General features: G+C 55.0%; 4 protein-coding genes and 1 long non-coding RNA gene across 28 annotated transcripts; 2 read left to right on the top strand and 3 right to left on the bottom strand.

Annotated features, from left to right (window-relative positions):
- Positions 1–21,432: 21,432 nt before the first annotated feature.
- LOC135575375 (uncharacterized) lies at positions 21,433–83,305 on the bottom strand. 16 transcript variants are annotated; one of them, XM_065029286.1, is made up of 4 exons: positions 32,090–83,305; positions 31,672–31,783; positions 25,656–30,477; positions 21,433–25,031 (listed from the first exon to the last, which is right to left on the bottom strand). In XM_065029286.1, the coding sequence occupies exon 1, from the start codon at positions 79,802–79,804 to the stop codon at positions 78,332–78,334; it is 1,473 nt and encodes a 490-aa protein (XP_064885358.1). In that variant the 5' UTR covers positions 79,805–83,305; the 3' UTR covers positions 21,433–25,031; positions 25,656–30,477; positions 31,672–31,783; positions 32,090–78,331. The 16 variants fall into 16 exon arrangements, with proteins under 16 accessions (XP_064885358.1, XP_064885361.1, XP_064885357.1 ...); XM_065029289.1 differs by having other exon boundaries at positions 31,672–32,267; positions 35,892–83,305; XM_065029285.1 differs by having other exon boundaries at positions 31,672–37,136; positions 40,651–83,305.
- Positions 83,306–83,571: 266 nt separating this feature from the next.
- On the bottom strand, positions 83,572–89,634 carry LOC135575376 (uncharacterized). 4 transcript variants are annotated; one of them, XM_065029303.1, is made up of 5 exons: positions 88,866–89,634; positions 86,775–86,903; positions 85,626–85,800; positions 84,844–85,021; positions 83,572–84,537 (listed from the first exon to the last, which is right to left on the bottom strand). In XM_065029303.1, the coding sequence occupies exons 1-5, from the start codon at positions 88,867–88,869 to the stop codon at positions 84,517–84,519; spliced, it is 507 nt and encodes a 168-aa protein (XP_064885375.1). In that variant the 5' UTR covers positions 88,870–89,634; the 3' UTR covers positions 83,572–84,516. The 4 variants fall into 4 exon arrangements, 2 of the variants coding, with proteins under 2 accessions (XP_064885375.1, XP_064885374.1); XM_065029302.1 differs by having other exon boundaries at positions 85,616–85,800; positions 88,866–89,622; XR_010465999.1 differs by lacking the exon at positions 88,866–89,634 and having other exon boundaries at positions 83,572–85,021; positions 85,616–85,800; positions 86,736–86,921.
- A 241-nt stretch (positions 89,635–89,875) lies between these two features.
- Positions 89,876–119,727, bottom strand: LOC110362326 (uncharacterized). Of its 6 annotated transcripts, none has more exons than XR_010465993.1 (7): positions 119,189–119,727; positions 118,586–118,729; positions 98,553–98,674; positions 97,486–98,430; positions 96,436–96,863; positions 93,704–95,651; positions 89,876–93,528 (listed from the first exon to the last, which is right to left on the bottom strand). It is a non-coding gene; the product is annotated as an uncharacterized LOC110362326 (long non-coding RNA). The 6 variants fall into 6 exon arrangements; XR_010465996.1 differs by lacking the exon at positions 119,189–119,727 and having other exon boundaries at positions 93,704–93,824; positions 95,355–95,651; positions 118,586–118,830; XR_010465997.1 differs by lacking the exon at positions 119,189–119,727 and having other exon boundaries at positions 93,740–93,824; positions 95,355–95,651; positions 118,586–118,830.
- Positions 103,712–138,461, top strand: LPCAT2 (lysophosphatidylcholine acyltransferase 2). Its single transcript, XM_065029282.1, has 14 exons — positions 103,712–103,912; positions 108,927–109,066; positions 110,026–110,243; positions 111,525–111,637; positions 113,430–113,490; positions 114,479–114,537; positions 115,730–115,764; positions 118,008–118,062; positions 120,744–120,826; positions 121,350–121,475; positions 122,581–122,734; positions 134,614–134,712; positions 136,434–136,575; positions 136,850–138,461. The coding sequence occupies exons 1-14, from the start codon at positions 103,757–103,759 to the stop codon at positions 137,101–137,103; spliced, it is 1,695 nt and encodes a 564-aa protein (XP_064885354.1). The 5' UTR covers positions 103,712–103,756; the 3' UTR covers positions 137,104–138,461.
- Positions 122,581–125,423, top strand: LOC102091565 (calpain small subunit 1-like). Its single transcript, XM_021294055.2, has 2 exons — positions 122,581–122,734; positions 124,186–125,423. Exon 2 carries the CDS (start codon positions 124,258–124,260, stop codon positions 125,002–125,004), a length of 747 nt encoding a protein of 248 aa, XP_021149730.1. The 5' UTR covers positions 122,581–122,734; positions 124,186–124,257; the 3' UTR covers positions 125,005–125,423.
- Positions 138,462–139,993: the final 1,532 nt, after the last annotated feature.

Raw genomic sequence — 139,993 nt, 5'->3', positions numbered from 1 at the left:
GAGAAACGACCGAGCTTAGCTAGAGCCACACGGCACAGCTCCCCTCTGGCACCACCCACCGACCCACCTGCTTACGGCGCACAGCTCGCCTCCTCCGGCGCTCTTCCGGGCCAAGTTGTCCCTCTGCTCCTGAAATCAGGTGATTCTGCAAGTCACCCAGCAGCCCATCCACAGCCTGACCAGCCCACAGGTCTGCTTTCTGTGGCGCAATAACGTCCCAAGCTCTCGTGGAGGCTCTCAAACGCCTGCGCGGGGACCCTCCGCTCCCCTGCCCACGGCTACTCCATCCCAGGTGACCGCACCGCCTCTGCCCACGCAATTCAACGCGTCAGCAGGTTAACCGGGGACCGCCAGAGCTCCGTCCACCCTCCCCTGCCTCTACGCGTCCGGGCAGAGCAGCTCCGAGCCAAACGCGCACCCGGGCCGACAGACGCTCCGCAGAACCTTATAGACCACGCGACGGCCACAGCGCCAAAAACGCTCCGCGACGAACACGACGCTCCGAGACCAGTAGGGCATCGATCCCAATAATCTACGGGGAGGAGAGGAGCCTCTCCTGCATCCTCAAACGGAAAAGGAGCCCGACGTCACGGCTCCTGACGAGACGGCGGCAGCGCCACAACCGAGCAGAGACGTCGCAACCAAACGAGAAGCTGATGAAAAACCTAAGAACTTCTTCCCAGCATCTTGAAGTTCCAGTCCCTGAGACTGGATGGCTAGAGAGCACAGCTGCCGGCACAGCCCAGGACAACGCCACAATCAGCCCTGACCAGAAACGGCCCAAAGGCAAGAACCCGCCACGCTTTCGGCTGCCGACACCAGAAAACCAGCGCCCGATCGGCGCTACGCCGATCGGCACCGGCGTTCCAGATCCCGGGGTGGCACCCGAGAGGCCTTCCGTGCCCCTCGAACGCAACGAGACCCCAGGATCGGCTGACAGGCGCAAGGCAGGCTTCCCGAACTACACCACAACGCAGACGCAGGCTGGAGCTGCCCTGCCCGGCACACGCTGGCATCGCACGGTGAAGGTCCCCGGGCCCTTGACCCGCGCCAAGGGCGCGGTTCCTGGACGGCCCTTGCCCTTAGCAGAGCTAAACCCCCCGTCCCTGCCATTCCCGGCCCCTTCCCAGCCCTCGCGCCTCCACTTAGCTTTCAGAGGGCCGAGGGACCGAACCCATCTTCGGCAGAGGAAAACGCCACGTGCGCCAACGGCCGTCTTCCCGCGTCGCCGGGTTCCTCTTCAGCGCCTGCAGGAGCACGAGAAAGCACGCGCTCGCTAAGCCACGCCGGCACACGGCGCCGCGGGGCAAACGCCGAGTCCGTCCGCGACACCCACCTCCTGCTGAGCTCCAGGGCGGTCCGGTCGGCGTGTCCTGCCGCTGGCGCGGTCACAAACCCTCAGCGCTGGTGACGCCTACGACGGCGAGAAGCAAAAAAAAACCGTGGCGCCGGGAACGAGTCTCCGGCCCCACGCTCCTCCTCGCCCCTAGCCCGGCTCACCGCAAATGCTCCTCCCGGTCCAGAGGGCCCACAAAGCGCCTGCAAAGCGAGAAGGAAAAGATGAAGCGAGACACCGGGCAATACCGGGCTCCGCAACGCCCACCGCCGCCTCACCTTCTCGGCTGCCGGCCGGCGTGCGGCTTCGCCCCTGCCGGCTCGTCTGCGGCACCCGCAAAACCAGAGGCACGCGCTCGGACGCCGCCCGAAAACACAGCCTGCCCGCAGACGGTCCCAGCTCGCCCTCCCTTACCTGGGCCGCTCGCCCACCCGGCCGCCCTTGCTTTTGACTGCCACGCCGCGGACCGCCGAGACGCTCAGCTGCCGCCTGTAAAACACCACCAAAGGACGCTCGGACCCGCGCCAGCAACACGGGACCTGAAACGAGCTGCCGCTTCGGCCCAGCACTCCGTGCTCACCTGGCCCGAGGAGCTGAGCTGCCGACAGCCCGCTTTCCTCTTCGCTTCGCACCTAGGAAACAGAGAAACGACCGAGCTTAGCTAGAGCCACACGGCACAGCTCCCCTCTGGCACCACCCACCGACCCACCTGCTTACGGCGCACAGCTCGCCTCCTCCGGCGCTCTTCCGGGCCAAGTTGTCCCTCTGCTCCTGAAATCAGGTGATTCTGCAAGTCACCCAGCAGCCCATCAACAGCCTGACCAGCCCACAGGTCTGCTTTCTGTGGCGCAATAACGTCCCAAGCTCTCGTGGAGGCTCTCAAACGCCTGCGCGGGGACCCTCCGCTCCCCTGCCCACGGCTACTCCATCCCAGATGACCGCACCGCCTCTGCCCACGCAATACAACGCGTCAGCAGGTTAACCGGGGACCGCCAGAGCTCCGTCCACCCTCCCCTGCCTCTACGCGTCCGGGCAGAGCAGCTCCGAGCCAAACGCGCACCCGGGCCGACAGACGCTCCGCAGAACCTTATAGACCACGCGACGGCCACAGCGCCAAAAACGCTCCACGACGAACACGACGCTCCGAGACCAGAAGGGCATCGATCCCAATAATCTACGGGGAGGAGAGGAGCCTCTCCTGCATCCTCAAACGGAAAAGGAGCCCGACGTCACGGCTCCTGACGAGACGGCGGCAGCGCCACAACCGAGCAGAGACGTCGCAACCAAACGAGAAGCTGATGAAAAACCTAAGAACTTCTTCCCAGCATCTTGAAGTTCCAGTCCCTGAGACTGGATGGCTAGAGAGCACAGCTGCCGGCACAGCCCAGGACAACGCCACAATCAGCCCTGACCAGAAACGGCCCAAAGGCAAGAACCCGCCACGCTTTCGGCTGCCGACACCAGAAAACCAGCGCCCGATCGGCGCTACGCCGATCGGCACCGGCGTTCCAGATCCCGGGGTGGCACCCGAGAGGCCTTCCGTGCCCCTCGAACGCAACGAGACCCCAGGATCGGCTGACAGGCGCAAGGCAGGCTTCCCGAACTACACCACAACGCAGACGCAGGCTGGAGCTGCCCTGCCCGGCACACGCTGGCATCGCACGGTAAAGGTCCCCGGGCCCTTGACCCGCGCCAAGGGCGCGGTTCCTGGACGGCCCTTGCCCTTAGCAGAGCTAAACCCCCCGTCCCTGCCATTCCCGGCCCCTTCCCAGCCCTCGCGCCTCCACTTAGCTTTCAGAGGGCCGAGGGACCGAACCCATCTTCGGCAGAGGAAAACGCCACGTGCGCCAACGGCCGTCTTCCCGCGTCACCGGGTTCCTCTTCAGCGCCTGCAGGAGCACGAGAAAGCACGCGCTCGCTAAGCCACACCGGCACACGGCGCCGCGGGGCAAACGCCGAGTCCGTCCGCGACACCCACCTCCTGCTGAGCTCCAGGGCGGTCCGGTCGGCGTGTCCTGCCGCTGGCGCGGTCACAAACCCTCAGCGCTGGTGACGCCTACGACGGCGAGAAGCAAAAAAAACCGTGGCGCCGGGAACGAGTCTCCGGCCCCACGCTCCTCCTCGCCCCTAGCCCGGCTCACCGCAAATGCTCCTCCCGGTCCAGAGGGCCCACAAAGCGCCTGCAAAGCGAGAAGGAAAAGATGAAGCGAGAGACCGGGCAATACCGGGCTCCGCAACGCCCACCGCCGCCTCACCTTCTCGGCTGCCGGCCGGCGTGCGGCTTCGCCCCTGCCGGCTCGTCTGCGGCACCCGCAAAACCAGAGGCACGCGCTCGGACGCCGCCCGAAAACACAGCCTGCCCGCAGACGGTCCCAGCTCGCCCTCCCTTACCTGGGCCGCTCGCCCACCCGGCCGCCCTTGCTTTTGACTGCCACGCCGCGGACCGCCCAGACGCTCAGCTGCCGCCTGTAAAACACCACCAAAGGACGCTCGGACCCGCGCCAGCAACACGGGACCTGAAACGAGCTGCCGCTTCGGCCCAGCACTCCGTGCTCACCTGGCCCGAGGAGCTGAGCTGCCGACAGCCCGCTTTCCTCTTCGCTTCGCACCTAGGAAACAGAGAAACGACCGAGCTTAGCTAGAGCCACACGGCACAGCTCCCCTCTGGCACCACCCACCGACCCACCTGCTTACGGCGCACAGCTCGCCTCCTCCGGCGCTCTTCCGGGCCAAGTTGTCCCTCTGCTCCTGAAATCAGGTGATTCTGCAAGTCACCCAGCAGCCCATCAACAGCCTGACCAGCCCACAGGTCTGCTTTCTGTGGCGCAATAACGTCCCAAGCTCTCGTGGAGGCTCTCAAACGCCTGCGCGGGGACCCTCCGCTCCCCTGCCCACGGCTACTCCATCCCAGATGACCGCACCGCCTCTGCCCACGCAATTCAACGCGTCAGCAGGTTAACCGGGGACCGCCAGAGCTCCGTCCACCCTCCCCTGCCTCTACGCGTCCGGGCAGAGCAGCTCCGAGCCAAACGCGCACCCGGGCCGACAGACGCTCCGCAGAACCTTATAGACCACGCGACGGCCACAGCGCCAAAAACGCTCCACGACGAACACGACGCTCCGAGACCAGAAGGGCATCGATCCCAATAATCTACGGGGAGGAGAGGAGCCTCTCCTTCATCCTCAAACGGAAAAGGAGCCCGACGTCACGGCTCCTGACAAGACGGCGGCAGCGCCACAACTGAGCAGAGACGTCGCAACCAAACGAGAAGCTGATGAAAAACCTAAGAACTTCTTCCCAGCATCCTGAAGTTCCAGTCCCTGAGACTGGATGGCTAGAGAGCACAGCTGCCGGCACAGCCCAGGACAACGCCACAATCAGCCCTGACCAGAAACGGCCCAAAGGCAAGAACCCGCCACGCTTTCGGCTGCCGACACCAGAAAACCAGCGCCCGATCGGCGCTACGCCGATCGGCACCGGCGTTCCAGATCCCGGGGTGGCACCCGAGAGGCCTTCCGTGCCCCTCGAACGCAACGAGACCCCAGGATCGGCTGACAGGCGCAAGGCAGGCTTCCCGAACTACACCACAAAGCGGACGCAGGCTGGAGCTGCCCTGCCCGGCACACGCTGGCATCGCACGGTAAAGGTCCCCGGGCCCTTGACCCGCGCCAAGGGCGCGGTTCCTGGACGGCCCTTGCCCTTAGCAGAGCTAAACCCCCCGTCCCGGCCATTCCCGGCCCCTTCCCAGCCCTCGCGCCTCCACTTAGCTTTCAGAGGGCTGAGGGACCGAACCCATCTTCGGCAGAGGAAAACGCCGCGTGCGCCAACGGCCGTCTTCCCGCGTCGCCGGGTTCCTCTTCAGCGCCTGCAGGAGCACGAGAAAGCACGCGCTCGCTAAGCCACGCCGGCACACGGCGCCGCGGGGCAAACGCCGAGTCCGTCGGCGACACCCACCTCCTGCTGAGCTCCAGGGCGGTCCGGTCGGCGTGTCCTGCCGCTGGCGCGGTCACAAACCCTCAGCGCTGGTGACGCCTACGACGGCGAGAAGCAAAAAAAACCGTGGCGCCGGGAACGAGTCTCCGGCCCCACGCTCCTCCTCGCCCCTAGCCCGGCTCACCGCAAATGCTCCTCCCGGTCCAGAGGGCCCACAAAGCGCCTGCAAAGCGAGAACGAAAAGATGAAGCGAGACACCGGGCAATACCGGGCTCCGCAACGCCCACCGCCGCCTCACCTTCTCGGCTGCCGGCCGGCGTGCGGCTTCGCCCCTGCCGGCTCGTCTGCGGCACCCGCAAAACCAGAGGCACGCGCTCGGACGCCGCCCGAAAACACAGCCTGCCCGCAGACGGTCCCAGCTCGCCCTCCCTTACCTGGGCCGCTCGCCCACCCGGCCGCCCTTGCTTTTGACTGCCACGCCGCGGACCGCCCAGACGCTCAGCTGCCGCCTGTAAAACACCACCAAAGGACGCTCGGACCCGCGCCAGCAACACGGGACCTGAAACGAGCTGCCGCTTCGGCCCAGCACTCCGTGCTCACCTGGCCCGAGGAGCTGAGCTGCCGACAGCCCGCTTTCCTCTTCGCTTCGCACCTAGGAAACAGAGAAACGACCGAGCTTAGCTAGAGCCACACGGCACAGCTCCCCTCTGGCACCACCCACCGACCCACCTGCTTACGGCGCACAGCTCGCCTCCTCCGGCGCTCTTCCGGGCCAAGCTGTCCCTCTGCTCCTGAAATCAGGTGATTCTGCAAGTCACCCAGCAGCCCATCAACAGCCTGACCAGCCCACAGGTCTGCTTTCTGTGGCGCAATAACGTCCCAAGCTCTCGTGGAGGCTCTCAAACGCCTGCGCGGGGACCCTCCGCTCCCCTGCCCACGGCTACTCCATCCCAGATGACCGCACCGCCTCTGCCCACGCAATTCAACGCGTCAGCAGGTTAACCGGGGACCGCCAGAGCTCCGTCCACCCTCCCCTGCCTCTACGCGTCCGGGCAGAGCAGCTCCGAGCCAAACGCGCACCCGGGCCGACAGACGCTCCGCAGAACCTTATAGACCACGCGACGGCCACAGCGCCAAAAACGCTCCACGACGAACACGACGCTCCGAGACCAGAAGGGCATCGATCCCAATAATCTACGGGGAGGAGAGGAGCCTCTCCTGCATCCTCAAACGGAAAAGGAGCCCGACGTCACGGCTCCTGACGAGACGGCGGCAGCGCCACAACCGAGCAGAGACGTCGCAACCAAACGAGAAGCTGATGAAAAACCTAAGAACTTCTTCCCAGCATCTTGAAGTTCCAGTCCCTGAGACTGGAAGGCTAGAGAGCACAGCTACCGGCACAGCCCAGGACAACGCCACAATCAGCCCTGACCAGAAACGGCCCAAAGGCAAGAACCCGCCACGCTTTCGGCTGCCGACACCAGAAAACCAGCGCCCGATCGGCGCTACGCCGATCGGCACCGGCGTTCCAGATCCCGGGGTGGCACCCGAGAGGCCTTCCGTGCCCCTCGAACGCAACGAGACCCCAGGATCGGCTGACAGGCGCAAGGCAGGCTTCCCGAACTACACCACAACGCAGACGCAGGCTGGAGCTGCCCTGCCCGGCACACGCTGGCATCGCACGGTAAAGGTCCCCGGGCCCTTGACCCGCGCCAAGGGCGCGGTTCCTGGACGGCCCTTGCCCTTAGCAGAGCTAAACCCCCCGTCCCTGCCATTCCCGGCCCCTTCCCAGCCCTCGCGCCTCCACTTAGCTTTCAGAGGGCCGAGGGACCGAACCCATCTTCGGCAGAGAAAAACGCCACGTGCGCCAACGGCCGTCTTCACGCGGCACCGGGTTCCTCTTCAGCGCCTGCAGGAGCACGAGAAAGCACGCGCTCGCTAAGCCACGCCGGCACACGGCGCCGCGGGGCAAACGCCGAGTCCGTCCGCGACACCCACCTCCTGCTGAGCTCCAGGGCGGTCCGGTCGGCGTGTCCTGCCGCTGGCGCGGTCACAAACCCTCAGCGCTGGTGACGCCTACGACGGCGAGAAGCAAAAAAAACCGTGGCGCCGGGAACGAGTCCCCGGCCCCACGCTCCTCCTCGCCCCTAGCCCGGCTCACCGCAAATGCTCCTCCCGGTCCAGAGGGCCCACAAAGCGCCTGCAAAGCGAGAAGGAAAAGATGAAGCGAGACACCGGGCAATACCGGGCTCCGCAACGCCCACCGCCGCCTCACCTTCTCGGCTGCCGGCCGGCGTGCGGCTTCGCCCCTGCCGGCTCGTCTGCGGCACCCGCAAAACCAGAGGCACGCGCTCGGACGCCGCCCGAAAACACAGCCTGCCCGCAGACGGTCCCAGCTCGCCCTCCCTTACCTGGGCCGCTCGCCCACCCGGCCGCCCTTGCTTTTGACTGCCACGCCGCGGACCGCCCAGACGCTCAGCTGCCGCCTGTAAAACACCACCAAAGGACGCTCGGACCCGCGCCAGCAACACGGGACCTGAAACGAGCTGCCGCTTCGGCCCAGCACTCCGTGCTCACCTGGCCCGAGGAGCTGAGCTGCCGACAGCCCGCTTTCCTCTTCGCTTCGCACCTAGGAAACAGAGAAACGACCGAGCTTAGCTAGAGCCACACGGCACAGCTCCCCTCTGGCACCACCCACCCACCCACCTGCTTACGGCGCACAGCTCGCCTCCTCCGTCGCTCTTCCGGGCCAAGTTGTCCCTCTGCTCCTGAAATCAGGTGATTCTGCAAGTCACCCAGCAGCCCATCAACAGCCTGACCAGCCCACAGGTCTGCTTTCTGTGGCGCAATAACGTCCCAAGCTCTCGTGGAGGCTCTCAAACGCCTGCGCGGGGACCCTCCGCTCCCCTGCCCACGGCTACTCCATCCCAGATGACCGCACCGCCTCTGCCCACGCAATTCAACGCGTCAGCAGGTTAACCGGGGACCGCCAGAGCTCCGTCCACCCTCCCCTGCCTCTACGCGTCCGGGCAGAGCAGCTCCGAGCCAAACGCGCACCCGGGCCGACAGACGCTCCGCAGAACCTTATAGACCACGCGACGGCCACAGCGCCAAAAACGCTCCACGACGAACACGACGCTCCGAGACCAGAAGGGCATCGATCCCAATAATCTACGGGGAGGAGAGGAGCCTCTCCTGCATCCTCAAACGGAAAAGGAGCCCGACGTCACGGCTCCTGACGAGACGGCGGCAGCGCCACAACCGAGCAGAGACGTCGCAACCAAACGAGAAGCTGATGAAAAACCTAAGAACTTCTTCCCAGCATCTTGAAGTTCCAGTCCCTGAGACTGGATGGCTAGAGAGCACAGCTGCCGGCACAGCCCAGGACAACGCCACAATCAGCCCTGACCAGAAACGGCCCAAAGGCAAGAACCCGCCACGCTTTCGGCTGCCGACACCAGAAAACCAGCGCCCGATCGGCGCTACGCCGATCGGCACCGGCGTTCCAGATCCCGGGGTGGCACCCGAGAGGCCTTCCGTGCCCCTCGAACGCAACGAGACCCCAGGATCGGCTGACAGGCGCAAGGCAGGCTTCCCGAACTACACCACAACGCAGACGCAGGCTGGAGCTGCCCTGCCCGGCACACGCTGGCATCGCACGGTAAAGGTCCCCGGGCCCTTGACCCGCGCCAAGGGCGCGGTTCCTGGACGGCCCTTGCCCTTAGCAGAGCTAAACCCCCCGTCCCTGCCATTCCCGGCCCCTTCCCAGCCCTCGCGCCTCCACTTAGCTTTCAGAGGGCCGAGGGACCGAACCCATCTTCGGCAGAGGAAAACGCCACGTGCGCCAACGGCCGTCTTCCCGCGTCACCGGGTTCCTCTTCAGCGCCTGCAGGAGCACGAGAAAGCACGCGCTCGCTAAGCCACGCCGGCACACGGCGCCGCGGGGCAAACGCCGAGTCCGTCCGCGACACCCACCTCCTGCTGAGCTCCAGGGCGGTCCGGTCGGCGTGTCCTGCCGCTGGCGCGGTCACAAACCCTCAGCGCTGGTGACGCCTACGACGGCGAGAAGCAAAAAAAACCGTGGCGCCGGGAACGAGTCTCCGGCCCCACGCTCCTCCTCGCCCCTAGCCCGGCTCACCGCAAATGCTCCTCCCGGTCCAGAGGGCCCACAAAGCGCCTGCAAAGCGAGAAGGAAAAGATGAAGCGAGACACCGGGCAATACCGGGCTCCGCAACGCCCACCGCCGCCTCACCTTCTCGGCTGCCGGCCGGCGTGCGGCTTCGCCCCTGCCGGCTCGTCTGCGGCACCCGCAAAACCAGAGGCACGCGCTCGGACGCCGCCCGAAAACACAGCCTGCCCGCAGACGGTCCCAGCTCGCCCTCCCTTACCTGGGCCGCTCGCCCACCCGGCCGCCCTTGCTTTTGACTGCCACGCCGCGGACCGCCGAGACGCTCAGCTGCCGGCTGTAAAACACCACCAAAGGACGCTCGGACCCGCGCCAGCAACACGGGACCTGAAACGAGCTGCCGCTTCGGCCCAGCACTCCGTGCTCACCTGGCCCGAGGAGCTGAGCTGCCGACAGCCCGCTTTCCTCTTCGCTTCGCACCTAGGAAACAGAGAAACGACCGAGCTTAGCTAGAGCCACACGGCACAGCTCCCCTCTGGCACCACCCACCGACCCACCTGCTTACGGCGCACAGCTCGCCTCCTCCGGCGCTCTTCCGGGCCAAGCTGTCCCTCTGCTCCTGAAATCAGGTGATTCTGCAAGTCACCCAGCAGCCCATCAACAGCCTGACCAGCCCACAGGTCTGCTTTCTGTGGCGCAATAACGTCCCAAGCTCTCGTGGAGGCTCTCAAACGCCTGTGCGGGGACCCTCCGCTCCCCTGCCCACGGCTACTCCATCCCAGATGACCGCACCGCCTCTGCCCACGCAATTCAACGCGTCAGCAGGTTAACCGGGGACCGCCAGAGCTCCGTCCACCCTCCCCTGCCTCTACGCATCCGGGCAGAGCAGCTCCGAGCCAAACGCGCACCCGGGCCGACAGACGCTCCGCAGAACCTTATAGACCACGCGACGGCCACAGCGCCAAAAACGCTCCACGACGAACACGACGCTCCGAGACCAGAAGGGCATCGATCCCAATAATCTACGGGGAGGAGAGGAGCCTCTCCTTCATCCTCAAACGGAAAAGGAGCCCGACGTCACGGCTCCTGACAAGACGGCGGCAGCGCCACAACTGAGCAGAGACGTCGCAACCAAACGAGAAGCTGATGAAAAACCTAAGAACTTCTTCCCAGCATCCTGAATTTCCAGTCCCTGAGACTGGATGGCTAGAGAGCACAGCTGCCGGCACAGCCCAGGACAACGCCACAATCAGCCCTGACCAGAAACGGCCCAAAGGCAAGAACCCGCCACGCTTTCGGCTGCCGACACCAGAAAACCAGCGCCCGATCGGCGCTACGCCGATCGGCACCGGCGTTCCAGATCCCGGGGTGGCACCCGAGAGGCCTTCCGTGCCCCTCGAACGCAACGAGACCCCAGGATCGGCTGACAGGCGCAAGGCAGGCTTCCCGAACTACACCACAACGCAGACGCAGGCTGGAGCTGCCCTGCCCGGCACACGCTGGCATCGCACGGTAAAGGTCCCCGGGCCCTTGACCCGCGCCAAGGGCGCGGTTCCTGGACGGCCCTTGCCCTTAGCAGAGCTAAACCCCCCGTCCCGGCCATTCCCGGCCCCTTCCCAGCCCTCGCGCCTCCACTTAGCTTTCAGAGGGCTGAGGGACCGAACCCATCTTCGGCAGAGGAAAACGCCGCGTGCGCCAACGGCCGTCTTCCCGCGTCGCCCGGTTCCTCTTCAGCGCCTGCAGGAGCACGAGAAAGCACGCGCTCGCTAAGCCACGCCGGCACACGGCGCCGCGGGGCAAACGCCGAGTCCGTCCGCGACACCCACCTCCTGCTGAGCTCCAGGGCGGTCCGGTCGGCGTGTCCTGCCGCTGGCGCGGTCACAAACCCTCAGCGCTGGTGACGCCTACGACGGCGAGAAGCAAAAAAACCCGTGGCGCCGGGAACGAGTCCCCGGCCCCACGCTCCTCCTCGCCCCTAGCCCGGCTCACCGCAAATGCTCCTCCCGGTCCAGAGGGCCCACAAAGCGCCTGCAAAGCGAGAAGGAAAAGATGAAGCGAGACACCGGGCAATACCGGGCTCCGCAACGCCCACCGCCGCCTCACCTTCTCGGCTGCCGGCCGGCGTGCGGCTTCGCCCCTGCCGGCTCGTCTGCGGCACCCGCAAAACCAGAGGCACGCGCTCGGACGCCGCCCGAAAACACAGCCTGCCCGCAGACGGTCCCAGCTCGCCCTCCCTTACCTGGGCCGCTCGCCCACCCGGCCGCCCTTGCTTTTGACTGCCACGCCGCGGACCGCCGAGACGCTCAGCTGCCGCCTGTAAAACACCACCAAAGGACGCTCGGACCCGCGCCAGCAACACGGGACCTGAAACGAGCTGCCGCTTCGGCCCAGCACTCCGTGCTCACCTGGCCCGAGGAGCTGAGCTGCCGACAGCCCGCTTTCCTCTTCGCTTCGCACCTAGGAAACAGAGAAACGACCGAGCTTAGCTAGAGCCACACGGCACAGCTCCCCTCTGGCACCACCCACCGACCCACCTGCTTACGGCGCACAGCTCGCCTCCTCCGGCGCTCTTCCGGGCCAAGTTGTCCCTCTGCTCCTGAAATCAGGTGATTCTGCAAGTCACCCAGCAGCCCATCAACAGCCTGACCAGCCCACAGGTCTGCTTTCTGTGGCGCAATAACGTCCCAAGCTCTCGTGGAGGCTCTCAAACGCCTGCGCGGGGACCCTCCGCTCCCCTGCCCACGGCTACTCCATCCCAGATGACCGCACCGCCTCTGCCCACGCAATTCAACGCGTCAGCAGGTTAACCGGGGACCGCCAGAGCTCCGTCCACCCTCCCCTGCCTCTACGCGTCCGGGCAGAGCAGCTCCGAGCCAAACGCGCACCCGGGCCGACAGACGCTCCGCAGAACCTTATAGACCACGCGACGGCCACAGCGCCAAAAACGCTCCACGACGAACACGACGCTCCGAGACCAGAAGGGCATCGATCCCAATAATCTACGGGGAGGAGAGGAGCCTCTCCTGCAACCTTATTGTGGGTTGTCTGAATTTAGAGTTGATGAGTTAGTTTTCTGTATTTGGAGTTAATAGGCTAGTTTGCTGTATGAATAAAGTTAAGTGTTGCGCTAGTTGTGAGGCGACTTGGAGGCGGGGAGCTTGTGGTCGGTGGGGGTGCCTGCGCCCTGGAGCGGGGGGACAGCTTGTGACTACGAGATAATGATCTTGTTACCATGCGAACACTGCCTGACCAACATTCCCGCCTTAGCTAGCTTAACGTCTGTTAAAGTGATTAGCCAATCAGCATGAAACATGTGTGCCTTAGACTATATAAATGTATGTTTGCCAAACAATAAAGCGGACACCTTGCTTGCATCAAGCTACGTCCCTGTCTCTCAATCGCGGCAAATTGGTGACCCCGACGTGATCGTCAGCGACGAAACCGCCGAGGATTGAAAAACCACCTACCTGCTGGCATGTCGCGAGTCCCGCAGAACGTGGAATGACCTGCTGAAAGGAAGCAGGATAAGCCGGCCGGCCAAACAATCCCTCTGTCTGGAACGAGAGGTGAGCTGCGGGAAACTAGCAAAATGGGGAATCAAGAGTCTTTCCCTGAGAGAGATGCTTATGAGCTTATGAAAGCTCTACTTAAGAAGCATGGGAAAAAGACTGTTTCGGAACAAGATCTTAAGTTAGTCCTTAAATGGGTGCAGGTTAAGATCCCCGCGGTGACTGCTTCTTCTATTTTTACGCGTGAACTTTGGGACAATGTGGGGGTAAAGTTATGGGACGCAGCCACCTCAGGAGATGAGGAAGCGCAGTATATGCTCCCCAGTTGGAGAAAAATCTTTGAAACCATAAAGGCACAAGAGCAAAATCAGCGAGGCTCTGAGGAGGGAGCTCAGTCACCTCCCCCCTGCCCTTCTAAAATCGCTGGTGGGGCGGAACCCTCTGCGCCACCATTAGCTTGTGCTGCTGGATATCCCCCAGAGAATGATCTCTTTGACCCGGGTCCGATTGACCCTGAAAAGGAACCTGATCTTTTTCCCCCTGATCCTCATGAGGTTTGGGGAAAGATTAAGCACCAAGCGATAAACGAGGGGGAGTTGGAAATAGCCAGAACTATAGTAGCCCCCGTTATATACCAAGGACGGGGGGGGCCTCAGGCTCAGTGGGAAGCTCTTTCTTTTTCAGTCATTAAGGAGTTGCGCCGTACAGTTACCGAGCATGGGTTGTCTTCCCCTTATTTTGCAAGCCTTTTATCTTCTGTATTCGATACATATGTCATGACCCCACATGATTTAAAATCTCTCGCGCGATTGTTATTAATCCCAACACAATATACAATGTGGGAGTCTCAATGGAGAACGGGATTGCAGACAGTTTTGCTGGGTTATGCAGGACATGCTAATGCCGCCTTAGCTGCATTGACTATAGAGCACCTCACAGGAACAGGGCAGTTTTCGGACCCGGCAGCCCAAGCTAGGGACATTCCTCGGGAGGCTTTGGAAGCAGGCAGAGAAGAAGCGAAAAGGGCCTTGTTGAGAGTTCCTGACTCTGGCAGACCCCAAAAAGCATTCACTAGTATCACTCAGAAACCCCGTGAGCCGTATATGCAGTTTATAGATGGATTAAAACAAGCCTTAGAGCGGCAAGTTGATAACGGACAAGCTCGGGAGATTTTACTCCTTAAACTGGCTGTGGAAAACGCTAACGCCTATTGTAAAAAGCTCTTTAAGTCTCTCCCAAATCAAAACCCCACCTTAATTGAAATGGTGGAAGCCTGTAATAGAATTGGCACTATGGATCATAAATATGAGGCCATGGCTGCTGCTTTTGCAGCCATGCACGGCCCGATGGGCGCCGACCCACAGCGAAACTGCTATGGGTGTGGAAAACCGGGACACCTTAAAAAAGATTGCTTTAGTGCCAATGCTGGGAAACGACCCCAAACACCTGGGGTTTGTCCCAAGTGCCAAAAAGGGTGCCGCTATGCTAATCAATGTCGATCTAAATACGACTCTCAAGGGCGCCCCATACAGGGAAACCGATTGCAGAGCGCGGGACTGCGGCACGCACAGACAAGTTCCGCGACCAGCACCCCCACAAACGCCGGGGGGGGAAACAGGAGTGTTTCCAGTCTCCGCCCAGCAACAGCAGGGAGTGCCTGCCTGGACCTGGCAACCGCCTACACAGTAACGCTACTTGATTCCTCTGTTCACTTACTGCCTACCAAAATTGCAGGTCCTTTGCCCCCTCAAACGCAAGCATTATTATTAGGAAGATCGTCCACCACTCTGTACTTTTTGTATTGCCCGGAGTAATCGATCCTGACAGTAATTCAGAAATTAAAATTATGGCCTGGACCCCGTTTCCTCCTTGTACAGTGCCAGAGGGAAGTCGTATCGCTCAACTGATACTGATCCCTAAGGAAGACTATGTCCCAATCCCTGACCAATTGCTCCCACAGAGACAGGGAAGTTTTGGATCTACGGGAGAACCACTAATTTTATGGGTTCAAGCCATCTCACAAAAACGTCCTATATGTCAATGCACCCTCATTCGCAGAGGTCAGCAAGTTATGTTAAGTGGAATTATTGATACAGGTGCAGATGTTACCGTTATTTCTCAAGCAAAGTGGCCTTCTAGGTGGCCTTTAGCTGATGTCTCTCAGACATTAGCAGGAATCGGGGGGTGTGGAGCTAGCCGCCAAAGCGCAGAAATAATACAAGTTCAAAATTCAGAAGGACAAGTTGCCTCAGTCAAACCGTTTATCTTACCAGTACCTATGGTCTTGTGGGGGCGTGATGTGTTGTCTCAGTGGGGGATGTCTATCCAGACACATTTTTAGGTGGGGCCATTGAGGGGCGTGAAACCCTAAAGTTAACTTGGAAAACAGATACTCCTATTTGGATTGATCAATGGTCCCTGCCGCTGGAAAAACTTCACGCCCTCCAAGAAATAGTTAATGAACAACTATCTATGGGACATATTGTACCCTCTACAAGTCCTTGGAACTCGCCCGTTTTTGTTATTAAAAAACTGACTGGCAAGTGGCGCTTGCTCCATGACCTCAGAAAAATTAATGACGCTGTGGAAGACATGGGGGCCCTGCAACCTGGGCTTCCGTCACCCGCCATGATCCCTAGAGATTGGCATTTAACCATCACAGACCTCAAAGATTGTTTTTTCAACATTCCATTGCATCCAGATGATGCTCCTAAATTTGCCTTTTCGGTTCCTAGCGTCAACATGCAAGCCCCTTTGCAAAGATACCAGTGGGTTGTGCTACCGCAGGGAATGAAAAATAGCCCTACAATATGCCAATGGTATGTAGCAAAAATACTTAGTCCTGTCAGAACTGTAGTACCTGCTGCATTGTTATATCATTATATGGATGACATCCTAGTGGCAGCACAGCACCATGAAGTCATGGAGGAAGCTGTAGCCCTTGTCGTGGCTGCTGTAAAATCAGCAGACCTCTGTATTGCACCAGAAAAAATTCAAAAAGTGCCACCTTGGAAATACTTAGGATGGCGTATAAGGGCTCAGACTATTGCTCCGCAACCTTTACAAATACAGGCAAATGTAAAAAATTTACATGATGTGCAGAAACTGTTAGGAACAATCAATTGGGTCAGACCATTGTTAGGAATCACTAATGCGGATCTTCGTCCCTTATTCGAAATGCTTAAAGGAAGCTCGGACTTAAACGCTCCGCGAACTCTCAGTCCTGAAGCCATAACTTCCTTGCATAAAGCTGCGGCAGCGATTACCTCCAGACAAGCGCATCAATGGGAACCAGAATTGCCTTTTCAATTAATCATCCTTAACCCTGTTCGACAGCCTCATGCACTTATTTTCCAATGGGACTGCCAGAAAACGGACCCTTTACTGATCATTGAATGGATTTTTCTGCCTAACCAAGCCACAAAGACAATTTCTACCCAACATGTGATGTTTGCATCTTTAATCATCAGGGCCAGACAGCGATTACTTACCCTGGCGGGCACGGACTTCATCCTTATATGTATGCCGGTAACAAGTGTTTACCTGCAATGGTTACAACAACAATCAGATGCACTAGGCATAGCTCTAACTGGCTATGCAGGCCAACTCACTTCTCATCCGCCTTCTCACAAACTGTTAAGCGTTGATTTTCACCTTTTACCTATTACAAAGCGGAGTGACCAGCCTTTACAAGCCCTCACTGTATTCACAGATGGGTCTGGCAAATCTCACAAGTCTGTCATCCTTTGGTGGGATGATCATCGAGAACAGTGGAACTCAGATGTAGAGACTGTACAGGGTTCTCCTCAAATAGTAGAATTGTCTGCAGTTGTTCGAGTGTTTCGAAAATGGTCTATTCCTCTCAATATAATCACTGATTCTGCTTATGTTGCAGGAATTGTTAGCCGAGCAGAGGCTTCTGTGCTACGAGATGTTTCTCATACGGCACTGTTTAATTTGTTACAAGAACTCATCTTTCTGTTAAATTCCCGTCTTCACCCTTATTTTATTATGCACGTTCGATCTCACACTTCTCTACCTGGTTTTATTGCAGAAGGGAACCGACAAGCGGATTTGCTTACGCTACCGGTGCAGGTGTTACCACATCGATTAGCGCAAGCTAAACTCAGCCATTCCTTTTTTCATCAAAACGCTGCAGGCCTTAAGCGTCAATTTGACCTCGCTATACAACAAGCCCATAATATCATTGCGGTGTGTCCTGATTGTCAAAGGCACTCTTTCCCTTCTATAGCAGAAGGAGTCAACCCCAGAGGGCTACAGAGCCTTCAACTCTGGCAAACAGATGTCACTCATTTTGCTGAATTTGGTCGTTTAAAGTTTGTTCATTGCTCTATTGATACATTTTCGGGAATGTTATTTGCCTCCTGTCATATAGGAGAAAAAGCACGTGATGTGCAAAAACATCTAATGCGCGCTTTTGCTACTTCAGGGGTACCCTCTCAAATTAAAACTGACAATGGCCCCGCATATGTATCTAAAACCTTAACTACCTTTTTTGCCTCTTGGGGTATATCACACGTTACAGGTATCCCTCACTCTCCTACAGGACAAGCTTTAATAGAACGTTCCCACCAAACCTTAAAACACCTGTTATTAAAACAAAAAGGGGGAATAGGAGCCACTACGCCAGAGGAGCGAATACAGAAAACCTTGTATGTTTTTAACTTTTTGAATTGTTCCCTATTAGACAGCAATCCTCCAGTAGTTCGCCATTTTAGCACAAACACCCTTTTTGAACCCAAGATTAAACCGCCAGTATTGATCCGGGACCCCGAAACAGGTAAGATAATGGGACCCTATCCCCTTGTCACGTGGGGAAGAGGCTATGCTTGTGTTTCCACAGAAAGAGGCCCCCGCTGGATCCCAGCTAAAAACGTGAGACCTTTTCGAGAGACACTGCAGCAGCCTCCTGAAGACATTCCTGGTCCTGATCCTGCGACTGATATAGAAGACACCACCGATCAATAATTGAATGAACTCTGTTCCAGAGGTTAACAAATGGGAGCTTAAATGTCCCCAATGTGAAAAATGTAATCCGTGGATTTGTAGAATTTGTGCTAATTGTGGAAAATCACAGTGGCTAAATCGCCATACAGTAGGACGCTGGTGTGATAACTGCCTAACAGTTGAGTGGAATACAGTTCAGGTGTTATTGATAACAGGTAGAGAGACAGAATATTCTCCCCGGTATGATTATTATTCTAACGATTGGGGGAAAATTGTAGCACAAAGGTCTGGAGACATTTTATATTCTAAGATTGAATACGCCAAAGACATTCAAATGAGTTTCTGTTCTTTTAATGATTTGTGCATTATTAATAGTAATCCCATGTGTGTTACAATGCTTGCAAAAATCAATAACTGCTTCAATGAACAAGATTCTCCTTGTGCAGCAAGGAGCGGACCAAGATCAGAACGAAATTACGAAAACCCCCAGTACGGAGCTGTTAGTGAAATAAGATGTCCTCGAGTTGGTCGTTCGCCGACCTTGGGAGGGTCAGTTAATTAAAACAAAAAGGGGGAGATGTGGGTTGTCTGAATTTAGAGGTGATGAGTTAGTTTTCTGTATTTGGAGTTAATAGGCTAGTTTGCTGTATGAATAAAGTTAAGTGTTGCGCTAGTTGTGAGGCGACTTGGAGGCGGGGAGCTTGTGGTCGGTGGGGGTGCCTGCGCCCTGGAGCGGGGGGACAGCTTGTGACTACGAGATAACGATCTTGTTACCATGCGAACACTGCCTGACCAACATTCCCGCCTTAGCTAGCTTAATGTCTGTTAAAGTGATTAGCCAATCAGCATGAAACATGTGTGCCTTAGACTATATAAATGTATGTTTGCCAAACAATAAAGCGGACACCTTGCTTGCATCAAGCTGCGTCCCCGTCTCTCAATCGCGGCACTTATAGACCACGCGACGGCCACAGCGCCAAAAACGCTCCACGACGAACACGACGCTCTGAGACCAGAAGGGCATCGATCCCAATAATCTACGGGGAGGAGAGGAGCCTCTCCTGCATCCTCAAACGGAAAAGGAGCCCGACGTCACGGCTCCTGACGAGACGGCGGCAGCGCCACAACCGAGCAGAGACGTCGCAACCAAACGAGAAGCTGATGAAAAACCTAAGAACTTCTTCCCAGCATCTTGAAGTTCCAGTCCCTGAGACTGGATGGCTAGAGAGCACAGCTGCCGGCACAGCCCAGGACAACGCCACAATCAGCCCTGACCAGAAACGGCCCAAAGGCAAGAACCCGCCACGCTTTCGGCTGCCGACACCAGAAAACCAGCGCCCGATCGGCACCGGCGTTCCAGATCCCGGGGTGGCACCCGAGAGGCCTTCCGTGCCCCTCGAACGCAACGAGACCCCAGGATCGGCTGACAGGCGCAAGGCAGGCTTCCCGAACTACACCACAACGCAGACGCAGGCTGGAGCTGCCCTGCCCGGCACACGCTGGCATCGCACGGTAAAGGTCCCCGGGCCCTTGACCCGCGCCAAGGGCGCGGTTCCTGGACGGCCCTTGCCCTTAGCAGAGCTAAACCCCCCGTCCCTGCCATTCCCGGCCCCTTCCCAGCCCTCGCGCCTCCACTTAGCTTTCAGAGGGCCGAGGGACCGAACCCATCTTCGGCAGAGGAAAACGCCACGTGCGCCAACGGCCGTCTTCCCGCGTCGCCGGGTTCCTCTTCAGCGCCTGCAGGAGCACGAGAAAGCACGCGCTCGCTAAGCCACGCCGGCACACGGCGCCGCGGGGCAAACGCCGAGTCCGTCCGCGACACCCACCTCCTGCTGAGCTCCAGGGCGGTCCGGTCGGCGTGTCGTGGCGCGGGCGCGGTCACAAACCCTCAGCGCTGGTGACGCCTACGACGGCGAGAAGCAAAAAACTGTATTGCTTGGGACATACCAGAAAGTTGCCACTTTCCCCTTCATCACCCACAATACAAAAACACATACACAATAATGAGCACTCAGATCATGGTTGTCCGTACTAGTTCCCTCGCTATTCCTCGCCTTGATGGAGTTCTGGGAGTTACATTTGAATGATCTACCAGGGTCCACCGCACACTGCAAAGGGTCTGTGGACAACACACTGTTCTGTGGGTGATCAGGGAGGCCATAAGCCGCCCCGTAGCTTGAAAGACACTCTGCCTTATGGTCCTGCTGCTTCCTTCAGAAATGCTAAAACTCCACCTACAGATACGAGATGCTCATCCTAACCCCTGGTAGATAACCTGAGCATCCTAGGAGGAGAGATTATATCAGCAACTTGTTACATACCAATACAAACCAAGAATTAACACCCCATCTTCATTGCAATCAGGAATTTAGGGAAAACGCAAAGTACCAGGCATTGATTCAATAGAAGAAAAAAAGTTAGAAACATACTTTCAACTACAGCTGCAATTGAAACTTCTCTGCTCCTGAAGGTCCTACCTCAAGCAGACATCTCCACTTCTCCAAACACATCTGTCCATGCAGCTTAAACAGCTCAAAAGCTGCCGACTGCTAAAGGAGCAGCAGAGAACCAGCACCCAAGCAGCCCAGCAGCAGAATGAGCTCCCCACCTGGGGACTGGGGCTCAAATACCCTGAGCCCCGCCCACCCCTTCCCACAATCCCCTGGGAAAGGGGAGGGGTCAATCACCCCAGGCCCCACACACCACCCTTATCAAATCACCTGGACCCTCACTGGAAGTGACAGCACCTGCACTCCTGTCGGGCTCTGTCAGACACTGTTGGTTTTTGTGAAGCCCTGTGAGACCTCTTGGGTCTGTCAGGCTCTGTCAGGCTTTGATGGGCTCTGTAGGGCTCTGTCGAGACCTATTGGGTCTGTCAGGCTGTGTCAGGCTTTGATGGGCTCTGTAGGGCCCTGTCGAGACCTCTTGGGTCTGTCAGGCTCTGTCAGGCTTTGATGGGCTCTGTAGGGCTCTGTCGAGACCTGTTGGGCTCTGCTGAGCCCTGTCAAGATTTCTCAGGCTCTGTTGAGACCCCCAGGGCTCTGTCATACACATTGAGGCTCTATCAGGAACTGACAAGATTTGTCAGGCCCTGACGGGTCCTGTTGGGCTCTGCCAAGCTTTGTCAGGCTCTGTGAGGATCCGTCAAGCTCTCTCGGGCCCTGTCCGGCTCTGTTGGACTTTCTCAAGCTCTCTCGGGCCCTGCCTGGCTCTGTTGGTCTTTCTTGAGCTTTGTCTGCCCCTGTCATGCCCTGTCGGGTACATGGCTCAGCAGCGGAGGGGAAGGAGTTGTAGGTCTGTAGGCCACACCCCCTGCAGGGAGCCCACCAATGGGGGTGGAAGTGTGGGTCAAGGGGGAGGAGCCCAGCTGGGAGGGTGAGGTGCTTGGAAAGGGGGTGGGGCCTGATTAGGGTACACCCCTTTGGGAAGGCACATTGGGGAGAGCTTGGGAGGGAGGTGGGGTTGACAGTGGCCCTGCCCACACCTTCAGCCCCACCCTCAACCCTAAACCCCACCCCCAAATCCTTCACTGGAAATGGAAGAAACCAAATGCTTAAGGTTTTTTTACATTATTTAATTTTATTGGGTGAGAATTGGCCCCAAAACCAGGTTAAAAATCCCCCAACATGGCCCTGGGGGAGCAACGTCAGGATGGCAGCGGCACAGTGCTGCCCTTTTCCAAGATGGCCGTCAGGGGCAGAGTCACAGGCCCCACCACCCACCTTGGGCCCCACCCCAAAATGGCCACCCTAGGCAGGCACCACCCACCTCAGCCCCACCCTTCCAGCACAGGCTTGGCAGCCATGACAGCCATGGCCCCGCCCACCAGCAGGGACACAGCAGCCGAGATGGCCACGCCCATCAGGGCAGCCACCTTGTTCCCATGGGCAGGGTGCAGGGCCACAGGGGCAGCCGATACAGCCGGGAGCTGCCGCCTGAGCACGGCGCAGACCAACAGCCCCTCCGGCAGTGCCAGCATGGCTGCCAGCCCTCCCCCCCCAGCCATCTTGGATTCTAAGCAGGGTACCGCCCAGCAGCCATGCTGTCCTCATTTTGTTGTGCACAGGGCCCCGTGCAGCACCGCAACCCAGGACAGCTGGTGGGGTGAGGGGACCCAGGAACGTCGATCTATGGGCAGAATGCAGCAGCTGTGGGGTGCTACATATCAGTGGGCCAGAGTGCTGGAAGTATATGGTGCTGCAGAGCAGTGCTGTGGCTGTATAGGGCAGACTGGATCTGTGGGGCACTGCTGTGGGTCTATGGGGCAGGGTGCAGGAGCTAGTGCGCTGTAGGGCAGAATTGCTGGCCTATGGGCTAGTGGGAAGAAGCTATGGTGTTTTCTGGGACAGTGCTGTTGATCTATAGGGCAGAGGAACTATGGGGTGCTGTAGGGTTACACTGTGGGTCTATAGGGCAGAGTGAACAAGATATGGGGTGCTGTGGGACAGCACTGTGTGTCTATGGGGCACAGTGGAGACTTAGGGTGCTGTGGAGCACTGCTGTCCATTTATGGGGCAGAGTAAAAGCAGCTATGGGGTGCAGTGACTCTATAGGGCAGAGGGGCTATGGGCTGCTGTGGGTCTCTGTGTGGGTCACTCACCTGTAGGGGGTTCAGCCTCTTCAGGGGTGTTTCACACCACAACAACCCCATTGACCCCACAGCCGCCCTGACCCCCACACCACCCCATAGACCCTTGTGACCCACCCATAGTGGGCAGTGCAGGCGCAGTCAGGAGGGAAGGGTGGTCAGGTGGACAGAGGTGTGGGGCGCTGTGGGGCAGCACTTTGCACCAATGGGGCAGAACGCAGCACCTACAGGCTGCTGTGGGGCAGCTCTCTGGGTCTAAGGGGCAGAGTAGAGTCCTGTGCGGCAGCACTGTGGGTCTATGGGGAAGAGTAGAGTCACTATGGGGTGCTGGGGGGCACTCCTGTGGATGTATGGGGCAGAGTAGAGGAGCTATACGGTGCTGTGGGGCAGTACTGGGCATCCATGGGGCAGAGTGCAGGAGCCATGGGGTGCTGGGGGGCACTCCTGTGGATGTATGGGGCAGAGTACAGGACCTATATGGTGCTGTGGGGCAGTACTGGGCATCCATGGGTCAGAATGCAGGAGCCATAGGGTGCTGGGGGGCACTCCTGTGGATGTATGGGGCAGAGTACAGGACCTATATGGTGCTGTTGGGCAGTACTGGGCATCCATGGGGCAGAGTGCAGGAGCCATGGGGTGCTGCAGGGCACTCCTGTGGATATATGGGGCAGAGTACAGGACCTATATGGTGCTGTGGGGCAGTACTGGGCATCCATGGGGCAGAGTGCAGGAGCAATGGGGTGTTGTGAGGCAGTGTTGTGGGTCTATGGGGCAGAGTGTAGGAGCCATGGGGCATTGTAGGACAGTACAGTGGGTCTATAGGCCAGATGAGCTATAGGGTGCTATGGGACAGCACTGTGGATCTGTGGGGCAGAGTACAGGAGCTATAGGGTGCTGTAGGGCAGCACTCTGCACCCATGGGGCAGAGTGGAAGACATATGAGGTACTCTGTGGCACTGCTGTAGACATATGGGGCAGAGTGGAGAAGCCATGGGGTGCTGTGGGATAGCAAGCAGGAGCTATAGGGTGCTGTGGGGCAGTGTTGTGGATCCGTAGGGCAGAATGGAGGTGCTATGGGGCACTGTGGGGCACTGTGTGGGTCACTCACCTGTAGGGGGTTCAGCCTCTTCAGGGGTGTTTCACCCCACAACAACCCCATTGACCCCACAGCCCCCCTGACCCCCACACCGCCCCATAGACCCTTGTGACCCACCCATAGTGGGCAGTGCAGGCGCAGTCAGGAGGGAAGGGTGGTCAGGTGGACAGAGGTGTGGGGCGCTGTGGGGCAGCACTTTGCACCAATGGGGCAGAACGCAGCACCTACAGGCTGCTGTGGGGCAGCTCTCTGGGTCTAAGGGGCAGAGTAGAGTCCTGTGCGGCAGCACTGTGGGTCTATGGGGAAGAGTAGAGTCACTATGGGGTGCCGGGGGGCACTCCTGTGGATGTATGGGGCAGAGTAGAGGAGCTATACGGTGCTGTGGGGCAGTACTGGGCATCCATGGGGCAGAGTGCAGGAGCCATGGGGTGCTGGGGGGCACTCCTGTGGATGTATGGGGCAGAGTACAGGACCTATATGGTGCTGTGGGGCAGTACTGGGCATCCATGGGTCAGAATGCAGGAGCCATAGGGTGCTGGGGGGCACTCCTGTGGATGTATGGGGCAGAGTACAGGACCTATATGGTGCTGTTGGGCAGTACTGGGCATCCATGGGGCAGAGTGCAGGAGCCATGGGGTGCTGCAGGGCACTCCTGTGGATATATGGGGCAGAGTACAGGACCTATATGGTGCTGTGGGGCAGTACTGGGCATCCATGGGGCAGAGTGCAGGAGCAATGGGGTGTTGTGAGGCAGTGTTGTGGGTCTATGGGGCAGAGTGTAGGAGCCATGGGGCATTGTAGGGCAGTACAGTGGGTCTATAGGCCAAATGAGCTATAGGGTGCTGTTGGACAGCACTGTGGATCTGTGGGGCAGAGTACAGGAGCTATAGGGTGCTGTAGGGCAGCACTCTGCACCCATGGGGCAGAGTGGAAGACATATGAGGTACTCTGTGGCACTGCTGTAGACATATGGGGCAGAGTGGAGAAGCCATGGGGTGCTGTGGGATAGCAAGCAGGAGCTATAGGGTGCTGTGGGGCAGTGTTGTGGATCCGTAGGGCAGAGTGGAGGTGCTATGGGGCACTGTGGGGCACTGTGTGGGTCACTCACCTGTAGGGGGTTCAGCCTCTTCAGGGGTGTTTCACACCACAACAACCCCATTGACCCCACAGCCGCCCTGACCCCCACACCGCCCCATAGACCCTTGTGATCCCCCCCCCGCCCCATCCCCGCCATGGTGTGCAGTGGAGATGTGGCCAGCCGGAGGAGGTGGGGGGGGCGCACAGTCAGCAGGAGTGCAGTGGGGGGGGCACGCGGTCAGCCGGGGGGGGCGGGGGGGCACAGTCAGCCGGAGTTGGGGGGGGCACGCAGTCAGCCGAGTTGCGGGGGGGGGGCATGCGCGGTCAGCCGGAGCGGGGGGCGCGATCAGCCGGAGGGGGCGTGGCCAGGCTGCCGTCGCTGTTCTCTGCGCAGGAGCTGCAGTGGGAAAGGGAAGGAAAGGGCCGTTATTTGTGTCACAGTCCTGGGAAACAGCCCCAAATCCCCCCGCTTGAACATTAACCGAGGGAGCAAATTAACTGCCAAAAAAATGGATCTTGAAAGCTTCTTTGAGCACAAATTATCCTAAAAACAGCCCCAAAATGAAGTAAATTGAATTTGAGACCAAACAGCCTTAAAAATCTCAAAATCCTGCCCAAATATGGTCCCTCACAGCTTTATATAATAAGATATATATGTAAAAATAGATTAGATACATTACATAGTAATTATACATAATATATATAATATATATTAATATTTAATGAATATCATTACAATAGTATATTATAGATATCATTATGCCATTATATATTAATTATAAATTTCATTACATAATATCAATGAGTATTAGTTGATCAGTTAATTATATCAGATTATATATTATATATTTCTACTATTCATCATATCGTTTATAGTAGCATATTGCTATACTGATTTAGTCTATATATTTACTATTAAATTAAAATTAACTTTAATAATTTAAATTTAAATTAAATTAAAAATAAGTTAAATTAAATTAAAATATAGAAATAAATTTTAAAATGGAATGTAAACAATTACGTGGGTTTAGGGAGGCGGCGACCAATCAGCGCCTTTCTCTCCTCAGAGGCAGCGACCAATCAGCGCCTTTCTCTCCCTCGGAGACAGCCGAGCGGGGCTGAGCCGGGGGAGGCTTTCCCGCCAGACGGCACCGGCCAATCAGCGAGCGTCTCCTCGGCCCCCTCAGCGTGAGGGAGAGCGGGACGGGGGAGACAAAATGGCGGCGGGTTAAAAAAGCCGAACATGTTCCCGCTTAAATATTAATTCAGTAAATTATATAAATAAATAGATTTTTAAAGCTTTTTTTGGGGCCAAATCAGCACCAGATCTGGGACCCCCAGCTCTAGACACGTTCAATGAAGTGAATTCAGCCCTAAAACCCCCCAAAAAGCAACGAAATGCCCCTCCCGGCTTTAAATACAATAACTTACACACTTATTTCAACAACTACTTACATTATTTTAACAATTAATAATTTAAACAATTAAGCGGCTTTAGGAGCCTCAGAACCGCCCAAAATGCTCAAAAAAACCCTCATAAAACCTCAAAAAGCCCCGTTTAAATATAATAATTTAAATTAATAAGCGGTTAACAGAAAAAAACGCATTTGGACTCGCAATCCTGGGAAACAGCCCCAAACCTCCCCCCGGGCTTTGAATATTAATCTATTGTATAAATTCTTATCAATAAGTAGATTCAAAAAGCTTTAAAGTCGCAAATCGGCCCCTCAAACTTTAAACGCGTTAAATAAACCTTTCAAAAAGCCGATTTAGACCCCAACGGCCCCAAAACGGCTCCTCACAGCGCTAAATAATTGAAACAACTCAGCGTCTTCAGGAGCCCCGAACCGCAGTGAAATAATAAATCAAATAATAAACCAACAATTAAATCTTAGGAGCCTCAAACCCGCCCAAAATGTTCCAAATAAAACCTCAAATAAACCCTTTAAACATAACAATTTAAATAAATAAGGGCTCTAAAAAAACCGATTTGGACTCAAAATCCCGGGGAAAAGCCCCAAATCTCCCCGAGCTTTAAGCTTTAATTCTCCTGATAAACCCTCAATAAACAGATTTCAAAGGCGCCTTCTGGCACAAATCGGCACCCAAAAATTACGTAAAAACATCTTTTAAAAGCCGAATTGGACCCAAACCAGCCCCGATTGCTGAGAAAAGCCCCGAACCGGCTCCTCCCGCGTTCAACACAACGATTTAAGCCGCTAAAGCGGCTCCGGGAGCCTTAATCGCCCCCGCCCCCCCCCCCCCCCCCCCCCCAAACCCGCGGCTTTAAAACCCCAGTTCCGATCAAAACCCCCACATACACCCCAGCCCGCCGGTCACTCATTAACCCGCCGAGCCCCAATTAACACCCGCACGATAATTACCGCCCTGACCCGCCCCGTTAACTGATTCCGGCCGCCGTTCCTGCCGTTCTCGGGTTTCCCGCCGCGGGGGGGCGGGGGGGGGCCGATGAGCTCGCGCTGGCGCTGCCGCCTCCGCCTTTCTGGTCCTGCGCGCGTTCTGCGCCGCCCCATTTATTACCTCGTTGTCCCGCCCGGTCCCGCCCCCCGCCCGCCCTCCTGCCAATGGCCGAGCCGCCCCGTCAGCCGCGCTGCCCAATCAGCGCTTCGTTGCTGTGGGCTAACGTCGGCGAGAAAACGCCGACCAATCAGCGCCTTTTCTACCTCAGGGGCGCTAGCGAATCAGCGCCTGTTACTGGGAGGGCGAACTTCGGCGGAAAGTGACCAATCAGTGCCTTCCTCCCCTCAGCGACACGGTGACCAATCAGCGCCTTTCTCCCACCCCCTCGGAGAACCCCTCGTGGGGATGAGCCAATGGACGACTTCCGAGGCTGACACTGTCAGCCAATCAGCGAGCGCCTCCTCCCTCCCTCGGTATAAAATAGCGAATGAGCGCAGAAGGGGGAAACAAGATGGCGGAAGAGAAGACATCGTGGCGGCATGCAGCGGCGATTGAGGAGGAAGGAGGAGAGTCGGGGCTGGGCGCAAAACCGGCGGCTCCTCCGGCCGCGGCAGCAGCAGCGATCGGGGGGTGTGTGGGGGGGAAACCGGCGGCTCCTCCGGCCGCGGCAGCAGCAGCGATCGGGGGATGTGGGGGGGAAACCGGCGGCTCCTCCGGCCGCGGCAGCAGCAGCGATCGGGGGATGTTGGGGCAAAACCGGTGGCTCCTCCGGCCGCGGCAGCAGCAGCGATCGGGGGGTGTGAGGGGGGGAAACCAGCGGCTCCTCCGGCCGCGGCAGCAGCGATCGGGGGATGTGGGGGGGGAAACCGGCGGCTCCTCCGGCCGCGGCAGCAGCGATCGGGGGATGTGGGGGGGGGAAAACCAGCGGCTCCTCCGGCCGCGGCCGGCACGTGGCTTCACCGGCACCGCGGCCGCGAGACCGCGCGCTGCGGGGCGGGTGTGGGGCCGGGGGCTCCAGGGGTCCCGCAGCGGCGGCCATGGGGCGCGATGGGGCGGCTGCGGTGATAGCTGTGGGGCACTGAAGTGGCTGCTGTGGGGGCTCTGCAGAGGCGTGTCTGGAGCTCTTGCGGGGCAGGAGCAGGGCTGCTGTAGCGATACCTGTGGGGCAGCCATAGGGCTGCCATGGGGTTACTTAGGGTCACGCATGGGTGGGGGGGCCGCGCGCGCAGCTGGGTGTAGCCCCACCCACGGGGGTGGGATCCGTGCTGAGGGGCGTGGACTAGGAGGACACGCCCATTGGGAGGCCCACCTGGGGGAACTGGGCAGGGGGTGGGGCCTCCGTGTGTCACACCCCCATAGGAGGAGCCGCTTGGGGTACGGAGAAGGACACGCCCAAAGGGGGCGTAGCTTAGGAAGGGAGGGGTGGAGCCGAGAGTAGGGTGGGCTCAGTACAGCACGTGCTCTGAGGGGGCGTGGTTTAGCAGGGGCTGAGTTTAGGGGTGGAGCCGCGGGCGGGGCTTCGATGCATTATGCTGCTGGGAGGGGTCTGTAAGGGACACGCGCCTCGGGGAGGGCACAGACTGGCAGGGGCGGAGCTTGGACGGGGGGGGAGTTGGGGGTGTGGCTTTCTCAGACCACGCCCTTGGAGGGAGAAGCCGGACTGGATAGCACACTGAAAAATTAAAATTAGCTGTTGTTAATCACATCTAGTTTGATGTCTTTTTATTTTAACTCAGAGGTAATTAATAGCGGTCATGTTTTTGCACAACCCCAAAAAAGCTGTGGTTAAATTCAGACTGTCATAACGGTTTTCTAATATTATTTTACATCTAAATATCTTTTAGTGTTCTGTTGGGAATCATTACTGCCTGGGAACTTTTTAATACCTCTGTTTATAAACAGCCACTACTTCGTGGTTCCTTTATACTTCTCTTTAAAAAAAGAAATGTAACGTTTTGACTCTGTTTGGTTCTGAGCTTTGTTGCCTCCCATCTCGTGGCTCTGTTATAATTTAAATACTAAACACTCCCGATCACTTTCCAATGCTGTTTAAAATCTAAAGCTTCCTCACTTTGTTTCCTATGCAGTCATTCGTGTCTGCGGTTTATTTCATAACGGTTGTTCAAATGAAGCTACCAATGACTCCACATTAGTTTTCTGCCTTTATCATTTAAAAGGAATTCCAAACAATGTGTTTTTTAAACTAGCATTCAGATTGGGAACAACTGCTGCCTAGTTCACCGAGTAATAGCTGAAATTAAATTTACTTCTTGCTCATGCCTATATAATTTCATCTATTTACACTTTAACATTTTTATCATTACATTACTACCAGGCGGATTTACTAGCACACATTATTTTTTATTGTAGATATAAACTAGAGGTTTTTTTCTCTACAGGTATTACTTCCAATTAGTGCTCCAGCATTTATAGTCCACTCTTTTAAATTTTACTACATAAATTGGGGATTATTACTGTCTGCCTTGGAATTACCTTGGAATTTCCAGGCAAACCCACCGCAGCGCCTCGACGTGTCAAGATTGTCGGTGCCGGCTCCGCCAACAACGCGTCCAGCGAACGCCGCGGTGCTGCCGGGGCTGCGGCAGCGCGACGGAACCGACCGGAGCGCGGGGAGGAGACTCAGCCCAGCAGGTACCACACGTAACGTGGAACACCGGGCGGCCCAACTTCATTTCAAAGGAGGAACACGCACACGGAGCACAAAGGATGCTCTTCTGCACGAGACGCGCTGTCCTTAGCAGCTGCACAGCGACGCTGTCTCTGTGATTGGGAGAGCTGGTGGCAAATGAGGGAGCTCTGCACGTGGCACCTTTCAAACCTGCACAGAGTCACACTTCACCCCGCAGGTGACACCAGAAACTAGGAAGCCTCCAAAAAGAATTTACAGCCCCACACCCGAACCAGCTGCACTCACCTCCACCACCAATCCTGCTCTACACACACCTCCTTCTCCTTCACACACCCTTCAACAGCCAGACCCACAGCCATCTCCTCACGGTCATTCACTGCACTGAACGCAGCAGGGTAGGGGTGGAGGGGGGAGAAAGCTAAAGGAAATTTTTTAAAAACTCCCTGTGTTTCTTTCAGTGGCATTTTTGGCGTTATTTTTGTTGGGGGCCGGGGCACATGTTGGGGTGTTTTTAATTAAGGAAACTGCTGTTTCAGCCTGCAAGTGAAAACAAACCACACGCACAAGGCTGGACACGGTCAAAGCAGCCCCAGCTCGTTCCGCAGTCGCTGACAGCGCGTCCATTCAGCCGTCTGCCCGCCCTGACGCGCTCCCCCAGCGTACCCGGCTGGACACACACACGTGTGCTGGGGAACTCGGACCAGCGCTGCGGTCTGGGGAGGAGTGAAGGACGAACCAGAAATAGATCCTGCAAGAATCCGTCTCTAAAACACTGTAGATCAACAACGACAGTTGTAAGTCACAGACACTCCTCATTTTCTCTCGGACTCTCACAACAGTAATAAGTAAGTCCTGAAGGATGGAAAACACCAGGATAGGCTGGGAACAACAACAAAGGTAGGTAAAAGAAGGTAAATGGGGGCTCTCAGGGGCCCCAAAAGACAAGCTCAGCTGTCCTGAGAGGAGCAGATGGGAATCAGAGGAGTCCTGAGGGGATTGGGGAGGGGGCTGTCCTGGTTTCATTAAAAAACAAGTTTCTCTTTCAGTGAATTTGCCTGTCAGCTAAAGCTTCATATTAGCTGCCTTTTCCTGGAGAACCAGACACATACATGTTTTGATAAACACTGCAATGGAATGCTTACTTGTTGATAAGGACAGATTCACATCTTGCAAGAGGAGCAACAAGAAACAGGTGACCAACAAACTGACCAACCGTGTATAACATCCCCTTCACATGAATACTTCATATAGAAGTGGCAGATCATGAGGATCTTGTCCTCTTTGCCCCTTTTCGTCCCTTCTGCTTATGGTGACATTAGGAGAGGACCTTGCTAGTCGTCCCTGCAAACTGAGGCCTGCTGAGAGACTGAATCCAGCTCCGGTTGGCTGCAGAGTCCAGTCCAGGACTTCAGGTGCCGGCTCTGCAGTTGCTGAGACTTTCAGGATTGGTTTTGTATTATTTTCTCTGCTCTTAATATAGCATTAGTAAAACATTGCCAGTTTTTCCAACTCTCTTCTCTCTGTCCTTCTTTCCCTCCGGATCGCCTGTCCTGAGTGGGAAGGGGGGAGAGGGAGGGGCAAAAGGGGGAAGTGGGGGGGAGACGGGGTTAACAATACATCTGCCAGGGTTTTACTGTCACCCCGCAATCTAAACCCTCGACAGGGGCCAACAGATGGGGGGTCCTGAGAGGAGACAAGAGGGGAAAATGAGGCCTCTGGGGTGTGTCAAGAGCAACTGGGGAAGTTTTGAGGGGAAGAGAGAAAAGAGGGGAATTTAATGGGGCAAAAGGTCAAACAGGCACCGTGATGCCACCAACGAGCCTGCAGGGACCCAAAGGCAGGCAGGGTAATCGCAGAGGAACTGGGAGGAAACGGGTTTCTGAGGGAACAAGGTGGCGAGTGAGCTTGTGAGGGGTCCAGAGGCAAAGGGATGTGTCCCGAGGAGAACAAATAGAGAGGTTCTTACTCTGAGAAGCTGTCCTTGACTTTGTTCCACCAGCAGCCGTCCTGCGGTCTCGGCACAGCCTGGGGATCCCTGACCCGCACCACCACAACCTTTAACAGCACATCGGGCTGCTCTAGAACCGCAATGACAAACAGCAAGTACTTCTCTAGGACAGCTTTGATGTGGGATTGTTCTGTTTTCTCTGCAACGGACAGGGAGAAATTTCTCCTCCCCACAGCACCACTAAACACCCCACCCATGACTGTTCAGGCGTTTTGGGGCTGAATGCCCCCATCTCTCACTGGCCTGCTCCTCCAGTAACGTCATCGTCACCCCCCGAGTCCCCCCATTTATTCACTCAAAAAAAAAAAGGTAGAAAAGGAAAACAGCCCCAGCGGGCAGCACGTTACTTTAAAACGCCATTTACCTATGTACATACCAGAGCGCCCAAACATGGGGGGGCAGCGCCCCGAACAGCCGCAGCCACGTCCCACAGGCCGGCAGCCGCCCCCCGGCACGCTGGGGACGGAGGACGGAGCCGCGTCTCCCGCTCCGGCGCTGCTCCCCCCACCCGGGCTGGGGGGTCTGCTGAGCACGGGGCGGTCACAGCTCCCCCTCTGAAACACAGGAATTCCACATTAGAGTTCCGCGTTGGGGCGGCCGGGTGCAGCACCGCGCTGTGCCCGCAGCCTTTCCTTCCTTGTCCAATTTATACAACGGCCTCGGCTCCTCAGATTCCGCCAGGGCTGCTCTCCTCGCATTCCCACCAGGTGGTTCCCCAATCCCTTTCCCGCGAGCTAAAATACCGCCCAACGGGCTCTTGTGCAGAGCACCGCTACCGCGCCGTCCTCCCGTTACGCGTCACGCAGGACGACACGGCTCATCTTGTAACAGAGACAAGCAAGAACTACGAACGCTTCTAGCGGCACTCCACAGGCAATACTAAAACCTGCCCACGACGTACCGCCCTCACAAGTTGTGCTCCAAGTTTATCCCGCCCTCTCCAAAACAAAACAATTCCGGCACGCGGCTCAAGTCCGTCTAACGCTCAGCGCCGCGATCGGGACGCTCGGCCACACGGGCGGCTTCACGGCGCTCGCGCCCCTTGCACGCTAAAGCCACCGCAGCTTCCGCTGTAGGTTTTGGCGTTCGAGTGCACAGTCAGAGCCGAGGCCTATCCGAGAATCAAACCGAACTGCGGTACGCCTCACCGCTACGTACGGGGCCGGCTCTACACCGCGACGGAGCGCCGGAACAACCGACACCAAAAGCTGGCCGCACGAGCAACCACCGCACGCCTGTAAGGCGCTCGCAAGCCCGTGCGCGCGATCCTGCCTAAATTCCGTACCGCGACTTACGGACGCCCCGCGAGCGCGTGCCCGGTCCCGGCTCCCAGCGCAGAAAGACCCCTCGCCAGAGGTCCTCGTCCGTCCCCGCCGCGACGCGACCGAGACGAGGAGTCTCTCCAGAGAAACCCCCGGGGCGCGCCGACAGAGCCCTCGACTCCGCGGGCCCCGCGGCCGCACAGAGCGGGTCCTCCGGCCGCCTCGCCGGCTGAAACGGGGAAGGGAACGGGACGGCAGAGTCAGCAGCGCTGCTAAGCCGCATTCTTCACAGTATCACAGTATGTTTGGGACGGGAAGGGACCTCAAAAGATCATCCAGTCCAATCCCCCCGTGGAGCAGGAACGCCCAGGTGAGGTCGCACAGGAGCACGTCCAGGCGGGTTTTGAATGTCTCCAGAGAAGGAGGCTCCGCAACCCCCCTGGGCAGCCTGGGCCAGGCTCTGCCACCCTCACTGAGAGGAAGTTTCTGCTCAAGTTTAAGTGGAACCTCTTGTGTTCCAGCTTGATCCCATTACCCCTTGTCCTATCGTTGTTTGCCACCGAGAAGAGCCTGGCTCCATCCTCATGGCACTCACCCTTTATGTATTTATAAACATTGATAAGGTCCCCCCTTAGTCTCCTCTTCTCCAAACTAAAGAGCCCCAGCTCCCTCAGCCTTTCCTCACACGGGAGATGCTCCACTCCCTTAATCATCTTGGTTGCCCTACGCTGGACCCTCTCCAGCAGTTCCCTGTCCTTCTGGAACTGAGGGGCCCACAACTGGACACAATATTCCAGATGCGGTCTCACCAGGGCGGAGCAGAGGGGAAGGAGGACCTCTCTCCACCTACTAACCACCCCCCTTCTAATACACCCCAGGATGCCATTGGCCTTCCTGGCCACAAGGGCACAGGGCTGGCTCATGGTCACCCTGCTGTCCACCAGGACCCCCAGGTCCCTTTCCCCTACACTGCTCTCTAACATGTAATTTCCCAACCTATACTGGAACCTGGGGTTGTTCCTGCCCAGGTGCAGGACTCTACACTTGCCCTTGTCAAATTTCATCAGGTTATTCCCCGCCCAACTCTCCAGCCTGTCCAGGTCTCTGATGGCAGCACAGCCTTCTGGCGTGTCAGCCACCCCTCCCAGCTTGGTGTCATCAGCAAACTTGCCGATAGTGCACTCTATTCCCTCGTCCAAATCGTTAATGAATATATTGAATAATATTGGCCCCAGCGCTGACCCCTGAGGCACTGCACTGGATACTGGCCTCCAGCTGGACTCCGCACCATTGACTACCGCTCTCTGGCTTCTCTCCTTAAGCCAGTTTGCAACCCACCTCACTGCTCTGTTGTCCAGACGAAGCTGTTCCATTACTTTCCCAGGGACAGAGGTGAGGCTGACCGGTCTGTAATTACCCGGGTCCTCCTTCTTGCCCTTTTTGAAGACTGCAGTGACATTTGCTTTCCTCCAATCCTCGGGCACCTCCCCCGTTTCCCAAGACTTGGCAAAGATGACGGAGAGCGGTCCAGCAGTGACTTCAGCCGGCTCCCTCAGCACCCGCGGGTGCATCCCATCCGGACCCGTGGATTTATGGATGTCCAGACTATTTAATTGCTCCCTAACCCAGTCCTCATCGACTAAAGCAAACTCCTCCACTGACCTGGCTTCATCCGGGGTCTCAGGGGTACAGGGCTCCCCAGGACGGCCTCCGGCAGAGTAGACAGAGACAAAGAAGGCATTCAGGAATTCTGCCTCCTCTGTATCTTCTGCCACCAGGGCACCCACCCCGTTCATCAGTGGGCCTACATTGCCTCTGGTGTTAGTTTTATCTGCTATGTATTTGAAAAAGCTCTTTTTGCTGTCCTTGACCCCTCTCGCCAGCTGTAATTCTAGGGGGCCTTGGCTATCCTAGCTGCCTTCCTGCATCCTCTAACAGCAGCCCTATATTCCTCCCAAGTGACCAGCCCCTGCCTCCATGACCTGCAAACTCTCCTCTTCTGCTTGAGCATACCCAACAGGTCCCTGTTCAACCACGCAGGCCTCCTGGCTCCCTTCCTCGACTCCCTTCGTGTGGGGATGCTCTGATCCTGAGCGTGGAAGAAGCAATCTCTGAATGCAACCCAGCTATCTCGGGCCCCTTTTCCTTCAAGCAGTCTTGCCCGTGGGATTTCCCCCAGCAATTGCTTGAAAAGGCCAAAGTTGGCCCTGCTAAAGTCCAGGGTTGCAATTCTACTTGCTGTTCTGTTCCTGCCACCCAAGATGCTGAACTCCACCTTCTCGTGGTCACTGCAGCCCAGGCAGCCCTCAACCTTTCCTGCTTCGACCAGACCCTCCTTGCTAGCGAGGATGAGATCCAGCAGTGCACCTCTCCCAGTCGGCTCCTCCACCACCTGCATGAGGCGGTTCTCACCGATGCACGGCAGGAACCTCCTGGACTGTGGCTGGCTGGCTGAACGGTCCTTCCAGCAAACACCAGGGAACTTAAAATCCCCCACAACAACAGGGCCTGTGACCGTGAGGCCGCTCTCAGCTGCCCATAGAAGGCCTCATCAGCTTCCTCAGCCTGATCTGGTGGCCTGCAACAGACGCCCACAGCAGTGTCACCCCTGACAGACTGCCCCTTGATCCTGACCCATACACTCTCAACTCGCTCCTCATCCGCTCCTGGGCAGAATTTAGTACACTGTAGCTGCTCTCTCACATAGAGAGCAACTCCACCACCACGCCTGGCTGGCCTGTCTTTACTTCATTTGATGAGGTTAGTTGTAATCGTTTAGTTTCTCGCTGACAACACGTCTCTTAATTATTAGTTAAATACAAACTAAGCTCTCAGCTCCTAAACAACGTGTTACTTAACCTTCCGTCTCCCTCTTGTCGTGCAGAAGGAGCTAAAAGGTGAAAAACGTCCCCTCACCGTGCAGGCGGTCAGAAAGCATTTCCCTCACGTCAACCGGTTCCTGAGGGCTGCATCTTGTAGAACTTCACCGCAGCGTACGCTGACTCGGCAGCTTCTCTTCAAAAGCGGGAAGAGAAAACAGGGACAGGCGTCTGGAAAAACAAGGCAGAGAACAGAGCAGCTGGGAACACCGTGTCATTCGCACGTGCACGTCCCACAAGCCCCCGAACGTGGGGGGGCTCCCCGAGGAAAACAAAGCGGGGGCAGCGCCCCAAACAGCCGCAGCCCCGGCCCGCAGGCCGGCAGCCGCCCCCCGGCACGGCAACGCTTCCGGCCGACCCGAGAAGGGAGCTGTTCGTGCCGGCCGGTATCGACACCCCCCTTTTCCAGGCAGCTCGGAGAACTCCCTTTGCCAGCGTCGTCCTGGTACGTTTCCCTCGTCCGGCTGCTCTTGTCTGTACCCCGCGTGCACCATCAAGATGGTTTTCTAGGCACGTTTCCCATTGCCTCGTTCGCACAGGGCTTCTAAATTCGCTCTTACCTGTTCGTCCGATCTCGACAGAGCGCGTCAGCTCCTTGCGCCGCGAGGCGCCGCTGCTCTCCCGTCGCCCGTGACGGCTCCTTTGGACCCTAATTCTGATCGGGCTATAAATCTCCTATTAATTGCTTATCCTCTTTGTTACAGTTCCCTGACGTTGGCTGGAGGACACGGCCACCTGGGCTCAGAGACGCGGCTTCCGTACCGGTCTCGGTCCTCTCGGTGGCTGGTTTTACAGCGGCGCCTGCCAATTTATGGCCAGTTTCCTGAGCAGCGTTTCCCTTCTGAGGCCCGTTGCAACGCGTGACGGCAACTCTCCTAGCAACAGCACAGCTTCCAGCAACCGGAGCATCACGTTTAATCTGCCTCCCTTGTGCCGTTAATACACTTTATTCTTTTCAAACGGCTTCAAGGGCCCGCACCCTTCAAGAAACCTGCTTAGAATCAGTGCAGCTACTAATCTTCTTCTCTTTGCGTAACTCTACAGCTCACGCGAGAGCAATTGCTTCAGCTTTCTGGGCAGAAGTCCCTGGAGGTAAAGCTTTAGCTTCCCTTACCTGCTGGGCGGTCGGCACCGCACGCCCGGCTTCACGTACCCCTCGCTTCACGCAAAGCTGCTCCCACCGCTGACCCGGGAGGCTTCGGCATCCTCCAGCGGCCGGTCCCTTCAATCCGCTTCTGCTGTTGCCGAGCAACCGTGGGCCACCGACTGCCGGACGGATCCCCTGAGGAAAGAAGCCGCGCCGACAACGTTAGCAGGAGCAATATTTACGTCATTAAACGTTTAAGGAGGCCCCGAGGGAGGGATGTCGTTTGCACACCAATGGGGACCTGACCCCCGTCGGGGGGGGACGGACACCGGCACGCACAGACCCGACCGCGAACCCCCGCGGCTCGATCGGCGTCTCTGCCCCCCCACCTTGCCGTGCGCTGCAGTACCCGAGTTTCGCCACAGGGCGGCAGCACCGAGGCGCGCCGCGGCACCGCGTTGGGGCGGCCGGGTGCAGTACCGCGCTTTGCCCACAGGACGGCGCCACTGAGACCTGCCGCGGCAGCCCCGGGCGAGCGCTCGTGCCGCGTTTCGCGGGAATCCCGCCAAAAAAAACCCAAAAAACAAACGCGACCAAACAAAAAAGCGCACAGAGAGAGCCGCGGCGCGAAAGCCGCGCCCGCAGGACACGGAACCCGCCGGGGCTCGCCCCGAGCTCCCGCCGGAGCGGCGCCCCGCTCGCCACGCCACCCAGCCCGCCCGCAACCGCGCCTTAGCTCTGCTTGTAACCGTCCCCGCGACCGACGGGGGCTGCGCCGCTCCCGGAGGGGCTGCCGCACCGGGCACGGGCGCTGCGCCGGAGGGAGACGCGGCTCCGGACCGCACGCCTCCCAGCAGCTTCGCCAGCGCGGCCGTAAGGGCGGGGGGGGGCGGGGGGGGCGGGGGGGGGGAACCGGAACCGAACGCCTCCGCGCCGCGCCGCGCCGCCCCCTCCCGCTCCCCCCGTTCCAACGGCACGGTCACCCTCGCCGCTGCCGCACTCACCTGCCGCCTCTTTCGCCGCTCCGTGCCCCTCGCGCTCCCCCGCCGTCCCGCCGGGCTCCGCGGGCACCGACAGCCGCCGCGCCCCGGACACGCGCGCGGCGGGAGGTCCCCGGCTGTCCCCTCCTTCCCCTCCGCCCTTCTGCCGCCTCCGGGAAACCTCACGAAGGGCGGCCCTGAGCCGCCCGCCTCCCGATGCCCGGGCGCCGGCCGCAGCGAGCGCTCCGCAGCCGCCCCGACCCCCGTTCCCGTTCGCTCCCGGTCTCCCCCCACGGCGCGGCACCGAGACACCGCGGACCTATCAGCGCTGGCGGTTTGGGCATGCGCAGTAGGGAGACCGCAGCACCCGCCCCTTGCCGCATCCCGGTTGGCTCCCCGGGACACGTCAATCAGCCCTCTTGCCGCCTATCAGCGATCGCGGCTGGGGCATGCGCAGTAGGGAGACCGCAGCTCCCGCCCCTTGCCGCATCCCGGTTGGCTCCCCGGGACACGTCAATCACTTCTCTCGCCGCCTATCAGCGATCGCGGCTGGGGCATGCGCACTAGGGACGCCGCAACGCCCGCCCCTTCGGCAACATCATTGGCTGCGGGCGGCACGCCAATCAGCATCTCTCCGCCTATCAGCGCTCGCTCTTTGGGGCATGCGCAGTACCCAGCCCTCGACGCCCGCCCCCCCGGCAATCTGATTGGCAGACAGAAAGGCAACTGACGTGCCTAGGCAGCCAACCAGCGCTCCGCTCCTCCAGCCCTCCAGCCCTCCCGCGCCATCTGATTGGCCCGCTCTGCATCCTCACCCGCCGGGTCGCCGCCCTGCCGGGACCCCCCCCCCCCCACCCCGCGCCCTCCGGCCGCGCGGCTTGCCGCCGCCGCCGCCGCGTTTAAAAGGCGACAACGAACCGCGCTCCTCTGCTTCACGCGGAAAAGGGGGGCGGCTGGTCACCCGCAGCAGGAAAAACCCTTCTGTCTTGCCTTGCCCTTCGCCCTTACCATTGCACGGCCGTGCGCTCCTCAACGTAAAGCAGCCGCCTGACAGACGCACGCTCAGAACTTGACTAGGCTGGCTGGGGTTTTTGTCTGTCTTACGCACGCGGACTTGCACTTCTCTGAGGAAACACGTTCTTTTTTAAGCACAGCCTCCCCTCGGGGAAAAAAACGTGCCCGCTCCGAGCTCCCCAACACCAGGGAGCCGCGGGGAAACCAGTGAAAGCCAAGACCCACAGCGGCAACGTCAAGTGCCATTTGGCTTCAGTTCCGATCACGCGCTTAAAAGCCTCTCTCGGTCCTACCGGTGACTGCTCCTTCTCTGGAAGGACAAACTGTCTTACCTGAACATCCTAAACTGAAGGCTCCACGGAACAGAACGGGGATTGAGCCACAGGACAACGTGCCGTCCACTTACGCTAATGGGGGAAAAAAAACCCTAGAGTTCAAACCCAAATTTAAAACTGCACGTGTCTTTTCCAAGCAGAAGGAGCCTGTGATTCCACAAAAAAAGAAGGGCAAAGAGCAGGTCAGCTTACCAGAGAAAGACAGGGACAGGGAGCAAGACAAGGAGACACAGAGAGAGGGAGAGAGAGGCAAAAGGGACGGAGAGGCCAAAATGAGCGCTCCACAGCCTCCCCTCCCTCGCCCCGACCCCCGTTTCCCCGTTAACTCCCGCTACCCGCCCCGGGACCCCACGGACGCGTTTGCCAGGGAGGCAGCTGTTCAAACGGGATTGAGACGGCGCGCTCTGATTGGCTGCTTTCCACCCCGCCGCGCCGTCCTCCTATTGGATGCTCCTTCCCGCGCTCCGCCCCCAGGTGCCCGCCTCAGCGTCAGACCTGACTGAGGACTGCGCAAGTTGGGCATGCGCAGTACGGACACCGCAACGCCCGCCCCCCCGGCAACCTCATTGGCTGCCTACGCACATCAATTGCCATGCTCCCCGCCTATCGGCGCTCCGCCCCTCCAGCCCTCCCGAGCGATCTGATTGGCCCGCTCTGCATCCTCACCCGCCTCGTCTGTCTTCTTCAAGCAAGTTCTGTTTCAAGCACAGCCTCTCCTTGGGGGAAAAAAAATGCCCGCTCCGAGCTCCCAAACACCAGGCAGCCGCGGGGAAACCACTGAAAGCCAAGACCCACGGCGGCAACGTCGAGTGCCATTTGGCTCCAATTCCGATCACGCGCCTAAAAGCCTCTCTCGGCCCTACCCACGACTGCTCCTTCTCTGGAAGGACAAGCTGAACGTCCTAAACCGAAGGAACGCAACTCCGCTGACAGCCAATTTGCCTCTTCTCCGGCTTCCCCGCGGAATATCTTGTAGCGCCCTCCAACTCGCAAACGTTCTTCCCCAGTCCACGGCCCCAGAGACGCGGCATCTCCCGAGCGGCGAGCGGAATCGACCGCGCGGGATTTTCTTCACGGCGCGGAGAAGGCCACGCTGGCTAAAAAGCACGCCAGAGCACCCGAACCCGTCTGCCGCCCCCGGCCTGCGGCCCAGAGACCGGGAGCGCCCTGCCCGAGGGGCCGCGCGCCCCGCGGCTCCGGCCGGCAGGTCTCTCTCCCCTCCGCCCCCCGGCACCGAGGAGGCGCTGCCGCCGCCTCGCCCGCGCCCCCCGGCAGCGGGGCCGCCCCGGGAGAGCCGGGGGAACCCGCCTCGCCGCCGCCCCCGGGAAGGGCGCGCGTTTAATCCCCGAGGGAGAGAGAGGCCGGGCTCCCCGCGCTCACCTCCCCAGGGAAGGCGCGGCCAACGGCCGCTCCAGCTCCGAGCGGCTCCCGCTCGTTGCCGCCGCAGGTCACTTCGGCTCCGCCGGACGCGGCCCCCGGGCAGCGCGCGCGCCCCCCTCCGTCTGACGCAGCTCTGGCTCGTCGAGGCCCCCCGCCTCCGCGGCTCCCGCTCCCGACGAGCTCTGTGCAGCAGCCTGGGCTTCCCGCGAGGTCACAGACCCGCCGCTGCCAAAAGAACGAGGACTGGGATTAACCCTCCTAAGGAGCCATCGAGGGAGGGGTGTCGTTTGCACACCAATGGGGACCTGACCCCCGTCGGGGGGGACGGACACCGGCCCGCACAGACCCGACCGCGAACCCCCGCGGCTCGATCGGCGTCTCTGCCTGTGGGTTATCTAGGCTTATAGGATATTAGCAAAAATATATATCTATAGTTAATATGCTAGTTCTAGCTACTCGACCTGTTGTGTTAGCATGGAAAATTACTAAGGGCCGTGAAAAGTTACAACATGCAGATGTAAGCACAAAGAGCAGAAACTTGTGATGATAGATGGGAATGTCCTGTTTAGCAACAGGACCTTGTGGCTGTGAGAAAGCAGCCTGTAAAGCTTGCCCAGCACACAGGACACGATAGTAACAAGGAGCTAGGACAGATTTGCATGCTCTTACTAACCTATCATGAGCTCAGCCTTTGTAATATGTATGAGATAATTAATTGTTGTGCCAATCAGCATAATCCACGATAGTAGTTGTTATGCATGTAACAGTATAAAAGAATTGTGTGAAGAGCAATAAAGTGGACACTTTGCTTGCATCAAGTTGCGTCCCCGTCTCTCAATCGCGGCATCTGCCCCCCCCCCTTGCCGTGCGCTGCAGTACCGGGGTTTCGCCACAGGGCGGCAGCACCGAGGCGCGCCGCGGCACCGCACTGGGGCGGCCGGGTGCAGCACCGCGCTTTGCCCGCAGCCTTTCCTTCCTTGTCCAATTTATACAACGGCCTCGGCTCCTCAGATTCCGCCAGGGCTGCTCTCCTCGCATTCCCACCAGGTGGTTCCCCAATCCCTTTCCCGCGAGCTAAAATACCCCCCAACGGGCTCTTTTGCAGAGCACCGCTACCGCGCCGTCCTCCCGTTACGCGTCACGCAGGACGACACGGCTCATCTTGTAACAGAGACAAGCAAGAACTACGAACGCTTCTAGCGGCACTCCACAGGCAATACTAAAACCTGCCCACGACGTACCGCCCTCACAAGTTGTGCTCCAGGTTTATCCCGCCCTCTCCAAAACAAAACAATTCCGGCACGCGGCTCAAGTCCGCCTAACGCTCAGCGCCGCGATCGGGACGCTCGGCCACACGGGCGGCTTCACGGCGCTCGCGCCCCTTGCACGCTAAAGCCACCGCAGCTTCCGCTGTAGGTTTTGGCGTTCGAGTGCACAGTCAGAGCCGAGGCCTATCCGAGAATCAAACCGAACTGCGGTACGCCTCACCGCTACGTACGGGGCCGGCTCTACACCGCGACGGAGCGCCGGAACAACCGACACCAAAAGCTGGCCGCACGAGCAACCCCACAGCAACCGGTTCCTGAGGGCTGCATCTTGTAGAACTTCACCGCAGCGTACGCTGACTCGGCAGCTTCTCTTCAAAAGCGGGAAGAGAAAACAGGGACAGGCGTCTGAAAAAACAAGGCAGAGAACAGAGCAGCTGGGAACACCGTGTCATTCGCACGTGCACGTCCCACAAGCCCCCGAGCGTGGGGGGGCTCCCCGAGGAAAACAAAGCGGGGGCGGCGCCCCAAACAGCCGCAGCCCCGGCCCGCAGGCCGGCAGCCGCCCCCCGGCCCGGCAACGCTTCCGGCCGACCCGAGAAGGGAGCCGTTCGTGCCGGCCGGTATCGACACCCCCCTTTTCCAGGCAGCTCGGAGAACTCCCTTTGCCAGTGTCGTCCTGGTACGTTTCCCTCGTCCGGCTGCTCTTGTCTGTACCCCGTGTGCACTATCAAGACGGTTTTCTAGGCACGTTTCCCATTGCCTCGTTCGCACAGAGCTTCTAAATTCGCTCTTACCTGTTCGTCCGATCTCGACAGAGCGCTTCAGCTCCTCGCGCCGCGAGGCGCCGCTGCTCTCCCGTCGCCGGTGACGGCTCCTTTGGACCCTAATTCTGATCGGGCTATTAATCTCCTATTAATTGCTTATCCTCTTTGTTACAGTTCCCTGACGTTGGCTGGAGGACACGGCCACCTGGGCTCAGAGACGCAGCTTCCGTACCGGTCTCTGTCCTCTCGGTGGCTGGTTTGACAGCGGCGCCTGCCAATTTATGGCCAGTTTCCTGAGCAGCGTTTCCCTTCTGAGGCCCGTTGCAACGCGTGACGGCAACTCTCCTAGCAACAGCACAGCTTCCAGCAACCGGAGCATCACGTTTAATCTGCCTCCCTTGTGCCGTTAATACACTTTATTCTTTTCAAACGGCTTCAAGGGCCCGCACCCTTCAAGAAACCTGCTTAGAATCAGTGCAGCTACTAATCTTCTTCTCTTTGCGTAACTCTACAGCTCACGCGAGAGCAATTGCTTCAGCTTTCTGGGCAGAAGTCCCTGGAGGTAAAGCTTTAGCTTCCCTTACCTGCTGGGCGGTCGGCACCGCACGCCCGGCTTCACGTACCCCTCGCTTCACGCAAAGCTGCTCCCACCGCTGACCCGGGAGGCTTCGGCATCCTCCAGCGGCCGGTCCCTTCAATCCGCTTCTGCTGTTGCCGAGCAACCGCGGGCCACCGACTGCCGGACGGATCCCCTGAGGAAAGAAGCCGCGCCGACAACGTTAGCAGGAGCAATATTTACGTCATTAAACGTTTAAGGAGGCCCCGAGGGAGGGATGTCGTTTGCACACCAATGGGGACCTGACCCCCGTCGGGGGGGGACGGACACCGGCACGCACAGACCCGACCGCGAACCCCCGCGGCTCGATCGGCGTCTCTGCCCCCCCCCCTTGCCGTGCGCTGCAGTACCCGAGTTTCGCCACAGGGCGGCAGCACCGAGGCGCGCCGCGGCACCGCGTTGGGGCGGCCGGGTGCAGTACCGCGCTTTGCCCACAGGACGGCGCCACTGAGACCTGCCGCGGCAGCCCCGGGCGAGCGCTCGTGCCGCGTTTCGCGGGAATCCCGCCAAAAAAACCCCAAAAAACAAACGCGACCAAACAAAAAAGCGCACAGAGAGAGCCGCGGCGCGAAAGCCGCGCCCGCAGGACACGGAACCCGCCGGGGCTCGCCCCGAGCTCCCGCCGGAGCGGCGCCCCGCTCGCCACGCCACCCAGCCCGCCCGCAACCGCGCCTTAGCTCTGCTTGTAACCGTCCCCGCGACCGACGGGGGCTGCGCCGCTCCCGGAGGGGCTGCCGCACCGGGCACGGGCGCTGCGCCGGAGGGAGACGCGGCTCCGGACCGCACGCCTCCCAGCAGCTTCGCCAGAGCGGCCGTAAGGACGGGGGGGGCGGGGGGGGGAACCGGAACCGAACGCCTCCGCGCCGCGCCGCGCCGCCCCCTCCCGCTCCCCCCGTTCCAACGGCACGGTCACCCTCGCCGCTGCCGCACTCACCTGCCGCCTCTTTCGCCGCTCCGTGCCCCTCGCGCTCCCCCGCCGTCCCGCCGGGCTCCGCGGGCACCGACAGCCGCCGCGCCCCGGACACGCGCGCGGCGGGAGGTCCCCGGCTGTCCCCTCCTTCCCCTCCGCCCTTCTGCCGCCTCCGGGAAACCTCACGAAGGGCGGCCCTGAGCCGCCCGCCTCCCGATGCCCGGGCGCCGGCCGCAGCGAGCGCTCCGCAGCCGCCCCGACCCCCGTTCCCGTTCGCTCCCGGTCTCCCCCCCCGGCCCCGGCCCCGAGACACCGCGGACCTATCAGCGCTCGCGGTTTGGGCATGCGCACTAGGGAGACTGCAGCACCCGCCCCTTGCCGCATCCCGGTTCGCTCCCCGGGACACGTCAATCATCTCCCTCTCCGCCTATCAGCGCTCGCGACTGGGGCATGCGCAGTAGGGACACCGCAACGCCCGCCTCTTCCGCACCATCATTGGCTGCGGGCGGCACGCAGTACCCAGCCCTCGACGCCCGCCCCTCCGGCAATCTGATAGGCAGACAGCATGAATTTGCCTGTCAGCTAAAGCTTCATATTAGCTGCCTTTTCCTGGAGAACCAGACACATACATGTTTTGATAAACATTGCAATGGAATGCTTACTTGTTGATAAGGACAGATTCACATCTTGCAAGAGGAGCAACAAGAAACAGGTGACCAACAAACTGACCAACCGTGTATAACATCCCCTTCACATGAATACTTCATATAGAAGTGGCAGATCATGAGGATCTTGTCCTCTTTGCCCCTTTTCGTCCCTTCTGCTTATGGTGACATTAGGAGAGGACCTTGCTAGTCGTCCCTGCAAACTGAGGCCTGCTGAGAGACTGAATCCAGCTCCGGTTGGCTGCAGAGTCCAGTCCAGGACTTCAGGTGCCGGCTCTGCAGTTGCTGAGACTTTCAGGATTGGTTTTGTATTATTTTCTCTACTCTTAATATAGCATTAGTAAAACATTGCCAGTTTTTCCAACTCTCTTCTCTCTGTCCTTCTTTCCCTCCGGATCGCCTGTCCTGAGTGGGAAGGGGGGAGAGGGAGGGGCAAAAGGGGGAAGTGGGGGGGAGACGGGGTTAACAATACATCTGCCAGGGTTTTACTGTCACCCCGCAATCTAAACCCTCGACAGGGGCCAACAGATGGGGGGTCCTGAGAGGAGACAAGAGGGGAAAATGAGGCCTCTGGGATGTGACAAGAGCAACCGGGGAAGTTTTGAGGGGAAGAGAGAAAAGAGTGGAATTTAACGGGGCAAAAGGTCAAACAGGCACCGTGATGCCACCAACGAGCCTGCAGGGACCCAAAGGCAGGCAGGGTAATCGCAGAGGAACTGGGAGGAAACGGGTTTCTGAGGGAACAAGGTGGCGAGTGAGCTTGTGAGGGGTCCAGAGGCAAAGGGATGTGTCCCGAGGAGAACAAATAGAGAGGTTCTTACTCTGAGAAGCTGTCCTTGACTTTGTTCCACCAGCAGCCGTCCTGCGGTCTCGGCACAGCCTGGGGATCCCTGACCCGCACCACCACAACCTTTAACAGCACATCGGGCTGCTCTAGAACCGCAATGACAAACAGCAAGTACTTCTCTAGGACAGCTTTGATGTGGGATTGTTCTGTTTTCTCTGCAACGGACAGGGAGAAATTTCTCCTCCCCACAGCACCACTAAACACCCCACCCATGACTGTTCAGGCGTTTTGGGGCTGAATGCCCCCATCTCTCACTGGCCTGCTCCTCCAGTAACGTCATCGTCACCCCCCGAGTCCCCCCATTTATTCACTCAAAAAAAAAAAAGGTAGAAAAGGAAAACAGCCCCAGCGGGCAGCACGTTACTTTAAAACGCCATTTACCTATGTACATACCAGAGCGCCCAAACATGGGGGGGCAGCGCCCCGAACAGCCGCAGCCACGTCCCACAGGCCGGCAGCCGCCCCCCGGCACGCTGGGGACGGAGGACGGAGCCGCGTCTCCCGCTCCGGCGCTGCTCCCCCCACCCGGGCTGGGGGGTCTGCTGAGCACGGGGCGGTCACAGCTCCCCCTCTGAAACACAGGAATTCCACATTAGAGTTCCGCGTTGGGGCGGCCGGGTGCAGCACCGCGCTGTGCCCGCAGCCTTTCCTTCCTTGTCCAATTTATACAACGGCCTCGGCTCCTCAGATTCCGCCAGGGCTGCTCTCCTCGCATTCCCACCAGGTGGTTCCCCAATCCCTTTCCCACGAGCTAAAATACCGCCCAACGGGCTCTTGTGCAGAGCACCGCTACCGCGCCGTCCTCCCGTTACGCGTCACGCAGGACGACACGGCTCATCTTGTAACAGAGACAAGCAAGAACTACGAACGCTTCTAGCGGCACTCCACAGGCAATACTAAAACCTGCCCACGACGTACCGCCCTCACAAGTTGTGCTCCAGGTTTATCCCGCCCTCTCCAAAACAAAACAATTCCGGCACGCGGCTCAAGTCCGTCTAACGCTCAGCGCCGCGATCGGGACGCTCGGCCACACGGGCGGCTTCACGGCGCTCGCGCCCCTTGCACGCTAAAGCCACCGCAGCTTCCGCTGTAGGTTTTGGCGTTCGAGTGCACAGTCAGAGCCGAGGCCTATCCGAGAATCAAACCGAACTGCGGTACGCCTCACCGCTACGTACGGGGCCGGCTCTACACCGCGACGGAGCGCCGGAACAACCGACACCAAAAGCTGGCCGCACGAGCAACCACCGCACGCCTGTAAGGCGCTCGCAAGCCCGTGCGCGCTATCCTGCCTAAATTCCGTACCGCGACTTACGGACGCCCCGCGAGCGCGTGCCCGGTCCCGGCTCCCAGCGCAGAAAGACCCCTCGCCAGAGGTCCTCGTCCGTCCCCGCCGCGACGCGACCGAGACGAGGAGTCTCTCCAGAGAAACCCCCGGGGCGCGCCGACAGAGCCCTCGACTCCGCGGGCCCCGCGGCCGCACAGAGCGGGTCCTCCGGCCGCCTCGCCGGCTGAAACGGGGAAGGGAACGGGACGGCAGAGTCAGCAGCGCTGCTAAGCCGCATTCTTCACAGTATCACAGTATGTTTGGGACGGGAAGGGACCTCAAAAGATCATCCAGTCCAATCCCCCCGTGGAGCAGGAACGCCCAGGTGAGGTCGCACAGGAGCACGTCCAGGCGGGTTTTGAATGTCTCCAGAGAAGGAGGCTCCGCAACCCCCCTGGGCAGCCTGGGCCAGGCTCTGCCACCCTCACTGAGAAGAAGTTTCTTCTCAAATTTAAGCGGAACCTCTTGTGTTCCAGCTTGATCCCATTACCCCTTGTCCTATCGTTGTTTGCCACCGAGAAGAGCCTGGCTCCATCCTCATGGCACTCACCCTTTATGTATTTATAAACATTGATAAGGTCCCCCCTTAGTCTCCTCTTCTCCAAACTAAAGAGCCCCAGCTCCCTCAGCCTTTCCTCACACGGGAGATGCTCCACTCCCTTAATCATCTTGGTTGCCCTACGCTGGACCCTCTCCAGCAGTTCCCTGTCCTTCTGGAACTGAGGGGCCCACAACTGGACACAATATTCCAGATGCGGTCTCACCAGGGCGGAGCAGAGGGGAAGGAGGACCTCTCTCCACCTACTAACCACCCCCCTTCTAATACACCCCAGGATGCCATTGGCCTTCCTGGCCACAAGGGCACAGGGCTGGCTCATGGTCATCCTGCTGTCCACCAGGACCCCCAGGTCCCTTTCCCCTACACTGCTCTCTAACATGTAATTTCCCAACCTATACTGGAACCTGGGGTTGTTCCTGCCCAGGTGCAGGACTCTACACTTGCCCTTGTCAAATTTCATCAGGTTATTCCCCGCCCAACTCTCCAGCCTGTCCAGGTCTCTGATGGCAGCACAGCCTTCTGGCGTGTCAGCCACCCCTCCCAGCTTGGTGTCATCAGCAAACTTGCCGATAGTGCACTCTATTCCCTCGTCCAAATCGTTAATGAATATATTGAATAATATTGGCCCCAGCGCTGCCCCCTGAGGCACTGCACTGGATACTGGCCTCCAGCTGGACTCCGCACCATTGACTACCGCTCTCTGGCTTCTCTCCTTAAGCCAGTTTGCAACCCACCTCACTGCTCTGTTGTCCAGACGAAGCTGTTCCATTACTTTCCCAGGGACAGAGGAGAGGCTGACCGGTCTGTAATTACCCGGGTCCTCCTTCTTGCCCTTTTTGAAGACTGCAGTGACATTTGCTTTCCTCCAATCCTCGGGCACCTCCCCCGTTTCCCAAGACTTGGCAAAGATGACGGAGAGCGGTCCAGCAGTGACTTCAGCCGGCTCCCTCAGCACCCGCGGGTGCATCCCATCCGGACCCGTGGATTTATGGATGTCCAGACTATTTAATTGCTCCCTAACCCAGTCCTCATCGACTAAAGCAAACTCCTCCACTGACCTGGCTTCATCCGGGGTCTCAGGGGTACAGGGCTCCCCAGGACGGCCTCCGGCAGAGTAGACAGAGACAAAGAAGGCATTCAGGAATTCTGCCTCCTCTGTATCTTCTGCCACCAGGGCACCCACCCCGTTCATCAGTGGGCCTACATTGCCTCTGGTGTTAGTTTTATCTGCTATGTATTTGAAAAAGCTCTTTTTGCTGTCCTTGACCCCTCTCGCCAGCTGTAATTCTAGGGGGCCTTGGCTATCCTAGCTGCCTTCCTGCATCCTCTAACAGCAGCCCTATATTCCTCCCAAGTGGCCAGCCCCTGCCTCCATGACCTGCAAACTCTCCTCTTCTGCTTGAGCATACCCAACAGGTCCCTGTTCAACCACGCAGGCCTCCTGGCTCCCTTCCTCGACTCCCTTCGTGTGGGGATGCTCTGATCCTGAGGTGGAAGAAGCAATCTCTGAATGCAACCCAGCTATCTCGGGCCCCTTTTCCTTCAAGCAGTCTTGCCCGTGGGATTTCCCCCAGCAATTGCTTGAAAAGGCCAAAGTTAGCCCTGCTAAAGTCCAGGGTTGCAATTCTACTTGCTGTTCTGTTCCTGCCACCCAAGATGCTGAACTCCACCTTCTCGTGGTCACTGCAGCCCAGGCAGCCCTCAACCTTTCCTGCTTCGACCAGACCCTCCTTGCTAGCGAGGATGAGATCCAGCAGTGCACCTCTCCCAGTCGGCTCCTCCACCACCTGCATGAGGCGGTTCTCACCGATGCACGGCAGGAACCTCCTGGACTGTGGCTGGCTGGCTGAACGGTCCTTCCAGCAAACACCAGGGAACTTAAAATCCCCCACAACAACAGGGCCTGTGACCGTGAGGCCGCTCTCAGCTGCCCATAGAAGGCCTCATCAGCTTCCTCAGCCTGATCTGGTGGCCTGCAACAGACGCCCACAGCAGTGTCACCCCTGCCAGCCTGCCCCTTGATCCTGACCCATACACTCTCAACTCGCTCCTCATCCGCTCCTGGGCAGAATTTAGTACACTGTAGCTGCTCTCTCACATAGAGAGCAACTCCACCACCACGCCTGGCTGGCCTGTCTTTACTTCATTTGATGAGGTTAGTTGTAATCGTTTAGTTTCTCGCTGACAACACGTCTCTTAATTATTAGTTAAATGCAAACCAAGCTCTCAGCTCCTAAACAACGTGTTACTTAACCTTCCGTCTCCCTCTTGTCGTGCAGAAGGAGCTAAAAGGTGAAAAACGTCCCCTCACCGCGCAGGCGGTCAGAAAGCATTTCCCTCACGTCAACCGGTTCCTGAGGGCTGCATCTTGTAGAACTTCACCGCAGCGTACGCTGACTCGGCAGCTTCTCTTCAAAAGCGGGAAGAGAAAACAGGGACAGGCGTCTGAAAAAACAAGGCAGAGAACAGAGCAGCTGGGAACACCGTGTCATTCGCACGTGCACGTCCCACAAGCCCCCGAACGTGGGGGGGCTCCCCGAGGAAAACAAAGCGGGGGCAGCGCCCCAAACAGCCGCAGCCCCGGCCCGCAGGCCGGCAGCCGCCCCCCGGCACGGCAACGCTTCCGGCCGACCCGAGAAGGGAGCCGTTCGTGCCGGCCGGTATCGACACCCCCCTTTTCCAGGCAGCTCGGAGAACTCCCTTTGCCAGCGTCGTCCTGGTACGTTTCCCTCGTCCGGCTGCTCTTGTCTGTGCCCCGTGTGCACTATCAAGACGGTTTTCTAGGCACGTTTCCCATTGCCTCGCTCGCACAGGGCTTCTAAATTCGCTCTTACCTGTTCGTCCGATCTCGACAGAGCGCGTCAGCTCCTCGCGCCGCGAGGCGCCGCTGCTCTCCCGTCGCCGGTGACGGCTCCTTTGGACCCTAATTCTGATCGGGCTATTAATCTCCTATTAATTGCTTATCCTCTTTGTTACAGTTCCCTGACGTTGGCTGGAGGACACGGCCACCTGGGCTCAGAGACGCGGCTTCCGTACCGGTCTCGGTCCTCTCGGTGGCTGGTTTTACAGCGGAGCCTGCCAATTTATGGCCAGTTTCCTGAGCAGCGTTTCCCTTCTGAGGCCCGTTGCAACGCGTGACGGCAACTCTCCTAGCAACAGCACAGCTTCCAGCAACCGGAGCATCACGTTTAATCTGCCTCCCTTGTGCCGTTAATACACTTTATTCTTTTCAAACGGCTTCAAGGGCCCGCACCCTTCAAGAAACCTGCAGTGCAGCTACTAATCTTCTTCTCTTTGCGTAACTCTACAGCTCACGCGAGAGCAATTGCTTCAGCTTTCTGGGCAGAAGTCCCTGGAGGTAAAGCTTTAGCTTCCCTTACCTGCTGGGCGGTCGGCACCGCACGCCCGGCTTCACGTACCCCTCGCTTCACGCAAAGCTGCTCCCACCGCTGACCCGGGAGGCTTCGGCATCCTCCAGCGGCCGGTCCCTTCAATCCGCTTCTGCTGTTGCCGAGCGACCGTGGGCCACCGACTGCCGGACGGATCCCCTGAGGAAAGAAGCCGCGCCGACAACGTTAGCAGGAGCAATATTTACGTCATTAAACGTTTAAGGAGGCCCCGAGGGAGGGATGTCGTTTGCACACCAATGGGGACCTGATCCCCGTCGGGGGGGGACGGACACCGGCACGCACAGACCCGACCGCGAACCCCCGCGGCTCGATCGGCGTCTCTGCCCCCCCACCTTGCCGTGCGCTGCAGTACCCGGGTTTCGCCACAGGGCGGCAGCACCGAGGCGCGCCGCGGCACCGCGTTGGGGCGGCCGGGTGCAGTACCGCGCTTTGCCCACAGGACGGCGCCACTGAGACCTGCCGCGGCAGCCCCGGGCGAGCGCTCGTGCCGCGTTTCGCGGGAATCCCGCCAAAAAAAACCCAAAAAACAAACGCGACCAAACAAAAAAGCGCACAGAGAGAGCCGCGGCGCGAAAGCCGCGCCCGCAGGACACGGAACCCGCCGGGGCTCGCCCCGAGCTCCCGCCGGAGCGGCGCCCCGCTCGCCACGCCACCCAGCCCGCCCGCAACCGCGCCTTAGCTCTGCTTGTAACCGTCCCCGCGACCGACGGGGGCTGCGCCGCTCCCGGAGGGGCTGCCGCACCGGGCACGGGCGCTGCGCCGGAGGGAGACGCGGCTCCGGACCGCACGCCTCCCAGCAGCTTCGCCAGCGCGGCCGTAAGGGCGGGGGGGGGGCGGGGGGGGCGGGGGGGGGAACCGGAACCGAACGCCTCCGCGCCGCGCCGCGCCGGCCCCTCCCGCTCCCCCCGTTCCAACGGCACGGTCACCCTCGCCGCTGCCGCACTCACCTGCCGCCTCTTTCGCCGCTCCGTGCCCCTCGCGCTCCCCCGCCGTCCCGCCGGGCTCCGCGGGCACCGACAGCCGCCGCGCCCCGGACACGCGCGCGGCGGGAGGTCCCCGGCTGTCCCCTCCTTCCCCTCCGCCCTTCTGCCGCCTCCGGGAAACCTCACGAAGGGCGGCCCTGAGCCGCCCGCCTCCCGATGCCCGGGCGCCGGCCGCAGCGAGCGCTCCGCAGCCGCCCCGACCCCCGTTCCCGTTCGCTCCCGGTCTCCCCCCACGGCGCGGCACCGAGACACCGCGGACCTATCAGCGCTGGCGGTTTGGGCATGCGCAGTAGGGAGACCGCAGCACCCGCCCCTTGCCGCATCCCGGTTGGCTCCCCGGGACACGTCAATCAGCCCTCTTGCCGCCTATCAGCGATCGCGGCTGGGGCATGCGCAGTAGGGAGACCGCAGCTCCCGCCCCTTGCCGCATCCCGGTTGGCTCCCCGGGACACGTCAATCACCTCTCTCGCCGCCTATCAGCGATCGCGGCTGGGGCATGCGCACTAGGGACGCCGCAACGCCCGCCCCTTCGGCAACATCATTGGCTGCGGGCGGCACGCCAATCAGCATCTCTCCGCCTATCAGCGCTCGCTCTTTGGGGCATGCGCAGTACCCAGCCCTCGACGCCCGCCCCCCCGGCAATCTGATTGGCAGACAGAAAGGCAACTGACGTGCCTAGGCAGCCAACCAGCGCTCCGCTCCTCCAGCCCTCCAGCCCTCCCGCGCCATCTGATTGGCCCGCTCTGCATCCTCACCCGCCGGGTCGCCGCCCTGCCGGGACCCCCCCCCCCCACCCCGCGCCCTCCGGCCGCTCGGCTTGCCGCCGCCGCCGCCGCGTTTAAAAGGCGACAACGAACCGCGCTCCTCTGCTTCACGCGGAAAAGGGGGGCGGCTGGTCACCCGCAGCAGGAAAAACCCTTCTGTCTTGCCTTGCCCTTCGCCCTTACCATTGCACGGCCGTGCGCTCCTCAACGTAAAGCAGCCGCCTGACAGACGCACGCTCAGAACTTGACTAGGCTGGCTGGGGTTTTTGTCTGTCTTACGCACGCGGACTTGCACTTCTCTGAGGAAACACGTTCTTTTTTAAGCACAGCCTCCCCTCGGGGAAAAAAACGTGCCCGCTCCGAGCTCCCCAACACCAGGGAGCCGCGGGGAAACCAGTGAAAGCCAAGACCCACAGCGGCAACGTCAAGTGCCATTTGGCTTCAGTTCCGATCACGCGCTTAAAAGCCTCTCTCGGTCCTACCGGTGACTGCTCCTTCTCTGGAAGGACAAACTGTCTTACCTGAACATCCTAAACTGAAGGCTCCACGGAACAGAACGGGGATTGAGCCACAGGACAACGTGCCGTCCACTTACGCTAATGGGGGAAAAAAAACCCTAGAGTTCAAACCCAAATTTAAAACTGCACGTGTCTTTTCCAAGCAGAAGGAGCCTGTGATTCCACAAAAAAAGAAGGGCAAAGAGCAGGTCAGCTTACCAGAGAAAGACAGGGACAGGGAGCAAGACAAGGAGACACAGAGAGAGGGAGAGAGAGGCAAAAGGGACGGAGAGGCCAAAATGAGCGCTCCACAGCCTCCCCTCCCTCGCCCCGACCCCCGTTTCCCCGTTAACTCCCGCTACCCGCCCCGGGACCCCACGGACGCGTTTGCCAGGGAGGCAGCTGTTCAAACGGGATTGAGACGGCGCGCTCTGATTGGCTGCTTTCCACCCCGCCGCGCCGTCCTCCTATTGGATGCTCCTTCCCGCGCTCCGCCCCCAGGTGCCCGCCTCAGCGTCGGACCTGACTGAGGACTGCGCAAGTTGGGCATGCGCAGTACGGACACCGCAACGCCCGCCCCCCCGGCAACCTCATTGGCTGCCTACGCACATCAATTGCCATGCTCCCCGCCTATCGGCGCTCCGCCCCTCCAGCCCTCCCGAGCGATCTGATTGGCCCGCTCTGCATCCTCACCCGCCTCGTCTGTCTTCTTCAAGCAAGTTCTGTTTCAAGCACAGCCTCTCCTTGGGGGAAAAAAAATGCCCGCTCCGAGCTCCCAAACACCAGGCAGCCGCGGGGAAACCACTGAAAGCCAAGACCCACGGCGGCAACGTCGAGTGCCATTTGGCTCCAATTCCGATCACGCGCCTAAAAGCCTCTCTCGGCCCTACCCACGACTGCTCCTTCTCTGGAAGGACAAGCTGAACGTCCTAAACCGAAGGAACGCAACTCCGCTGACAGCCAATTTGCCTCTTCTCCGGCTTCCCCGCGGAATATCTTGTAGCGCCCTCCAACTCGCAAACGTTCTTCCCCAGTCCACGGCCCCAGAGACGCGGCATCTCCCGAGCGGCGAGCGGAATCGACCGCGCGGGATTTTCTTCACGGCGCGGAGAAGGCCACGCTGGCTAAAAAGCACGCCAGAGCACCCGAACCCGTCTGCCGCCCCCGGCCTGCGGCCCAGAGACCGGGAGCGCCCTGCCCGAGGGGCCGCGCGCCCCGCGGCTCCGGCCGGCAGGTCTCTCTCCCCTCCGCCCCCCGGCACCGAGGAGGCGCTGCCGCCGCCTCGCCCGCGCCCCCCGGCAGCGGGGCCGCCCCGGGAGAGCCGGGGGAACCCGCCTCGCCGCCGCCCCCGGGAAGGGCGCGGACGGGCGCGGGTTTAATCCCCGAGGGAGAGAGAGGCCGGGCTCCCCGCGCTCACCTCCCCAGGGAAGGCGCGGCCAACGGCCGCTCCAGCTCCGAGCGGCTCCCGCTCGTTGCCGCCGCAGGTCACTTCGGCTCCGCCGGACGCGGCCCCCGGGCAGCGCGCGCGCCCCCCTCCGTCTGACGCAGCTCTGGCTCGTCGAGGCCCCCCGCCTCCGCGGCTCCCGCTCCCGACGAGCTCTGTGCAGCAGCCTGGGCTTCCCGCGAGGTCACAGACCCGCCGCTGCCAAAAGAACGAGGACTGGGATTAACCCTCCTAAGGAGCCATCGAGGGAGGGGTGTCGTTTGCACACCAATGGGGACCTGACCCCCGTCGGGGGGGACGGACACCGGCACGCACAGACCCGACCGCGAACCCCCGCGGCTCGATCGGCGTCTCTGCCTGTGGGTTATCTAGGCTTATAGGATATTAGCAAAAATATATATCTATAGTTAATATGCTAGTTCTAGCTACTCGACCTGTTGTGTTAGCATGGAAAATTACTAAGGGCCGTGAAAAGTTACAACATGCAGATGTAAGCACAAAGAGCAGAAACTTGTGATGATAGATGGGAATGTCCTGTTTAGCAACAGGACCTTGTGGCTGTGAGAAAGCAGCCTGTAAAGCTTGCCCAGCACACAGGACACGATAGTAACAAGGAGCTAGGACAGATTTGCATGCTCTTACTAACCTATCATGAGCTCAGCCTTTGTAATATGTATGAGATAATTAATTGTTGTGCCAATCAGCATAATCCACGATAGTAGTTGTTATGCATGTAACAGTATAAAAGAATTGTGTGAAGAGCAATAAAGTGGACACTTTGCTTGCATCAAGTTGCGTCCCCGTCTCTCAATCGCGGCATCTGCCCCCCCCCCTTGCCGTGCGCTGCAGTACCGGGGTTTCGCCACAGGGCGGCAGCACCGAGGCGCGCCGCGGCACCGCACTGGGGCGGCCGGGTGCAGCACCGCGCTTTGCCCGCAGCCTTTCCTTCCTTGTCCAATTTATACAACGGCCTCGGCTCCTCAGATTCCGCCAGGGCTGCTCTCCTCGCATTCCCACCAGGTGGTTCCCCAATCCCTTTCCCGCGAGCTAAAATACCCCCCAACGGGCTCTTTTGCAGAGCACCGCTACCGCGCCGTCCTCCCGTTACGCGTCACGCAGGACGACACGGCTCATCTTGTAACAGAGACAAGCAAGAACTACGAACGCTTCTAGCGGCACTCCACAGGCAATACTAAAACCTGCCCACGACGTACCGCCCTCACAAGTTGTGCTCCAAGTTTATCCCGCCCTCTCCAAAACAAAACGATTCCGGCACGCGGCTCAAGTCCGTCTAACGCTCAGCGCCGCGATCGGGACGCTCGGCCACACGGGCGGCTTCACGGCGCTCGCGCCCCTTGCACGCTAAAGCCACCGCAGCTTCCGCTGTAGGTTTTGGCGTTCGAGTGCACAGTCAGAGCCGAGGCCTATCCGAGAATCAAACCGAACTGCGGTACGCCTCACCGCTACGTACGGGGCCGGCTCTACACCGCGACGGAGCGCCGGAACAACCGACACCAAAAGCTGGCCGCACGAGCAACCACCGCACGCCTGTAAGGCGCTCGCAAGCCCGTGCGCGCTATCCTGCCTAAATTCCGTACCGCGACTTACGGACGCCCCGCGAGCGCGTGCCCGGTCCCGGCTCCCAGCGCAGAAAGACCCCTCGCCAGAGGTCCTCGTCCGTCCCCGCCGCCACGCGACCGAGACGAGGAGTCTCTCCAGAGAAACCCCCGGGGCGCGCCGACAGAGCCCTCGACTCCGCGGGCCCCGCGGCCGCACAGAGCGGGTCCTCCGGCCGCCTCGCCGGCTGAAACGGGGAAGGGAACGGGACGGCAGAGTCAGCAGCGCTGCTAAGCCGCATTCTTCACAGTATCACAGTATGTTTGGGACGGGAAGGGACCTCAAAAGATCATCCAGTCCAATCCCCCCGTGGAGCAGGAACGCCCAGGTGAGGTCGCACAGGAGCACGTCCAGGCGGGTTTTGAATGTCTCCAGAGAAGGAGGCTCCGCAACCCCCCTGGGCAGCCTGGGCCAGGCTCTGCCACCCTCACTGAGAAGAAGTTTCTTCTCAAATTTAAGCGGAACCTCTTGTGTTCCAGCTTGATCCCATTACCCCTTGTCCTATCGTTGTTTGCCACCGAGAAGAGCCTGGCTCCATCCTCATGGCACTCACCCTTTATGTATTTATAAACATTGATAAGGTCCCCCCTTAGTCTCCTCTTCTCCAAACTAAAGAGCCCCAGCTCCCTCAGCCTTTCCTCACACGGGAGATGCTCCACTCCCTTAATCATCTTGGTTGCCCTACGCTGGACCCTCTCCAGCAGTTCCCTGTCCTTCTGGAACTGAGGGGCCCACAACTGGACACAATATTCCAGATGCGGTCTCACCAGGGCGGAGCAGAGGGGAAGGAGGACCTCTCTCCACCTACTAACCACCCCCCTTCTAATACACCCCAGGATGCCATTGGCCTTCCTGGCCACAAGGGCACAGGGCTGGCTCATGGTCACCCTGCTGTCCACCAGGACCCCCAGGTCCCTTTCCCCTACACTGCTCTCTAACATGTAATTTCCCAACCTATACTGGAACCTGGGGTTGTTCCTGCCCAGGTGCAGGACTCTACACTTGCCCTTGTCAAATTTCATCAGGTTATTCCCCGCCCAACTCTCCAGCCTGTCCAGGTCTCTGATGGCAGCACAGCCTTCTGGCGTGTCAGCCACCCCTCCCAGCTTGGTGTCATCAGCAAACTTGCCGATAGTGCACTCTATTCCCTCGTCCAAATCGTTAATGAATATATTGAATAATATTGGCCCCAGCGCTGCCCCCTGAGGCACTGCACTGGATACTGGCCTCCAGCTGGACTCCGCACCATTGACTACCGCTCTCTGGCTTCTCTCCTTAAGCCAGTTTGCAACCCACCTCACTGCTCTGTTGTCCAGACGAAGCTGTTCCATTACTTTCCCAGGGACAGAGGAGAGGCTGACCGGTCTCTAATTACCCGGGTCCTCCTTCTTGCCCTTTTTGAAGACTGCAGTGACATTTGCTTTCCTCCAATCCTCGGGCACCTCCCCCGTTTCCCAAGACTTGGCAAAGATGACGGAGAGCGGTCCAGCAGTGACTTCAGCCGGCTCCCTCAGCACCCGCGGGTGCATCCCATCCGGACCCGTGGATTTATGGATGTCCAGACTATTTAATTGCTCCCTAACCCAGTCCTCATCGACTAAAGCAAACTCCTCCACTGACCTGGCTTCATCCGGGGTCTCAGGGGTACAGGGCTCCCCAGGACGGCCTCCGGCAGAGTAGACAGAGACAAAGAAGGCATTCAGGAATTCTGCCTCCTCTGTATCTTCTGCCACCAGGGCACCCACCCCGTTCATCAGTGGGCCTACATTGCCTCTGGTGTTAGTTTTATCTGCTATGTATTTGAAAAAGCTCTTTTTGCTGTCCTTGACCCCTCTCGCCAGCTGTAATTCTAGGGGGCCTTGGCTATCCTAGCTGCCTTCCTGCATCCTCTAACAGCAGCCCTATATTCCTCCCAAGTGGCCAGCCCCTGCCTCCATGACCTGCAAACTCTCCTCTTCTGCTTGAGCATACCCAACAGATCCCTGTTCAACCACGCAGGCCTCCTGGCTCCCTTCCTCGACTCCCTTCGTGTGGGGATGCTCTGATCCTGAGCGTGGAAGAAGCAATCTCTGAATGCAACCCAGCTATCTCGGGCCCCTTTTCCTTCAAGCAGTCTTGCCCGTGGGATTTCCCCCAGCAATTGCTTGAAAAGGCCAAAGTTAGCCCTGCTAAAGTCCAGGGTTGCAATTCTACTTGCTGTTCTGTTCCTGCCACCCAAGATGCTGAACTCCACCTTCTCGTGGTCACTGCAGCCCAGGCAGCCCTCAACCTTTCCTGCTTCGACCAGACCCTCCTTGCTAGCGAGGATGAGATCCAGCAGTGCACCTCTCCCAGTCGGCTCCTCCACCACCTGCATGAGGCGGTTCTCACCGATGCACGGCAGGAACCTCCTGGACTGTGGCTGGCTGGCTGAACGGTCCTTCCAGCAAACAGCAGGGAACTTAAAATCCCCCACAACAACCAGGGCCTGTGACCGTGAGGCCGCTCTCAGCTGCCCATAGAAGGCCTCATCAGCTTCCTCGGCCTGATCTGGTGGCCTGTAACAGACGCCCACAGCAGTGTCACCCCTGCCAGCCTGCCCCTTGATCCTGACCCATACACTCTCAACTCGCTCCTCATCCGCTCCTGGGCAGAATTTAGTACACTGTAGCTGCTCTCTCACATAGAGAGCAACTCCACCACCACGCCTGGCTGGCCTGTCTTTACTTCATTTGATGAGGTTAGTTGTAATCGTTTAGTTTCTCGCTGACAACACGTCTCTTAATTATTAGTTAAATGCAAACCAAGCTCTCAGCTCCTAAACAACGTGTTACTTAACCTTCCGTCTCCCTCTTGTCGTGCAGAAGGAGCTAAAAGGTGAAAAACGTCCCCTCACCGCGCAGGCGGTCAGAAAGCATTTCCCTCACGTCAACCGGTTCCTGAGGGCTGCATCTTGTAGAACTTCACCGCAGCGTACGCTGACTCGGCAGCTTCTCTTCAAAAGCGGGAAGAGAAAACAGGGACAGGCACCTGAAAAAACAAGGCAGAGAACAGAGCAGCTGGGAACACCGTGTCATTCGCACGTGCACGTCCCACAAGCCCCCGAACGTGGGGGGGCTCCCCGAGGAAAACAAAGCGGGGGCAGCGCCCCAAACAGCCGCAGCCCCGGCCCGCAGGCCGGCAGCCGCCCCCCGGCACGGCAACGCTTCCGGCCGACCCGAGAAGGGAGCTGTTCGTGCCGGCCGGTATCGACACCCCCCTTTTCCAGGCAGCTCGGAGAACTCCCTTTGCCAGTGTCGTCCTGGTACGTTTCCCTCGTCCGGCTGCTCTTGTCTGTACCCCGTGTGCACTATCAAGACGGTTTTCTAGGCACGTTTCCCATTGCCTCGCTCGCACAGGGCTTCTAAATTCGCTCTTACCTGTTCGTCCGATCTCGACAGAGCGCGTCAGCTCCTCGCGCCGCGAGGCGCCGCTGCTCTCCCGTCGCCCGTGACGGCTCCTTTGGACCCTAATTCTGATCGGGCTATTAATCTCCTATTAATTGCTTATCCTCTTTGTTACAGTTCCCTGACGTTGGCTGGAGGACACGGCCACCTGGGCTCAGAGACGCGGCTTCCGTACCGGTCTCGGTCCTCTCGGTGGCTGGTTTGACAGCGGAGCCTGCCAATTTATGGCCAGTTTCCTGAGCAGCGTTTCCCTTCTGAGGCCCGTTGCAACGCGTGACGGCAACTCTCCTAGCAACAGCACAGCTTCCAGCAACCGGAGCATCACGTTTAATCTGCCTCCCTTGTGCCGTTAATACACTTTATTCTTTTCAAACGGCTTCAAGGGCCCGCACCCTTCAAGAAACCTGCAGTGCAGCTACTAATCTTCTTCTCTTTGCGTAACTCTACAGCTCACGCGAGAGCAATTGCTTCAGCTTTCTGGGCAGAAGTCCCTGGAGGTAAAGCTTTAGCTTCCCTTACCTGCTGGGCGGTCGGCACCGCACGCCCGGCTTCACGTACCCCTCGCTTCACGCAAAGCTGCTCCCACCGCTGACCCGGGAGGCTTCGGCATCCTCCAGCGGCCGGTCCCTTCAATCCGCTTCTGCTGTTGCCGAGCAACCGTGGGCCACCGACTGCCGGACGGATCCCCTGAGGAAAGAAGCCGCGCCGACAACGTTAGCAGGAGCAATATTTACGTCATTAAACGTTTAAGGAGGCCCCGAGGGAGGGATGTCGTTTGCACACCAATGGGGACCTGACCCCCGTCGGGGGGGGACGGACACCGGCACGCACAGACCCGACCGCGAACCCCCGCGGCTCGATCGGCGTCTCTGCCCCCCCCCCTTGCCGTGCGCTGCAGTACCCGAGTTTCGCCACAGGGCGGCAGCACCGAGGCGCGCCGCGGCACCGCGTTGGGGCGGCCGGGTGCAGTACCGCGCTTTGCCCACAGGACGGCGCCACTGAGACCCGCCGCGGCAGCCCCGGGCGAGCGCTCGTGCCGCGTTTCGCGGGAATCCCGCCAAAAAAACCCCAAAAAACAAACGCGACCAAACAAAAAAGCGCACAGAGAGAGCCGCGGCGCGAAAGCCGCGCCCGCAGGACACGGAACCCGCCGGGGCTCGCCCCGAGCTCCCGCCGGAGCGGCGCCCCGCTCGCCACGCCACCCAGCCCGCCCGCAACCGCGCCTTAGCTCTGCTTGTAACCGTCCCCGCGACCGACGGGGGCTGCGCCGCTCCCGGAGGGGCTGCCGCACCGGGCACGGGCGCTGCGCCGGAGGGAGACGCGGCTCCGGACCGCACGCCTCCCAGCAGCTTCGCCAGCGCGGCCGTAAGGGCGGGGGGGGGCGGGGGGGGCGGGGGGGGGAACCGGAACCGAACGCCTCCGCGCCGCGCCGCCCCCTCCCGCTCCCCCCGTTCCAACGGCACGGTCACCCTCGCCGCTGCCGCACTCACCTGCCGCCTCTTTCGCCGCTCCGTGCCCCTCGCGCTCCCCCGCCGTCCCGCCGGGCTCCGCGGGCACCGACAGCCGCCGCGCCCCGGACACGCGCGCGGCGGGAGGTCCCCGGCTGTCCCCTCCTTCCCCTCCGCCCTTCTGCCGCCTCCGGGAAACCTCACGAAGGGCGGCCCTGAGCCGCCCGCCTCCCGATGCCCGGGCGCCGGCCGCAGCGAGCGCTCCGCAGCCGCCCCGACCCCCGTTCCCGTTCGCTCCCGGTCTCCCCCCCCGGCCCCGGCCCCGAGACACCGCGGACCTATCAGCGCTCGCGGTTTGGGCATGCGCACTAGGGAGACTGCAGCACCCGCCCCTTGCCGCATCCCGGTTCGCTCCCCGGGACACGTCAATCATCTCCCTCTCCGCCTATCAGCGCTCGCGACTGGGGCATGCGCAGTAGGGACACCGCAACGCCCGCCTCTTCCGCACCATCATTGGCTGCGGGCGGCACGCAGTACCCAGCCCTCGACGCCCGCCCCTCCGGCAATCTGATAGGCAGACAGCATGAATTTGCCTGTCAGCTAAAGCTTCATATTAGCTGCCTTTTCCTGGAGAACCAGACACATACATGTTTTGATAAACATTGCAATGGAATGCTTACTTGTTGATAAGGACAGATTCACATCTTGCAAGAGGAGCAACAAGAAACAGGTGACCAACAAACTGACCAACCGTGTATAACATCCCCTTCACATGAATACTTCATATAGAAGTGGCAGATCATGAGGATCTTGTCCTCTTTGCCCCTTTTCGTCCCTTCTGCTTATGGTGACATTAGGAGAGGACCTTGCTAGTCGTCCCTGCAAACTGAGGCCTGCTGAGAGACTGAATCCAGCTCCGGTTGGCTGCAGAGTCCAGTCCAGGACTTCAGGTGCCGGCTCTGCAGTTGCTGAGACTTTCAGGATTGGTTTTGTATTATTTTCTCTACTCTTAATATAGCATTAGTAAAACATTGCCAGTTTTTCCAACTCTCTTCTCTCTGTCCTTCTTTCCCTCCGGATCGCCTGTCCTGAGTGGGAAGGGGGGAGAGGGAGGGGCAAAAGGGGGAAGTGGGGGGGAGACGGGGTTAACAATACATCTGCCAGGGTTTTACTGTCACCCCGCAATCTAAACCCTCGACAGGGGCCAACAGATGGGGGGTCCTGAGAGGAGACAAGAGGGGAAAATGAGGCCTCTGGGATGTGACAAGAGCAACCGGGGAAGTTTTGAGGGGAAGAGAGAAAAGAGTGGAATTTAACGGGGCAAAAGGTCAAACAGGCACCGTGATGCCACCAACGAGCCTGCAGGGACCCAAAGGCAGGCAGGGTAATCGCAGAGGAACTGGGAGGAAACGGGTTTCTGAGGGAACAAGGTGGCGAGTGAGCTTGTGAGGGGTCCAGAGGCAAAGGGATGTGTCCCGAGGAGAACAAATAGAGAGGTTCTTACTCTGAGAAGCTGTCCTTGACTTTGTTCCACCAGCAGCCGTCCTGCGGTCTCGGCACAGCCTGGGGATCCCTGACCCGCACCACCACAACCTTTAACAGCACATCGGGCTGCTCTAGAACCGCAATGACAAACAGCAAGTACTTCTCTAGGACAGCTTTGATGTGGGATTGTTCTGTTTTCTCTGCAACGGACAGGGAGAAATTTCTCCTCCCCACAGCACCACTAAACACCCCACCCATGACTGTTCAGGCGTTTTGGGGCTGAATGCCCCCATCTCTCACTGGCCTGCTCCTCCAGTAACGTCATCGTCACCCCCCGAGTCCCCCCATTTATTCACTCAAAAAAAAAAAAGGTAGAAAAGGAAAACAGCCCCAGCGGGCAGCACGTTACTTTAAAACGCCATTTACCTATGTACATACCAGAGCGCCCAAACATGGGGGGGCAGCGCCCCGAACAGCCGCAGCCACGTCCCACAGGCCGGCAGCCGCCCCCCGGCACGCTGGGGACGGAGGACGGAGCCGCGTCTCCCGCTCCGGCGCTGCTCCCCCCACCCGGGCTGGGGGGTCTGCTGAGCACGGGGCGGTCACAGCTCCCCCTCTGAAACACAGGAATTCCACATTAGAGTTCCGCGTTGGGGCGGCCGGGTGCAGCACCGCGCTGTGCCCGCAGCCTTTCCTTCCTTGTCCAATTTATACAACGGCCTCGGCTCCTCAGATTCCGCCAGGGCTGCTCTCCTCGCATTCCCACCAGGTGGTTCCCCAATCCCTTTCCCACGAGCTAAAATACCGCCCAACGGGCTCTTGTGCAGAGCACCGCTACCGCGCCGTCCTCCCGTTACGCGTCACGCAGGACGACACGGCTCATCTTGTAACAGAGACAAGCAAGAACTACGAACGCTTCTAGCGGCACTCCACAGGCAATACTAAAACCTGCCCACGACGTACCGCCCTCACAAGTTGTGCTCCAGGTTTATCCCGCCCTCTCCAAAACAAAACAATTCCGGCACGCGGCTCAAGTCCGTCTAACGCTCAGCGCCGCGATCGGGACGCTCGGCCACACGGGCGGCTTCACGGCGCTCGCGCCCCTTGCACGCTAAAGCCACCGCAGCTTCCGCTGTAGGTTTTGGCGTTCGAGTGCACAGTCAGAGCCGAGGCCTATCCGAGAATCAAACCGAACTGCGGTACGCCTCACCGCTACGTACGGGGCCGGCTCTACACCGCGACGGAGCGCCGGAACAACCGACACCAAAAGCTGGCCGCACGAGCAACCACCGCACGCCTGTAAGGCGCTCGCAAGCCCGTGCGCGCTATCCTGCCTAAATTCCGTACCGCGACTTACGGACGCCCCGCGAGCGCGTGCCCGGTCCCGGCTCCCAGCGCAGAAAGACCCCTCGCCAGAGGTCCTCGTCCGTCCCCGCCGCGACGCGACCGAGACGAGGAGTCTCTCCAGAGAAACCCCCGGGGCGCGCCGACAGAGCCCTCGACTCCGCGGGCCCCGCGGCCGCACAGAGCGGGTCCTCCGGCCACCTCGCCGGCTGAAACGGGGAAGGGAACGGGACGGCAGAGTCAGCAGCGCTGCTAAGCCGCATTCTTCACAGTATCACAGTATGTTTGGGACGGGAAGGGACCTCAAAAGATCATCCAGTCCAATCCCCCCGTGGAGCAGGAACGCCCAGGTGAGGTCGCACAGGAGCACGTCCAGGCGGGTTTTGAATGTCTCCAGAGAAGGAGGCTCCGCAACCCCCCTGGGCAGCCTGGGCCAGGCTCTGCCACCCTCACTGAGAAGAAGTTTCTTCTCAAATTTAAGCGGAACCTCTTGTGTTCCAGCTTGATCCCATTACCCCTTGTCCTATCGTTGTTTGCCACCGAGAAGAGCCTGGCTCCATCCTCATGGCACTCACCCTTTATGTATTTATAAACATTGATAAGGTCCCCCCTTAGTCTCCTCTTCTCCAAACTAAAGAGCCCCAGCTCCCTCAGCCTTTCCTCACACGGGAGATGCTCCACTCCCTTAATCATCTTGGTTGCCCTACGCTGGACCCTCTCCAGCAGTTCCCTGTCCTTCTGGAACTGAGGGGCCCACAACTGGACACAATATTCCAGATGCGGTCTCACCAGGGCGGAGCAGAGGGGAAGGAGGACCTCTCTCCACCTACTAACCACCCCCCTTCTAATACACCCCAGGATGCCATTGGCCTTCCTGGCCACAAGGGCACAGGGCTGGCTCATGGTCACCCTGCTGTCCACCAGGACCCCCAGGTCCCTTTCCCCTACACTGCTCTCTAATATGTAATTTCCCAACCTATACTGGAACCTGGGGTTGTTCCTGCCCAGGTGCAGGACTCTACACTTGCCCTTGTCAAATTTCATCAGGTTATTCCCCGCCCAACTCTCCAGCCTGTCCAGGTCTCTGATGGCAGCACAGCCTTCTGGCGTGTCAGCCACCCCTCCCAGCTTGGTGTCATCAGCAAACTTGCCGATAGTGCACTCTATTCCCTCGTCCAAATCGTTAATGAATATACTGAATAACATTGGCCCCAGCGCTGACCCCTGAGGCACTGCACTGGATACTGGCCTCCAGCTGGACTCCGCACCATTGACTACCGCTCTCTGGCTTCTCTCCTTAAGCCAGTTTGCAACCCACCTCACTGCTCTGTTGTCCAGACGAAGCTGTTCCATTACTTTCCCAGGGACAGAGGAGAGGCTGACCGGTCTCTAATTACCCGGGTCCTCCTTCTTGCCCTTTTTGAAGACTGCAGTGACATTTGCTTTCCTCCAATCCTCGGGCACCTCCCCCGTTTCCCAAGACTTGGCAAAGATGACGGAGAGCGGTCCAGCAGTGACTTCAGCCGGCTCCCTCAGCACCCGCGGGTGCATCCCATCCGGACCCGTGGATTTATGGATGTCCAGACTATTTAATTGCTCCCTAACCCAGTCCTCATCGACTAAAGCAAACTCCTCCACTGACCTGGCTTCATCCGGGGTCTCAGGGGTACAGGGCTCCCCAGGACGGCCTCCGGCAGAGTAGACAGAGACAAAGAAGGCATTCAGGAATTCTGCCTCCTCTGTATCTTCTGCCACCAGGGCACCCACCCCGTTCATCAGTGGGCCTACATTGCCTCTGGTGTTAGTTTTATCTGCTATGTATTTGAAAAAGCTCTTTTTGCTGTCCTTGACCCCTCTCGCCAGCTGTAATTCTAGGGGGCCTTGGCTATCCTAGCTGCCTTCCTGCATCCTCTAACAGCAGCCCTATATTCCTCCCAAGTGGCCAGCCCCTGCCTCCATGACCTGCAAACTCTCCTCTTCTGCTTGAGCATACCCAACAGGTCCCTGTTCAACCACGCAGGCCTCCTGGCTCCCTTCCTCGACTCCCTTCGTGTGGGGATGCTCTGATCCTGAGGTGGAAGAAGCAATCTCTGAATGCAACCCAGCTATCTCGGGCCCCTTTTCCTTCAAGCAGTCTTGCCCGTGGGATTTCCCCCAGCAATTGCTTGAAAAGGCCAAAGTTAGCCCTGCTAAAGTCCAGGGTTGCAATTCTACTTGCTGTTCTGTTCCTGCCACCCAAGATGCTGAACTCCACCTTCTCGTGGTCACTGCAGCCCAGGCAGCCCTCAACCTTTCCTGCTTCGACCAGACCCTCCTTGCTAGCGAGGATGAGATCCAGCAGTGCACCTCTCCCAGTCGGCTCCTCCACCACCTGCATGAGGCGGTTCTCACCGATGCACGGCAGGAACCTCCTGGACTGTGGCTGGCTGGCTGAACGGTCCTTCCAGCAAACACCAGGGAACTTAAAATCCCCCACAACAACAGGGCCTGTGACCGTGAGGCCGCTCTCAGCTGCCCATAGAAGGCCTCATCAGCTTCCTCAGCCTGATCTGGTGGCCTGCAACAGACGCCCACAGCAGTGTCACCCCTGCCAGCCTGCCCCTTGATCCTGACCCATACACTCTCAACTCGCTCCTCATCCGCTCCTGGGCAGAATTTAGTACACTGTAGCTGCTCTCTCACATAGAGAGCAACTCCACCACCACGCCTGGCTGGCCTGTCTTTACTTCATTTGATGAGGTTAGTTGTAATCGTTTAGTTTCTCGCTGACAACACGTCTCTTAATTATTAGTTAAATGCAAACCAAGCTCTCAGCTCCTAAACAACGTGTTACTTAACCTTCCGTCTCCCTCTTGTCGTGCAGAAGGAGCTAAAAGGTGAAAAACGTCCCCTCACCGCGCAGGCGGTCAGAAAGCATTTCCCTCACGTCAACCGGTTCCTGAGGGCCGCATCTTGTAGAACTTCACCGCAGCGTACGCTAACTCGGCAGCTTCTCTTCAAAAGCGGGAAGAGAAAACAGGGACAGGCGTCTGAAAAAACAAGGCAGAGAACAGAGCAGCTGGGAACACCGTGTCATTCGCACGTGCACGTCCCACAAGCCCCCGAACGTGGGGGGGCTCCCCGAGGAAAACAAAGCGGGGGCAGCGCCCCAAACAGCCGCAGCCCCCGGCCCGCAGGCCGGCAGCCGCCCCCCGGCACGGCAACGCTTCCGGCCGACCCGAGAAGGGAGCCGTTCGTGCCGGCCGGTATCGACACCCCCCTTTTCCAGGCAGCTCGGAGAACTCCCTTTGCCAGCGTTGTCCTGGTACGTTTCCCTCGTCCGGCTGCTCTTGTCTGTGCCCCGTGTGCACCATCAAGACGGTTTTCTAGGCACGTTTCCCATTGCCTCGCTCGCACAGGGCTTCTAAATTCGCTCTTACCTGTTCGTCCGATCTCGACAGAGCGCGTCAGCTCCTCGCGCCGCGAGGCGCCGCTGCTCTCCCGTCGCCGGTGACGGCTCCTTTGGACCCTAATTCTGATCGGGCTATTAATCTCCTATTAATTGCTTATCCTCTTTGTTACAGTTCCCTGACGTTGGCTGGAGGACACGGCCACCTGGGCTCAGAGACGCGGCTTCCGTACCGGTCTCGGTCCTCTCGGTGGCTGGTTTGACAGCGGAGCCTGCCAATTTATGGCCAGTTTCCTGAGCAGCGTTTCCCTTCTGAGGCCCGTTGCAACGCGTGACGGCAACTCTCCTCGCAACAGCACAGCTTCCAGCAACCGGAGCATCACGTTTAATCTGCCTCCCTTGTGCCGTTAATACACTTTATTCTTTTCAAACGGCTTCAAGGGCCCGCACCCTTCAAGAAACCTGCAGTGCAGCTACTAATCTTCTTCTCTTTGCGTAACTCTACAGCTCACGCGAGAGCAATTGCTTCAGCTTTCTGGGCAGAAGTCCCTGGAGGTAAAGCTTTAGCTTCCCTTACCTGCTGGGCGGTCGGCACCGCACGCCCGGCTTCACGTACCCCTCGCTTTACGCAAAGCTGCTCCCACCGCTGACCCGGGAGGCTTCGGCATCCTCCAGCGGCCGGTCCCTTCAATCCGCTTCTGCTGTTGCCGAGCAACCGTGGGCCACCGACTGCCGGACGGATCCCCTGAGGAAAGAAGCCGCGCCGACAACGTTAGCAGGAGCAATATTTACGTCATTAAACGTTTAAGGAGGCCCCGAGGGAGGGATGTCGTTTGCACACCAATGGGGACCTGACCCCCGTCGGGGGGGGACGGACACCGGCACGCACAGACCCGACCGCGAACCCCCGCGGCTCGATCGGCGTCTCTGCCCCCCCCCCTTGCCGTGCGCTGCAGTACCCGAGTTTCGCCACAGGGCGGCAGCACCGAGGCGCGCCGCGGCACCGCGTTGGGGCGGCCGGGTGCAGTACCGCGCTTTGCCCACAGGACGGCGCCACTGAGACCCGCCGCGGCAGCCCCGGGCGAGCGCTCGTGCCGCGTTTCGCGGGAATCCCGCCAAAAAAACCCCAAAAAACAAACGCGACCAAACAAAAAAGCGCACAGAGAGAGCCGCGGCGCGAAAGCCGCGCCCGCAGGACACGGAACCCGCCGGGGCTCGCCCCGAGCTCCCGCCGGAGCGGCGCCCCGCTCGCCACGCCACCCAGCCCGCCCGCAACCGCGCCTTAGCTCTGCTTGTAACCGTCCCCGCGACCGACGGGGGCTGCGCCGCTCCCGGAGGGGCTGCCGCACCGGGCACGGGCGCTGCGCCGGAGGGAGACGCGGCTCCGGACCGCACGCCTCCCAGCAGCTTCGCCAGCGCGGCCGTAAGGGCGGGGGGGGGGCGGGGGGGGCGGGGGGGGGAACCGGAACCGAACGCCTCCGCGCCGCGCCGCGCCGCCCCCTCCCGCTCCCCCCGTTCCAACGGCACGGTCACCCTCGCCGCTGCCGCACTCACCTGCCGCCTCTTTCGCCGCTCCGTGCCCCTCGCGCTCCCCCGCCGTCCCGCCGGGCTCCGCGGGCACCGACAGCCGCCGCGCCCCGGACACGCGCGCGGCGGGAGGTCCCCGGCTGTCCCCTCCTTCCCCTCCGCCCTTCTGCCGCCTCCGGGAAACCTCACGAAGGGCGGCCCTGAGCCGCCCGCCTCCCGATGCCCGGGCGCCGGCCGCAGCGAGCGCTCCGCAGCCGCCCCGACCCCCGTTCCCGTTCGCTCCCGGTCTCCCCCCACGGCGCGGCACCGAGACACCGCGGACCTATCAGCGCTGGCGGTTTGGGCATGCGCAGTAGGGAGACCGCAGCACCCGCCCCTTGCCGCATCCCGGTTGGCTCCCCGGGACACGTCAATCAGCCCTCTTGCCGCCTATCAGCGATCGCGGCTGGGGCATGCGCAGTAGGGAGACCGCAGCTCCCGCCCCTTGCCGCATCCCGGTTGGCTCCCCGGGACACGTCAATCACCTCTCTCGCCGCCTATCAGCGATCGCGGCTGGGGCATGCGCACTAGGGACGCCGCAACGCCCGCCCCTTCGGCAACATCATTGGCTGCGGGCGGCACGCCAATCAGCATCTCTCCGCCTATCAGCGCTCGCTCTTTGGGGCATGCGCAGTACCCAGCCCTCGACGCCCGCCCCCCCGGCAATCTGATTGGCAGACAGAAAGGCAACTGACGTGCCTAGGCAGCCAACCAGCGCTCCGCTCCTCCAGCCCTCCAGCCCTCCCGCGCCATCTGATTGGCCCGCTCTGCATCCTCACCCGCCGGGTCGCCGCCCTGCCGGGACCCCCCCCCCCACCCCGCGCCCTCCGGCCGCTCGGCTTGCCGCCGCCGCCGCCGCGTTTAAAAGGCGACAACGAACCGCGCTCCTCTGCTTCACGCGGAAAAGGGGGGCGGCTGGTCACCCGCAGCAGGAAAAACCCTTCTGTCTTGCCTTGCCCTTCGCCCTTACCATTGCACGGCCGTGCGCTCCTCAACGTAAAGCAGCCGCCTGACAGACGCACGCTCAGAACTTGACTAGGCTGGCTGGGGTTTTTGTCTGTCTTACGCACGCGGACTTGCACTTCTCTGAGGAAACACGTTCTTTTTTAAGCACAGCCTCCCCTCGGGGAAAAAAACGTGCCCGCTCCGAGCTCCCCAACACCAGGGAGCCGCGGGGAAACCAGTGAAAGCCAAGACCCACAGCGGCAACGTCAAGTGCCATTTGGCTTCAGTTCCGATCACGCGCTTAAAAGCCTCTCTCGGTCCTACCGGTGACTGCTCCTTCTCTGGAAGGACAAACTGTCTTACCTGAACATCCTAAACTGAAGGCTCCACGGAACAGAACGGGGATTGAGCCACAGGACAACGTGCCGTCCACTTACGCTAATGGGGGAAAAAAAACCCTAGAGTTCAAACCCAAATTTAAAACTGCACGTGTCTTTTCCAAGCAGAAGGAGCCTGTGATTCCACAAAAAAAGAAGGGCAAAGAGCAGGTCAGCTTACCAGAGAAAGACAGGGACAGGGAGCAAGACAAGGAGACACAGAGAGAGGGAGAGAGAGGCAAAAGGGACGGAGAGGCCAAAATGAGCGCTCCACAGCCTCCCCTCCCTCGCCCCGACCCCCGTTTCCCCGTTAACTCCCGCTACCCGCCCCGGGACCCCACGGACGCGTTTGCCAGGGAGGCAGCTGTTCAAACGGGATTGAGACGGCGCGCTCTGATTGGCTGCTTTCCACCCCGCCGCGCCGTCCTCCTATTGGATGCTCCTTCCCGCGCTCCGCCCCCAGGTGCCCGCCTCAGCGTCGGACCTGACTGAGGACTGCGCAAGTTGGGCATGCGCAGTACGGACACCGCAACGCCCGCCCCCCCGGCAACCTCATTGGCTGCCTACGCACATCAATTGCCATGCTCCCCGCCTATCGGCGCTCCGCCCCTCCAGCCCTCCCGAGCGATCTGATTGGCCCGCTCTGCATCCTCACCCGCCTCGTCTGTCTTCTTCAAGCAAGTTCTGTTTCAAGCACAGCCTCTCCTTGGGGGAAAAAAAAACGCCCGCTCCGAGCTCCCAAACACCAGGCAGCCGCGGGGAAACCACTGAAAGCCAAGACCCACAGCGGCAACGTCGAGTGCCATTTGGCTCCAATTCCGATCACGCGCCTAAAAGCCTCTCTCGGCCCTACCCACGACTGCTCCTTCTCTGGAAGGGCAAGCTGAACGTCCTAAACCGAAGGAACGCAACTCCGCTGACAGCCAATTTGCCTCTTCTCCGGCTTCCCCGCGGAATATCTTGTAGCGCCCTCCAACTCGCAAACGTTCTTCCCCAGTCCACGGCCCCAGAGACGCGGCATCTCCCGAGCGGCGAGCGGAATCGACCGCGCGGGATTTTCTTCACGGCGCGGAGAAGGCCACGCTGGCTAAAAAGCACGCCAGAGCACCCGAACCCGTCTGCCGCCCCCGGCCCGCGGCCCAGAGACCGGGAGCGCCCTGCCCGAGGGGCCGCGCGCCCCGCGGCTCCGGCCGGCAGGTCTCTCTCCCCTCCGCCCCCCGGCACCGAGGAGGCGCTGCCGCCGCCTCGCCCGCGCCCCCCGGCAGCGGGGCCGCCCCGGGAGAGCCGGGGGAACCCGCCTCGCCGCCGCCCCCGGGAAGGGCGCGCGTTTAATCCCCGAGGGAGAGAGAGGCCGGGCTCCCCGCGCTCACCTCCCCAGGGAAGGCGCGGCCAACGGCCGCTCCAGCTCCGAGCGGCTCCCGCTCGTTGCCGCCGCAGGTCACTTCGGCTCCGCCGGACGCGGCCCCCGGGCAGCGCGCGCGCCCCCCTCCGTCTGACGCAGCTCTGGCTCGTCGAGGCCCCCCGCCTCCGCGGCTCCCGCTCCCGACGAGCTCTGTGCAGCAGCCTGGGCTTCCCGCGAGGTCACAGACCCGCCGCTGCCAAAAGAACGAGGACTGGGATTAACCCTCCTAAGGAGCCATCGAGGGAGGGGTGTCGTTTGCACACCAATGGGGACCTGACCCCCGTCGGGGGGGACGGACACCGGCACGCACAGACCCGACCGCGAACCCCCGCGGCTCGATCGGCGTCTCTGCCTGTGGGTTATCTAGGCTTATAGGATATTAGCAAAAATATATATCTATAGTTAATATGCTAGTTCTAGCTACTCGACCTGTTGTGTTAGCATGGAAAATTACTAAGGGCCGTGAAAAGTTACAACATGCAGATGTAAGCACAAAGAGCAGAAACTTGTGATGATAGATGGGAATGTCCTGTTTAGCAACAGGACCTTGTGGCTGTGAGAAAGCAGCCTGTAAAGCTTGCCCAGCACACAGGACACGATAGTAACAAGGAGCTAGGACAGATTTGCATGCTCTTACTAACCTATCATGAGCTCAGCCTTTGTAATATGTATGAGATAATTAATTGTTGTGCCAATCAGCATAATCCACGATAGTAGTTGTTATGCATGTAACAGTATAAAAGAATTGTGTGAAGAGCAATAAAGTGGACACTTTGCTTGCATCAAGTTGCGTCCCCGTCTCTCAATCGCGGCATCTGCCCCCCCCCCTTGCCGTGCGCTGCAGTACCGGGGTTTCGCCACAGGGCGGCAGCACCGAGGCGCGCCGCGGCACCGCACTGGGGCGGCCGGGTGCAGCACCGCGCTTTGCCCGCAGCCTTTCCTTCCTTGTCCAATTTATACAACGGCCTCGGCTCCTCAGATTCCGCCAGGGCTGCTCTCCTCGCATTCCCACCAGGTGGTTCCCCAATCCCTTTCCCGCGAGCTAAAATACCCCCCAACGGGCTCTTTTGCAGAGCACCGCTACCGCGCCGTCCTCCCGTTACGCGTCACGCAGGACGACACGGCTCATCTTGTAACAGAGACAAGCAAGAACTACGAACGCTTCTAGCGGCACTCCACAGGCAATACTAAAACCTGCCCACGACGTACCGCCCTCACAAGTTGTGCTCCAAGTTTATCCCGCCCTCTCCAAAACAAAACGATTCCGGCACGCGGCTCAAGTCCGTCTAACGCTCAGCGCCGCGATCGGGACGCTCGGCCACACGGGCGGCTTCACGGCGCTCGCGCCCCTTGCACGCTAAAGCCACCGCAGCTTCCGCTGTAGGTTTTGGCGTTCGAGTGCACAGTCAGAGCCGAGGCCTATCCGAGAATCAAACCGAACTGCGGTACGCCTCACCGCTACGTACGGGGCCGGCTCTACACCGCGACGGAGCGCCGGAACAACCGACACCAAAAGCTGGCCGCACGAGCAACCCCACAGCAACCGGTTCCTGAGGGCTGCATCTTGTAGAACTTCACCGCAGCGTACGCTGACTCGGCAGCTTCTCTTCAAAAGCGGGAAGAGAAAACAGGGACAGGCACCTGAAAAAACAAGGCAGAGAACAGAGCAGCTGGGAACACCGTGTCATTCGCACGTGCACGTCCCACAAGCCCCCGAACGTGGGGGGGCTCCCCGAGGAAAACAAAGCGGGGGCAGCGCCCCAAACAGCCGCAGCCCCGGCCCGCAGGCCGGCAGCCGCCCCCCGGCCCGGCAACGCTTCCGGCCGACCCGAGAAGGGAGCCGTTCGTGCCGGCCGGTATCGACACCCCCCTTTTCCAGGCAGCTCGGAGAACTCCCTTTGCCAGCGTTGTCCTGGTACGTTTCCCTCGTCCGGCTGCTCTTGTCTGTACCCCGCGTGCACCATCAAGACGGTTTTCTAGGCACGTTTCCCATTGCCTCGTTCGCACAGAGCTTCTAAATTCGCTCTTACCTGTTCGTCCGATCTCGACAGAGCGCTTCAGCTCCTCGCGCCGCGAGGCGCCGCTGCTCTCCCGTCGCCGGTGACGGCTCCTTTGGACCCTAATTCTGATCGGGCTATTAATCTCCTATTAATTGCTTATCCTCTTTGTTACAGTTCCCTGACGTTGGCTGGAGGACACGGCCACCTGGGCTCAGAGACGCGGCTTCCGTACCGGTCTCGGTCCTCTCGGTGGCTGGTTTTACAGCGGAGCCTGCCAATTTATGGCCAGTTTCCTGAGCAGCGTTTCCCTTCTGAGGCCCGTTGCAACGCGTGACGGCAACTCTCCTCGCAACAGCACAGCTTCCAGCAACCGGAGCATCACGTTTAATCTGCCTCCCTTGTGCCGTTAATACACTTTATTCTTTTCAAACGGCTTCAAGGGCCCGCACCCTTCAAGAAACCTGCTTAGAATCAGTGCAGCTACTAATCTTCTTCTCTTTGCGTAACTCTACAGCTCACGCGAGAGCAATTGCTTCAGCTTTCTGGGCAGAAGTCCCTGGAGGTAAAGCTTTAGCTTCCCTTACCTGCTGGGCGGTCGGCACCGCACGCCCGGCTTCACGTACCCCTCGCTTCACGCAAAGCTGCTCCCACCGCTGACCCGGGAGGCTTCGGCATCCTCCAGCGGCCGGTCCCTTCAATCCGCTTCTGCTGTTGCCGAGCAACCGCGGGCCACCGACTGCCGGACGGATCCCCTGAGGAAAGAAGCCGCGCCGACAACGTTAGCAGGAGCAATATTTACGTCATTAAACGTTTAAGGAGGCCCCGAGGGAGGGATGTCGTTTGCACACCAATGGGGACCTGACCCCCGTCGGGGGGGACGGACACCGGCACGCACAGACCCGACCGCGAACCCCCGCGGCTCGATCGGCGTCTCTGCCCCCCCACCTTGCCGTGCGCTGCAGTACCCGAGTTTCGCCACAGGGCGGCAGCACCGAGGCGCGCCGCGGCACCGCGTTGGGGCGGCCGGGTGCAGTACCGCGCTTTGCCCACAGGACGGCGCCACTGAGACCCGCCGCGGCAGCCCCGGGCGAGCGCTCGTGCCGCGTTTCGCGGGAATCCCGCCAAAAAAACCCCAAAAAACAAACGCGACCAAACAAAAAAGCGCACAGAGAGAGCCGCGGCGCGAAAGCCGCGCCCGCAGGACACGGAACCCGCCGGGGCTCGCCCCGAGCTCCCGCCGGAGCGGCGCCCCGCTCGCCACGCCACCCAGCCCGCCCGCAACCGCGCCTTAGCTCTGCTTGTAACCGTCCCCGCGACCGACGGGGGCTGCGCCGCTCCCGGAGGGGCTGCCGCACCGGGCACGGGCGCTGCGCCGGAGGGAGACGCGGCTCCGGACCGCACGCCTCCCAGCAGCTTCGCCAGAGCGGCCGTAAGGACGGGGGGGGCGGGGGGGGGAACCGGAACCGAACGCCTCCGCGCCGCGCCGCCCCCTCCCGCTCCCCCCGTTCCAACGGCACGGTCACCCTCGCCGCTGCCGCACTCACCTGCCGCCTCTTTCGCCGCTCCGTGCCCCTCGCGCTCCCCCGCCGTCCCGCCGGGCTCCGCGGGCACCGACAGCCGCCGCGCCCCGGACACGCGCGCGGCGGGAGGTCCCCGGCTGTCCCCTCCTTCCCCTCCGCCCTTCTGCCGCCTCCGGGAAACCTCACGAAGGGCGGCCCTGAGCCGCCCGCCTCCCGATGCCCGGGCGCCGGCCGCAGCGAGCGCTCCGCAGCCGCCCCGACCCCCGTTCCCGTTCGCTCCCGGTCTCCCCCCCCGGCCCCGGCCCCGAGACACCGCGGACCTATCAGCGCTCGCGGTTTGGGCATGCGCACTAGGGAGACTGCAGCACCCGCCCCTTGCCGCATCCCGGTTCGCTCCCCGGGACACGTCAATCATCTCCCTCTCCGCCTATCAGCGCTCGCGACTGGGGCATGCGCAGTAGGGACACCGCAACGCCCGCCTCTTCCGCACCATCATTGGCTGCGGGCGGCACGCAGTACCCAGCCCTCGACGCCCGCCCCTCCGGCAATCTGATAGGCAGACAGCATGAATTTGCCTGTCAGCTAAAGCTTCATATTAGCTGCCTTTTCCTGGAGAACCAGACACATACATGTTTTGATAAACATTGCAATGGAATGCTTACTTGTTGATAAGGACAGATTCACATCTTGCAAGAGGAGCAACAAGAAACAGGTGACCAACAAACTGACCAACCGTGTATAACATCCCCTTCACATGAATACTTCATATAGAAGTGGCAGATCATGAGGATCTTGTCCTCTTTGCCCCTTTTCGTCCCTTCTGCTTATGGTGACATTAGGAGAGGACCTTGCTAGTCGTCCCTGCAAACTGAGGCCTGCTGAGAGACTGAATCCAGCTCCGGTTGGCTGCAGAGTCCAGTCCAGGACTTCAGGTGCCGGCTCTGCAGTTGCTGAGACTTTCAGGATTGGTTTTGTATTATTTTCTCTACTCTTAATATAGCATTAGTAAAACATTGCCAGTTTTTCCAACTCTCTTCTCTCTGTCCTTCTTTCCCTCCGGATCGCCTGTCCTGAGTGGGAAGGGGGGAGAGGGAGGGGCAAAAGGGGGAAGTGGGGGGGAGACGGGGTTAACAATACATCTGCCAGGGTTTTACTGTCACCCCGCAATCTAAACCCTCGACAGGGGCCAACAGATGGGGGGTCCTGAGAGGAGACAAGAGGGGAAAATGAGGCCTCTGGGATGTGACAAGAGCAACCGGGGAAGTTTTGAGGGGAAGAGAGAAAAGAGTGGAATTTAACGGGGCAAAAGGTCAAACAGGCACCGTGATGCCACCAACGAGCCTGCAGGGACCCAAAGGCAGGCAGGGTAATCGCAGAGGAACTGGGAGGAAACGGGTTTCTGAGGGAACAAGGTGGCGAGTGAGCTTGTGAGGGGTCCAGAGGCAAAGGGATGTGTCCCGAGGAGAACAAATAGAGAGGTTCTTACTCTGAGAAGCTGTCCTTGACTTTGTTCCACCAGCAGCCGTCCTGCGGTCTCGGCACAGCCTGGGGATCCCTGACCCGCACCACCACAACCTTTAACAGCACATCGGGCTGCTCTAGAACCGCAATGACAAACAGCAAGTACTTCTCTAGGACAGCTTTGATGTGGGATTGTTCTGTTTTCTCTGCAACGGACAGGGAGAAATTTCTCCTCCCCACAGCACCACTAAACACCCCACCCATGACTGTTCAGGCGTTTTGGGGCTGAATGCCCCCATCTCTCACTGGCCTGCTCCTCCAGTAACGTCATCGTCACCCCCCGAGTCCCCCCATTTATTCACTCAAAAAAAAAAAGGTAGAAAAGGAAAACAGCCCCAGCGGGCAGCACGTTACTTTAAAACGCCATTTACCTATGTACATACCAGAGCGCCCAAACATGGGGGGGCAGCGCCCCGAACAGCCGCAGCCACGTCCCACAGGCCGGCAGCCGCCCCCCGGCACGCTGGGGACGGAGGACGGAGCCGCGTCTCCCGCTCCGGCGCTGCTCCCCCCACCCGGGCTGGGGGGTCTGCTGAGCACGGGGCGGTCACAGCTCCCCCTCTGAAACACAGGAATTCCACATTAGAGTTCCGCGTTGGGGCGGCCGGGTGCAGCACCGCGCTGTGCCCGCAGCCTTTCCTTCCTTGTCCAATTTATACAACGGCCTCGGCTCCTCAGATTCCGCCAGGGCTGCTCTCCTCGCATTCCCACCAGGTGGTTCCCCAATCCCTTTCCCACGAGCTAAAATACCGCCCAACGGGCTCTTGTGCAGAGCACCGCTACCGCGCCGTCCTCCCGTTACGCGTCACGCAGGACGACACGGCTCATCTTGTAACAGAGACAAGCAAGAACTACGAACGCTTCTAGCGGCACTCCACAGGCAATACTAAAACCTGCCCACGACGTACCGCCCTCACAAGTTGTGCTCCAGGTTTATCCCGCCCTCTCCAAAACAAAACAATTCCGGCACGCGGCTCAAGTCCGTCTAACGCTCAGCGCCGCGATCGGGACGCTCGGCCACACGGGCGGCTTCACGGCGCTCGCGCCCCTTGCACGCTAAAGCCACCGCAGCTTCCGCTGTAGGTTTTGGCGTTCGAGTGCACAGTCAGAGCCGAGGCCTATCCGAGAATCAAACCGAACTGCGGTACGCCTCACCGCTACGTACGGGGCCGGCTCTACACCGCGACGGAGCGCCGGAACAACCGACACCAAAAGCTGGCCGCACGAGCAACCACCGCACGCCTGTAAGGCGCTCGCAAGCCCGTGCGCGCTATCCTGCCTAAATTCCGTACCGCGACTTACGGACGCCCCGCGAGCGCGTGCCCGGTCCCGGCTCCCAGCGCAGAAAGACCCCTCGCCAGAGGTCCTCGTCCGTCCCCGCCGCGACGCGACCGAGACGAGGAGTCTCTCCAGAGAAACCCCCGGGGCGCGCCGACAGAGCCCTCGACTCCGCGGGCCCCGCGGCCGCACAGAGCGGGTCCTCCGGCCGCCTCGCCGGCTGAAACGGGGAAGGGAACGGGACGGCAGAGTCAGCAGCGCTGCTAAGCCGCATTCTTCACAGTATCACAGTATGTTTGGGACGGGAAGGGACCTCAAAAGATCATCCAGTCCAATCCCCCCGTGGAGCAGGAACGCCCAGGTGAGGTCGCACAGGAGCACGTCCAGGCGGGTTTTGAATGTCTCCAGAGAAGGAGGCTCCGCAACCCCCCTGGGCAGCCTGGGCCAGGCTCTGCCACCCTCACTGAGAAGAAGTTTCTTCTCAAATTTAAGCGGAACCTCTTGTGTTCCAGCTTGATCCCATTACCCCTTGTCCTATCGTTGTTTGCCACCGAGAAGAGCCTGGCTCCATCCTCATGGCACTCACCCTTTATGTATTTATAAACATTGATAAGGTCCCCCCTTAGTCTCCTCTTCTCCAAACTAAAGAGCCCCAGCTCCCTCAGCCTTTCCTCACACGGGAGATGCTCCACTCCCTTAATCATCTTGGTTGCCCTACGCTGGACCCTCTCCAGCAGTTCCCTGTCCTTCTGGAACTGAGGGGCCCACAACTGGACACAATATTCCAGATGCGGTCTCACCAGGGCGGAGCAGAGGGGAAGGAGGACCTCTCTCCACCTACTAACCACCCCCCTTCTAATACACCCCAGGATGCCATTGGCCTTCCTGGCCACAAGGGCACAGGGCTGGCTCATGGTCATCCTGCTGTCCACCAGGACCCCCAGGTCCCTTTCCCCTACACTGCTCTCTAACATGTAATTTCCCAACCTATACTGGAACCTGGGGTTGTTCCTGCCCAGGTGCAGGACTCTACACTTGCCCTTGTCAAATTTCATCAGGTTATTCCCCGCCCAACTCTCCAGCCTGTCCAGGTCTCTGATGGCAGCACAGCCTTCTGGCGTGTCAGCCACCCCTCCCAGCTTGGTGTCATCAGCAAACTTGCCGATAGTGCACTCTATTCCCTCGTCCAAATCGTTAATGAATATATTGAATAATATTGGCCCCAGCGCTGCCCCCTGAGGCACTGCACTGGATACTGGCCTCCAGCTGGACTCCGCACCATTGACTACCGCTCTCTGGCTTCTCTCCTTAAGCCAGTTTGCAACCCACCTCACTGCTCTGTTGTCCAGACGAAGCTGTTCCATTACTTTCCCAGGGACAGAGGAGAGGCTGACCGGTCTGTAATTACCCGGGTCCTCCTTCTTGCCCTTTTTGAAGACTGCAGTGACATTTGCTTTCCTCCAATCCTCGGGCACCTCCCCCGTTTCCCAAGACTTGGCAAAGATGACGGAGAGCGGTCCAGCAGTGACTTCAGCCGGCTCCCTCAGCACCCGCGGGTGCATCCCATCCGGACCCGTGGATTTATGGATGTCCAGACTATTTAATTGCTCCCTAACCCAGTCCTCATCGACTAAAGCAAACTCCTCCACTGACCTGGCTTCATCCGGGGTCTCAGGGGTACAGGGCTCCCCAGGACGGCCTCCGGCAGAGTAGACAGAGACAAAGAAGGCATTCAGGAATTCTGCCTCCTCTGTATCTTCTGCCACCAGGGCACCCACCCCGTTCATCAGTGGGCCTACATTGCCTCTGGTGTTAGTTTTATCTGCTATGTATTTGAAAAAGCTCTTTTTGCTGTCCTTGACCCCTCTCGGCAGCTGTAATTCTAGGGGGCCTTGGCTATCCTAGCTGCCTTCCTGCATCCTCTAACAGCAGCCCTATATTCCTCCCAAGTGGCCAGCCCCTGCCTCCATGACCTGCAAACTCTCCTCTTCTGCTTGAGCATACCCAACAGGTCCCTGTTCAACCACGCAGGCCTCCTGGCTCCCTTCCTCGACTCCCTTCGTGTGGGGATGCTCTGATCCTGAGCGTGGAAGAAGCAATCTCTGAATGCAACCCAGCTATCTCGGGCCCCTTTTCCTTCAAGCAGTCTTGCCCGTGGGATTTCCCCCAGCAATTGCTTGAAAAGGCCAAAGTTAGCCCTGCTAAAGTCCAGGGTTGCAATTCTACTTGCTGTTCTGTTCCTGCCACCCAAGATGCTGAACTCCACCTTCTCGTGGTCACTGCAGCCCAGGCAGCCCTCAACCTTTCCTGCTTCGACCAGACCCTCCTTGCTAGCGAGGATGAGATCCAGCAGTGCACCTCTCCCAGTCGGCTCCTCCACCACCTGCATGAGGCGGTTCTCACCGATGCACGGCAGGAACCTCCTGGACTGTGGCTGGCTGGCTGAACGGTCCTTCCAGCAAACAGCAGGGAACTTAAAATCCCCCACAACAACCAGGGCCTGTGACCGTGAGGCCGCTCTCAGCTGCCCATAGAAGGCCTCATCAACTTCCTCAGCCTGATCTGGTGGCCTGCAACAGACGCCCACAGCAGTGTCACCCCTGCCAGCCTGCCCCTTGATCCTGACCCATACACTCTCAACTCGCTCCTCATCCGCTCCTGGGCAGAATTTAGTACACTGTAGCTGCTCTCTCACATAGAGAGCAACTCCACCACCACGCCTGGCTGGCCTGTCTTTACTTCATTTGATGAGGTTAGTTGTAATCGTTTAGTTTCTCGCTGACAACACGTCTCTTAATTATTAGTTAAATGCAAACCAAGCTCTCAGCTCCTAAACAACGTGTTACTTAACCTTCCGTCTCCCTCTTGTCGTGCAGAAGGAGCTAAAAGGTGAAAAACGTCCCCTCACCGCGCAGGCGGTCAGAAAGCATTTCCCTCACGTCAACCGGTTCCTGAGGGCCGCATCTTGTAGAACTTCACCGCAGCGTACGCTGACTCGGCAGCTTCTCTTCAAAAGCGGGAAGAGAAAACAGGGACAGGCGTCTGGAAAAACAAGGCAGAGAACAGAGCAGCTGGGAACACCGTGTCATTCGCACGTGCACGTCCCACAAGCCCCCGAACGTGGGGGGGCTCCCCGAGGAAAACAAAGCGGGGGCGGCGCCCCAAACAGCCGCAGCCCCGGCCCGCAGGCCGGCAGCCGCCCCCCGGCACGGCAACGCTTCCGGCCGACCCGAGAAGGGAGCCGTTCGTGCCGGCCGGTATCGACACCCCCCTTTTCCAGGCAGCTCGGAGAACTCCCTTTGCCAGCGTCGTCCTGGTACGTTTCCCTCGTCCGGCTGCTCTTGTCTGTACCCCGCGTGCACCATCAAGATGGTTTTCTAGGCACGTTTCCCATTGCCTCGTTCGCACAGGGCTTCTAAATTCGCTCTTACCTGTTCGTCCGATCTCGACAGAGCGCATCAGCTCCTCGCGCCGCGAGGCGCCGCTGCTCTCCCGTCGCCGGTGACGGCTCCTTTGGACCCTAATTCTGATCGGGCTATAAATCTCCTATTAATTGCTTATCCTCTTTGTTACAGTTCCCTGACGTTGGCTGGAGGACACGGCCACCTGGGCTCAGAGACGCGGCTTCCGTACCGGTCTCTGTCCTCTCGGTGGCTGGTTTTACAGCGGCGCCTGCCAATTTATGGCCAGTTTCCTGAGCAGCGTTTCCCTTCTGAGGCCCGTTGCAACGCGTGACGGCAACTCTCCTAGCAACAGCACAGCTTCCAGCAACCGGAGCATCACGTTTAATCTGCCTCCCTTGTGCCGTTAATACACTTTATTCTTTTCAAACGGCTTCAAGGGCCCGCACCCTTCAAGAAACCTGCTTAGAATCAGTGCAGCTACTAATCTTCTTCTCTTTGCGTAACTCTACAGCTCACGCGAGAGCAATTGCTTCAGCTTTCTGGGCAGAAGTCCCTGGAGGTAAAGCTTTAGCTTCCCTTACCTGCTGGGCGGTCGGCACCGCACGCCCGGCTTCACGTACCCCTCGCTTCACGCAAAGCTGCTCCCACCGCTGACCCGGGAGGCTTCGGCATCCTCCAGCGGCCGGTCCCTTCAATCCGCTTCTGCTGTTGCCGAGCAACCGTGGGCCACCGACTGCCAGACGGATCCACTGAGGAAAGAAGCCGCGCCGACAACGTTAGCAGGAGCAATATTTACGTCATTAAACGTTTAAGGAGGCCCCGAGGGAGGGATGTCGTTTGCACACCAATGGGGACCTGACCCCCGTCGGGGGGGGACGGACACCGGCACACACAGACCCGACCGCGAACCCCCGCGGCTCGATCGGCGTCTCTGCCCCCCCACCTTGCCGTGCGCTGCAGTACCCGAGTTTCGCCACAGGGCGGCAGCACCGAGGCGCGCCGCGGCACCGCGTTGGGGCGGCCGGGTGCAGTACCGCGCTTTGCCCACAGGACGGCGCCACTGAGACCCGCCGCGGCAGCCCCGGGCGAGCGCTCGTGCCGCGTTTCGCGGGAATCCCGCCAAAAAAACCCCAAAAAACAAACGCGACCAAACAAAAAAGCGCACAGAGAGAGCCGCGGCGCGAAAGCCGCGCCCGCAGGACACGGAACCCGCCGGGGCTCGCCCCGAGCTCCCGCCGGAGCGGCGCCCCGCTCGCCACGCCACCCAGCCCGCCCGCAACCGCGCCTTAGCTCTGCTTGTAACCGTCCCCGCGACCGACGGGGGCTGCGCCGCTCCCGGAGGGGCTGCCGCACCGGGCACGGGCGCTGCGCCGGAGGGAGACGCGGCTCCGGACCGCACGCCTCCCAGCAGCTTCGCCAGAGCGGCCGTAAGGACGGGGGGGGCGGGGGGGGGAACCGGAACCGAACGCCTCCGCGCCGCGCCGCCCCCTCCCGCTCCCCCCGTTCCAACGGCACGGTCACCTTCGCCGCTGCCGCACTCACCTGCCGCCTCTTTCGCCGCTCCGTGCCCCTCGCGCTCCCCCGCCGTCCCGCCGGGCTCCGCGGGCACCGACAGCCGCCGCGCCCCGGACACGCGCGCGGCGGGAGGTCCCCGGCTGTCCCCTCCTTCCCCTCCGCCCTTCTGCCGCCTCCGGGAAACCTCACGAAGGGCGGCCCTGAGCCGCCCGCCTCCCGATGCCCGGGCGCCGGCCGCAGCGAGCGCTCCGCAGCCGCCCCGACCCCCGTTCCCGTTCGCTCCCGGTCTCCCCCCCCGGCCCCGGCCCCGAGACACCGCGGACCTATCAGCGCTCGCGGTTTGGGCATGCGCACTAGGGAGACTGCAGCACCCGCCCCTTGCTGCATCCCGGTTCGCTCCCCGGGACACGTCAATCATCTCCCTCTCCGCCTATCAGCGCTCGCGACTGGGGCATGCGCAGTAGGGACACCGCAACGCCCGCCTCTTCCGCACCATCATTGGCTGCGGGCGGCACGCAGTACCCAGCCCTCGACGCCCGCCCCTCCGGCAATCTGATAGGCAGACAGCATGAATTTGCCTGTCAGCTAAAGCTTCATATTAGCTGCCTTTTCCTGGAGAACCAGACACATACATGTTTTGATAAACATTGCAATGGAATGCTTACTTGTTGATAAGGACAGATTCACATCTTGCAAGAGGAGCAACAAGAAACAGGTGACCAACAAACTGACCAACCGTGTATAACATCCCCTTCACATGAATACTTCATATAGAAGTGGCAGATCATGAGGATCTTGTCCTCTTTGCCCCTTTTCGTCCCTTCTGCTTATGGTGACATTAGGAGAGGACCTTGCTAGTCGTCCCTGCAAACTGAGGCCTGCTGAGAGACTGAATCCAGCTCCGGTTGGCTGCAGAGTCCAGTCCAGGACTTCAGGTGCCGGCTCTGCAGTTGCTGAGACTTTCAGGATTGGTTTTGTATTATTTTCTCTACTCTTAATATAGCATTAGTAAAACATTGCCAGTTTTTCCAACTCTCTTCTCTCTGTCCTTCTTTCCCTCCGGATCGCCTGTCCTGAGTGGGAAGGGGGGAGAGGGAGGGGCAAAAGGGGGAAGTGGGGGGGAGACGGGGTTAACAATACATCTGCCAGGGTTTTACTGTCACCCCGCAATCTAAACCCTCGACAGGGGCCAACAGATGGGGGGTCCTGAGAGGAGACAAGAGGGGAAAATGAGGCCTCTGGGATGTGACAAGAGCAACCGGGGAAGTTTTGAGGGGAAGAGAGAAAAGAGTGGAATTTAACGGGGCAAAAGGTCAAACAGGCACCGTGATGCCACCAACGAGCCTGCAGGGACCCAAAGGCAGGCAGGGTAATCGCAGAGGAACTGGGAGGAAACGGGTTTCTGAGGGAACAAGGTGGCGAGTGAGCTTGTGAGGGGTCCAGAGGCAAAGGGATGTGTCCCGAGGAGAACAAATAGAGAGGTTCTTACTCTGAGAAGCTGTCCTTGACTTTGTTCCACCAGCAGCCGTCCTGCGGTCTCGGCACAGCCTGGGGATCCCTGACCCGCACCACCACAACCTTTAACAGCACATCGGGCTGCTCTAGAACCGCAATGACAAACAGCAAGTACTTCTCTAGGACAGCTTTGATGTGGGATTGTTCTGTTTTCTCTGCAACGGACAGGGAGAAATTTCTCCTCCCCACAGTACCACTAAACACCCCACCCATGACTGTTCAGGCGTTTTGGGGCTGAATGCCCCCATCTCTCACTGGCCTGCTCCTCCAGTAACGTCATCGTCACCCCCCGAGTCCCCCCATTTATTCACTCAAAAAAAAAAAGGTAGAAAAGGAAAACAGCCCCAGCGGGCAGCACGTTACTTTAAAACGCCATTTACCTATGTACATACCAGAGCGCCCAAACATGGGGGGGCAGCGCCCCGAACAGCCGCAGCCACGTCCCACAGGCCGGCAGCCGCCCCCCGGCACGCTGGGGACGGAGGACGGAGCCGCGTCTCCCGCTCCGGCGCTGCTCCCCCCACCCGGGCTGGGGGGTCTGCTGAGCACGGGGCGGTCACAGCTCCCCCTCTGAAACACAGGAATTCCACATTAGAGTTCCGCGTTGGGGCGGCCGGGTGCAGCACCACGCTGTGCCCGCAGCCTTTCCTTCCTTGTCCAATTTATACAACGGCCTCGGCTCCTCAGATTCCGCCAGGGCTGCTCTCCTCGCATTCCCACCAGGTGGTTCCCCAATCCCTTTCCCGCCAGCTAAAATACCCCCCAACGGGCTCTTGTGCAGAGCACCGCTACCGCGCCGTCCTCCCGTTACGCGTCACGCAGGACGACACGGCTCATCTTGTAACAGAGACAAGCAAGAACTACGAACGCTTCTAGCGGCACTCCACAGGCAATACTAAAACCTGCCCACGACGTACCGCCCTCACAAGTTGTGCTCCAGGTTTATCCCGCCCTCTCCAAAACAAAACAATTCCGGCACGCGGCTCAAGTCCGCCTAACGCTCAGCGCCGCGATCGGGACGCTCGGCCACACGGGCGGCTTCACGGCGCTCGCGCCCCTTGCACGCTAAAGCCACCGCAGCTTCCGCTGTAGGTTTTGGCGTTCGAGTGCACAGTCAGAGCCGAGGCCTATCCGAGAATCAAACCGAACTGCGGTACGCCTCACCGCTACGTACGGGGCCGGCTCTACACCGCGACGGAGCGCCGGAACAACCGACACCAAAAGCTGGCCGCACGAGCAACCCCACAGCAACCGGTTCCTGAGGGCTGCATCTTGTAGAACTTCACCGCAGCGTACGCTAACTCGGCAGCTTCGCTTCAAAAGCGGGAAGAGAAAACAGGGACAGGCACCTGAAAAAACAAGGCAGAGAACAGAGCAGCTGGGAACACCGTGTCATTCGCACGTGCACGTCCCACAAGCCCCCGAACGTGGGGGGGCTCCCCGAGGAAAACAAAGCGGGGGCAGCGCCCCAAACAGCCGCAGCCCCGGCCCGCAGGCCGGCAGCCGCCCCCCGGCACGGCAACGCTTCCGGCCGACCCGAGAAGGGAGCCGTTCGTGCCGGCCGGTATTGACACCCCCCTTTTCCAGGCAGCTCGGAGAACTCCCTTTGCCAGCGTCGTCCTGGTACGTTTCCCTCGTCCGGCTGCTCTTGTCTGTACCCCGTGTGCACTATCAAGACGGTTTTCTAGGCACGTTTCCCATTGCCTCGCTCGCACAGGGCTTCTAAATTCGCTCTTACCTGTTCGTCCGATCTCGACAGAGCGCGTCAGCTCCTCGCGCCGCGAGGCGCCGCTGCTCTCCCGTCGCCGGTGACGGCTCCTTTGGACCCTAATTCTGATCGGGCTATTAATCTCCTATTAATTGCTTATCCTCTTTGTTACAGTTCCCTGACGTTGGCTGGAGGACACGGCCACCTGGGCTCAGAGACGCGGCTTCCGTACCGGTCTCGGTCCTCTCGGTGGCTGGTTTTACAGCGGCGCCTGCCAATTTATGGCCAGTTTCCTGAGCAGCGTTTCCCTTCTGAGGCCCGTTGCAACGCGTGACGGCAACTCTCCTAGCAACAGCACAGCTTCCAGCAACCGGAGCATCACGTTTAATCTGCCTCCCTTGTGCCGTTAATACACTTTATTCTTTTCAAACGGCTTCAAGGGCCCGCACCCTTCAAGAAACCTGCAGTGCAGCTACTAATCTTCTTCTCTTTGCGTAACTCTACAGCTCACGCGAGAGCAATTGCTTCAGCTTTCTGGGCAGAAGTCCCTGGAGGTAAAGCTTTAGCTTCCCTTACCTGCTGGGCGGTCGGCACCGCACGCCCGGCTTCACGTACCCCTCGCTTCACGCAAAGCTGCTCCCACCGCTGACCCGGGAGGCTTCGGCATCCTCCAGCGGCCGGTCCCTTCAATCCGCTTCTGCTGTTGCCGAGCAACCGCGGGCCACCGACTGCCGGACGGATCCCCTGAGGAAAGAAGCCGCGCCGACAACGTTAGCAGGAGCAATATTTACGTCATTAAACGTTTAAGGAGGCCCCGAGGGAGGGATGTCGTTTGCACACCAATGGGGACCTGACCCCCGTCGGGGGGGACGGACACCGGCACGCACAGACCCGACCGCGAACCCCCGCGGCTCGATCGGCGTCTCTGCCCCCCCCCCTTGCCGTGCGCTGCAGTACCCGAGTTTCGCCACAGGGCGGCAGCACCGAGGCGCGCCGCGGCACCGCGTTGGGGCGGCCGGGTGCAGTACCGCGCTTTGCCCACAGGACGGCGCCACTGAGACCCGCCGCGGCAGCCCCGGGCGAGCGCTCGTGCCGCGTTTCGCGGGAATCCCGCCAAAAAAAACCCAAAAAACAAACGCGACCAAACAAAAAAGCGCACAGAGAGAGCCGCGGCGCGAAAGCCGCGCCCGCAGGACACGGAACCCGCCGGGGCTCGCCCCGAGCTCCCGCCGAAGCGGCGCCCCGCTCGCCACGCCACCCAGCCCGCCCGCAACCGCGCCTTAGCTCTGCTTGTAACCGTCCCCGCGACCGACGGGGGCTGCGCCGCTCCCGGAGGGGCTGCCGCACCGGGCACGGGCGCTGCGCCGGAGGGAGACGCGGCTCCGGACCGCACGCCTCCCAGCAGCTTCGCCAGCGCGGCCGTAAGGGCGGGGGGGGGGCGGGGGGGGGGGGGGGAAACCGGAACCGAACGCCTCCGCGCCGCGTCGCGCCGGCCCCTCCCGCTCCCCCCGTTCCAACGGCACGGTCACCCTCGCCGCTGCCGCACTCACCTGCCGCCTCTTTCGCCGCTCCGTTCCCCTCGCGCTCCCCCGCCGTCCCGCCGGGCTCCGCGGGCACCGACAGCCGCCGCGCCCCGGACACGCGCGCGGCGGGAGGTCCCCGGCTGTCCCCTCCTTCCCCTCCGCCCTTCTGCCGCCTCCGGGAAACCTCACGAAGGGCGGCCCTGAGCCGCCCGCCTCCCGATGCCCGGGCGCCGGCCGCAGCGAGCGCTCCGCAGCCGCCCCGACCCCCGTTCCCGTTCGCTCCCGGTCTCCCCCCACGGTGCGGCACCGAGACACCGCGGACCTATCAGCGCTAGCGGTTTGGGCATGCGCAGTAGGGAGACCGCAGCACCCGCCCCTTGCCGCATCCCGGTTGGCTCCCCGGGACACGTCAATCAGCCCTCTCGCCGCCTATCAGCGATCGCGGCTGGGGCATGCGCAGTAGGGAGACCGCAGCTCCCGCCCCTTGCCGCATCCCGGTTGGCTCCCCGGGACACGTCAATCAGCCCTCTCGCCGCCTATCAGCGATCGCGGCTGGGGCATGCGCAGTAGGGAGACCGCAGCTCCCGCCCCTTGCCGCATCCCGGTTGGCTCCCCGGGACACGTCAATCACCTCTCTCGCCGCCTATCAGAGCTCGCGATTGGGGCATGCGCAGTAGGGAGACCACAGCTCCCGCCCCTTGCCGCATCCCGGTTGGCTCCCCGGGACACGTCAATCACCTCTCTCGCCGCCTATCAGCGATCGCGGCTGGGGCATGTGCAGTAGGGACGCCGCAACGCCCGCCCCTTCAGCAACATCATTGGCTGCTGTCGGCACGCCAATCAGCATCTCTCCGCCTATCAGCGCTCGCTCTTTGGGGCATGCGCAGTACCCAGCCCTCGACGCCCGCCCCCCCGGCAATCTGATTGGCAGACAGAAAGGCAACTGACGTGCCTATGCAGCCAACCAGCGCTCCGCTCCTCCAGCCCTCCAGCCCTCCCGCGCCATCTGATTGGCCCGCTCTGCATCCTCACCCGCCGGCTCGCCGCCCTGCCGGGACCCCCCCCCGCACCCCGCGCCCTCCGGCCGCTCGGCTTGCCGCCGCCGCCGCCGCCGCGTTTAAAAGGCGACAACGAACCGCGCTCCTCTGCTTCACGCGGAAAAGGGGGGCGGCTGGTCACCTACCCATAAATTCATTGTGAACAGACAGAGCCCGAAGGAGCTCCGTCCGGCAGGTTTCTCTCCCTTGTGCTCGGGGCCGAGGAGACGCCGCCGCCTCCTGTTGCCGCCTCGCCCGTTCTTTTCGCAGCGGGGCTGCCCCGGGAGAGCCGGGGCCTCTTTGTCTCGCGGCGGTTCGTCCGTCCGCCTCCGCCCCTTTCTGACCGGCACGACCCCGCCCGCAGCGGCAGCGCCCCCTCGTCCCCCGGCACGGGCACAGCGCGCCGCTCCCCAGCTGCAGTACCGGGCTGTGGCCACCAGGCGGCAGCACCGGGCGCGGTCACGCAGCGCCCCCCGGGCCCCGCAGCGCGGGCCTTTTCTTGGCCCGGGGGCAGCCGGAGCTCCCTGAACGCGCTTTCCCGGAGCCGCGCACACGGCAGACACACTGATAACAGATAAAACCCCGACATTTATAAAGTTTTGTTTTTCCTCAAGATGTCTTCTGGTCTAGTAAAATATATTGCCTGTGCCTGTGCCCGTGTCTTGTCTGCAGCAACAACTCGGCTCTGGGCAGTGACAGGGGCAGTCCCAGCCCTCACCCACGGTCAGGAACGGTTCTCAAACGATCCTGCGCCACGATGCCCAGAGCCAGGACACCCGCGCGGTGGGGCGGGAGCACACGGCCGGGGGCACGTCCCGGCTCGGGGCTGTTTCCGCAGCCGCTGCGAGCTGCTCCGTGAGCTGGAACCAACCTCCCGCTGCCCCGGCCCGGCCCTTTGTCCCCGGCTTTCCCAGGCAGCCCAGCGGGTCGGGTCACACAAACTGTGCTCTGCGGGCACCACCCAGCCGGGTCACCTGTGTCTGCGGCTGTGGGGACACCCCGCGGGCTCCCTGGGAAACGGACCGCACAGCACAGCACAGGCGGGTTCCTGGTGCTGTGCCCGTGGTGGTTCATCCCTGTGGCCGTGGGTGTCAGACCTTGACACGACAGACACAAAACCTGGGGAGGGACCTGACCACAGTAAAACGCTTAAAGATAACGAGCTAGCAGACTTGATTTACTCTTTATTTAAAAATACACATGGCTGCTGTCTTTTCTCCAGTTCAGCTAGGACGGGCTTCAATATCTCTATTAATTCTAATTACAATATGTGACAAAAATTAAGGGGGGAAAGCTTTATTTTTACAATGGTAAATACAGTTTAAATCGCAATTTGGGAAACAGATAAAGGGGTGTAGCAAGTGAGGCACAGACACTCTTTGAGATGCGAAGAGACATTTAATACAAACTCAGGTTTGCATTTGAAACATCACGAACCTCTGTCCCTCATGTACCAATCCCGTATCAACCCCTGTCCCTGTTTATCAATCCCTTTGTCCCTGATGTACCAATCCCGTATCAATCCCTCTGTTCCCGATGTACCAATCCCGTATCAATCCCTCTGTCCCTGATGTACCGATCCCATATCAATCCCTGTCCCTGATGTACCAATCCCGTATCAATCCCTCTGTTCCCGATGTACCGATCCCGTATCAATCCCTCTGTCCCTGATGTACCGATCCCGTATCAATCCCTCTGTTCCCGATGTACCAATCCCGTATCAATCCCCCTGTCCCTGATGTACCAATCCCGTATCAATCCCTGTCCCTGATGTCCCAATCCCGTATCAATCCCTCTGTCCCTGATGTACCGATCCCGTATCAATCCCTGTCCCTGATGTACCGATCCCGTATCAGTCCCTGTCCCTGATGTACCGATCCCGTATCAGTCCCTCTGTCCCTGACAGTTCATGTCCCACACAGTCCTTGCTGCTTGTGTTGTTCCACCAGCGCTTGTTCTCACGCTGTGACTCTTGCAGTTTCTCACAACTGATGTCACAACCCGGCCACATCTCCCCTTCTTTGTTTAACAATTGCAGCCATAGCAGCGTGTAACTGCACAGCCACTGCACCACTAAAGCTTCTGTCAACCATTCGTTGTGCACAAGAGAAGACACACGGCACACAATCAATAAGTACCACGCTCCACATACAAACATTCTAAGCAGCGGGTTAAAGGGCCGTGTTTTGCAGTTTTTGTGGCACCCATAACTGCTACAGAATCGCTACTTAATATTCCCTGCATAGTGTTTAACACTGAATAATGAGCACCCAGTCAACTAAGAATTCTATTTCTCTGTTCTCCAAGTCAGGACCTATATTAATATATTTCTGAGCTGTCGGTTTAAGACGCTGTAAAAACTCAGTGGGAGACTCCTCACGATCCTGTTTAATCTCAGAAGGTTTTGGCGTATTTACAGCTTTAGGCACAGCGCGTCTAATCCTATATAAAATGCACTGTCCATACCAATGCAGCCTGTCCCCGATGTAAGGACATCAGGATGCCACCCTGGACCGACCGAGGGACAGTTCTGATCCCGTGTGCTCTGTGTACTCTACACCAATAGCTGCTCTTCAACAAACCTTTTACTGGTTTCAACTTCTGATTATCCTTTTTCAAAACAAATGGATCTGATGGGGATAAATACAATGCATATGTAACATTATGTATTGTGTAATACACATTATGTAATAAGCAATATGTGATTTAAAATATACATCTTATTATATATTACATGTAGTGCGGTACTATACTACACATCTCAAAGTATACCCACCTAGACCTGTGCAGCATGTTAACATTATTTACAGTGGCCACCATTAATTACAATATTCAATCAGATTCCCCTGGTTGCTGTTCCCCAGCGAGTCAAACGATCCTTTTCCAGTGTCACAAAATACAACCGGGGGGAATTTCTTCCAAATCCCTCCTGTCGATTGTACCACCACCTGTTTCACAATCACAGTAACAGACAATTGGAGAACTGTAAGTACTGGAGTATAAAATCACCCAAGACACAAGTAACAACAACAACATTTCACTGAAGACACAATCCTACAATCGCTAAGGCAAAAACAGCAAAATCACTACAGGTACCTTTACCAAATTACTGTTCCCTCGTGTTTTCTTTTATTTATAGTTTTCTCATTTTCCTCTTTAATTTTTTATTTCTTTTGAAGTTCCCCGGTTTACCCAAACGCGCAGACGCGAACGCGCAGACCCCACGCGCCGTGTCGCCCACGTCTCGCGCAGGCAGCGTGCCAGCCCAACCAGACAGTGAAAGCGCCTCATCTCACTGATGGGGTTTCACCCGCGTCCGAGCTGGTCCCAGGATCCGTGGTCCCTTCTGGGAACTCCCCGGTGCCGGCACAAGGTCCCAGAGACCCTGGGGACCACGGCAGGTCAGGCAGATCATCCCATCCTCGTCACCAGAACATGATACCGGAAAGTCGGCAAACAGACTCGCTATCACTGTTTTGAAAGTGTTAAACAGCAGGCACTTCTATTACAGCGCGCTGGGCACTCGGGGATCGCTCCTCTAATCCAGGGTGCGTTCTGCTTTCCTCTGGTTTTACATATCGTGGAACTCCTCAAACAGTGAACATGTCAACCAACGTCACAGACGTCTCGTGCTCTTTCACCAGCGTGCAGCAGCAACGAGAAATCCGGAATGAGCGCGTACAGAAACACGTACGTATTTACCCCATTCAGAACAACGCGTTACCCCAGCTGGCCGTACTTCACTGGCAGCAATCCCTCCTGCATTCACACCCTCTGTGCACGGCACGGGTGCCGACTGCTGGCAATCAGGGCAGGACATAAGAACGCTCCTGGCCTGATCCACTGTCATTTGAAATTGTCGTTTTAACGCCTTTGCACTCTGGTGAAAGGATTCATGTGATCATTTAGCTTGCTCCAAGGCTTCAGGCACAGTGAGCAGCACAGCTGGTGCATCGGCCCTCCTATTGCCTTCCGCAAGAGGTCCTGGAAGGGCCGTGCGAGAGCGGGTGTGCGTTGCATAAAAACCATGATGTCTGTGATTTATTAGAAACCATAGCATTCTCAATTCAGCCATCGAAAGAGGATTATCCTCTTCCTTAAGAAAAGAAGCTTCCAGGTGGTTAAGTACGCCAGCTGCATAATACGAGCCAGTTCCAACATTCCAAGGTTTGTTGCAGAACACCTCACAGCGATCCCAACAGCTGTCAGCTCCAGAACTTGTTGGACCCTTGGTCTCTTTCTCTACCTTGTGTTTGCAGCACTGGGTATCTGAGTTCAGCCACGTCATTACAACTCACGTGAGCGACCAGAGCCATCAGTAATTACAGTCTTGTCGCTTACTGGTCGTTGCTGACAGCAGCGTTTGCTGCACAACGGTAAATTACCAGTTTCAGCCCACACTTTATGTTGAGGGTAATAAACTGATATGTTCCCTGTGTATGTTGCCAATGCAATCTGGAAATTCACATCCTCAGTTAATTACCATTGCGAATTCTCCTTTGTCGTAGGAATAAATACACCTTCAGGTCTATCCCATACATCGCATATAAACATTCTCTGCCTTTACTTATGGGTTTTGCATACATTTCTTTTATTATCCAAACTGTTTTCATTGGTGTGTGAGCTAGAAAAACCCATATGGCCACAGTCACCTTTCTCCCTCCTTGAGCTCTCCTGACCTGCGGTTCCACCACCGGTGTCTTCTTCCCTGATCCCTCCTGACCGGCAGGTGCGCTCCAACCCTCTGTATCCATCACTCTGCCTCACAGGTTCACCTCCTTCCTTGCTTTTCCTTTGCACGCTGCTCCCCTAAGAGAAACACACGGAGGACTGAGCTACAGCAGCAGGGACAGATTATGATAGACAAAAGATGTGTTACTGGCAGCAACTTTGGTGGGAACACAAAATACATCGCTTATGTAATGTCTAACCTAGCTAATCAGCAAATGCTTGAGCGAGCTTCATAGCGAGTATAAACGCAAACCTGAGTTTGTAATTAATGTCTCTCACGGCACCTCACCGTGAGTCCACGCCCGACTCGCTACACTCTTCCTCGCAGGCTCACCATCTTCTCTGCTTCCTTTTTCCTTCGCACGCTGCTCCACCTGAAGAGAAACACACGAAGGACTGAGCTACAGCAGCCCACGGGCACTACAGTCAGACAGGGGACAAGTCTGGGGGCTGACACCTCCCCACACCCCACAGCGCGCCCACCTTGCCTTGGCCCCAGCCCCTCGCACACGCCTTAGAGATGTCACAGCTCAGTACAAACGCCCACGGTCCTCACCTGCTCTTTGGTCCTTGCTGGACCCCAATGTCACCGGTTAGAGATGTCACAGCTCAGTACAAACGCCCACGGTCCTCACCTGCTCTTTGGTCCTTGCTGGACCCCAGTGTCACGGGTTAGAGATGTCACAGCTCAGTACAAATGCCCACGGTCCTCACCTGCTCTTTGGTCCTTGCTGGACCCCAATGTCACCGGTTAGAGATGTCACAGCTCAGTACAAACGCCCACGGTCCTCACCTGCTCTTTGGTCCTTGCTGGACCCCAGTGTCACGGGTTAGAGATGTCACAGCTCAGTACAAACGCCCACGGTCCTCACCTGCTCTTTGGTCCTTGCTGGACCCCAATGTCACCGGTTAGAGATGTCACAGCTCAGTACAAACGCCCACGGTCCTCACCTGCTCTTTGGTCCTTGCTGGACCCCAATGTCACCGGTTAGAGATGTCACAGCTCAGTACAAACGCCCACGGTCCTCACCTGCTCTTTGGTACTTGCTGGACCCCAGTGTCACGGGTTAGAGATGTCACAGCTCAGTACAAACGCCCACGGTCCTCACCGGCTCTTTGGTACTTGCTGGACCCCAATGTCACGGGTCAGAGATGTCACAGCTCAGTACAAACGCCCACGGTCCTCACCGGCTCTTTGGTCCTTGCTGGACCCCAGTGTCACGGGTCAGAGATGTCACAGCTCAGTACAAATGCCCACGGTCCTCACCTGCTCTTTGGTCCTTGCTGGACCCCAATGTCACGGGTCAGAGATGTCACAGCTCAGTACAAATGCCCACGGTCCTCACCTGCTCTTTGGTCCTTGCTGGACCCCAATGTCACGGGTCAGAGATGTCACAGCTCAGTACAAATGCCCACGGCCCTCACCTGCTCTTTGGTCCTTGCGGAGGTCACGTCGCTGTGCCCCAGGGCACTGCCCTGCACGGCCCTGCCCGGCAGCGGGAGCCTCTGGAGCTGCCGGCCGATTCTCCAGCTTTAGGGTCACCCGCAGCAGCCCGCTCTCCTCAGCTCTGCACACCCAGCCAGTTGCGCCGCCCAGGCAAAGTCAGCTTCACCCTCTGCCCTACACCTCACCTGCAAACAGCCAACTCTTCAGCTGACAACCGCCCAAAACCCACCCACAAACCCTCCAAATCTCAGCCTTTCGCTTTCAACGGCTGCCTCTCGTGCATCTCACAGACAAGCCTCCAAAATCCCCTTTTCTGCAATAACACTCCAGCACTGACTGCCTGCGGGAACAACCGCCACAATACCATGCAAACACCAACCAGTTCTGGCACGGAAATATCGCTTTCTCCTGAAGATTCCACCTACACCAACTGCTGACAAACACACGCTGTCCTCACCAAAGCCAAACGCTGCAACAACCAGCGACAACTCAAATTTGCGTGTGCAGTGCAAAATCGCAGGTGTGAGCTGACGCAGAGCTGGGCTTGACAGCTGCAGAGTGTGCACCCTGTGGCTCAACGTGGCCAGTCACTGCCATTCCGCCTTCTCCCTGGGAGAAGCGCATGAGCACAGGCTGCTTCAAGGCACCATGCGAATGGTTTGGTTCTCCACATCTCTAAAGCCAAGAGTAATAAATGTGATCTGTGTGTGGCGCAGGAACTTCCCGTCCACTTGCTCCTCCATTCAGTCAGGTGCTGCAAGAGAGGGAGAGAAAGAAAACGTTAGGACCAGATTAACAACCTCATCATCCCTGTCCCCAAACCTGCAGGCATCCTAGGAGGCCTGATCTAAGTTTGGCTCTTCTCCCTCTCTTTGCTGGAATACTTCACTGCAGAAATTTCTGTCATGAACACTCTCTGAACCAGTCTGATGTGTTCATAGTTCCCAGCCCAGCGTCCATTCCTCAAGGTACCTCAGCATTCCCCTTTGAAACCACACCTGAGTGCCATCCCGTCCTGAGCTACCTCAGCATTGCCCACTGCAGCCTCCCCGACGCCATCTCCTCCCTGAGGCACCTCAGCCTTTCCCGCCAAAGCTCCTTCCGCGCCGTCCCGCCCTCAGGCTTCTCCGCCGCTCCCCCCGTTCCCGGCCCCTCCCCACGGCAGGGCCCCCCCCGCCCCTGGCGCCCCCTGGCGCCCCCACGGCGGCCCCGGCCCCCCCCGCGCCGCTCCCGACCCGGCGCTGCCCCCTCCCGCTCGCTTTCCTCCCTCTGCCCTGCGGCACCGCGGGCTCCCCCCTCCGCCCCACGGCCCCGCCCGAGCCCCGCGCAGCGCTCAGCCCGGGGCTCCCTTCCCTCACAGCCGCCCGCGTGTTTCCCCCTCGCCCCTTGCCCGGCCCGGGGCCGCGCTCTTGCGGCTGGCTGCCCCTCGCCTTCCTCCTGCCGAACCCAGCCCGTCCCTCCCCCTCCAGCCTCCCCCCTCAGCCGGGACCGGGGCGGCCCCGTCCAGTCTCCCCGCTGTCCGCCCGCCCCTCGCTCACCGCCGGCCCCGCCGCTCCTCGCGCGCTGCTCCCGCCGCCGCACCGGTGGCACGCTCCTTGGCCCGCGCGCTTCTGCAGCGTGGCCCCGCCCATACCGCGCAGGAGCCAATCCCGTCCGCGCCCGCCACCGGGCTCCGCCCCCCCCCCCGGCCCGAAGCCGCCGGCGGCCGCAGAGCGGTGCTGTCCGCCCGCAGCGCGGCCCCGGCCCCGGCGGGTCAGCGGCAGCGGGGCCGGGAGCGCTCGGGCTGCGCCTGCCCGGGACGGCCCGGGACCGAGGGCTCCGCCGCTGCAGCCCGTTTCGTGCCGTTTGCACCCCGGGCTTACACGGCTGCAGCCTTCCTGCTGCTGCAGCTCACACATCTTTCTTCCTTCTAACCGCACAGCAGGTCACACTCACAAACGTTCCGTGCTCGTTGGCATAAGAATATCTGCATAAGAATTTATAAACATTACAAAGATATACCACCGACCACAGCTTTCTGAGCTTTCAGGTTAAAGTTCCTGTAAATATCCATGTTTAAGTAAAACAGATGATACTAGTAGAGCTGCTACCTCTGCTGTCTTTGTTCAGAAAGAATTGACAACGCTAGAAAACACATTGGCAGCCGGTGCTTTGAACAGTGAAGGTGGGATGTACAAAAGTCTGATTAAACTAAACAGCCTGAGGTCTTTATCAAGTTGCAGATCTGCCAGGAATGCCGAAATGCAAGAGTTTACTCCTGCACTATTCCACAATGGAACAGCCACTTAATATCAAATATAATCTCAAGGTTCCAAACCAGTATATTAAAAAGCTACCACTAAGTATTAGAAGACCACTGCAAGATCTTATTGCTTTTTGAGTTAAACAATAATTTTTCAATAAACCAAAACCCAAACAGTTTCTGCAGTCTGTTGCTCATCCTCCTCTTCATTCACTAGCACTGCAGCAATCAGTTTTTATACAACGTGTCAACAGAGGCGTTTAAAAAACCCCAAACAAAACTTATTCAAGTCCACGGACCCCCCGCCCTCCCTGCCCCCCCTCACGCTGAGCCCCACAATCAGCACCTGGTGCGGGAGAGGAGCACAACTCTGCAGACAGAACCAGAAATGCGACTGCGGGGAGAAGGAAACACCAAAGTAGTTACAGCTTCCTTAACATCCCAAATCTGATGTCTTCCAAACCAAAGCACGTCATCCTCGCCATTTAAAAAGCAAAGTTGCTTTGTACGCGTCTGATCCTCACCCAGCTGAGCGGTTCTCAAGTCTGCTGAGTTCCGCTGTGCAGCCGCCCCCGCGTCTGCGTCCCCTTGTCTGGAGTCCCCCGTCGCGGGACAGTGAGTGGGGTCGGGCTCCACACAAAGAGTCAAGTTGGAAAAGTAATTAAAATAGAAAACCTGAAAGCCAGTTTAATTTTAATAACTTATTTTTACACTGCTATATGCATATGAAGTACAGGGGTCACAAACTCTGTTACTACCACATATGTGCCTTATTACATAAGCACAAGAAACAAGGAAGTAGCATTCCTTCTATTTTTGATGTAATAATGAGCTAATCCATCTCCTGAGATGGCTTCCAGACCTGAGTTAGTATCTACACCGTGTTGTACTGCAGATAAATACCTCAGGTCAGCATTAATCGAAGACAATGTGCAGAAGGAGCAATACGCAGGTAAGCACAAGATCCTGGATTCCTTACAAGAGTCTACTTCTAAAATTGTCTAAAAATGCTACAGAAATTGTAGCAGATAAACGACAGTAGCCACATTTTGTTTTTTACATAACGTTGATCCACCTGTATTAACTTGTGCCCTTTCGGACCAGAGCTGTAAACTCAGAGTGCTCAAAGACTTCTTTCTTTTGAATAGAATACGCTTAAACCGGCTGTCTTGAAAAGACCGGCTGTGCAGACCTGCAGCGGCTGAATGGAGGATGTAATTCCAGTGAACGGAGACAGAAAGAAGATCAGCACAAAACCAGCAATGGCAGACCAGAGACACTCACCTAAAGCCTACGGAGACCAAAAAAAGAAGTCGTGTGGGCTTAGCAGCTGGGGAACCGGACCAAACAGCCTGGATATTCTCCAACAGGAGGGTCTTTGGCCATGATCGTGTAATCAATGGAGAAACTTACCATGATCAGACAGAGTGCAGGCGTGGGCAATGAGAGCAGCAAATCCCGCACCGACACAGTGTCAGAGCTTGTGCAGACAATGAACACGCTCACAGGTCTTGTTCAGTAGTTTACACACTATTCTGAAATGAGACACTGATTTAATTGTTGCACAGTACATACTGTCACTTTACACAACTTGGAGAAATAAAGCAAGCTCATAATGTTCATACTCCATACATCAGGACAGGAGGTTACTCATAGAACACAATCATCTCTGCCAGATACAAGCAAATGTATACATTTATTTGAAGCAAATTCCAATCTTATACCATCATCTCAGGTCAAAATCTGCTATCAGACAGGACACACAGCTCAAATGCCAACAGCTCATAAGAAAGCTTCACAAAAGAATGAACTAAAAATACAGCTATGGAATCAAGTGTGTTTTATCAATACGTCAGTGCAACTCTAATTCCTCTAGGCCCTCACATTAATAAAAACCCCACAGAGTTTCTAGAAAGAACGTCCATAAAATTGACATGCGACATTTCACCCAGTGAGTCTCCTGAGCCAGACAGCACAGCAACCGACCCGCAGCAAGGACAGCACAGAACAGACAGTTCTGCTGGGAACGCGAGGAATGGACTAAAAGTAACAATTCTGCATTACAGAATTAATGCATCGTGTCACTTTGTGAGGGTAATTCACCCATAAAAATTAGTAAATATGAAGGTCACCCTTATTAATAAATGCCTGTATGTTTGTAGTCATGCTTAGTACAACACACACCTTGTGAGGGTTTTTTGACTCAAGGACACTGGATCAGTGTCGCTTTGGATTATTTCTGTAAGTAGCCATAACTTCACAGAAAGATAGCTTTAAGAAAGAGAGCAATTAGCTGTTAATTGGACAAAATAAGTGTAGTTAGCACACAATAAATAGTTTTAAATGGTCTCACAAGTAGTTCCTGTGATAAACTTCCCTCAAGGACTCCTGACATCTTTCGTTCATTTTTATTAACCTGCTGAAATGAAGCTGTATGTGTGTTTCATTTCAGCGATCTACAGGGAATTCAAACTAAGAACTTGCTGTATTATCAGAAACAGTTTCCAAAAAGCAAACGGGCAACAATATGGGAGGGGAAGTGGAAGAAACACCACCTGGTTTCATTTTCCCATATCAATTCTTATGAAAAAACCCACAATAGGATGCAGGTATCAGCAAGGTATACAACCGCACATCTACACACAACATGATTGCAGTAATTACACGTTTCTGACCATATTAACTACAAATTGGGCAGCTATAAAATATATCAGTTATACCTTCATTTACTTCCAGAAATCTTCACTGAAATTATTCTGTTTCTTAAACTACTGTATAATGTGCACTTTATTAATGTATTATACATTAAGTATACAAACATATTATGAAAAACCAAATATAGTCCCGATACCGTTGTGAGTTCTGAAGGACGCCGGTGGTAACGGTGAAAAATCAACACTCGTCTGGGTAAAACATCCACGGCCAGAGCTGAAACTTGTTTTCATTGGTAGGTTGTGTTTTTCTGCAAGTTGTGTTATCATACCTACATATAGCAAATAAAGATTCGACCCAAATTACATACATTTATGTGCATACACACACGTGCATGTTTGTGCTGTACAAAGATGCACACTGTTACTGAGATTTATAGGCATTGGATGTGTCAGGTAAGTAACATGACAAGAGGCTTTAGAGGTGGGTCTTCAGGGAAATATGTAAGTAACATATTAATGCAACAAATCTGGTAGCATAAAGCTATCGGGGAGAAAAATCCAGAGGAGACTCAGATAAATTCACGTGTTCTTTAAAGCCAGTTCATGCATTCAGCCAGCTCCCAGGTGGGCCTGACTATGGAAAGGAAAGTTGGCTCGAGCATTTAGCGACACCAACTGCAGACCGGGGACTCCCGTTTTCAACCAGTTCATGGCTCTGAGCCATCTTCTTTGCACACCCTGCGGGTAACGCTTTACATCTGCAATCCCCTCCCTAAATCCATCTTGTTCCTGGCTGAGAAGATACCAGATGTGGGAACTATTCCATGATAGAAGAATTTGTGCTGTCAAATCACAGGATTTTGAGCACTGCAGATGATCACAGTGTGGGGCTGCCCTGAGAAGAAAGGATGAGTGACCTGTGGTGCGTCCCTGCTGCTCACTGCCCTGATCCTGCCCACCCTCACGTCCCAGCCACTCAGACCCCGGCCAGAATGACTGAGACAGGAGGGTCTCTTAAGGATCTTGTTTTGTTTTGTCCAGATACCTTTAATTTGCTTATATACGCAGATTTCATAAGAGGAAGCACTTGATTTCACCTATGACACGATTTTTCAAGTAACACATCTCACCAAGATTGTCAGTTGACAGTTCCCCTTAGGATGAGAGAAGGTTCAGGTTGAACAAACCATGAACACTTGTAGTGACTGAAACTGGGGGCTTTTCAGACAAGCACCATCTGCCTCCTGTGCCAGAGACTCAACAGAATTATGTCTCAGACATTATGGCAACAACAGCTCATCCCGCAGTGATGGGCCGTTGTCAGACCCAAAACAATCCTGTATGGACATCATGTCCAGCAGCAGTAAATGGGGCACTCAGGAGAAGGTGAATCGCGATTTACATCCCAACATCAGACCAGGCGCCGCAGACAAAGGCTGCGGGCTGACCTTTCGTTCTCTTTCTTTCCTTCTCTTTTCCTTTCCTATATCCCTATTTCTTTGGCTCTCCCTCTATGAGCAGTATAACCTAAGGCTTACAGCCACAAAACTCCTTTGTGAAAATCCTTTTGCTGTTAAACTGTTCACCAATTTGGCTTAAGTAGTGTAAATCTTCCTGCAGCCGTGGAATCATCTGCTAATTGGGCCAAGCTGCAAAATAAAAGGTGTTGGGATTTGTTTGTATATGGTCCTTGAGTAACCCATATACTCTTTTCTAAGGGGACCATGAATCTGAGTCATCTACCCACACACACCTCTGGAGGGACATGACAGCTGGGGACGTTCTGCAATGAAAACTTGTCTGGAGAGTGGAACATACTGAATAGGTCAATCCAGCATTTAATAAAAGCAATGGAGTTAGCACTTGAATTAACAGTCTGTTGCATGAATGACATGCTCTGCTATATTGCGGCCAGTTGCGAGTGAGAACAGTGCAGTTACCAGTCTGGTGTGCATGGTTCTGCGTATACACGAAGACATCCAGCCAGCTTTAGTCACACACCTGATCTTTCCTTCGTGTTACAGATCTCCGCAATGAAAGCTGGGAGCAACAAACACTCAGCTTTCTGATGTGTCATTAAAGAGATTTTTCTGCATTTACTACAATCCTGCTGGAGCCCGCACCTGATTTCTTTACCTGGCATTAGACAAGTCATTGACTAAGCAGGTACGTCAGCCTGCGAGAAGACACGGAGCGGTGACAGTTGTAAGTCCCTATGATGCCGGCACACCAGCACAAACACAGGCAAGCAGAAGCCTCCAACGCATTGGCAGAAATATCCTACTCAGGTACAGCAGACAAATGCAGCTTATAATGGAACGGTCACAATACGCTTAGCAGAAAAAAGCTGAGGTTCCGCTGCCTCAGGCTCACAGCGGTTACTGCTGTGTCTGGTCTCAACCCAGATCCAGTAGTGAGCTACACGTATTTATCTTGGTTTGATATTTGTAGTGCATGTGTTAATGTACAGATCAATATGCAAGACAAGGTCTGATGAAAAAATCTCTCTCTGAAACGTTAGTAGTCACTAGGGGGAGGAAGAGAGCTTGTATAGCCTCCAGTAATTTTTGTTTACAAACTAGTTAAGAACACACATGGGTGCACCGAAGGAAGAGAAACCTCAGTTTAGTTAATCACAACTATCTCCTGGTTAAAAACATTAGAGTGATTTTCAAGGTAAGATCTGTCTCCAGCTCCCAGAAGACTTAAAAGGGGAAATTCTCTATAGATCCTGAGGAGGAAAGAGGGGGTTGTAAGGAATGTGAACCTGAAGAACATTCAGTAGCTCTCCCAGCGCGCTGTGACGGAGCCTCCCCTGCTCACCGGCTCCTGAGGCTCCAGGGGCACAAGCTGCTCACAGACTGAACCTGCGGCTGAGGGAGAAAATGCCTTCCCGCTGAAGCCTTAACATCAACACACCAACTATTGCTTGTCCTTCAATGAAACTATGTTGTTATAAGCATTTATAGCTTTATTGCCTGTTTATGCTTTTATGAATAAACGCTTTTATCTACATTTCACAGAACCCCAGAATGTCAGGGGTTGTAAGGGCCCTGGGAAGCTCACCCAGTGCAATCCCCCATGGAGCAGGAACACCCAGATGAGGTTACACAGGAAGGTGTCCAGGCGGGTTGGAATGTCTGCACAGAAGGAGACTCCACAACCCCCTGGGCAGCCTGGGCCAGGCTCTGCCACCCTCACCATGAAGTTTCTTCTCAAATTTAAATGGAACCTCTTGTGTTCCAGTTTATACCCATTACCACTTGTCTTATCACTGGTTGTCACCGAGAAGAGCCTGGCTCCATCCTCCTGACACTCACCCTTTACATATATATATATGTAAATGTAAATATTAATGAGGTCGCCCCCCAGTCTCCTTCAAGCTAAAGAGACTCAGCTCCTTCAGCCCTTCCTCATACGGGAGATGCCGCACTCCCTTAATCATCTTGGTGGTCGCCTCACCGACCGGCGTTGAAGTGTTTGTAGGAGGTGTACTGACTCTGGTCAGCGCGGAGGGGGCGGGCAGGGCTCCGGGGGCCGCGGGCAGGGCTCCCGGGGGCCGCGGGCAGGGCTCCCGGGGGCCGCGGGCAGGGCTCCCGGGGGCCGCGGGCAGGGCTCCGGGGGCCGCGGGCAGGGCTTCCGGGGGCCGCGGGCAGGGCTCCCGGGGGCCGCGGGCAGGGCTCCCGGGGGCCGCGGGCAGGGCTCCCGGGGGCCGCGGGCAGGGCTCCCGGGGCCGCGGGCAGGGCTCCCGGGGCCGTGGCAGCGGACAGCGAGCTCCCTCCCGGCAACGGCCGCCTCAGCACCGGCCCCTCAGGAGACCCGCAGCCGCGCGCGAACGGGCGCGAGCAGCACCGGCCGCATATGCCCGCAGGCGCTGCTGCGAGGGCGGAGCAAGGCCGGCTCAGGGCAGGGCGGGCTCAGGCTCAGGGCAGGGCCGAGACACACCGCCCCCCCCGGCAGCTCATGCGCAATCACCCCGGGTGGCTGCGCGGCGGGAGCAGCAGCGGCGGGATGGCGAAGCGGGTGCTGCCACTGCCCCGGCAGCGCTCCTTCACCGCGCCTATCGTCCCCAACCCCTTCGTCCACCCGAGGCCTCTGAGCGCCGGCGACAAGCTGCGGGTAAGGCTGGCGGCGCGGGCGTGAGGGGGCGCCGGGGCTGCCCCGGTGCTGGGATGCGCATCGGTGCGGCGGGGGCGGCTGTCAATCACCTGTCACCCACCTGTCACCCACCTGTCACCCGCGCGCACGCCGGCTGTGCTGCGTGGGTGTCTGCCAGCTTGTCTAAACCAGCGTCACTTCGGCCGCTCTGAATCAAGGGGTTGTGACCCGCGCGGTGTGGCGGTCAGCGGGGGCTGTACAGAGCCCTCCTGCAGCGGGAGGATGCGGCGCGGGGATAAATACGGCTGAAACCCGCCGAAACCGCGCCCGGCCTGGCAGGGGCGCTGGTGGGGCCTACAGCCCGTGTGGGACAGCGGCAAACCTGACCCGCGGTTAAACATCTGCAGCTCCTTCCCAAGTGCAGCACAGCTTGCTTCCTGATCCTGTCTAGTGACAGGGAGAAGAAAATTGACAGGTTGTGTAAACGGTCAAAGATGCAAAAGGTGTTCAGCCTAAAAAACGTTCTTTGAAATGAAAAAAAAAAAGTTCTTTGAAATGAAATTCCTGAAGCCATCACTCCTCAGAGTCCACGAACTGCGTGTGCTCTACACACACAGAAGCCTGTCAATTTCAAATGTAAACTTCTAACACAAGATTTGCAACAAGCTTTTGAAAATATTTGCACAATCAAATCACACATTACTCCTAGAGAAAAACAGGAGTCCTGTTTACTCCAGTTTGCACCGTTTGAATCACAAGAATGAAATAATGTCCATCTATCCATCGTGTCACACGCCTCAGCTCTATAGTGAAGATGATGATACCTTCTCTCTGATCTGATAAGCCAAAATAGAAAATAACTTTTTACAGTAATCCTGTTTCAGATACTTAATTCACTTTAGGCTTATTTTAAGCCTGGGCTGGGGCAGAGCAGGGGGAGTTAATCTCTTGGTTCCGTACTACAGTGTGGACAACAAAGGGTCCACAGTGCCTGACTGGTGTCACTGAGTGAACTGAATTGGGCTTCTGAGCTGTGTGCACACAGGACTTCCAATGTATTTTTCCAATTAAGACAGCAAACACTGTTTCTGGGCTTTGATTTTTAAAAACAGTCTCTTCAAAAATTGAGCTGATGAACCCATTATGAACTGACTTCTCAGTGAGGACAACAAGCACATCACTGCATAGGTGAACTTACAGCATTTCCTGCTGATTGTTACACCTTTCTGAGGCTAATATGCAGCTAAATATTTTATGTTTCATATAGCTCTTCCTCAGGTTACACACAATGTTGGCCCTGAAGGTAGTTGGGTGGAGGAAATGTGAGAAACCTGGAAAACCATGTCAAATCCCTTTATCCCCTGTGTTTTACTAGCAGCCTGAAACACATTTCAAGTGCATATGAATCAGTAGCTGTAGGCATGAACCCTAAGGTAAAGGTTCTAGTTTCTTAGTGAGGTTCCAGAAATGGACAGCTTTCTGTGCTGGCTGTTCTTCCTTAATAGAGGATGCACAGACTCCTTTCAAAACCAGAAGTTTTAAGCTACAATTACCATTTTATCTATGACAAATATATCCTACTTTTTTGCTTCAGGAGGAAGAAATGAAAAACGCAGTATGTCTTAGAGCAAGATACACCCTATACATAACCCCACAACACACCTGGAAGGAAAAGCACTCACTAGGGTCAGGGCCTGGTGCTCATGAGCTCTGAGGCAAAATTGCAGCAGTTACAGAATTTTAAACAAGAAAGACACAAGAGATGCAACCTGTTTGTACTGTGTGGTGCTCCCTTCTGTTCTTTTTCCCCCACAGTCATGGAAACCAGGATACTTCGCACTGTCTGCTTTATCCTCTGCATGGCTGTTCCGCTCCTGCCCAGCTCTGCGTATCAGACCAGCTGGGAATCTGGGCCTTGCCACAGTGTGTTACTATAAGCTTCAAAAAAGGAAAACATCCCTTCTCTTTCCATTTAAATCAAGTGTAGCGTATCTCCATTCTTGCATGTTAACAGATCGTTTTGTTGTATTCCCCCTATTCTATACTATTCCTTTAGTAACACTGATAAAAACAGATAAAATTTCAAAACCCTCTCTGGGAGGTCAAAGCTGGATTTTCATATATTGGTGAACTCCTTGAATGTAAAGGCTGCTGTCCCCTGATGAACAGAGCTGGAACATGAGACAGGCTAGTTCTCTGCATTTAATTCAGCTTCAAATACAAAAATAGGCTGTAGCCAGACGGAAAACCAGCAGAGATTTTACAATCTTTTGCCCATCTTTATATTGCTAACAGTTTAACAGCCAATGAGATTTTTGTCTTTCTTTGGAATGTGCAAAACAAGGATCAGTTGTGCTATGCTAAACATCTGCATGTGCCAGACAAGAGTTTAAAACAGTTGCTCAGATACTCCTGGTTTCCATCCTCTGACTGAAGCTGCTTGCAGTTCATTGTTGGGATTTTTTTTCATTTTTCAGTTTTAGTTCTGTTCATCTTGATTGCTCACTTGCCCTCTTAAACATCTGAACTGCACTGCAAAGTACAAATACTAGTTAAGTCATGACTAGATTTTCCTTTATTGCGAAGAGACGCTCAGTGGAATTACGTAATGGTGCACTATGTACTGGCACAACCAGCATGCTACAAGTGAGATGATTTTCAGCCCTGTGCCTGGAAGTGAGCAGCCTGTCTGGCAGAGTGCAGGGACATGCTCTGGAAGCTGATGGGAGACCTGGTCTTGCTCTGTGTCTGCTGCTTTGCGAGACCAGCCACCTGCCCCCAGTTTCAGGTGTCAGAGGAGTTCAGTCGGAGCTGGGCTTCATTCTGGTCCCCAGCCTGCTCTTCTGCTGCTTCCTGGGTAACTTCTCCACAGCTGAAGCTGAACAAAATTCAACCTGGATTCTGTGGGTTTCTGAGAGAGCTGCTTTTCCCCTTGCCTGCCATTGGTGCCACCGTGATCCCCTGTATTGCTCAAGGGCCAGTGAGCTGTGGAGTGTGACTGCAGCAGCGACAGGCTCTGCAGTTGCAGCACACACCTTAAATCGAACATCCAGAGGTGACTCCAAATGTGGGAAAGGGTTCTTCGCATGACTCAGAGTAGTTCTTTGTGATGACTGTATACAGAAGCTACAGCGGCTCTGATCCTATTTAGTAGCTACTAAACTTTGAACCTGTATTTTCTTCTGTATATTTGTCATATATACTTTTTCTTTTCTAGCCTGCCTTGGCCTTTCTCTTTTCCCTGCTCTACAGCTGATGGACCAGAAATCAACTCTCCCTCATTACACAGTGACCTAGAAAGCCAACAGCGTGCAAATCAGTACCACCCGCGCATCTGCCTAAGATAGATGAATTAATTTATTAAAGTTTTGAGGAAGCGATTGTTTTGCTTTTGCAATTGCATCCTTTGTTTTTCACTGTAGGTCAGTGCATAAGTATTCTTTTTTTCATAAAGGCAAAAGTTATTTTAAGTCAAAACACTAATTTATGTTTATGCTGCCCGTTCTGCATAACTGAATGCAGCTGAAATGTTGAACTGAGACTATGTATCATATTACAAGAGGACACCTGTGGAAAAGAAAAGGTAAATCTGATTTAGAGATGAAAGCAAGAAGTCTTGGCTGGGTTAACTTGCTACCTTTTTCAGATTTGCCACGACTAGCACCGGTGGGTGCTCTGAGCCAGGCCCCGGTGTGCGGTGGCTGATCTGGATGAGATGCCCGAGGACTGAGTGGTGTCCCAGGAACACGGGGCTGCGCCTCCCACCGCTGTCCCCCCAGGCCTGGGCTGGCACCATCCACAGAGCGCGGGGTTGCACCATAAACGCCAACCTCCGGGATATAGTTTCTAACCTCATTCACTGCGGTAAAATAATAATTGAGGGTTTCTTCCTGCCCTGCCCAGTACCACAGCTGCCTGTTAACAACCTGGTGCCAATTCACATGTTTCCTGGAGCTGTGCATGAAAAAAATGGAAGCTCAAAATTCCTCAGGTGGGGCTGAAGGTGGTACTTGAGGATTATTTGCAAGCAGGGCATGTTAGCGTTTCTCCTTCCCTCCACTGCTTTTACAAATGCCTATGAAGAACTGAAGAAGTGGTGAACTGCAGTGTCAGCTTGGATCTGTTTTCTACCAGTTTTGCTACCTAGCTTGGCTGTCTGTAACCATGGCAGAACTCTCTCAATAGTCTCTTTTGCTTCTAGTTAAAGCAAGATAATAACAGCTTCCTGCTTGTGGCAAGGAAAGGAAACCAAGCTTTTCTCAATTTATTCTGAAAAATGCAAAGAGGTCCTAGCACAGAGGGTAATATCCAAGATGCTTCAAAGAGAAGGCAACAAGCTGATCTTCATAATCAGAAGGGTTCTGCTGTACGTTTGCTATGGGCTGTGAGCAAACCACTTTCAAAGGCAATGGGGCAAGAGCTGCTACGGCAGCTTCAACAGCACTGTGTAGTCTGACCCTTTGCCTTAACCGCAGGTTCCGTTTTACTGAAAACCCCATTTTGCTCAAGTCCGAGCTGGGGGAGATGCAGTTGTGTTGCGTGTGCACTACTCCAGGAGGCAGTAGTGAGGATCACTTGCAGCAACAGTGTGACTCAACACAACATTAGTCATTTTGAAAGAGCAAGAATGCATTTTAGTCATGCTAACCATCCCACTTGGCCTCTAGAGAGGCAGCTTGTTACAGAGGCTCTGTAGGGAAGATACTATCAGCTGGGCAGCCTCATGGGAGCTGGCTGTGTGCTGCAGACCAAGGCTAAGCATAAACTAAAGCCAAACTTCATGTACCCCTCTGTCTAACAACATCCAAGCCAAACAGTCCAGTACTCAGATGTTCCAGTTCTATGTGAAATGAGAACCCAAAACTGAAAGTGAAACGCTCTGACTGGTTTGCACATGGGAATCATGAGTGCTTTCCTTGCTAAATCATATAGCAGTAAAGTTAGTATTTCAAAGTCTATATAATGTAACTACACAGATATCGGTGTCATTCCCGTGGATACCATTTCTTTAGATTCTTCCCCTCTTTTTTTCCAGACTGTTCTTCAGGGGATTATTTTGCTACCCCCCCGTGCCATATGCATTGCATCCCTTGTACTGCTAGCATGGCTGTTGGCATCCATTGCAACTTTCGGTCACCCTGCAAAAGGATCTGTGCCGCTTAAAGGATGGAGAAGGTAAAAAGTGACCAATACTTGTGGAAATTATGTGCTTTTTTTTTTTTTTTCTTTCCCACTTACTCCTTTCCTTTTAATTAAAGAGAAGTCCTCAGTCAAGTCTTAGTTTTATCCATGTAGGTGAAGCAACTTTTTGATAAGTGTATTTTACAGCAGTGGAGCTTTTTAAATAGGTAGATTTTCAATTGTCTTGAGGCTGAAACAAATCTATAAAAATCTTTATAGACTATCTGTAAGCCAGGACTTACTTTAATAATCCCAATCGGAATATTTGAGAAAAGAAACTCATTAAGAAAAGTATTTGTTAATAGTACATAAGCTGAGTTTCTGTGTAGCCTTTGTAATTCCTGCTATGCTATAATTTATGAGAAAATTAGCTTTCTCTTAGCTGTGTTGCCCTTGAAGCTGCCTCCGTGGGTTCTGGGTTTCGGTCACCCAGCGTCTGACCTCCGCGTGCTGACGTTCCCTGTCGCTGCGACACAGGGCCTGCGCTCTGACAAGGCTGAGAGATCAAGGAGAGTCCCGTGAAGGGAACACATCCCCTGTGGAGGGACCATGTTCCTGTAATGGAACATTGTCAACTAATCTTACTTGTTAAAACTGATATCTTACAAAAAGGAGATGGAATCTGCTAATTGCCCACCCTCCCCTTGCAATAGTGTTATGCTGTAACAAGAGTTATGTTATGTCAAGAGAAATAGTTTACCTGGGAGGAAGGTTGAGTAAGGTGCTTTACATTGCCTTATCTTTAAAATTATAATCTGGTTTCAACGTGGAAAGGTGATGTTACCTTCCCTACTTCTTCCCCTTCAGACCTGTACCCTCCCAGGGAGTAGTATTGCTCCTCTCTGCCTGGCCCCAGTGCTGCTGAGAACTGGGAAATCTTTCATGGGCTTCTCTTTTAAAGTACAAAAGAAATACTGTTAGATGGATGACGTTTTTGTGTTTCTGTTTACAAGGAGGATGATCCAGACAACCCTCTCATGCCTAACTCGTACCTTGTTCTTCGTAATGGGCTTCCAAGTTAAAGTGAAAGGGAAAATAGCAAGTCTGCTGGAAGCCCCAGTCGTTGTTGCAGCTCCTCATTCAAGCTTTTTTGATGCCATTATTTCTGCCCTAACGGGAATGCCATCAGTAGTGTCGAGAGCAGAGAACCTGTCAACTCCGGTATTTGGCAGTAAGTATTTATGAAAAAGTAAAATATTAGAAGTCAGCAATTTGACATGAGGCCAAAAATCTTATCTCGATTTAGGGGCAGACTTTTTTATATCCTTAGATTCTCAAGATTTTGACAGATTACCTCCAGTGAAATCCCTGGGACAAGTTATCTTTCTGAATTAGTCAAAATGTCTAAAAATATGTTGTTCCTTTTCAGTATGAAATACAATATTACTTTAAATTTGCTTTATACTGAAAACATGTTTCAGAACTGCTCAGGTTAGAAGCTTTCTCTTAAAATTCTCCCAGTAGGTGGCTTGAGAAATCTGTTCGACTGCTGTCTTTTAACAGTGTGGCCCACAAATGCAGAACACAGATTAGTGAAGGTTATTTCAAAACAGAGCCAGACTACAGCAGTCTGGAAAATACCATATTTATAAGTTTAAATTTGCAGGCGCTGTTACAGATTTTTTTTTTTTTAATGGGAGTCAAACCAGGAAGGAATAAAAGAGAAGCAACTCAAAAAGGTAATGTGGAGAATGGAAAAGATCAGATGACTCATGCTTCAATTATTTTCTCCTCCTTTTGGCACAAAAATAATTCCTGTTTGCATTACTACTAGAACCAACTGTAGACTTTCTGCTGGGTGTCTCTTCCCTGTATAGGGCTCTTAAAAGAATAAGCCAACAGTAACCCAAAACTGAACTCGGTAGGAAACACAGAAAAGTGTCTTTGTTGGAAATAAACTAACTGATAATACATTGGTCTTCTCTTAGAAGCGCAGGTGTGGGACAGAGAAGATAATTCTTCCCCAAGTTTCTCATCACATCTCAGTAGGTCCACACATTCTGATGTTGACTTCTGATGAAATGAGAGGGGTTTTGCTTCTGTAATTTACACACAAGCTGTGTATGCCTTGTAACTGAAAAGCGACACCTTGTTGAGCACGGCCCCACTAGTTGTTGATTGCAGTCTGCATGAGTTAGGCCTGAGTGTGGCCACTGAGCAGGTCTTTGTCTTAGAATTGTGTACAAATGCTCATTGAAAGATAACAAAATTAGCAGAAAGTGTTTGAATGAATTTAGCACTGTAAAGTTCCTCAGCTGACACTGTAGATATATCTCCCATTTTGCAGAATAGGGACAATAATACTACTCTTCCTATCTATTTACTCTGAAAGCCATTTGTGCAGTCTGTCTCCTAATAGGAGAATAACAAATTTTTTGCTACAAGGGAGCCTTGAACCCGTGTGTTTTCTAAGTCCTAGCATAAGACATACAGATTTTTTTCTTTTTCACAGCAATTTTAGGTTCCGTTCAGCCTGTATCAGTTTCTCGTCAAGACCCTGATTCACGAAAGAATACAGCCGCTGAGATAACTAAGCGGGCATTATCAAGAGGCCAGTGGCCACAGGTAATAAATATACTACTACTTTTCTGTCATGTATTCGTATTCCATGTTCACTGTGCATCATAATTCTACAAGTGCCCAGCTGAACAGGGTTCTGTTGATGTACGAAGATGAAGTCAGCTCACAGGTATATGACTGGTTTAGGAAAGGAAGATGAAAGGCTGGTGCCCAGGAAGAGTTTTGTCATGACAAATGGGTCAGTTAAAATCTAGCCAGTACCAACTGCTGTTCCAAAATGCAGATACTCTTGGCCTTCTCTTTAAGCCTTAACATGCTGCCTGCCTTCGGTGAAGCAGATGACTTGCATCGGTATGTGTGAATCGGTATTCTCAAGCTAGCTCATGTGTGAGAAGCTACTGCAGAGCTGCGCGCACAACAGCTGGGGACGAGCGGTTGAGACGAGTAACCCAGGCTGTCCAAGCTCCAGCATGGAGAGTACTTAAGCTGAAAACATCAACACTGTAAACATCAATACTGTGAACATCAATGCAGTACTACCTGGAGTGTCACTGGGTGATTCCTAGTCCTGTGCCCTGGCCACACCTTCCTCCTGCTCTTTGTTTCTTTTGTTTTTGAGAAACTTGACCACAAGACCATGTCTGTAACACCCTGTTCAGAGTGCCTGGGCTGCCCCCTCTCAGCAGAGCAGAAAAGGAGGAGCAGCTACATTCCCCATTCTGTCTGCCTAAAACCAAAACACAACAGGCTGGGCAGCACTTGTGCTTATCATTAATAACACCACGAGGTTCTGATTACTGCTTCTCCTAACTCTGTACAAAAACAAAGGGGAAGTAGGGAATGATTGCTTACTCTTTGGTCAGTGACTAATTTAGTTTCTGGGGCTTACGACATATGCTAAGCAGAAGCATACCCACTTTTGTGACCATAGCACCAGCAAACAATTTCTGATTACAGAATGTGTAGTCAGAGACTAACTGTAAAATGGTGTGTGCAGCTGTCTCTTATCATACCCAGAACAGCCTGCGTCGCTTGGGTGTGCCCTAACACTGCCCTCTTCCATCTGGCCTTGACCTGTTCATTTGGACTGCGGTAGGGGCACACCTTGAACACTTCTGATCCAGACCAGTTCTTGTGCTGAGCTTGTTTTTGGAATACTGACAGTGATCCTGTAGTGATATGAGAAACACAAAGCTTTATTGTATTCCATGGGGGGGCTGTATTTGGTGTGTCACATTGCAGCTCACTGCACACCTAATCTGTATCTTTCAGACACTAATCCAGAAACCCCCTGGGTGTTTGGTGTGTCGGAGGCTGTGGAGCAGTGTGTATCGCCTTCAGAGGATGCAGCACAGATGCACACACTGTTTCTGCCTTTGCTGCTACCCCTCAAGCTGTGATCTCAACTCGTGCTGACAGCAGCTGTGCCTGTAAAGGCACTTCATGTCAGCCCAGACTCTTGATGTTTATAGACCCAGCAGTTCAATAAGGACCTGCTGGCAGAGGAACAAATATCATTACCAACAACAAACATATCAAGTGAAATACTTAGTCTTTTGTGCCATATTTCTGAAGTGATGAAGGCCTTTCCACAGAACCCCTCTCTTACAAAGCACTTGTTTCCAAATGAAGATGAATCAGGTTAACAGGTTAATGTTACTGTGAGCATCCCTCACTTAGTTCATTTCCTTTAAAAACAGCAATGATATTCCTGTGATTCAGGGCAATATGTCACGAAGTATGTATAAAAAGTCAGCCTGTATGTAACTGATGCTGAAATATAATCTTTTTATGAAATATGTGTGTATATATGTATTTCTTTCTCTTTAAATCCAAGATACTGATTTTTCCAGAAGGCACCTGTACAAACCGTTCTTGTCTGATCACATTTAAACAAGGTGAGAGACTTTGTCACATTGTTGGGAAATAATGTGTGAAATATTAATTTGGTAGTTCTAGTTCTATACTTCTGCACATACATCATCCATAACAGCACTGATGTAATGTCTTACATCATTAAAGTTTCAGTGGCATTAAACCCACGATTTTATATTAGTCAGTTTAGTTTTCTAATTTTTGGTATTTTGTAGAATGCAAAATACCTATGATGTATATGGTTAGTCGGTTGTATATTTTTCTGAGTACAGTTTTCATCTAATTTATTTACCCAGAAACCTGACTGTGGTTATTATGAGATGAACTACCAAAATACATGCTACTTATTATGCTCTTCTAGCTCAGCTTATAGTCATGTTATCTTAGATTCCTGTACACTTTGCCATGCAAGACGTAGCAACCAATTTATAAAACATCTTTGCATAGTGCTTAGCAAGGCAGAAAAATAGATTATTTTTAACACAGAAAGGCACTTGATAGCATCACTGATAATTAGATTGCTGTGCTGCACTTCTGTTAAGCCATGCTGCTCTCCTTTCTTACTGCTGTGCAGTGTCCTGGGTAGCAACGTTACAAGACCAGTACTACATGCTCAGATCCATATCACTTACGAAGATGATCAGAACAGAGAAGGGTTTGGGAAATGCTCAACAGCCTTGTGAACATTTAGTCCTTTGAAATGAAAGCCAGTCAATGTGGAGATAACACACAGAAAATTAGTTTGAACAGTCCAGAAATCTTAGGCACCTTTCTCCTTGAAGTGGAGACTGGCCCTTTTCTGTTCTGACATCTTGCTAGTTGCCCTGCTGATTCAAAAACCAAAACCAACAAACAAATGCAGCACACACAAGAAAAAGGAACAATTCACATTTTTCCCGTCTTTTTAAAAATTTCTCCTTCCAGATAGCATGTCTTACATGACATCACTTAAAATTCCCAACTGCTGAATTAAGCTTAGTCTTAACAATCAATTCTAATTTGTGGTTGCAGGTGCTTTTCTTCCAGGAGTCCCTGTACAACCTGTGTTGCTCCGATACCCCAACAGAGTGGTAAGCAGAATGTTCTTCTATCACTAACTAGTAATATGAAGTCAAAATCCTGATTTATAATGGTACCTATGATAAATATTTTTCATTGTCACTGGAGAACCTGTTGTCCTGAGCCTTAGCATTGCAGAGCTCCTGGAAGCAGCTGGGCTTCCCAGGCATCACCATCTATTCTGATTGTGAAAAAATTAATGCTGGCGTTCCTAGCCATAATTAAAGTAAGAGGGAGCACGGGGAAGTATTGCAGCGGAAGTCAGAAACTTCCTGCAAAGCCACAGAGCCTGTACTTTGCAGTCTAAAATGCATGCAACTTCCCTACAAGTCATTTTTTTGTTTGAGCTCAGAATAGTCTTACTGCAAAGGGGCTTGCAAAGTTTCTGAGCAAAAGCAAAGCCAAGCATTACCTCTAACACAGCCTCCTTCAGGCACCTCAGGACAGCAGCTTCACAGATGGTTCTTTCTTGCAACCTTCCCTTGTTTTGCTGAGTACTTGTTTACACTTTCTGCCAAGTGCAGGGGTGCACGCACCGCGCTGCTTCACCGGCAGCTGGAATGCTGGGACATGAGCCCAGCAACCTGTTGACTTCTCTTTTATTATGTGGTCATCAAACAAATACAGAAAAGACCAAACTTTCCTAATGGTTTTTAAATTATAAACAAATTACTATTGCTGTCGTTGTTATTTACAAAGATTCCTTCGTTAAATCCTTTCACAAATCAATTTGAAAGCATTGAAGTGACCCACTAAAGGGGACTGATATTACATTTCACTGACAGGATTTAAGGATCAGCAGTATACATTGTAAAAATTATACATAGGAAGTAATACACAGAAATGTCCTTAAAACCAAAATCAAACGTATTTTATGAGGATGCCTTTCTGAAGAGACTGGTGAAGTCCTCCAGACAAATCTACTTCTGTTTTTTGGATCAGAATGAGTGATTTAAAATATCTAAGTAACTATCTAAATTGTATTCCCAGTTATTGAAATTATCAAAAGTCTGCAATGCTTATTTTGAAATTTTTAAGGCAAGGAATCCCAGTCGCCTTGACACCTTTACTTATTTCCACTACAGGACTATAAAACCATTAGCTGCTTTTACTAAGCTTGTGCCTGTTTGATATTGCAACTTTCCTGCTCTCTAACGCCCACCTGACTTTGTCATACATTTCTGTGGTTTATTTTTTCCTTAGGATACTGTGACCTGGACATGGCAGGGCTATTCAGGGTAAGTTTCTTAATCCTACTGAGAATTACATACAGAATTTTTTTGCCCCAGTGCCCAACAGTCTGCCAAACAGATTCAGTTAAGCCAAGACACATGTTCTTCTAGATCTGTTCTTATGAGAGGGAAATACTTAGGGATAATGCTGTCTTGCAGTAGGTTTCATATCTGAATGGCTAGAGAAAGGGTTTGCAAATTAGGAAGACTTATTTCCAGCTCTGTTACTGTTTTGTTTCATTTTCTCCTACATTTTGCATGTTACACTAGAGCAAAAGAAAGATCTGAAATTCTTTTTCTTTGGGAAACAATCGTAGTCATCAAAATCCATAGATGTTTACTGTTTCCTACATGGTATACAAAGAAGGAAAAATAAATGTTATTTTATCCCTTCTTTTTATTCATTCCTCCATCTCATTTGAAGAGTCATATGAGACCAAATCAAGAAAATGGGCAAAACAAGTACTAATGTTCCCATCTCTCCCAGTCTTACACCTAGAATTCTTTAGATTTTTATTTTTGCCTGACTCAACAAAAGCGATTGTTCTGAGGTCCCAGGGAACAAGCTGTATATATAGTGCCTGACGTTGAAAGAATGAAAAAGCTTTCAGTAACGGATCCGTGTTCATTTCTCAAGACAGGTAGCCTCCTAATATGATAAAATATTTTATTAAAGTATTAAAAAACCTTTACAAATGCACTGAAAATACATCTGGAAAATACTTTTCACCTTATAAATATTCATTAAAATGTGGATTTGCAGAATCCATATACCACATTGTCATGTGGAATATGTAGTGTATCTAAACACAGTACTACTGATTTACTAAGTGACTAAAATATTTAAGGCAATAATTTTGCAACACGTCTGAACTAACGAAGCACATACTTAGTGCTTTTTAAACTCTCATTAGCTGATCCTAGCACCCACACACTTGCAGAGTGGACATTGGGAGAGGTGACCTAAATGAAAATGTCCATCTCATTTAGTTTCCCAGTATTTTTTTGCTATTATTATTATCGCTGTTACAGTTATCGGCATACTGAGAGTAATTAATATTGCAGATTCAGTAGCCTGCTACAAATTTCCCCTATGAAAGATTTATGCTGGAAGGGCAAAAAGGAGTTATGTCTTCAGTTACGAGAGATGGTGAATAGGTGAAGAAAGAAATTAAATCAGAGGCATTCCTGTGAAAGGAACAGCTTGGCAAAAGCATGGGAAGAGAAGGGATGGATGGGGTAGAATCTAGAGATTCTTAAGGAAAATAATGGGAAATGGGGAGAACATCCCCCACACAAACCTGTGGACCACAAAATGCAGAACTATCATTTGTGAAACTTCCTCGGTATTGCGGCCAGGATGGGACAGCACCAGTCTGCTCCTCGGAAACCTCCTGACCTAGTTTCTGCTTTTACTTACTACTTCTTTCTTACTTTTGTGCCTTACTGGGAGGAAAACCTCATGTTACGTGTTAGAAACTCAAGTGTTAAGAGTGGATTCCTGCAGAAAGTAGAAAGGATCCCTCAGTTCTTCTCCTTTCTTTTCTCTTTTTTTAACTTTGTCCAAAGCAAGAACAGACGAAAGACTGCTTGAAGGTGTTCTATTAGTGTTTACCTGATTTTAAAGTAAAGCGCAAATGTGCATTTCTCTTAAAAATCACAGTGAAAACAAGTCAGAAGTGGAAGTGATTATGCTTGTCCTTTTTTGCACTTTCTTCCTCCCCCTTACCTGTTTATACTAAAATTTGTGACTTTTTCTAAAAGCACTGAAGGTCTCAGACATACTGACACTCCATTAACACATTTGTGTAAACACTACCATAACTTGCAAAATGGGTAGCGAGTACTAACAAATCCTTGCTTCAGTTCTGCAGAGGGAAGTTACTGGTCCCATTTTGCAGATGAGAGAATAAAGTAAAGCTATTTTTCATAATTGAAGCTTTTAAACCTTTAAAATCCAGTAGGTACTCACCTCTTTAAAGATAAAGTAACATATATACACATTGCTAGCCAAAGAACTGTATAGTATTGTTAATATGCATGAGAACACCTGCCTGATGAGCAGGCAGCAGGTACCCACAGAAGAAATGTTGAAAGCAACATTTAAAGGAACCTCACTGCAAGGTACTTAAAAACTTTTCTCAGTATTGTCTGGTTTTTTTTGTCAGTGCTTTAATAAGTTTCATCTGCTGAAATACAAATACTTCATTTTTAAGTAAATAAAATATCTCCTTGTTCCTTGCCTGCAGAACAGAGCTTTTATTAATGACGCTGTGCCAGCTCTACACAAGAGTAGAAGTCGAGGTAAGAATGAGAAATATTTTTGTACTGTGATTCAACCAGGGAACTTATACTTTAAATGCATTATTCACATTGTTAGTCACTGTTAGTGAACAATAAATGCCTCAGAAACAAGAACAGAATCACGGTGAGTAATGTGTTTAGATTTGTTGTCCGTATCTATGTATCACTTAATCTGATGCGTTCCTAAAAGAAAGCGGTCACAGATACCTTTATTTTTAAAGCATTGTAAAACCATTGCTAAAATCCCCACATACATTTTAAAGATGTTAAAACTGAGAATTCTAATAAGTTCTGTTAAAGGTAACAACTTCTCTCCTTCCCCCACCTTTTCATTTTCCTGATCCCTTCAAAATCTACTTGTCTTCCTCACCATCTTCCCAGGCTGAACTCTAAAAGGTTTCTGCAACTATGAGCTTACTTAAGGACTCTAGTACTGAGGCTTGTATAACGAAACAGTTCCCTCGACCCCTTAAAATCAGCTGTACAGCACAAAGACAGCTGAATGACAACTGAAGCAACATACCTAAGTGCTCCCTGTCGGAGTCCACATTCAAAGCGCAGCAGTGAGGAGCCAGGGACCCGAGGTGCAAGCAGTGTCAGTGTTGTGCTCCACGTTCCCTGCCAGACCACAAAGGTTTGTCAGTGTAGACTAAGTTGGTTTAAGGACCTGAGAAATCAGACAAACTCAGACAGGTTTTGCTGATTATTTGCAAAACACAGACTTCAGCAAAGTTGTGCAAAGCTTTGTGAACACACGCAGTGCTGCTACTACTAACAATTAGCAATATGGTCTTTGTTGTGAAACAATGAAATTAATTTTAAGGGAGCACCTTGTTTACTGTATAGCACATGCAGTAGACAGATATTTATAGGTGTACCAAAAAGCTACTTCTGAAGATTCTGTACAGAAGAACATAGCTATGTAATTTACAAGCATGGGAGCAAGAATAGTTAATGTAGCCCTTCCAGTGGAAGGTTTAGTTTCCCCTGCTTCCGAACAGAACTCAAACTTGCCTGTTAAAATAGATTTTGTGTTCGAAGCAGATCAGAGAACTATTTTTGCTCCTGAAGAGCTGTGAAGAACTTCTCTTACAGGACTGCAATTTGACAGGGAAGCTGTACTTACCAGTCTTCACCAGATAAGCAGCTGGGTGTGTGTGAGATGGCGCGTGCCACCTCAGGAGGCCAGGAAGCCAAAGTCTTCATCCCCAGCTGTGGTTTCTGGCAAACTGGTTGTATGAATAATTAATTGTAGGTGGGGTTTTTGAAGGGGACAGAGGTGGTGTTTAACCTGCTAGAAACTGAGGTTTCTGCCTGAGCAAGACCTCAGCCCCAAATGATGTAATGACCACTTTCAAGACCGTGATCCATGTTTGCATAGATAAACTGCTCAGAGTTGTGACTTCATCTCAGGCAGTGATGGCGGTTTTCTGTGTCTGCACATTGTGCCCCTGTTTCCTCAGCTGAAGGGTTAGCTGACTTCCGAAGGGGAGCTGTAATAAGCAGGGACATATGTCAGACTTGAACAGAGCTGGCAGCTGCTTGAAGAAGGAATGAGACCTCAAACCTTCATGTGAACAGCTGGACGCCTGCTGTCCTCACAAGGGAGAAGACTTTTAGCTATAAACAGAAAGCTATTATGGCTATTTGTCAGATAACTGATTCCATAAACTTACTGGTTTTAATCATAAAGAAGCACAATTTCTTAAAAACAAACACTAAAATGCTGTTTAGGATGGACTGCATTCTAGAGTTGCTGGATTCTAGGATTTAAGGGCAAGATTTCTGGGTGGGGAACAGCAGAACTGAGATGAATCATAACCATAACAGAGAAAAGGCAAGGTAAACAGAGCTGCACACAAACACTGGAGACTGCAGTAGAAAGAACAAAATACTCCTCCACACACACTTTGCAAACAAGCAGATGCTGATGCATGCCATGTTAGATCATGCTTCATCTATCGTACATTTTTACTGTAATGTTACTTGATCTTCCTACATATTAACACTGAATAAATCCTCAATAGTAAATGTGTTGCCATTTAGATATCCGGGGTGTTTTCTAGGGTTTGGGAGGAGAGGGGGTTGTTTTGTTGGGGTTTTTTACTCTCTGTTTGGAGTTTCAGAATTTTACAGCATTTGTATCTGGTTAGTGCTCTACTTAACATTCAGAACTAAGATTCCTTAACATTTTTATCATACAGGAAACTTATCAGTCACATGCTGACAGATACAATTAACAGGTATGAGGTGGGACTGCAAGTGTGTATTTAAAAGCCTTAAATATCTTACGCACACTATTCCATTATATGACATCACTTACAAAGGATCTTTGAAAAGGAGTGGACAGGATTTCAGACTCACATTCTTACCAGTGTAGCATTTAGTTTTCTAACTAAGTATGCATTTATTATACTTTCCTTCTTCGTGGTTTGATTTTTCATATTAAAGCAGCTTCTACCAATCTTAAAAAGTAGGTTTGGACTAAATCTCATTTGTGTGGCTGGGGCAGAAGAGCCCAAGCGGCTCCTACGGCTGCTGAGACCTCTAGTGTCCAGTTCCTTCATTGCATGGCTGTTTTTTTCTCCTGTTTTTCCCTATTCCAAGCAGTAACAAGATTTTGTCTGTGTTGCTAATAAAGTGGTGGCTATTGCACTGATTGAATAACTCATCTTTTTCAGTTTCTGCCCGTTCATGTTCCTACTGAGGAAGAAAAGAGTGATCCCATTATTTTTGCTGATAGAGTCCGGCAAACCATGGCAACGTATGTAATCAGTCACCAATAACATCTTGGAGAACTTTTATATCCAGCAATTCCATATAAATATCCTAGCCATAAAGTACAATTTAGTCAAGTCCCGGGTACTATATGTAAGAATTGCTCTAGATTTTCACTAAGAGGTGTCAAATTCCTATACTAAAACACCCTGATTGTTTTTACATGCTTTACATGTCTACATTGGAACATGTTATGCTCAATTCATGGAAAGCTGCAATAAATTGCAGAATAAGTGGGTGGTTTGTTCTCCATGGTTACTGGGCTGCATTTGTGAGACTGGAAATCTTAAAACATCACAACACTACCATAATGTAGTTTCACAGGATGGTTCCACAGGTTTACAAAACAGTGTGTATTGCTTTATCCTACTTGCAGCAGTGCCAGAATGAATTATCACTTGTTTTGTGTATTAGCCTTAAAGCCAAACTGAGACAGAGAAAGGAAACAGCCACCTAAAAGTAATTTAATGTAAGAATTGATTTTTTGTTTTTTCTTAATGTTGTTTCAGTGCTCTGAATGTGCCGGTCACTGACCACACTTTTGAAGATTGCAGACTGATGATTTCAGCAGGGCAGCTGACTCTGCCCATGGAAGCTGGGCTGGTGGAGTTCACCAAAATTAGCAAGAAACTCAAGTAAGGGAAGTTTAGCTGTTGGTATAACAGCATAATTACTGTAGTGCTGCAGGTGTTGATGGCCATCTGCAAAAGGATGACTAACCCGATAACTGACTTGGCCACATGTAATACAGTGTATTAATGCATACAGCCTACATATATAAACTATATGGAAATCAGAGATTAGGAAAATCCCAGTAAGAATGAATCCCAAGTAATTTTTGTGGGCAGTGTTACAACAGGAAAAAATGCATGTTTTTAATCTTTTATGGAATTGTCTCACCAAAAGGTGAGGGTGGTAGAGCAGCGTCTGTTTTAGGCACTTGATGGTAATCTTGGGGCCCAATTTAAATTCCTTTCAGGGAGACGCACAGGAAGTATGTGGTAAGAAGTAAAAAAAACACAACTTCTTTCCAGCCTGAGAATTCAGCTGGTGGTTTACGGGTCTTAGTTGTACTGCGCAGCCATATTTCCCTAGTGGTGTCGACTTTTTCGGTGTGGATACAATGGAATCTGAGGACTGAACCACTTAATACAGTAATTCTGTCAAATAACCTGGCATGGCTGTAGTCAAATCTGAAGTATATGCGCAGTGTATCTTGACTTATTACGTGTCTGCTATATATCCATTTATAGAACTCTGTCTGGAGCAATCTTCAGTAGTTACATGGCAATTCTAATGATTCTTACTGAGGTGCAGTGGTGTATTTCTGCAGAGAGATCAGAGACTTCTCAGGCTGTAGCAATAGTAGCGTTTGGGTAGAGAGTTAGCTAATAGAGCTGAGACCTATTCCCTTCTTGAGTTAGGAAATATTCTCCGCAGAGCATGATGTGAATTTATGGCAATGAAAAGCCCTCTGTTAGACTAGCTTAGTTACTCCAAGGTAGTCTGACATACCCACACATACAACTGCCTGCTTTTAATATTAATAACCGGGAGGAGCAGTCCTTAGTTGTGGATTTCATGTAACATTTCGGGCTGGAAACACAGCATTTCTAATGCTGTACGCATATGCTCTATTTTGCTATTTTTGTCTCTGAACACTGTAATAACTTGTACTGAAATTCCATCTGTCCAAGATCTGCTCTATAGAAATATTTCCTCTCCCTCATGTTTGTGTAGCCTAAAATGGAATCATGTCAGAGAGCAGCTGGATACCTTTGCTGCCATTGCAAGTGCTTCCAAAGGGGGAAGAATTGGAATTGAGGAGTTTGCAGAGTACTTAAAGCTGCCTATTTCAGATGTCCTCAGGGAGCTGTTTCTACTCTTTGACAGGGTAAGTAGTTGGTTAACTGACTGGAAATCTTGTTGACAATGTTTTATTAAGAATCACATCCCAAAAGTGTATTGAATTCATTATGTCCACCTTAGTAAATGCTTCTTGGTTAGCAATTCCTGTAGGCAATATAGGCGAGTCTTAAAGTTTCCTTCTTAAGTTTTGATGAAGAAGGTTGGTCAGTTTTTAACTTGTTAACTGGCAGTCATCTCTTGGGCCAAGTTGCTGTACCACCATCAGATGATGATCTTCATGCTGGTAATGGCTGAACATTTCCTTCTGCCTACCCCAGATTTTGATCTTGTGTACACTCTGACAGCCTAATTGACTGATATAGTTGTAAGAAAATAATGTAAGGCAGATTGAAGCTGACAAGAATGTATGCTCCTGCAGTGTTTGTGAAGGGTGCTATGAGACACTAGAAGGATTCTCCTCTTGCCTGTCTCCAGCCATAAGGGAGGCTCTGTGCTAATCTGATCATTTAGGGTTTCCTCCATAGTCAGTGGTGATCTCTCCCATTTTCTACTTCTCTCTGAAGATGTGAAAAACTGCTTTGTGGATGTGGCCCTCTGGCTATTCCAGAAGTGTCAGTAACTAGAGCACAGCATAGAATTATCTTACTTCTAGGCAAGCAATATGTGCTCCATCGTGAGCAGTACATTGTACTGCAAGGGCTTATGAACCAGAGGTTGTTTCTTAACATAGGAGCTCTCCCAACTCAGCATCATGCTTCCTGATCAAGTTAGCTTCAGCAGCACACCCATCCTTGGGATGTCATTGTCTTGTAGATGCTGATTAAAACCGTTCCAGGATTTTTCCAGATAAAAAGGTTTTACAAGCTCTACAATAGAGGAATCAAATGTATTTTCTTAGTTGCTGCATGCATTGAAGCCCTAGCAGAGCTAGGTACTCATTCTTTCTTCATTCTCACCTCCCTGCCTTGGATCACTGCCTCCTATTAACATGTAGTCCAAGTCCTGAAGCAAAGTACATGCAACAGAAATATGGTGTGGCAACCAAAATTCCTTTCACTTTCCCTATCTGGCACAACAGTGCCAGTCACTCGAATTAGCAATGTAATGCTCAGTTCACTAAGAAGTTGAAGGCATAAAAGACTGCAAGGACAGACAAGGCTCTAGCAGCCTTTCACTGCATTGATCTTTAAGGAGATGAGTCTAACTGAGGAGGAGTCACACTAATGTGGCTGGGCTCTCTTCAAATTGCTTTAATTAGGAGCACAGCTATTTTTAGATTTTTGCTCTGTGGCTTTCAGCCTCATTGTTATTTTTTTCTAAAAAGACTCCTCAAATCACATCAAGCTAACTATGCAGAGAAGAAAGAGAGGCGTATTAACAATAAAGAGATGTGAGGTAACTCTGGCAGCTGGAGACATGCACAGACAAGGTGAAGCCTAAGCATGCAGATATAAGCTGTGTTTTGCCCACACCCAGCTCAGACACAACACTGCTTCGGAGAGTTAAAGCAGCACTAGATCTCTGAGTAACTCCTGCAAACAATCTGCGATGTTCCTCGCGAAAGCTTTGCTGAGTGGAGCAAGTGGCAGTGGCGGTGGAGGGAGCCTTGCACGTGGCCTTGGAGGTCTTCTAACCGGAGGCGGGCATGGAGGGAATCTTGGAGGACTTGTTGGAGGTCTCGTCAATCTTATAAGTGAAGCAGCAGCTCAGTATAATCCAGAGCCACCTCCACCTCCCCACAGTCATTTTACAAACGTGGAAGCCTGTGAGAGCGAGGAGATCAGACGGTTTCGTCGCCTTTTTGCCCAGCTGGCTGGAGATGATATGGAAGTGTGTGCCACAGAGCTAAGGGACATCCTGAACAAAGTGGTTTCCAGACATCAAGACTTGAAGACCAATGGCTTCAGCTTAGACACATGCCGTAGCATGGTAGCCGTCATGGACACTGATACCAATGGCAAACTGGGCTTTGAAGAGTTTAAGTACCTGTGGAACAACATCAAGAAATGGCAAGGTGTGTACAAGCAGTACGATACCAATCAGTCAGGCACTGTTGGGAGAGCTCAGCTGCCAGATGCCTTGAAGGCTGCAGGGTTCCACCTGAATGAACAGCTCTGCCAGGTCATCGTGCGCAGGTATGCCGATGAGGATGGCAGCATGGATTTCAACAGCTTCATCAGCTGCTTGGTACGACTGGACGGCATGTTCCGGGCTTTCAAGTCTCTGGACCGAGATGGAAATGGACAGATCAAAGTGACCATCGAAGACTGGCTGCAGCTGACCATGTATTCGTGAAGGCATAACAGAGAAGAATGAGTTTCGTCTGGAAGATACACATGGACACCTATGATCCCATACTATAGAACTGTAGTCTTTTGTTCTAGGGCAGAGGTAGCTACTGGTAGACAGCTCAGCCTGAAGTGTTGTGATTGCTCTTGTGCATGCCTCACTCTGCTTTTTGGAAGGGTTTGTATAAGTTGTCAGTCGGACAGCTGCTTACATCTGTCTCAGAAAACTATCTCTAGACTCCAAAGTGAAAAGAATAAGTTGAACAATCAAAGCTGAGTTATTTCTTCACGTACGTTGGCTTGTATACAACTGTTCTATAAAAAGCTCCTAAGTTTGGTGTTGCTTTGTGATGTTACTGTTCTGATTTGTCAGCATTCACTAAGCTGGAATAAAGCTCTGCCTGCCTGAAGGCAATCACTAGTGAAGGCAGTTGTGCAGTTATTTCTAACAAGGGGAAAAACATGAGAGTCGTGATAACTATAATGATCAATGAATTTACATAATCATATTTAATTTCTTCTTACTTCTGCTTTTTCATGCTTGTCTGCTGAAGCAAAACCTCAGTGGTCAGTTCCACCTGCTGGCCAGGACAAAACCGAAGACTTATATAAGGCTACTTACACAGCCCTTTTCTCCTTCCTACAGTTCTATTAACCAATCTTTTTTCCTTCCTTGAAGCCTTATTATAGTTGTAATGAAAACAACTTAAAACACTACATTTATATTTAGAGAACCTTGCCATAATACTGCAGTCACATAGCAGACAGACAGCCAAAATCAACCTCTGGCTATCCGAGTTAAATTCTTTCAGGGTGCAGCATGCCACTCAAGCTAGTTTTGCAGTTCTGTCCAGTATGTCAACTTTTGACTAAAAGGAATAACATGTACTGTCAAAGGTACATTTCTCTGAATTAAGGTTTACATAGCTGAAGAAAACAGTTCTTGCACTGCAAAGAAAGAAGGCAGATTTCTCTGCAGGGCTGTGCTGCTTCAAAAGAAAATGATCTAGGGTGTGTGCTGGCTGGAATGCAGAGCGGAGCGGAGGAGGCAGCCTGCGGAACGCCCGCTGCAGCCGGCAGAGGGAGAGCGCACACACGGGACGCGCTGCGCAACACCACACGACGCCTGCAGGGCAGCTGAGTATTAATGCGGTACTATGGTTTGGGTTTGTTTCTAAATTTCCATAGCTCTGATTTCTAAATGTTTCAGGTACGCTTGGCAAACAGTGTTTTCGAAACTGATGAGTTCTCCTCCCTCGTACACTTGCAGAAACCTTTTACTTGCAACTTGGGAAAAGTAACTTACAATTCTTGCCCAGACTTTTTTCCCTTCTGCTCTCTGTTGAATACCAAGCTGGGTGACAGAAACAGTAAAAATATTCATATTGGCCCAAAAGAGGTAAATTCCTTCCTAAAAGCATTCACCCCCCTCCCAGTTATTCAATGGAAAAGCACGGAGTGGCATTTGGGCTCTGAGTAATAGAAAACAGAGCACGGAGGGAGGTGCGATACCTCTAGGTGAGCACCATCCTATCAGGTTTGTTGCAGAATTTCCCTTTCTGACTAGTTAGAACTTGCATGTAGCAACAGACAGTGGAAATTTTGGAGTTACAGAAATAGCCTCTCAGATGATGAGCCAGGAACAAGAGAGGTGCATCTGCAGTTCTTCCTCAAAAAGTCCCGTTGTGGCTGCTGTGTGGACTGTGACTCGGGGTTTACTTCAGCAGACAGAACACGAATGACTGGTGCCCGCACACACACATGCGATTTTTCCCATTACCTTATACAGTGAGAAAAAGGCTTTGGGGCAGTAGCACTTCAAACCTTATTGACTTTGTCTGTCTTGCAGAAAGCTTTGCCAGCTGCCTAAGTCAGATTATCTAGCCCTGTCTCCTTGTGTAACTCTAAATGGAGACTGTTCACTACAATGCAAACTTTCTTGTTTCCCTAAATATGAGATTTACTATATCATATAAAAAAACCAACACCACCCTAGTTACCATAACATGCTATAGTGAAAATAGTAACAGAAAAACCTTAAAGAAAACAAGGGCTGTTGAGGTTACACTATGTTTTGGTTATTTTGTGTAACAAATACCAATAGATAAATATTGATGTTCTACTTTGCTATTTGCTATACGAGCTCAGCTCAAGTATTGCTTCCTTAAAATATTTTCGGGTGCACAGGCTGCAAACACAGCTAGATCTGCATAGAAAGCCTATAGCAAGTGCTTGTTTGCAGCGGTGCTACAGGAGCACTGAAGGTTTTCGTGCATTTTCGGTGTAACTCCCATCTCTTTTTCCAAGCAACAACCCTTCACCAGGATGCCAGAGCATCTGGAAGACTGCCGGCGTCCCAGGGTTTAGCATGGCTAGTCAGAACATGATCTTGCAAGTGCAGTGAGTTTATTTCCTATTCAGATGGCTGGAATTCTCTGTGTCAGATTGCACTTGGGTTTGATTACTGGGTTTCTGCACTTTAATGAAAGTAATATGACTATGTACAGCCAAAGCTGTGTTAACTGATTTCCAAATTTTTTTTTAAATGAGCCTATCTTATGTAATGTTTACTTCCCAATTCTTTTCCTGTGATACTTATTCTTAACTTTAAAAATACATTTAAAAAATATTCTAATGGCATCAAACAATCCTTTGCTAAGAATACTTTATATAAAACTGTCCAAAAATAATATCCCATGGAACTCTGAACAATTATTATCTGCACTCTTGCTTCAGTTGTTTAAGGAGTTTAGGTTTATAATGGTGCATTATTAAACTGAGATCTGTTATTGTTGTGAGAACTATGATGTAGCCAAAATAAAGTCAAACTCGGCAGCACAGTGAGACCACAGATTTGTAAATAAAATGGCATTTATAATAGAACATTGTCCTTTTCTAGTAATCAAAAAATGTCAAAAGTTATACGTCTTACACACATGTAAGTTAGAGACTATTCATATTTTTGCTAAGTTTCCTTAAAATTCACAGGCATTTAAAGTACAAGATGTTCGAAGATTGCAAGTCTTCAAAACAGATTGGTTAGACTATCAATATAAAGAAAGTAACAGTTGTCCATGCAAACCAGTCCTGAATTGGTTTTGAAAGCTAAAGAAAATTGTATTTTAGCAGTTTTGAATGCTGACAGATAGCTTGATAAAGAAATGTTAGTACTGAACTCATTATTACATATATTTTGTTTAAAAAGGACTATATTTAGGCATCAATTCAGTAACAGAAATTACTACTTTATAGAATCCATGATTTTCAATGTGTTCTACAAAGCAGCCTGAGCATTTCTCCATTGACAAGCTCATCTTCCGCTATTCAGCAGCAGAAAGCCCAAACTAGGAACGTTACGGTCGGTGTGCGCAACAGGCATTAGGAGAGCGCAAAACAGAATTTTGATGTGTCCCCAGGAGCCCAGCTCTCTCTCTCTAGACCCAAAGGGTTCTGTGCTGTCCCCAGGAGCCCAGCTCTCTCTCTCTAGACCCGAAGGGTTCTGTGCTGTCCCCAGGAGCCCAGCTCTCTCTCTGTGCCCAAAGGGTTCTGTGCTGTCCCCAGGAGCCCAGCTCTCTCTCTAGACCCGAAGGGTTCTGTGCTGTCCCCAGGAGCCCAGCTCTCTCTCTGTGCCCAAAGGGTTCTGTGCTGTCCCCAGGAGCCCAGCTCTCTCTCTCTGTGCCCGAAGGGTTCTGTGCTGTCCCCAGGAGCCCAGCTCTCTCTCTGTGCCCAAAGGGTTCTGTGCTGTCCCCAGGAGCCCAGCTCTCTCTCTGTGCCCAAAGGGTTCTGTGCTGTCCCCAGGAGCCCAGCTCTCTCTCTCTGTGCCCAAAGGGTTCTGTGCTGTCCCCAGGAGCCCAGCTCTCTCTCTCTGTGCCCAAAGGGTTCTGTGCTGTCCCCAGGAGCCCAGCTCTCTCTCTCTAGACCCGAAGGGTTCTGTGCTGTCCCCAGGAGCCCAGCTCTCTCTCTCTAGACCCAAAGGGTTCTGTGCTGTCCCCAGGAGCCCAGCTCTCTCTCTGTGCCCAAAGGGTTCTGTGCTGTCCCCAGGAGCCCAGCTCTCTCTCTCTAGACCCGAAGGGTTCTGTGCTGTCCCCAGGAGCCCAGCTCTCTCTCTGTGCCCGAAGGGTTCTGTGCTGTCCCCAGGAGCCCAGCTCTCTCTCTGTGCCCAAAGGGTTCTGTGCTGTCCCCAGGAGCCCAGCTCTCTCTCTGTGCCCAAAGGGTTCTGTGCTGTCCCCAGGAGCCCAGCTCTCTCTCTCTGTGCCCGAAGGGTTCTGTGCTGTCCCCAGGAGCCCAGCTCTCTCTCTGTGCCCGAAGGGTTCTGTGCTGTCCCCAGGAGCCCAGCTCTCTCTCTCTGTGCCCAAAGGGTTCTGTGCTGTCCCCAGGAGCCCAGCTCTCTCTCTCTGTGCCCAAAGGGTTCTGTGCTGTCCCCAGGAGCCCAGCTCTCTCTCTCTGTGCCCAAAGGGTTCTGTGCTGTCCCCAGGAGCCCAGCTCTCTCTCTCTGTGCCCAAAGGGTTCTGTGCTGTCCCCAGGAGCCCAGCTCTCTCTCTCTAGACCCGAAGGGTTCTGTGCTGTCCCCAGGAGCCCAGCTCTCTCTCTCTAGACCCAAAGGGTTCTGTGCTGTCCCCAGGAGCCCAGCTCTCTCTCTGTGCCCAAAGGGTTCTGTGCTGTCCCCAGGAGCCCAGCTCTCTCTCTCTAGACCCGAAGGGTTCTGTGCTGTCCCCAGGAGCCCAGCTCTCTCTCTGTGCCCAAAGGGTTCTGTGCTGTCCCCAGGAGCCCAGCTCTCTCTCTGTGCCCGAAGGGTTCTGTGCTGTCCCCAGGAGCCCAGCTCTCTCTCTCTGTGCCCAAAGGGTTCTGTGCTGTCCCCAGGAGCCCAGCTCTCTCTCTCTGTGCCCAAAGGGTTCTGTGCTGTCCCCAGGAGCCCAGCTCTCTCTCTCTAGACCCGAAGGGTTCTGTGCTGTCCCCAGGAGCCCAGCTCTCTCTCTGTGCCCGAAGGGTTCTGTGCTGTCCCCAGGAGCCCAGCTCTCTCTCTCTGTGCCCAAAGGGTTCTGTGCTGTCCCCAGGAGCTCAGCTCTCTCTCTCTGTGCCCAAAGGGTTCTGTGCTGTCCCCAGGAGCCCAGCTCTCTCTCTCTAGACCCGAAGGGTTCTGTGCTGTCCCCAGGAGCCCAGCTCTCTCTCTCTAGACCTGAAGGGTTCTGTGCTGTCCCCAGGAGCCCAGCTCTCTCTCTCTGTGCCCAAAGGGTTCTGTGCTGTCCCCAGGAGCCCAGCTCTCTCTCTGTGCCCAAAGGGTTCTGTGCTGTCCCCAGGAGCCCAGCTCTCTCTCTCTAGACCCAAAGGGTTCTGTGCTGTCCCCAGGAGCCCAGCTCTCTCTCTGTGCCCAAAGGGTTCTGTGCTGTCCCCAGGAGCCCAGCTCTCTCTCTCTGTGCCCAAAGGGTTCTGTGCTGTCCCCAGGAGCCCAGCTCTCTCTCTCTAGACCCGAAGGGTTCTGTGCTGTCCCCAGGAGCCCAGCTCTCTCTCTGTGCCCAAAGGGTTCTGTGCTGTCCCCAGGAGCCCAGCTCTCTCTCTGTGCCCAAAGGGTTCTGTGCTGTCCCCAGGAGCCCAGCTCTCTCTCTGTGCCCGAAGGGTTCTGTGCTGTCCCCAGGAGCCCAGCTCTCTCTCTCTGTGCCCAAAGGGTTCTGTGCTGTCCCCAGGAGCCCAGCTCTCTCTCTGTGCCCAAAGGGTTCTGTGCTGTCCCCAGGAGCCCAGCTCTCTCTCTCTAGACCCAAAGGGTTCTGTGCTGTCCCCAGGAGCCCAGCTCTCTCTCTCTAGACCCGAAGGGTTCTGTGCTGTCCCCAGGAGCCCAGCTCTCTCTCTCTGTGCCCAAAGGGTTCTGTGCTGTCCCCAGGAGCCCAGCTCTCTCTCTGTGCCCGAAGGGTTCTGTGCTGTCCCCAGGAGCCCAGCTCTCTCTCTCTGTGCCCAAAGGGTTCTGTGCTGTCCCCAGGAGCCCAGCTCTCTCTCTCTAGACCCGAAGGGTTCTGTGCTGTCCCCAGGAGCCCAGCTCTCTCTCTCTGTGCCCAAAGGGTTCTGTGCTGTCCCCAGGAGCCCAGCTCTCTCTCTGTGCCCGAAGGGTTCTGTGCTGTCCCCAGGAGCCCAGCTCTCTCTCTGTGCCCAAAGGGTTCTGTGCTGTCCCCAGGAGCCCAGCTCTCTCTCTGTGCCCAAAGGGTTCTGTGCTGTCCCCAGGAGCCCAGCTCTCTCTCTCTAGACCCAAAGGGTTCTGTGCTGTCCCCAGGAGCCCAGCTCTCTCTCTCTGTGCCCGAAGGGTTCTGTGCTGTCCCCAGGAGCCCAGCTCTCTCTCTGTGCCCAAAGGGTTCTGTGCTGTCCCCAGGAGCCCAGCTCTCTCTCTCTAGACCCGAAGGGTTCTGTGCTGTCCCCAGGAGCCCAGCTCTCTCTCTCTAGACCCAAAGGGTTCTGTGCTGTCCCCAGGAGCCCAGCTCTCTCTCTCTGTGCCCAAAGGGTTCTGTGCTGTCCCCAGGAGCCCAGCTCTCTCTCTCTGTGCCCGAAGGGTTCTGTGCTGTCCCCAGGAGCCCAGCTCTCTCTCTCTAGACCCAAAGGGTTCTGTGCTGTCCCCAGGAGCCCAGCTCTCTCTCTGTGCCCAAAGGGTTCTGTGCTGTCCCCAGGAGCCCAGCTCTCTCTCTCTAGACCCAAAGGGTTCTGTGCTGTCCCCAGGAGCCCAGCTCTCTCTCTGTGCCCAAAGGGTTCTGTGCTGTCCCCAGGAGCCCAGCTCTCTCTCTCTAGACCCAAAGGGTTCTGTGCTGTCCCCAGGAGCCCAGCTCTCTCTCTCTGTGCCCAAAGGGTTCTGTGCTGTCCCCAGGAGCCCAGCTCTCTCTCTCTAGACCCAAAGGGTTCTGTGCTGTCCCCAGGAGCCCAGCTCTCTCTCTGTGCCCGAAGGGTTCTGTGCTGTCCCCAGGAGCCCAGCTCTCTCTCTCTAGACCCAAAGGGTTCTGTGCTGTCCCCAGGAGCCCAGCTCTCTCTCTCTAGACCCGAAGGGTTCTGTGCTGTCCCCAGGAGCCCAGCTCTCTCTCTCTGTGCCCAAAGGGTTCTGTGCTGTCCCCAGGAGCCCAGCTCTCTCTCTGTGCCCAAAGGGTTCTGTGCTGTCCCCAGGAGCCCAGCTCTCTCTCTCTAGACCCGAAGGGTTCTGTGCTGTCCCCAGGAGCCCAGCTCTCTCTCTCTAGACCCGAAGGGTTCTGTGCTGTCCCCAGGAGCCCAGCTCTCTCTCTCTAGACCCGAAGGGTTCTGTGCTGTCCCCAGGAGCCCAGCTCTCTCTCTGTGCCCGAAGGGTTCTGTGCTGTCCCCAGGAGCCCAGCTCTCTCTCTGTGCCCGAAGGGTTCTGTGCTGTCCCCAGGAGCCCAGCTCTCTCTCTCTGTGCCCGAAGGGTTCTGTGCTGTCCCCAGGAGCCCAGCTCTCTCTCTGTGCCCAAAGGGTTCTGTGCTGTCCCCAGGAGCCCAGCTCTCTCTCTGTGCCCAAAGGGTTCTGTGCTGTCCCCAGGAGCCCAGCTCTCTCTCTGTGCCCGAAGGGTTCTGTGCTGTCCCCAGGAGCCCAGCTCTCTCTCTCTGTGCCCGAAGGGTTCTGTGCTGTCCCCAGGAGCCCAGCTCTCTCTCTGTGCCCAAAGGGTTCTGTGCTGTCCCCAGGAGCCCAGCTCTCTCTCTGTGCCCAAAGGGTTCTGTGCTGTCCCCAGGAGCCCAGCTCTCTCTCTCTGTGCCCGAAGGGTTCTGTGCTGTCCCCAGGAGCCCAGCTCTCTCTCTCTGTGCCCAAAGGGTTCTGTGCTGTCCCCAGGAGCCCAGCTCTCTCTCTCTAGACCCAAAGGGTTCTGTGCTGTCCCCAGGAGCCCAGCTCTCTCTCTCTAGACCCAAAGGGTTCTGTGCTGTCCCCAGGAGCCCAGCTCTCTCTCTCTGTGCCCAAAGGGTTCTGTGCTGTCCCCAGGAGCCCAGCTCTCTCTCTGTGCCCAAAGGGTTCTGTGCTGTCCCCAGGAGCCCAGCTCTCTCTCTGTGCCCAAAGGGTTCTGTGCTGTCCCCAGGAGCCCAGCTCTCTCTCTCTGTGCCCGAAGGGTTCTGTGCTGTCCCCAGGAGCCCAGCTCTCTCTCTGTGCCCAAAGGGTTCTGTGCTGTCCCCAGGAGCCCAGCTCTCTCTCTGTGCCCAAAGGGTTCTGTGCTGTCCCCAGGAGCCCAGCTCTCTCTCTCTGTGCCCAAAGGGTTCTGTGCTGTCCCCAGGAGCCCAGCTCTCTCTCTCTAGACCCAAAGGGTTCTGTGCTGTCCCCAGGAGCCCAGCTCTCTCTCTGTGCCCGAAGGGTTCTGTGCTGTCCCCAGGAGCCCAGCTCTCTCTCTGTGCCCAAAGGGTTCTGTGCTGTCCCCAGGAGCCCAGCTCTCTCTCTGTGCCCAAAGGGTTCTGTGCTGTCCCCAGGAGCCCAGCTCTCTCTCTGTGCCCGAAGGGTTCTGTGCTGTCCCCAGGAGCCCAGCTCTCTCTCTCTGTGCCCGAAGGGTTCTGTGCTGTCCCCAGGAGCCCAGCTCTCTCTCTCTCTAGACCCGAAGGGTTCTGTGCTGTCCTCAGACCTAGGGAGTCCACTGTTTCAAAAATCTCTTTCTTGAACTGCACAACACATTATCCAAAAAGGAAATAATTTTTACTCTTCTGTTTGCTTTTATAATGTTTCTGATGAATGCCCTTATTGTGAATGTTCCCAAATATGAGCTGCTAGTAATTTCTATTATGCTTTCATTACCTATTCCATGTCGCTTCACCTCACGCTTATATGCCGGGTGTTCCCCAGACCAGATGTTTCCCAAAACCCTAAAGAAACTTTCTAGTCTGGTCACAGGAACGCTACTAACTTAAGCATGTATTTCAATGGGCATCTGCCATTTTCTCTATCTGCAAATACAATACAGCTTACATAGAATTAATCACGAATCCCATCAAAGCAAGCTTCAAACATTTTGTTGGTGTAGCTTTGAAGTAAACGTATTAAAATGTTTGCTCAGATCAAAACTGATATTATCAGAGAGGCAGTTATAATTAATTCATCGCATTTCTGGCTTAAAAGGTAGGACAGTGTATTGGCTTCAAAACAGCATGTAGGGCAATGCATTTGCTTCAAAGAAAGGCTTCAGACAGACCATGTAGATTTACTGCTTCTTCAGGCTGAACGTTACTGGCATATATTTTATCGCTGAAGGTTCTTAGGAAGAATTAACTCAAGGCAACAGCCTCACTGTTGGCCTGTTTATTAGAGGATGTTGCATTGGTCTCTGAACTTCAGTCAGTGCTACATGAATTCTTGCAGGTGCCTTAAATACATCTATTCCAATTCTTGTTAGAGACTTCTGAGAGGACATATACTAAAGAACAACCTGTACGTTGTTTTAAATCTTGTTTGGTTGTTTATAATATAGAAATTGATACCCAAATTCTAGCTATTGAAAATATGCATATTTCTACTTCAGCCCTAGTACTACATATATTTAGTAAGCAGTTAGAAACAATACCTCTAGTGTTGTACACTGGCTTAGTGAATGTTGTGTAGTAGATTTATAGAACAGCTTTCAAAGTGATTTGCTATATTAACTCTACTGCCATACATATTTTGGTTACAGAATGGAGATGGCACCATTGACTTCAGAGAGTATGTAATTGGTTTATCTATTCTTTGTAACCCAGCCAACACAGAAGAAACTATTCGGATGGCATTTAAGGTAAGTTCAATTTAGTGTAAATCTACAAACCTGACAAATCAAGACTGACTGTAAATCTGTTAGCTTTCAAATCATAAGTTTATAGCTTCAATCTGTTATGCAAATGTGAGTAATACTCTTAAACCAATTGACATTTAGTGTGTGAAGGGGAGGGAGAAAATTGCAGGCATCAGCTTCACAGAAAAGGGTTTCAAAAGCCATGTGAAGGCACTAATGAATATGTAACTTGGCAGGCTAACTCCAGAAATGATTCAGCAGCATTTGCGTTTCTTTTGCCTGAGGTTTTTTTTCTGCTGTGATTCTTCAATGTCACAAGTCGACAATAGATGGAGCAACATCCTCTTGTGGGTCACTGTTGTTAACAAAGGGGAGAGGGGAATAAAAAAAAATCAAGAAGGGCTGTTTGGGACTGGCACATCCAAAACTGGACTGCCCCAAGATCACCTCTTGGCTTGTACTGTGGTGTCCCGATGGTACAAGCAGGCGAGAAGCAGTAGCTCCTTTCAGATCCTGGGCACAAGCAGCTTGTATGTGCCCAGGGTGCCCAGGTTGTGAATCCCTGAGTAGGAACATGCTTGAGTGGCATTTTTTTAGTAGATCTTTGACACAGATTCAGAACTAATCTGTTCTTATGAACCATATTGAACAATATCTTGAGATCATGCTCATTCTCAACTGGATGCCTGTTAGTACCGATGCGTTCTCAGGAAGTACCAGAATTTTTATGGTAACCCATTATATCCACTGGCTGCTTAACAGATAAGGGCTACAGCTGTTTGAAGGGACTTTGACTGTTTCGGGGATATTTTATCACTACAGATTGTTCTACGTTTTAGACTATACTCTTCAGTATCTTAACAGTTGCACTGATTCTAGAGTTAGTAATTTGCTTTAATTCCCAGTTTCAGCAGGAAACAACTTGTTCGGCTGGTAAAAGCCTGTTTCAGTCTGAAATGGAACTATGGTTTTCCTTTTGCTGCTTTTTATCTCTGCAACTAAAAGTACTTTCCCTCGCGCTGGGGAAGCTGCACGTACCTGAGCAGTGCAGCCATCCACCTCTCCTGTTTCTCCAGGGGCTGATTCACAGCAGGTGCCTTACTGTCACACTGCTGAGAAGGATGGGGTGATCAGTGCACACCTTCTGCCTGCGTGCCAGTTAATTCCTTGTTAATTGCAATAATTCCTTAGTGCGTGACAGATCACATGTACTAGAAATTAGGTATTTTACATCAGAGCATGAACTATGGCACGTCTAATTTGATGGCAGATGCGCCATAATGAAAATGCAGACTAAAACCCAAGACGTTCCAGTATACAGTGGCTGAATCCAGCAGGCCCTTCACATAGCTCCTGGTGGTAATTAACACAAACCTTTGTTTATGTTTTAGTTTTGTCAGTTTTGTCTGAGTTTTATTGCTGCATTAATGCTATGAGGTTTGTTTGTTGTTGCAGGTTTACTACACTCTTTTCCTATTAGAGGATATATCCCAACCATAGCATGTACATTGCTTTGCTAAGTGTCTGCTTAGTCTTATTCCAGAGAAAATACAGGAAATCTTTTGCAAGAGAAAGTAGCTGAGATGCAGCCAGTCTCTTCAAATCCCAGGCACTGTTTGCAGATCGCCTCTTGAATACTAGAAACCTAACGTGTGGCTGATGTGCACGGAAGGTTCATAGGCAAACTGATGCTGAAGTATTTGCACACGTCATGTCTTTCCCAGCTCTTTGATGCAGATGAGGATGGCACTGTAACGGAAGAAGAGTTTGCTCATATCATTCAAGCGGCTCTGGGGGTGCCCGACCTTGATGTTTCTATGCTCTTTAGAGAAATAGATGCAGATGAAACTAAGAAGCTGTCCTATGGTAAGTTACATCCTTTCCAGTGAAGAGTACTAATAGTCTTTTTGACAGTGAGAGTTTCCTACCTTTTTTCTCCCTGAAATTATCTGACGGTTCTCATACCCTGTTTCTGGGGAACACTGTTGAAGCGTAGACATAGATAATTTGTGTGACTTGCCTGAGATGCTTCAGATGAAATTAACTGCAGATCAGCTTCAGGAAAAGGATCAGGCACTGAAATTTTCTTTTATTTTGTTGCTGCACTATAGTATCTGTATTTTTTTAATATATTTTTCAGATGAGTTCAAGAACTATGCGCTCACGCATCCAGTATATGCCAAGTTGTTTACTACATACCTAGAGCTACAGAGGTACCACTCAGGTATGCTGGACGAAGATGGCATTGAGTCAAATGACAGCCCAGTCAAAGACAGTCCAGTTACAAAGAGTGCCATCCCAGTCTCAGAAATAACACCGATTGCAAGAAATAAAGTCTGCCCTGAAGGCAATGACGAGGATAACTCAAGTACATCTGACAAAAAAGATGACTGAGAAGAGTTAAAGAATCCAGCTCTTGAGTTCTGCACGATTTTTTTCCTAGCTATTCATAAGCACAATTGATATAAAAAAGAGATGGAAGTTACAATTAAAAAAAAAAGTTTCCTATCAGGAGGAGTTATTCCTGTTTGAGTGTAAGGGAAAAAACACTGTAACTATTCTGTCCTTGATGTCAGTATCCCAATACTGGGAATGTTGTTCATGTCTTCCAAGTTCATACTTCCACAAAAGTAACAGATGTGCTAAGAGGAGCAAGAGGCTCTGCGGTCCCACCTCAGAAAGGAGACTGAGGAGTCCACTTGTGCAAAACAAGAGGAATTTTTGGTGCTGCTCAATTCCTCTACATCCCAAACAGCTCTTAAGGGAGAAAAAAAAAATAACCAGGGTTTTAATGTACAATATCCCTTAGCCTTCCTCAAGTTTCTGAGAGACACAAATGAGTTAGAAGAAGCTGAGAGTTGAAGTTGGTGTTTTCTTTTAACTGCCGTTAGATTTCCCTTAACTACTTGTGAACTATAAAGACTAAGCTTTTGAACAAGACATGCTGATGCTGTTAAGAGAAACAGCTTTAGGCTTAAAGGCTAGTTAAAGATGGAAATGGCTGCACTTCTAACAACAAAACTAATTGGAATTCCAACGTGCAACTCACATTCTACAGGAAATTGCATACAGTAAGAACCAAGAATTAATGAACTATTTGAAAATAAACAGAATGTTGTTTACAGTAACAGCTGTTCAGGATCACATTAGGAGGGCTATTTCAAACAAGCATATTTTTATTCTAGTAATTATCAATAGAGGAATGTGACCTTGCTCTGCAAAACTTAGAAGGCAAATATGCTGTCAAGCCATAGTTCTAGCAGTTAGTATCTACCCTGAAGTTGTCTCCTGGAAACCATTTTGCATTATGTGTCATTACTCAATATGTTCTTAGAATCTGATTCAAAGCCAAGCTCTTTCTGGTCGATGATTTGAGTATGTTTTGCCTCTGTCCCCTCTAGTGCACTGCAAATTGGGCCTTTACCTTTTTCCATCCTTCATCTGAATGCACTTTATATAGTATTTAAAATATATAACTATTTACGCAAGTAACTTGTCAATAAAAAATGGGAAGGGGTGGAGTGACAGGATATTTTCAACTTAAAACTAAGATAAGCAAAGTCTAGAATGTCTAGTACCAAAAGTAACCAATTTTCAGTGGGTTTCTTACGTGAAATGGTAACCTCTGCCTCTTAAGTTATTGCTTGCGTTGTCTGTTTGCAAGTTCATTGCCATGTTTAATCTTTCTGTGTTTATAATTGTGCCTATGCTGATGTTTCACACGTTTAAAATAAATCTATATTTTTAACAGACTTCACATGAACAGCTGATTCTTTTCAGTACAGTGGGCAGGGTACTCTGGCTGCCTTAAGGGGCTGGGGGGATTTCCAGGAAATCGCGCTTATGATGCCTTACCTTGTTAAACACAGCGCTACCTGCAGTCGGCGTTTCTAGTTCTGAGTATGATGGCACTTTTCCTTATGGTAAGAGTAGAAAAGTAGGACAAGACTCCCTCTTCCAAAGAGTTACTTGTGCTGACTAACTCAGCAAGAGGGCATACAACACAACGCAGATTCATAGGTCTGTGGACAGATGCCAGCGTCTTCTGACAGAAAACAAAACATTGCTATTTACAGGTAAAATGAGTGACCTCAACCACAGCTGAGAGGTAACGGCTTTGTGTAACATGAACACTAGGAGAGCGTTTTCTTTCACTTGAGAAGGAGAAGGAGGAGCTACCCTAATCTGGCTGTACAGTTCGCTGGAATACATATTAATTCCTCGGCAGGATGCCTTTGCCCAGCGTGTTAACCAAAGTCCTCAGCTTTTCAACCGGCAGTAACCTTTTCAAAGACAATTTCTATTCCAGCCAGTAAGAAAACTATAGGTGGTTGAACATGACAATCACTTCAAGTCCTCGGAATGCCAAGGGCGCCTCACTCGTGGTCCTGCTGAATCCAGCCACATTCAACAGCTGCAGCACTATGCTGCCCAACAGTGCAGCATATTCAGGACTAGCGATTTTATAAAAACCTGCAAGTCACGCAAGCGCTGTGTAATTAAAGCTAAAGATATTGTGTATATAAATCTCATACTCCAATAGTTTAAGGAGCAAAGGCCACAAACAAAGGGGTTTGGTATATAGCAGTGATTCAACTGTGCTCTGAAAAGAAATCAGCTAAGCGTTAGAGACACTAACTCAATATACACACATCTGCTTGATGTGCGGGAAGGGAATACATTAATTTCTAGGCATCATTGTGCCTCAGGGAGCCTTTAAAAGGACCAAACTAAAAGCAGCCTGCAATAAACAGGCATCACATTAAGCGGCAGAGCAGGAACTAAACAGAAGAAGGTTAAAAATACTAAGCAGAAAATGGTTCTCGATCGGGCATTGAGGGATGACACCTTTCTGCCTGAGACTTCCTGAGGTGCGAGTTCTCGGTTCAATGGGATGCTTAAGGATCATTTTGAGTCGTGCATGGCAGAGCTAGAAAGGTATATTGGGTCCCATGTCACCATAGGAAACATCATCTATTTAACTGGTACTCCTCTGTCAAGCTGTTATATGGATTTTATGATAAATCCTTTGCATATACCAAAATAAGACACTGTAAAGCACATAGAATCTGCAGCAATCTTAACTGTACAAGGGTGAGAATCAGATGCGGACAAGTCTATTAAAAGAGGGAAACAACTAATTCTCAAGAACAGAGGCCCGTGAGCTGCTGGTTTTCATGTTTTCTGGTAACTTTGCACATACACTGTGAATAAATCTCATTCACATTTTTTAAAAGCTAAACTCCTGTTTCTGAACACATGGAAGGCCACGGCAGGTCACCTA

Source organism: Columba livia, chromosome 13, assembly GCF_036013475.1.
Source record: "Columba livia isolate bColLiv1 breed racing homer chromosome 13, bColLiv1.pat.W.v2, whole genome shotgun sequence".
In the NCBI taxonomy this organism is placed as follows: Eukaryota; Metazoa; Chordata; class Aves; order Columbiformes; family Columbidae; genus Columba; species Columba livia.
The sequence above is the reverse complement of the archived record's forward strand: the minus strand, read 5'-3'. Positions and strand labels throughout refer to the sequence as shown.

Coding starts and splice junctions, on each gene's coding strand:
- LOC135575375 (XM_065029284.1), bottom strand. CDS start 79,804: ATGAACGGGGTGGGTGCCCTGGTGGCAGAAGATACAGAGGAGGCAGAA.
- LOC135575376 (XM_065029302.1), bottom strand. Junction 85,801..86,774: donor AGCTTTGCGTGAAGCGAGGG/GTACGTGAAGCC, acceptor TTGTTTTTTCAG/GTGCCTGTCCCTGTTTTCTC. Junction 85,022..85,615: donor AGCCGGCCCCGTACGTAGCG/GTGAGGCGTACC, acceptor CCTGTGTTTCAG/AGGGGGAGCTGTGACCGCCC.
- LPCAT2 (XM_065029282.1), top strand. CDS start 103,757: ATGCGCAATCACCCCGGGTGGCTGCGCGGCGGGAGCAGCAGCGGCGGG. Junction 114,538..115,729: donor TCCGATACCCCAACAGAGTG/GTAAGCAGAATG, acceptor TTTTTTCCTTAG/GATACTGTGACCTGGACATG. Junction 122,735..134,613: donor TGTTTCTACTCTTTGACAGG/GTAAGTAGTTGG, acceptor TTTTGGTTACAG/AATGGAGATGGCACCATTGA.
- LOC102091565 (XM_021294055.2), top strand. CDS start 124,258: ATGTTCCTCGCGAAAGCTTTGCTGAGTGGAGCAAGTGGCAGTGGCGGT.